Consider the following 144179-nt stretch of genomic DNA (forward strand, 5'->3'; position numbering starts at 1 on the left):
AAAGAATATTGTTTAAAAAAAGTTTTAATCATCTAACTTTTGCTTTTAAGTCTAAACTCTTATCATAGATTAATGCCTATATTATTTGACACCAGACAACCTTTATTTAACTTTATATTATTGTGTACAATTGCATGTCTAAAATCTCCCTATACCTCAGTATTTATATCCATATCTTTTTGCATTTTTAACAATTTTTATTCTATGTATATTTTAGCACTGTTATTTATTTCATAAAGTTGTATGAGTTGTGTTATGGGTTGTAAAAAGAACTGATACTCTTTCCTCATGTGATATTTATACTGCTTAGATTCTACTTTGATATAATCCCTGTTTTGCTTTTTGTCTTTACCTTTTCCTCTTAAGCTTTCTAAATTTTTGTTTTAAGTGTGTCACTTGTGGATGCTTAAGAAAATCATGTTCAAGGGACTTTCTAATGGGTAAGTTTAATAAAATATATTTACTGTATAACTGGTAATCTGGAATATTTTAATGCTTCCTTGCTGTTTCTTTTTAATGTTTTCTTTGATGTATTTCTAACTTTAAATACATTTTCTTCAACTTTTTTCTTATGTGATTTGAAAGGAATCCATTGTTTTCCATTTTGAAATTAATCCTTAAAGTTTTTTAAAAAATATTTATATCAACCTTAAATATCTTCCAGCTCCTTTCTTTGTGAGATAAGAAAATAACTGTAACTTTCTTTCAAACATTTTCTCCTGTTGCCTAGTTTTATTGGTATAATCTGGGATTTTATAGCTTATTATTTTCAGATTTTTTAGATTATAATTTTATCTTTTTATCTTGAAATCATATATTTATTTAGACATAACCCTACATTTAAATTCCTTTAACAGCTGCTACCAGTCTTTAAAACCTCTGAAATTCTTCACAGTAGTCCCCCCTTAACTGCAGTTTTGCTTTCCCAGTTTCAGTTACCTGCAGTCTGAAAATACTAAATGAGAAATTCCAGAAATAAACAGTTCATAAGTTTTAAATTGCGTGCTGTTGTACATAGTGTGATGAAATCTCATGCCATCTGGCTCCATCATGTCCTCATTTCATCGTGTAGGCATTTCATCATCTCACATTATCACGAGAAGAAGGGTGAGTGCAGTACAATGAGAGACTATGTTCACTTAGCTTTCACTTAATACAGTATAGTATTATGATTGTTGTATTTTATTATTAGTTATTGTTAATCTTACTGTACTAAAGTTTATAAATTGAACTTTATCATAGGTATGTATGTATAGGAAAAATCATGGTATATATAGGATTCGTTACTATCCACAGTTTCAGGCATCCACTGGGGATCTTGGAACATATCCTCCAAGGATAAGGGGATACTATTGTATTTTAATTAATTTCTAAGTAGCTGGGCTATTCTTTCTCTCTTCTTTATTCGTTCATTTAACATGTAATTCAAGACTAATTTTCCCATACAAATGCGGGTAAAGTAAAAAGAATGTCTTCTTGGAACTCATAAATCCTTATCCATTTTTTTTTCTTTAACGTTGCTTTTCATTTTCTCAGCATTAGAAATGCAGTAGAGGCCGGATGCGGTGGCTCATACCTATAATCCTAGAACTCTGGGAGGCCGAGGTGGGAGGATCGCTTGAGCTCAGGAGTTTTAGAGGTTGCAGTGAGCTTTGATGACGACACTCCACTGTAGCCGGGGTGATAGACTCTGTGTCCCCCTCTCCCCCCCACAAAAAAAGAAAGAAATGCAGTAGAACATGGTTGTTAACAGGGAAGGCTCTGGAGTCAGCCTGTGTTCAAATCCATGCTCTATTATTTTACTAGCTGTGAGGTTCTGAGCAAGTTACCTCAACTTTTTGAGCATTAGTTTTCTCATCTATAGACTAGGGATAATAAAAGTACTTTTTCCATAGGGCTGTTGTAAGCTAGGTATTAAAACAGATAATGCATGTAAACCATGTAGAAATACTCAAAAAGTATTAACTGCTGTTATTATTCCTAATATTTTACAGTGTTCTTTCCTAAATGGACATACCACATTTAACTTACTTTCAGCTGTTTTTCAGCCTTAACATAAACACAGCCACTTAATGAAAGATTGGAATTGGATGATATTGTTATATAAGATATACAAATATTTTAAATGATAATAACTGTAAATGTTAAAATACATACTAATCGTGAAAATCTCTTACAGAAAGTACATGGACACAATAGCATGGTTCAAAAAATATAAACAATAGTTAATATTTCTGTTTAACAGCTAAAGTTATGTTGTCATGTAGCTTTGGTGTAAGACAACTTCCTAAATGGGGATTCTCAGTTTTTTTTTTTTTAAACCCTAGAAACGGACATTATTTAAAACTTTATATCATACTATGATAAATAGACATAATTGAAATTCACATAAAACATGACTAAACTCTCTTCCTTTTGCCCTCCCGTGTGAATTACTACTTAGCTGTGTAGAAAACTTGTGGGTCACAATTTTCTCAAGATTCTGTGGATGTTGTTTCATTGTCTTCTTTTACTACAAAAGTAATATTTGATATTACTTTTGTAAAAACATTAGAGAATATGTACAATTAAGAATAGTACCACCAGAGATACCCACTATTTTAGGTTCTTTTCCTCTTTGGATGAGCTTTTCACCTGACAAGTTCCGTATCAGACTGTCAGGCCTCTATTTTTTTCCTGTGTGTCAGGATATTGTATTTATAGATATTTTAGGAAGAGGCAGGGGAGAAGGCAAGGAGCTGGCTAGAAAGATTCCATAGAGTCAAAAAAAAAAAAAAAGAAAAGAAAAGAAAAACTCCAAAGACGACAACCACAAAAAAAGAAGACGGGGAAAGAAAAAATTTTCTTCCTCTTTCTCTATGAGGAAGACTATACAGTAGTCTATAGGGAGGGTGCTTTTGCTGCTGCTTACATGTGATGCTAAAGAGGAGGGCTGTCCTTCCCCGTGTAGATACAACCTTGTCTGCTTTTTGTCAGGGCTAAATCACAGTGTGGATGCTGAGGGAGGTTTATTTAGTTCTTTACTTCGTCTTCAGGTGATAGATCCAAAATTATGCAGAGTTATGAGAGGGATTGGTTTTGCGCTGTAACCTTTTTGCTTCATTTCCTGGAACCACATAAAAAGTAAGCCTAATTAAGGCTTTGGCAAGTGCTAACGTGGATACTGTCTCCTTCCTTGACATTCTCACCCTGTTTACTGTCACTTGCTCCCAGTGTTCCTGCCTTAGCGTTTCCTGGAAAGCACCACCCCTTTCTGCAGTAGTTCATTTACCCTTTTACTCATTCATTCAACAAATGTTTATTCTAGGTGTATTCTAGGTGTCTATCACATGCATGTTTATCACTCTTACAGGTATTGGCGATAGAGCAGTGAACAAACCCAGCCAAGTTCTGTCTTGTGTCTTGCAAATTTTGCAACTTTCTGCCTTATTGTAGAATATAGTCTGCCTGATTTCTGCTGGCTTTGTAGATGTGTGGGCTCAGGTGTGTCTTCAGGATTATAACTTGTTCTGCCCTAAATACTTCCTAATATCACATGAGAAAGATTAATTTCTTTCAGAAAATCCCCTCATCTAAAGAGCCTGAGAGGTCCCTATTCTATTTATATAATATGGTTCTTCTAGCATAGAGTACACTTTCTCTCCTTTTCTTAATCCTTTCCTTCCTTTAAATTGTCAAATCTTCATGAAGGCTTCTTCAGTACATAGTGATTTCTTCTTCTAACTTCATAAACGCACTGTCTTGCTAGCTTGATCCAGAAGAAATACAATGCCAGCCACATACGTGATTTTAAGTCCCATGCTCTACTGGCTGAGCTGGCCAGGCGGGTACAACACAGACATAACTTTAAGTATTCTAATAGCCACATTTAGAAAGTAAAAGGAGACAGAAAAAATTAATTTAAATAATATATTTATTTAATCCAAAACATGAAAAAAATTATCATTTCAATGTGTAACCAATATAAAACCATTAAATGAGATATTTTATATATTTTTTAGTACTAAGTCTTGAAACTGAACTAGCCACAGTTCAAATACTCAGTAGTCACATGTGGTTAGTGGTCACTGGACAGTGAGAGTCTAGTTATTCATTTGACATTTAGTATATACTGCCTTGATACTTTAGTTTTAAACTAAAGCTGGGGATGGAAAGGAGGAGAGATACTATAATTATTTTTTAAAGAAACTTCTCTAAATTTCCCTAGTTGTTTTCTCTTTCTCTCTTTTCACTGTCATTATATCATTGCTCTTTGTCTTTGATTAAATGCAAAATAGATCAAACCACATTTTATGTCTTTTTACTAGTGGTGACCTTTATTGTTTCTAGAATTGGAGTGTTTCTGTTTTATATTCCCAGGTTCACCCACTCAAATAAGTTTCCTCTTGAATTTAAAGGAATATCCCAAGAAAGAAATAGTTTTTATAATCATTAAAGCCTTTTCTAGCTTAGAAATTCTGTAATCTGTGATTCATCTAAAATTTTGATAATGCTTCTCAGTTATCTTCTTAATGTAGAATTTTAAAATGTTTTCAGGTTTGACAAGATTAATGCAAATTATTTAAGGATAATTCCAAACTCACCATTCACTAGGTCTCTGAATAATGTATTGTCTGCAAAAAAAAAAAACAACAGGTACTATCAAGAATATTTTGTTGGCCAGGCATGGTGGCTCACGCCTGTAATCCTAGCGCTCTGGGAGGCCGAGGCAGGAGGATCACTCAAGGTCAGGAGTTCCAGACCAGCCTGACTAAGAGTGAAACCCCCGTCTCTACTAAAAATAGAAAGAAATGATCTGGACAGCTAAAGACACATATAGAAAAAAATTAGCTGTCCATGGTGGCACATGCCTGTAGTCCCAGCTACTTGGGAGGCTGAGGCAGAAGGATTGCTTAAGCCCAGGAGTTGCAGGTTGCTGTGAGCTAGGCTGACACCACAGCACTCTATCCTGGACGGGCAACAGAGTGAGACTCTGTCTCAAAAAAAAAAAAAAAAAAAAAAAAAATATATATATATATATATATATATATATATATTAAGTTAGTAAAAAGTGGGTTAGAAATGGATTATTATAGGCTGAGCACAGTGGCTCACACCTGTAATCCTAGCACTGCCACTTTGGGAGGCTGATGTGGGAGGATTGCTTGAAGCCAGGAATTCGAGACCAGCTTGAGCAAGAGTGAGACCCTGTCTCTATGAAAAATTAGCTGGGCATGGTGGCGCATACCTATAGTCCCAGCTACTTTGGAGGCTGAGTCAGAAGGATCACTTGAGCCCAGGAGTTGGAGGCAGCAGTGAGCTGTGATTGGGCCACTGCCCTGCAGCCTGGGCAACAGAGTGGGAAACTGTCTCAAAAAAAACAAAACAAAACAAAACAAAACGAAACGAAAGGAATGGATTATTATAAATCAGTATGATTTGACAGAATCCTGTTGTGAGTTTATAGAAGGCACATGACTCACTCCTAGGGAAGAGATTGCCAGGCATGTGATAGGCACCTAAAATAAATAGACTGAACAGATTGATGTGGAATCCTGAACTCCTAATAGTACAGTAGTATAATACCTGATGCTCTTTTATAAAGGGATTTAGGCATTTATGGAGCTGCCAGTGGATTTTTTGGGAACTCTTAATATAATACTACTTCTGTGATTTTCTTGTAATACTATCAAAATGCTCATGCCAGAAATCAAACAGATCCTTCAGGCTATATTCAAGGCAGCCATTGTCAAGGCTGTATTTTTTTCCCAAAAGCTTGGAATAATTGTATAAGCAACAACAAAAAAAAATCATTAAGACATTGAGAAATAGTACATACATTATGGCTGTTGGAAAGAGTTCCAAAGAACACACGTTTGAAAACTAATTACTTTGCTTTAAACTTTTAGGTAAAATTCAAAAATCCACATATGTTAAAATTTAGAACCCAGAAGAAGAATTATCAAGCTCTATTACCTTATTGAATAGACTAACCTTCTTTTGTATGTCTTCTATACTGCTCACAGAATGTTTGCTGTCATTTGCATGTACTTGAGCCAGAGCAATGGGTTGTACAAAACAACTTCAACATCACCATAAACTTCAGAGAAACCGTTTTTTTCTCACAACAAAGGCAGCTCTGTGCATGGCCTTCAGTTGGCTGCCTGGAAATGACCGTAGTTGACAACTGCCAGGTCAATGTGGATATTCATGTTAATTTTCCAAGTTGAGTAACAACATGCCTATTGTTAGGGGATAGAAACATGTGAGAGATTAGCAATGAGCAACTTGACAAATAGCTAACTGAAGGAAGCTTGATTCAATAAGAAGGGAGAAAATTGTGCAGTAGCTTCACTTACTATTAGTTTATTGCCTCTGTTACTCAAAGAAGAGGAGAGGAGAAATAATCTGGCTAATATTATTTCAGTGCTAGTTGAAAAGAGAGTAATGCACAAAAGGATCTTGCCTGAAGAGATGAGCCCTGCATGCGAATGTTAGAAGAGCCATGTCTGCAAGGTATGAAGCTGCATTAGATTTATTTGTATTTTTTTTAAAGTAGAATATAAGTAAAATGGCCACTTATAGGGAGCATTTCAATACACATGGTTTGCCAGTTTTAACTAAGGGTTAACTAAGCTCAATGTTTTAAATAGAAGATATAGTCAGGAATGTTAAAAAAAAAAAAGGATTAGAAAGACTTTTTCTTTGTTGCAGACATTTTATTTCTTATCTTGATATTTAAATTTCTTTTGGCGTCAAAACAGAAAAAACACTTTTACATATTTAGATAGGCTATGTTTTTATTTAATACATTATGCTAAATGTTTTCCTTTTTAATAAAAAGCTAATAAAACATTCCTATCATTTTTGTATTTCTAAGACTTTCCTAATATCCTGGTGCCACTGTAAAACCCACAACCTAGCTTACTTTCTGTGTTTCCTGCTTCCCTATTCTTACTTTTAATGTGTGGGTAGCTGAGCAGTAAAAGGATGTGGTCAGAGAAATGTGGCTCACTCCTCAACTCTGGTGCCCACCTCTCACCTTGCATCTGTACCAGTTGGTGACTGGGTTATGTGGTGGTAGAAGAATGGGTCTTGGAGACCTAAATAATTCCCATCATTTGTTTAATGTCTGCCATGTGCCAGATACTGTACATAACATCTCACTACTCCTCAAAACAATTCTGTAAGAAAGGGCACAGTTATCCTCTTTTTAAAAAAGAACAAAACGAGGCTTCAAGAGATTATGTAACTCTCTCCCAAAGTCATTTAACAAATCTAGTAAGAAGCAGAGTCGAGACAGCAGCAATGAAAAAAGCACATGGCAGTTCCTTTCTGTGACAAAACAGGGGAGTGAATGGCAGCCTCAAAGGTCTGGCTATATAAAAATAACTTCCAGACCCAAGACTCCCTGGAAAATAGAAAATGCAAAAGCAGATTAGAGCAGGAGATTAAGTGTGGGGCAATTTGGGATAAATAGAATCTGAGGATCCTGGTGAGAAAGTAATTAAGAAAGCTGGAGAAGGTCTAGAGCCCCATTTAATTTACATTTCATTGAATAACAGGAGAATGATTATCCTGAGACTTGTTAAAACTTGCCCTTTGTTAGTAATGTTTATCTTCTATTTCCCAATTATGAATAGCAGTAGTAGCCCTTAGAAAACCTCAGAACAACCAATGCTTATTCCAGGGACAGGGGAAAAGGGGAAAAGCCTGCGTTCATTCTACAATTAGCTAAGGTGTGCTTAAACTCTGGTCTGAGGCAGTAGCTGATGCCAGTGGAATAGGCACCCAAGAACTCAACTCCTGGTTGTGAGAATTTATGCAAGTTGAAGGCCTTGTGTCCTTCCAGAGGTAACAGAGAAGGATAGAGAGGGAAGAAAAGAAACTGCTTTAGGACTTTAGTGACAGTGCTGCTCCATCAGTCCCATCCCTCTATCCCTGCGGTCTCCAACCCCTGGACCATGGCCTGTTAGGAACTGGGCCACACAGCAGGAGGTGGCAGCAGCCAACCAGCTTCATCTGTATTTACAGCTGCTCCCCATTGCTTGCATCGCTGCCTGAGTTCCACCTCCTGTCAGATCAGTGGAGGCATTAGATTCTGCATTATGGTGAGTTGTATAATTATTTCATTATATGTTACAATGCAATAATAATGGGAATAAAGTAATGCCCTTGAATCATCCTGAAACCACCCCCCTACCCTGGTCTGTGGAAAAACTGTCTTCCATGAAACTGGTCCCTGGTGTCAAAAAGGTTGGGGACCACTGCTCCATCCCACTACCTTTCTTTCTATTTAGCTTATGTTCTAAATCCTTTCTTAGAGTCCCAGTAACCCTAGTTGTTACCTATCTACTCATTGCAGGCCTCTTACCTTCCAAAACCCTTGAAGTTTGAGTTTACAGTTTTGGAAGGATGCCAGGGATCAGCCCAGTTAGTAGATTGAGTTCCTTAAGGGTTAAACTAGTACAGGGAGAATTTTACCTGTACCTGTGGGGTCATCCCCAAAGCTGAAGAATATGTAGAGCCTAGAGGTGAGCCTGAAAATCCAGAGAGGCCTGTGAATATATTCTAAAACCAAGGACTTCAAAAATAGGTCTCAAAAGTGAAAAATCAAGGGTTAAGGGAAAAGAAAAGAGTAGCAGGTTTAAAGTTAGGAGACACCAGGCCTGTAAATTGCCAAGAACCAGTGTTTAACAGCAGCAGAGTAAGTGGGGTAAAAAGGGTGGTAGATACGTTTGAAGAGACCAGGAAGGGGACAAAGTTCCTGTTGCCCATCAGGTTGCAGGGGAGGGAGTGAATAAGTGAAAGAGATATTCCTGACATCTCAGGTGAAAACCTAGAATACATTTCTCCCTAGAAAAATAACACATATTAAGTTTATCTGATGTTTTCTCATAATTGGAATGAGGTTATGCATTTTTGGCAAGAAAACTATACAGTGATGTTTCCTTTTTCATGTGTTGTATCAAGTTTCGTGATGTTGGTATGTGTTATTACTAGTGATGTTTTCTTTGATCACTTAAGTTTGTATCTGCCAAGAAGAACTATTACAGATTGGAGGAGACTAAGGAGAAATAACTAAATGCAATGTAGGTCTTGGACAGGATCCTAGAAAAAGGACATTAGTGGCAAAATTGGTGAAATTCAAAGGTCTGAAGTTTAGTTAACAATATTGCACCAATATTTATTACATGTTCTTGATAATTATACTATGGTTATAAAAGATGTTAACATTTGGGGAAGAGGAGTGAGGGAAATAAGGATACTCTTTGTGCTATTTTCAGTTTTCTGTAAGTCTAAAATTAACTCAAAAAGTTAAAAAATAATGATCACTAACACTTAATTGTGCTTACCATGCACCAGATATACTTTCCATCTATTAACTCTTATTCCTCTCAACAACCCTGTGAGGGGAACTGTTATTATCCTCATTTGACATACAAGGAAACCTGGATACAGAGAGGTAAGAAACATGTTCAGTGTCACATGGCTATTAAGTGGTCACACAGAAAGCAGCTGAGTTGGGATTTAAACTGAGACATTTTGGATCTAGAAATCAATTACAGCATACTGGCTATGCTATATATGCTATATATGTGTGCTATATATGCACATGGTTTAAAAAATAATTCAGACATACCAGAAACATGTCTACCCTCTTCTGAGCAAATCTCTGTTATTAGTTTTTTGGTTTTTCTTTTAATCCTTCAAAGAATTTACTCTTGAACATTGATAGCAGCCCTCTTTGGCTTCTATCCATAATATTCAGAGCTATGCTGTGGCAATGTTTTATTTTCTTTTCAGAATCTTTTCATGGCACGCTGACTATTGTAGATAGTAGCTATGTTGGAGACTAGGGAATCCCGTATGAGTTGTTCAGTCTTTGTGAGTAAAGTGTTAATTGCTCATAACTAATAGGTGCTCATGACTACAATAAGATTAAGTAGAATCAAACTTCGTTTGGAATTTAGCTAAGTTCTGTTGTCACTCTCGTGAGTGCTTTGATTAGTATGAATGCCTTTTTCATCTTAGTATTGAGATCACCCATTTTTTTTTAACCCAACAACTTATCAGCTATTGTAATAATGACTTTGTTAGTAGTCTTTAGAATTGAAGAAAGATGATGTGAATTACTGTAGCTTAACCTCTGGGAATCTGAATGAATTACTTGAGTTTTGTCTAATTAGTCTACCTAATGTAGAAACCCAGATTCCTTAAACTGCCAGAAGTAGAAAGTTCCATAAGGTACATGTTGCTCTAAAGGAAGACTCTGTCTTTGAGTTAAATAGAAAGTTGATAAAAATGCATATATTAACAGTTACTGACTCAATAAGTTTCATAATTCTAGGAATCAATCACTGCTGATTCATATGTTTAGAGATATTCATTTCTACCTTTCTGTATTCTTAGGCCCCCTCTAAAAAAATTTATTATTTAAGAGGTAAGAAAAGTAATAGGAATTTTCTGTCTAGTTAGACACACAAACACAGCAATCATGCATTCTTTGCTGTAGAAGTAACTTGTCTGTCTTTATTTCCATAGGGCATTTTTTTCCTATGCATTGCGTTAAAATTTTGTAAATAGCAGAAATTGTGACTTTTCTTTTACCTTTAGATTCATGGTGCAGGGGAAGAATCTAATAGCAGATATTTGCTTTGGAAGATCCAAAGGTCTGTAAACTAAAAATAAAATCCTAAGATCCTAAGCCCCCCTGCTGATTGAACAGACCTGCTCTTAGTCATGAGAACCCCAGAAAAACCTTAAAACTGAGTTCCTGGCTGTGAAAGGAAAGGTAGGTTAGACATGCCTCGCTATTAGATACAACACTTGATCATCATTAACATTTGTTAAAACAGTGCTTGTAAGACTGACAAAACAGATTTTTTGTGACAATAAGATGCTAAATTATCAACAAGACCTAAGGCCATGAAAGGCAAAGGTTAAATCATACCTGCAGGCCATCAATTTGCTTAACAGATGACTTGAGTCTATATAGTATGGCTTGTCTCTAATTAACAGACTTCCTTATCTTAAAATATTCCAAGCCTTTAGACAAAGTTTTATTTCTTTAACCAATTATAAATCAAAGAATATTTGAACCCACCCGTAAACCTATAAGCCCCCTCCTGGAGATGTCCCACCTTTTCCAGCCAAACCAATGTATACCTTCCATGCATTGATTTATGATTTTGTTACTGGCCAACCAGGTTCTTTGCCCATTGCACAGGAGAAAGCCAATATACAGAGACAGCAGGGGTGGGTTGTGTTGGAGAAAGAGTTTAACATCACAGGGTACTGAGTGAGGAATCAGGAATTTCTCAAATCTATCTTCCCTAGAATTTTGAGGCCAGGGTTTTTAAAGGTAGTTTGGTAGAGAAAGGGCTAGGGAATCGGGTCTGGTGATTGGCTGGTGATGAAAAACATTGGGAAGCAGAAATTGTCATCATGCAGAGAGACAGTTCCTGTGTAGAGGGTCACAGGACCTGTTGAGTCAGTGCCCACATACTGCCACTAGTCCAGTTGGCATCAGTTGGTCTCCCCCAAATGCAGAGTCCAGAAAATATCTTAAATACCAGTCATAGGTTTTACAATAGCAATGTTATCTATGGAAGTGATTAGGGAAGTTACAAATTTTATGACAGGGATATGTGACTCCTAAACAGCAGGCAGTTATTGTGAGGATGGCAAACGATGAAACAATGGCTGGTTAACTTTTAACTATACCTATACTCCTTTAGAATTCACATTTCTACCACAGTTCTTGCCTTATGGGCCCTACGTTACTTTAATATAGACAGTTGCAATTTTACCTGTAATTCCTGTCTTCATGAATGTATGAAACCAAACCGTAGCCTGCCTACCTGAGCTGCATTTTCTCAAGATGTCTTAAGACTATACTTCCCGGGCCATAGTCATACATATTCAGCTCAGGATAAACCTTTTTAAATTATTTTACAGAATTTGGGTTTCTTTCTGTTAACAGGTCAAAGTTCTTTTAGTTTTCTTACTGTCTTCCCTTCTCTCTTGTTTTTTTCCCCCAATCTTTATTCACATTTTTAACCTTCTTCTCACTCTTTCTCCATCCATATTTTTTAATTGGGGATAATATGGAAAAAAAAAGATAATATGGAATTGAATTTTTAAAAATACCTGTAAAATTTATTTTTAAAAGGTTATTTCTTGGTCTTAAGTTTAAAAGGTTGTGAGTTAAACCTTATTTCTCTAACTAAAAAACTGTAATTAAGTGACATTTTGCTTATCTGTATTCTTAATTGACTTTTACAAGTACTTCAAAGGAAAAAGAAATGTCTGTTCAGTATTTTCATTACAATTCAGGCAATCCCAAACTGTATGGATAACTAAATTAAAGTATCAAGTGACTTTGACAATTTAGAGAAATGAATTAGTGAAGTTCAGTAGCATTAAGGGAAGGGGAATTCACTTAAGAGAAAAAACAAACAAACTTTATAAAATAAGTTGGAGAATGACCAAGTTTGAACATGTTTGACAAAGATATGAGGAATACAGAATAAACCATTAGCCAAATATAAGATATGTAACACAAACATTTATAAAATTAGCAAAGAGGATGTTGGTGGGTTGATATGCAGGAAATCTGTGAGTCAATGGTTAGGAAATCAGAATATACTTTCATATATATTAAAATGGCAATGGTGATTGTTCAACTTAAGAAATACCTCTAGGGCAGGAAACTTGTCTGATTTATCTTCTATCTCCTCCTATTTGCCTTCCATAAATTAAAATCTTAATAAATTTATTTCCATAGTTCCCACCTTATAAAATCTGGTTAACTCAGAAGATACCTAAATTTAAGCCCAATAGTACTATTGAACTTAAACCATTATAGAGTAATAGGATCTTTCAGAGTTGTTGTAAGGAGTTACCCCAACTTCCCTCTCACCCTTCTTCCTCTTTCTGGCCAACAGCCACTATAGACTGTACCTGAATTTATCCTAGGGCAAGGAAAAGTAGATTGGGACAGCTATGATCTCAGGAAAACCTGATATTTGCAATGGAAAAGAAAGAGAATCATGAATAAATGGGAAAACTCAGAATCTCACACAGTGCTTCTGGGTTGGTCTTTTTGGTATGCTGATGCTGTGTGGTATGTAAAAGATATATAATAAACAGTTAATGCTAAATGGTTAAGAAGGATTGAACCATGGAGCAATCCTGAGTTATAGAGTCAAATATCTATTTCTAAATTTTATTAGCATTGTCTTATATTCTACTTAAGTCATTAATTCATTCATTAGTACATTAATACATGAAAGATCTTCATCTATTCTACTCCTCCAGGAGTTTAGGAAAAAGCTTCTTAAATCTTGATTAACCCTCTGCTCCAGAGACTGATGTAGATAGTGTGAAACAACTGTAATGTCCATAAATGGAAAAAAATGAAACGACAGATGTACTGAGTGCCTCAGTGTGAAGGTGATGTTATTTATTGGGACCATAGAGTTAGGAGCAGGAGTTGAAACAGAAATTTCAGAGATCTTTCTAGCCTATTCTGAGATATATGTTGACAGGATTAGTTCTTTATTTTAAAGTATTATGGGCCAGATTCACATATTAAGATTATTTTCAAAACACCACTACTAACCAAACAATTAAAAATAAAATATATTCCAAAAACAAATGAGTTTTTAATTACCTACCATGAGATTGATTATCAATAGAATGTGTTTCCCTCCATTCAAAATACTATTTAGAATTGACTATAGGGCACTCGTAATAATTACTTTGATTTTTCTCTGCCATGTAAAATCACTGAAAAAAAGGAAAGGAAAAGAGACTGTGTGCCATGTCCCTACCTTCCAGCACTTCTTTCTTCCTTCATTTATACCTCCCTCCCTTCATCTCTACCTAGAGTTGAACTTTGTCCAAGGCAAGTGAGGAGGACGACTGACTATGCCAACGTGACAATCAGAGAGCTATGTTCAGGTCTCTTTTCTGATTGTTTTCAAGATAAGCAGTCTTTCTTTTGAACACAAAGAGTGTAGAATGCTATTCTGAGAGACCGTGATGTATAACAGCATTGGTTAGGGGTGGTAGGAATGGGTAGAAAAGAACCAGTAGCAACCTGTTTTCTGGCTGCATCTCTAGATCAATCAGCAACCTAATTTGGAGTTTGGTGAAGGCTTCTCTTACAATGGATTATGATTTAAGGTCTTGGAGAAGCTTCAGAAATATGACGTTAAAATAGAGGTTTGTTGAGATACTGTGAAAGACTGAAGGACTAATTCAGAAGGAGAGGCTGAGGCCACTACTAGTTTTTAAGCAAATAAGTGAATAAAAAAGATATTGACCTGTGTACTAGGAATTGCAGGTTTAAGTTAGATTCTCCTAGCTAACTAGGATATTCTCTGAATCTTAATTTCATAATTTGAGAAGTAAGGGGGCACTGGATTGCATGATTTATAAGGTCCTCTTAAACTCTGTGCATTGGTATCTGTCAATTTGACATTATTGAACCCCTCCCTCTTGAAAGTCTCTTCCTTTGGTTTACATACTATACTTATGGTTTTTCTCCTGCTTCTCTGGTTGTTCCGTCTTTGCAGGCCCATCTTCCCCTCCCTGTTCATTAAATGTGAGATAGATATATATCTTCATCTTCAGGATTCAGATCTAGGCAGTCTCTTATCAGTTTCTATCTTATACCTTCTATCACTAGCTATATCCTAGGCGTTATAGTCAGTGATCATGCTTCAGTAATTATATATACATCAGTGATTCCCAGATTATATTCTAATCCAGACCTCTTCTTTGAGCTCTAGACCTGTGTACACAACTTCCTACTAAACATCTCCATTAGGGTATTTAAAAGGCACTTTAATCTCAACATATCTAAAACCAACCCCCTAAAATCTTTCCCTCTACAGTGTACCTCATCTGAGTTTCTTCCTTATCTAGTTTCCATAGTAGAGCTAGGGTAAAAAGACAGATCCAATCTTGTGTCTCTTTGCACTCTTAAAACATTTCAGCAGTCTTTAGGATCAAAAGCAAATTTATAATCATGGCCCTGTCGGCCTCCCCAGCATCATCTTTCACCATTTTGCCTCTTGTTCTTTGACTACCAGCCACACTAACCTTACAGTTCCTCATATGTGCAGTAGTCCCTCCTTCACATCCCACAGGACCTTTTCTTTGCTTGTCCCTATTCCCAGAACATTCCCTGTCACCTTCCCCACTACACATACTACTCATCCTTCTACTTTGAGGTCAAGGGTAACTTTCTTTTAGAGTAGCCTTCCCTGATCCCCCACCACTGGTAGAACAGTTGTTTCCTTTATTAAATTAGATGGTCTCGTAGATGTATGTTCTTTTCCCACCACTTATCTCAATTTATTATTATATACACTTTTATGATTATCTAATTAGTACCTGCCTCTCCCATTAGACTATAAGTGTTGTAAGGGCAAGGACAGTTTTTGCTGGTTTTTCTTATTGTATTATCAGATTCTTGTAGAGTGGCTGTCACATGCTAGGTAGTTAAGAATTATTTGTATGGTTGAATAGTATTCCATGGTATACATACACCACATTTTATTAATCCACTCATGTATTCATGGGCACTTGGGTTGTTTCCACATCTTTGCAATTGTGAATTGTGCTGGCATAAACATTCGTGTGCAGATGTCTTTATATTCATCAAGTGCCAGGTGGGTGGGAGGAGGGTGGTGGTGGGGCTGGGTAAACTCACAACTAATGGGTGTGGAGCACATTGTAAGGGGGAAGGGCACACTTGTAGCTCTGGCTTGAGTGAACCAAAGGCATTACATGTAACCAAAATGTTTGTACCCCCATAATATTCTGAAATTTTAAAAAAAAAGTAAGTTGGGAGAAAAAAGAATTATTTGTAGAAAGAATGATTTAAATTGCTGTGCAATGCAACTTTTTTTAAATTTTCATCAAGGTCAGGGCAGACGCTAAAAGTGGAGCAGTAGAATCAATGGTCTTGAACTTCTTTCTTTGAGCTCTTTTCATTTAGGGTATTAACTTGTTCAAGTCATTCCTAGCTGTGGACTTAAAAAACAAGACAAAACAAAAAACCTTCATCTCCATATTCTCACTTAACTCCTGTCCTGATTTGTTTCCTTTCCATTAAAGCTACTGAAAAAGTAGAGGGATAACGTATCATTTGAGAACATGGGCTCAAGCTAAAATACCAGGTTTCGAGTTGTTTTGTTTTTGTTTTTTTAGCTCTGCTGCTTACTAGCTGGATGACCTTGCTTCAGCTCTTCAAATGATAAAATGAGAAAAATAATAGTTCTTAATAAGATCGCTTTGAGGATCAAATGACACAGTTTGATGTGTCATGCTTGTTTCATAAGCATATGAAGTGCTTAGCACTTTGCCTGGCACATATTTAGTGCTCAGTAAATGTTAGCAGTGATCGTCATATTGTTATTGTCATTGTTGTTACAGACTGAATTGTGTACTCCAGAATTCACAGTTTGAAGCCCTAACCCCCAATATAACTATTTGGAGATAGAGCCTTTAAGGAGATAATTAAGGTTCAATGAGGTCATAAAATCAGGGCTCTAATCCAATAGAACTGGTGTCTTTATAAGAAGAGATGCCAGGAGCATGCACACACACACAGGCAAAGGCCACGTGCAGACAGAGAAGGCAGCCATCTGCAAGAAGAGAAGCCTTAGGAGAAACCAAAGTTACTAGAACCTTGATTTTGGACTTCCAGCCTCCAGAGCTGTGCGAAAATAAGTTTCTGTTGTTTAAGCCACGGAGTCTATAGTTTTTCTTTTTTATGGCAGCACTAGCTGATTGACATCATCATCATCTTAGTAATCTCTTTTTATAGTCTTCACTTTCTCCCATTCTTGATTTAACCTACTGATGTGAGATTTTTTCCTATTGTGGAACTATCGTGAAGTTACTAATTAGCTGTATATGACCAACCGCAAAGGACCCTTTTTGTTTCCTGTCTAGTTTGATTTCTTTTGTTCCTTGACAATCAATTGTTTTCTCCCCTATGAAAATCTCTCTTCTTGAAGCTTCTGCTTATTATTCTTCTCAATCTCCTTGAAATCTTGTCTCCATCTGCACCTAAATGCCCTTGTTCTCTAGAAGATTATTCGCTGTATGCAAGCCCACACTCGTATTGGCTAACATAATAGGCAGAATAATTGCTTCCCAAGGTTGTTCATGCCCTAATCCCTGGAATCTGTGAGTATGTTACATTACATGACAAAAGGAAGCTTGCAAATGGAGTTAAGGTTGTGGACCTTAAAATACCCATATACACTGGGTAGACCCAGTGTAATCATGTGGGCACTTAAAAGTGGAAAAGGAAGATAAAACAGTCAATTATAGGGATGTAGTAGAAATGGAAGCCCAAGGGATTCAAGTGTGAGAGACACTCCACTTGCTCTTACTGGCCTTGAAGATAGAGGAAGGGGACAACAAACAAAGGAATGTGAATGTTCTCTAGAATCTGTGAATAGCCCTCAGCTGACAATCAACAAAGAAACAGGGATCTCAATGTTCAAGGAACTGCATTCTGCCAACAACCTGAATGAGCAAAGAAATGGGTTCTCCTTTAGATCTTCTAGAAGGTAACTTAGCCCTGCCATTACCTTGGTGTTAGCCAGGAGAGACCTATGTTGGACTTCTGACCTAGGAATTCTAATATAATAAATTTGTATTGTTTTAAGTCACTAAGTCTGTGATGATTTGTCACAGCAATAATAGAAAACTAATGCAGCTAATTACTCTCAAGTGTGAATTACCATCTCAGATCTTTCTCTGAACTGTGAATGCAACTGCCTACTGGATGTCTTCCCAATGATATCCTACTGGAACCTCAGACTCATTATGTTGAAAAAAACCTCTTCCCTATAACCTGCTCCTATTCCTTATCTTGATTGATGTTACTCCTGTCCACTCAGATACCTTAGCCAGAAATCTGGGAATCAGCTTAAACTCCTTTTCTCTTATGATATTTCTCTACAAATCTCTGCCCTATGTAATTGCTAGCAAATCTTTTTGATTCCAGGTCCGTTATCACTGATTTAGGTCAGGCTTCCACACCTTCTCGCTTGGATTTGTCAAGTAATCTCCCAACACATCTCCCTGCCTCTAGTTAAAACTTCTTGCTAATTCATCCTTCTGTTCTATCAAAGGGACCTTTGAAATCTGATCATGCTTCTCCCCTACCTCATGGTTTCCCATTGTCATTTCAGTAAAGTTCCGGTAACTTTATCTTTTCTTTGTTGTTGTTTTGGTTTTTTTTGTTTGTTTGTTTTGAGACAGTGTCTCATTCTCTTGCCCTGGCTAGAGTGCAGTGCTGTCATCATGGTTCACTGCAACCTTTCAAACTCCTGGGCTCAAACAGTCTCCTGCCTTGGACTCCCAAAGTGCTAGGATTGCAGGAGTTAGCCACCCCACCCAGCCAAGTTCCAACTTCTAAGCCTTACATACAAGGCTCTTTATGATCTAGCACTGCTTTCCTTCCCAGCTTTGACTCTCTTTGCTCCTTAAAATGTATCATGCTCTCCAGCTATATGGAATGCCTTGCATTTTCTTGAAAATGTGCTATCCTTTTAGGCCATCAGTGTCTTGTACATAATTTTATATCTACCTGGAATGCTCTCCCTTCTTTGTTTTCCTGACTCCTACTTTTTTTCAAACTTCAGCTGAATTCTTTCTTTTCAGCACCTCCCCCCATCCTAGGCTGAGGTAGTTAACCTCCTTTATGGCCCTGTAGCCCCCCATATATATTTCTGACACTGTACTTGCCTCACAGTATTATAATTTTATTTACATGGTATGCTCTTCCTATAAACTGTAAGTTCTTTGAGGACAAGGGACTTTCCCCCCCCCAGTTTTGTGTCTCAAGCACCTATTATAGTGTCTGACAGGGGCTCAGTAAATGTTGGTTTAAAGAGCAAGAAGAATGCCAAAGCATAAGGATTGTGAGCCACAGAAGTGAGTTTCCATATAAATTTTTAGAGTCTCTTTCCCTGGATATATGTGTGTGTGTATATATATATATATATTTTGGAACTAAAAAAGGACTTTGTTTATTGAGGGCAAGAGGATGCAAACAATATAAAAATCAAAAGCTTATCTGGCACTTAATTAACTTTCCTCTGCTTATCAAATGGGGGTTGGATTTTATTTGTGCATTTTATAAGGGTCCTGATCTGCTCGTGAGATCCTTATACAGGGAGAAGCTGTGGGGCAGATTTCTTAAGCAATCGTTTGAGAGAACTCTTATCAGGGTAGAGTAATTGCTCAGTTCTGCCTACTTCTTTTCCTTTTGCTTCATGTGTACTACAAAATAGTCATTGCATGAATTGGTGAGGCCTGCAATTAGGGAAAAGAAGCTCTGGAAGCCCACTTTGCTATCTCGGCACTGGTCCAGGTCCTTCATTATTTTGTCCAAGGCCAGAGGGTCTTTTTGATTTTCCAGAAATCCAGGGAATTCCTTTTCCATGAGTACTCTTAGGTCTTCCTTTGTTAGGTAGCCTTTATCCCTGGCAAATTTGTGAAATGGAAGCATCATGGTTTCCATGGTGTGTTCCATTTGAGATGGCTTTTTGGTGAGGTCTGTTGAAGTCTGGGCTGTGAGGTGTGGCGCGGATGCTGGGTGAGCTGGGACATGGGGAGGCGAGCAGCTCCCTAGATATTCTAAGGACAATTTTAGACAGCAATGTTTCTGGATAGGTTAAGGGTAGCCTTTTGTCAGTTTTATGTAAAAGTTAATGAGAGCATTTGAATTTGGTATTTGGGGTAGGAGCAGGCAGGAGCTCACTGAAGAGTTAATTCAGAAGGGGAAGCCAGCTCTGGGTGGTGAGACACATGTAAGAAAGCTACCAGACCCACTCTCGCAATCATTCACTGTTCTCATTTACAAAAGGGATTACCCCTTTTAGTTTTGCTTCCACTTTTTTAAAAGCTAGGATTTCCTGTTTCAGAAGAGAGTAAGATTATATAAAAAGCATTAAGTTATCTTCAGTTTTCTTTTTAGTTTGACTGATGTTCCAACAACAGTTACTTCATGGGGCTTTCCAGCCTTGGGAAAAGAGTTAATAATTAATCTCTTGATTGTAACAGTAACCATGCCCAGGGACACTTTTGCTCTGTTGTTCATGTTATATAAAATGCTCACCTATGTATTAATAATATTGCCCCTTCCATTAATTTAAGAAGGAAATATACAGAGCTAAAAGTAAAAATTTTTCTTCCATTTTTCCCCATTTAGTTAGGAAGGCACAACTTCCGCAGGGTCTTTCCGATGAGTAAGTCAGATCCTGTTTGCTCTTGTTTTGTGTCCTCAGTCCACAGGGTCCTATTTTGGTGATTTTGGACACCTCACAACTGATAAGTGAATGACAATAACTGATTTTCCATCCCATTTAAAATCTTTTTTTCTTCTTAAATATATATTAATCAATTTTGTATTATATGGAGAAAAAAATAAAGATAAAAACACTTGAGGAGAAGCAACCTTGGATGGGAAGAAATAATGAACTAAAGGGATGTGGAGAATAAATGAAGGAAGGAGTAATGGACTGACTCTGGCTTGATTCTACTGGAGTCTCTGTCTGTGGGCCTGGCATCAGGAAAATGGGTTAGTCTGCTCTTTGAAGGTCTTTCAGTCCTCACTGCCAGGACTTCAGTGAGGCTCAGTAACCCTTTGTAACCACCATCCTTCCTTGTGGCATGTTACAGTACCTTGGCATGATAGAGGCAAAATTATAGAGCCAAATGGTGTCCTAGAAAATTCTGACAACAGAGGTAGTGATTTCAGGTGTCAGTTCTACCTCCAACCTTGCAATTTCAGTCATTGTTACTATCACAGAAAAAATTAAAAAGTGTATGAGGACCTGCATGACATGGACCCTTTACCTCTTTGACCTTATCTATCTACACTTAACTCACTCAGTTCTACTCACACTTACCTCTGAGCCCGCCTGGTTTTCCTCACATGTAGCAGGCAGGCTCCCTCTTCTAGGTCAGTTGAGCTAGTTGTCCAAAAGAAATATAATGTAAGCCATGTAAGTAATTTTAAATTTTCTAGCAGCCCCATATTAAAAGGCAAAAAGCAAGCAAAACTAATTTTAATAATGTATCTTATTTAACTCAGTAAATCTAAACGAGTGTTTTATCATTTTTTTTCTTACTATATATTTGAAATCCTGTATTTTACACCAAAAGCAGCACTTCTAATTTGGATACTAAAATTCTATCAGAAATGATTGATCTGATTTTATAAAATTTACGCTTGAAAAAGAGATTAACACGCCATAGTTGTTCCAAACATACTTAAAATTTTTCCAATAAATAATCAGTTTTTAAATTTAAATTAAATTAAATACAATTAAAAATTTGATTTCTTCATTACCAAGTTGCATTTCTAGTGGCTACTGAACAGTGCAGTTCTAGCTGTTGTCTTTGTAGGGATTGCTTTACTACACATACTCACTTGTCTAGCTCCCTTACTTCCTTCAAGTTTTGGCTCAGATTTCACACTCTCAGTGAGGCCTCCTTTGACCCCTCTATTTAGTGCTACAGTGTGCCCCAGCTCCCCACACTCCGCACTTCTAATCCTGCTTAGGATTATCTCTTATAATATATACATATATTAATATATTGTATTATATAACATCAATATGTTAAATCTAATAAAGTAATATATTGAATCTTATAGGCATAGTCTGCATTATTTTGAAAATACTAAACAGTTGTTTTTCATTTCTTCTCTAAAGTCTGTCTGTACTCTTTATCACCTTCACCTTTAAGATTGTGGTTAGTGGTCTAAAGGAAGGAGAATGTAGATAATGCCAGAACAAGGAGGTTCATAGGATATAACACATAGAAAGTTCCCCTAACAGGAATTGGGAGTAGAAGACTTGGATTATAGAACAGAAAGAAAAGGGGAAAAGAGTGAGATCAGATTCCTGTATTCTGATTTCTCTGGACTGAAACTTTGGAAAGGGTCGATACAATAGTTTAGAAATACCCTGACACGTTTTAGGGACTCATTGAGTACCAGAGATTTTTTTCCTTCCCTCTCCTTTGGCAAACTAGAGAATTTTCAAAGTCTCTTAGAAAAGCACCAGGTCTAACAAATTGGAAGTAGCACAGTAGAAGAATGACTTAGGAGAGGACAGAGGTTCCTTTCCAGTTTTCTACAAAATCAAAGTTGTCATAGTTACAGGCGCTTGTAGCCCTGGCTTGGGTGAGGCAAACACATTACATGTAACCAAAATGTTTGTACCCGCATAATATCCTGAATTAAACAAAAAAAGTTGTCATGGTGGAATTCCTAGGTTTCCCTTTGGGCTTAAGGAAAGTAACTGGGGCACAAACCAGCTTATGATCCTCTGTTAAGATACCCATCAAAGGCAAAGTAGTTCATCTCGAATTTGTGGCAGGACCATCTGACAGGGTGAGAGGGCATAGAAATTGTTCATCTTCAGAATATCCAATACCAGGTAGTTAGGATGGGGGAATTTACCAAACAGGCACCCAAAATCTATGGAAAATACTGAGTTACTGAGCCTGCAATTAAATGTCACCATTGCTGGAGACCAGACTAACAGCTAGAGCCAGTGGAGAACAAACTACAGTTTTTCTCACAGTATAGATGGGGAACCGTGTGCAAAAAGGGAACTGTATTTCTCTATATTGAAAATCAGCTTAGTTCAGAAACCCCTGTGTCCACTAGTGGTAGAAACGCTAATCTTGCCAATTAAAATTTAGTCACTTCTGAGTTGGCACAGTCTTTTTTTAATACTTAGTTAAATTCAGAGTTCTTTTTTCCCTTTCTGTTCTTCCTAAGAGCAATCTAGCAATCTGAGTCCTGCAATTCCAGGAGTATCCTGTTCTGGTACTGACCTCTAGTGGTCATTGGCCTTCACTGAGTTATCTGTTTCTGCTTGGTCTTTGGATGATGGTAATTTGCATTCACTACTGTCATGTTCTGCCTTGGCCTTTAGTCTCTGAGATTTATGTACCTTGTATTCACCTTATCACAACCCTAGGCTCCTTTGGATGGTCCAGCTCTCTTTCAGCCTGTTCCATGGGCCATTAGCAGTCCAGATACTTTACTGTAGTCATCTTCAAATTGGGATACATATACCTCTGGGGATACACAAAGAAATTTCAAGGAGTATGTGGCAAGAGAGTTTTTCTTATTGTTGTTTTTTGTTTGTTAAAAATCAGCTGTATTTTTAGGTATGATTTATGTAAATAAAATTAACCAATTTGAAATGTGCAGTTCTATGACAAATGTACATCATATAACCACCACTACAATCATGATATAAAACATTTCATCACCCCAAAAAAGTTCCCTCATGCATCTGTTGTTTCATATATCAATAGGTCATTCTTTTTAAAAACAGTTTTATTGAGAGATAATTCACATACCATACAAATCACCCATTTAAAATATACAACTAAATGGGTTTTGATTACAATTAAATGGTTTTGCAGAGTTGTGAAGCCATCACTGAAATCATTTTTAGAACTACTGATGGATATTTGGGTTGAAATCTAGAAGCACTTTGGCTATTATAAATGATAGTGCTGTGTGAACATATGTTTCATTTATCTTGGGTAAATGCCAGGAGTGGAATTTCTGGGTCATGTGGTAACTCTGTATTTAACATTTTGAGGAATTTTGTTCCTTTTTATTTCTAAGTCGCATTCCATTTGTTTATCCAGTTATCAATTGATGGACGTTTGCATTGTTTCTAGCTTTATTCTGAGTCAGGCTGCTGTGAACATTTGAATACCTGTGTGAACATACGCTTTAATTTCTCTTGGGTAAATTCCTAGGAGTAGAATTACTGAGTCTTACGGTAAGTATATACGGTTAACTTTATAAAAACTGCCAAATTGTTTTCAAAAGTAGTTGTACCATTTTGCATTCCTACCAGCAGTGTATGAGTTTCATTTGTTTCACACCATCATCAATATTTGATGTTATTGGTCTTTAATTTTAACCATTCTAGTGGGTGTACAGTGGTTATTTAATTTGCATTTATGTGATGACTAATGATGTTGAACATCTTTTTCTGCTTGTCATTCAAATGAAGAAATCATTGACATCTGAAGTGTCAATGCAAATCTTTTGCCCATGATCAATCATTAAAATAAAAAATTAATCCTCTCTTGCTTCAAAAAGCTACAAGTTGGTTCAGTCCAATTTTTCTTTCTTTTTTTTTTTTTAAAGACAGAGTCTCACTCTGTTGCCTGGGCTAGAGCAGTCCAATTTTTCTTATTCTGCATCTATTCATGGAACTGAATGCAGCTGGAGAAAAACACAACCATCTTGAGTGGTTTCATGTTAAATTCACATGGACCTTAATGTAGCCTAGCAGTCACACTGCATTCACTCTTCCACTTTTCTAGATGAATATTTCATTCTTTCTCCAATCTTTTCAGATTTTTACCATTTCGTCCTTTATCTTTTGTTATTACTTTTTTGAGAGAATTGAAGCAATTACAAAATAATTCACACCATCACAACCACTACTTTCCAGCATCTGCCAATATACAATGCCTTTCCTCCTGCTCATATTGTTCCTGCACTTATCTAAGGCCTCCTCGTCTACATGTATGCTGTGTCTCATCCCCCTTGCCTACTCAGGGACATTTGTCCAGTCACTGTCCTCTCTCTTCTCCTGTATTATCAGTTTTTCCCCCTCTGTATTGGAAACATGTCCAAACATGCTGTTATTTTCTGTCTTTAAAAAAACCTTCTCTTCGACTCTCTTCTTTGTCTTTTCCACAACCCCACCATCAAGCCACTGCCTGATTCCTTTTTATCCTTTGTAGAAAAACTTCTTGAAAGAGTTGGCGATATTGACTGTCTCTGGTTCCTCTTCTTTCTGTTCTCTTGGACCATTGTGACCAGCCGTTCCTCCCCACTGCCCATCAGGCTTGCTGCTGTCAAGGCTGCCAGTGTTCTCCACGTGGCTAAATCTGGTGGTCAGTTCTCAGGCCTCATCTTGACCTATCAGAAGCATTTGATACATTTGATCTTTCCTTTCTCCTGAAAATATTTTCTTCACTTGACTTCCAGGATACTTGTTCCACACACAGTCTTATTTCAGTCAATGATAACTCCATCCTTCTAGTTATTTAAGCTAAAAATCTTGGAACTGCGCTTTACTCCTCTCTTTCTCTTGTAGCACACATTCAATCTGTCTGTGCTTTCTATCACCTCAACCTTCAAAATATATCCTGAATTTAAAGCCATACATTTTAATTATATAATAAATTGATATCTCCATAGATAATTCCCATTTACTTTTGGTGAGTTACTACATTTCTGAAAATATAATAGTTTTTAGAACTCACAACTACTTTTCCTTGTATTAGGAAATATTGTGTTTAATCTTCAAAAATAGGTTTTTTAACAAGCTCAAATAAAAATGGTCTATTTCTAACAACCAAGCAAACAACAAAGCAACAACAAAAACACACACTCGGATATCTGCTTCTTACCACCCCAATGGCAACAACACATACACACACATCCACGTCTCACTACCTTTACTGCTACTGTCCTGGTTCAAGCCACTATAATCTTTGCATTATTATCATAACCTATAAAACTAGTCTTCCTACTTTGACTGTACAGACCATTCTCAGCATGACAAGCCAGGGTAGTGCTCTTAAAAAATAAGTCAGATCATGTCCTACCTCTTCTCAGAACCTTATAAAAAATAAAAATAAAATTCTGAGTCCCCCACTTGACTGAAAGGGGCCAGGGGGACCTCATAGAAAACTTAAAACTGAGTTCCTGGCCATGACAGGATGGAAAGTCAGGCAAGCCTTATGATACCTCCTCCCTCACTAACCACCATTAAATTTTCTTCCCGAAGTGCTAAACAGAAACCAGCCCTTTGGAAAGACTTAATCCACCACCGATTTCAACCAGCCACCTAATGCTGCTCCTCCCTTTTGTGGTTTCAACACAACTGACCAACATTTCTTCATGGTAAGAGATCACAGACCATGGAGTGGTTCTGGCCAGTTTACGGAGGCTGCGCACAAAGGGCTGCCTTGTCCTCTGCTTCACCTTTTGATGTCAGAGGGCTGAAAACTCCACTCTCACATCATGCTAACGCCATTTCTGACCATGGGACCCATGAGGCAGCATGGAGCCCAGTGGCTCAGCGTAAATTCCTATTCCCTGTATTGCGCTTCTGGCTTCTGGCCGGAGGCTACGCTTCCCAGCCTGTCAGGATGGCCAGCCTGCAGGCTCAGCACCCTTTATAAGAAATAAAGTTCTCCTTTCTAAATTTATTAACCTCATCATTCTTTAGTTGACACTTGTGAGTTGCTCTGTTTCTCTTACAGTGAAAGCCATGTTCTTACAATGGCCTACAAAGACTCACATTATTTTCCCACCACCCCCCCTTACCTCTCTGACCTTATCTCCTACTATTCTTTCGGTCCCTGCTACTGCTCTTCGATTCCAGCCATAATGGCCTGCTTGCTATTCCTCAAACACAGCTAGGCATTCTCTCCCCTGAGGGCTTCAGCACTCGCTGTTCCCTCTGCTTGACCTCCACGCTCCTCATGGCTGAGCTCCTTCATTTCCCTCAAGTCTTTGCTTAGGTATCACCTTTTCAGTGAGTCCACCCATCCAGTTTAAGTTGCAAACACTCCATGCACTCCTAATATCCTTTGTGCTACTAAAAACAAAATGAAATAACCCCAGAGCGTAGCAATTACTACACTCTAACATATATATTTATTTTAGTTATTATTTGACTGCTTCCTCCCACAAGAACATAAACTTTACAGGGGCGGGATGTTTATCTGTTGTACCCCCAGTATCTAAAACAGTTTCTTGCACATCGTAAAGACTCAAATATTTGTTCAGTGGATGAATGAAAGAAATTAAGAGTTAAAAACTAGAACAAAACAGGGATGGAGCAAAACCATATTTGGGTTGAACAAGGGCAGACTTGGCTTGAACTTCATCCAGTGTTTGTTCTTTTTGGTGAATTCAGTCTTTTGCATGATATATAGATAAAGCTGGTAGGTTTATGGGGCCCCGAGACAGGAGAACCTTACTACCTCATTCCCTGTTGGCTTACACGTCTGTGACTTAATAGCAGGTCAGTGTGAGCCTAAGTCCTGAGAACACGTAGAAACCCTCTTTTTCCTTTCTAAGCAGTTTTTTTAAGTGATATTTCTGGGAGTCTACTGTGTGTATTTAATCTTAGATTGCTTAGCCAATGAGGTGAGGGGTTGGAAATTTTAAACTGTCTGAACAGTAGAGCTGAATTTTGTAAATATGGGTATATTTCATGATAATTTAAAATGTTTCATTGAAGCAATATATGTGTGTATACAGGAAAATACACATTCAAGTATATAGCTTGTTGAATTTTCACAAACTGACTACATCAGTATAATTGGCACATATAACAAAAAACAACTAGCCTCCCAGATGTTGTTCTTGCCCCTTCTAGTTACTGCCTACTGCTCAGGGGGACCACTATTGTGACTTCTAATGCCATAATGTGTTTTGCTTGATTTTTTACTCTATATAAATTAAATCATATGGTGTATACATGTTTGTTTGTTTGTTTTTCTTGCTCAAAATTTTGTGTGATTTATCTGCATTGTTACTTATGGCTGGAGTTTGTTCATTTTCAATGCTATGTTAAATTCCATTGTGTAAGTATACCATGATTTATCCATTCTACTTTGATGGGCATTTGGATGGTTTCCAATTTGGGGGTATTATGAATTGTGCTACTATCAATATTCTATTAATGCATTTTGATGTACATATGCATGAATTTCCTAGGGCATTTTGTGGGTTTTTTAAATCCATAGTCAGTGAACCCTAAGCATTCTTCAGCATTTCAGTCAATATATTTACCATGTGTACCTTACGCAAATGAGAGCTATAATTGCAGGCACTAAGGAAATCCTTTTCTCCTTTGTGTTCTCACTGGGCTCTGTCTATACTTAGGATTCTTAACATGTTGTATTTTGGTTAAGTATGCATATTCATTTCTTTTATTAGGTCATCAGTGCTTTTCACTACTTCCTTTTACTTGTTTGTGTATTCTGGCACCTGAACAGTACCCAGACTACAGTCAGCTAGTTGAGTGAATGGTGATAGATGTCACCATTGCAAGTGATTAACAAAGCAGTTCTCCTTAGTTATGTGAATCATCATGCTTTAATTTTGACATCTCAGTGTCACAGGGTTAGGAATGGGAAGTGGTTTCTCTCTGAGAGAAGCCCAGAACTATAGGCTAAGAACTGAACATGCTGTGGGGTTAAAGGGAGTTGCTGTGGCTTTACAAGCCTCTTGGAGATTTAAAGTGTTAACAGCAGTGATTCCAAGGCATAGTGTAGGGGCCAGATATAAATAGCAGAACACAAGTGGGGTAATGTGCCACTGCCAAGCTGCTGCTGGGGGTGTTTATAAAAAGAAAAGCATTCCCTTCTCAGCTCTCACTGTCAACAACATCCTATCCTGAAGACACACTCACCCCAACTGAGAGTGGGAACCAGTTTGAGATCTAGCATCATTTAAACCTCCTCCAAAGGCACAAAAGCCAGGTAAACATTTTGACTTATTTACACTCAGACTACAGAAGTGAAGAATTTTCAGGAAAATCCTAATCCAGAGCTTGCTTGGCACATACTGCCATGTGACAGATATCTGTCAAGTGTTATGTTCCAAATCTGTTTTGGAAGGGGAAGTTTAACACAACAGTAGCAATTTGGTGCTACATTGTAGTATCTGTAGTAAAAGTGTTTCTGAAGAAAGATGAGAAACTAGGGCCAAGATGATCTATAAAAGGAAAGACTGTTTCCCTTTCTCTGTACTGTTCATTCCCATTTTCAGAATCCAGAATATGGTGATTGGTAGGATAAAACAGAGGTTTCGTTTCAGTTCCAGTAATGTCAGTTTTGTTGGAGGTATGTGGAAGGAAGTGTAGGCTGGGCTGGTGTAATTGAATTCGTTAATGGCTCTGGGACAGCTTCAGCCATTGAGGGTCTCTTACCCTCCTATTTACTCCTGTCAGTATCATAAATACTGGAAGGAATATTGGGCATGTGGCCAGTAGAGTTGTATAATTAGAATTGCTTATTAGAATTGCTGCCTGCCCAGTTCTTTTTATTCTCATTCCCACTCAGAAAGTTATGCAAAACACTTGTTTTGCTCTTAGGCCTCTCTTGATTGTGAATACTTGGGGGAAGGAGGCCACGTCTTCTGCTTTGGCCTTATCATTTCCTCCATCCTACCCAAATCGTCATGACTTAGTTTGCAAAGAGCATAGGAGAATGGATGACGTGGATGGACATGTTTCCAGAGACTTCTTAGAAACTGGGAGCTGGGGACCAAATTCAAACTGCTGTTTTTTTGTTTGATTGTGTTATTTCCTGTGCATGCTGAGGGGAGATTTAGAGATAGAAAGAAAATATGCCTACCAGTGACTATGGTAGGAGGGACAACATATCTGGAAGAGTATGGAAATGGACAGATTTAATATTCAGCAAATCACTTAAGTTTTATGAGTTTTTGTTTCCTCTTCTGTAGGATAAGGATGTTAGACCACTAGATAAAACCTGATGCCTCTTGCAGCCATTACAAATTTATTGATAATCACCTCCTGACCACCATGATATCCATTCTAATCCAGAATGAAAAAATATATATAGTGTCATCCTGTTCTACTCCCCTAAACCTCTCTTTTAAGCCTACTAAATTGGAATTTCTTCATTTTAATTTAGAAAAGAAAAATGAAGACAGGACATTTTGAAATGGTCACCATGCTGCTGGCAGCCATGACTCTAATGGACGTGTTCCAGGTAACCTTCAGCATGAGAAGCATGTGGACATTGGAATGGAAACTCTTGATGATAACATTGTCTCAGGCATCTGTGTGGGTTGACGATGGAAATGAGAGTAGGTAAAATAGGTCGATGTTACTACAAGCAGCTTTTATTTTTCATTTCACAGATGTGATACTTGTTAACTGTGGAAAGTTGAAAAAATTAAAATTAAGCAAAAAGATAAAAGTAAAAATCATCCATAATCCCACCACTAAGAGGGAAAGACTCATTACCTGTGGGTGTATATAGAGCCTTCTTGGCTTTTTTCTGTGTACTGTATTTAATTTGTAAACATGGGCTCACACTGCATAGTACTTTTTTATCTTGCTTTTTAAGTTAATACTGTGCTACATGTTGATCCGTGTCATTAAATATTCTGAAAATATGTTTTTTCCCCAGTATTATAATGCTGCATTGTTTGGTTACATGGTTTTTATTAAATTATGTAATGATCGTTTTATCACATTCAGAATTCTTTTTTTTTTTTTTTTTTGAGACAGAGTCTCACTCTGTTGCGCAGGCTAGAGTGCTGTGGCGTCAGCCTAGCTCACAGCAACCTCAAACTCCTAGGCTCAAGTGATCCTCCTGCCTCACCCTCCCAAGTAGCTGGGACTACAGGCATGCACCACCATGCCCGGCTAATTTTTTCTGTATATATTTTTAGTTGTCCATATAATTTCTTTCTATTTTTAGTAGAGACGGGGTCTCGCTCTTGCTCAGGCTGGTCTCGAACTCCTAACCTCAAGCAATCCACCCGTCTCAGCCTCCCAGAGTGCTAGGATTATAGGCGTGAGGTACCGCGCCCGGCCAGAATTCTTTTCTGATAGAACTTTTATGATTTTATTTGTAGTTGAATCTTTAAGTGTTCTGTAACATATTTTTATATAAAATATGAGACAGGTATTTCGCTTGATCTCCCCCCCACACACATGGTTAGCTGTCACATCTGCACTGAGTAAGTATTTGGGTACTGATTTTAAATGCCTTCTTTAACACATTGCCTGCCATGCTAGAAAAAAATATATTTTTCCTTGGAGCCATGGTGTTGTAGTATGAAAATAGAATAAAAACTTTGAAAACAAAATGATCCTTTCTAATTTAATGAAAAATTTGTTATTTTTTATTGTTTTCTGTGTGTGAGTTATATGCAGCTTGAAAAATAGTTCATGTGACTCCCAAGGTGAAGAGATGTGTGAGTTACATATGTTTCACAAGGCCCAGGGCTCAAAACTAGCATGAGTTAAATACAACTCACATGGCAGTTAATGTGTTTAAAATATCTTAAATTTTTAAAATGTTACACATTTTTTAGTTTGATAGTCCAGTCTGTCATTTATCTAGAACCATTGTGTATTCTGTTGCCTGTAATGGAGTATTTTTTTAACTGAGACAAAAGCCATACCATAAAACTTTGCCATTTTAAAGTGTGCACTTCAGTGGGTGTTAGTATATTTATTATGTTGTGCACTGTCACCACTTTCTAATTGAAGAACATTTCCATCACTCCAGAAGAAACCCTCTACGTATTAGCAGTCAGCCCCATCCCCTTCTTCCCCCATTCCTTGGCAGCCACTCATCAACTTCCTGCTTCTATGGATTTGCCTATTCTGAACATTTCACCTGAATGGAATCATACAATATGCGGCCTATTGTGATTGGCTTCTTTCACTTAGCATAATGTTTTCAAAGTTCATCCATGTTGTAGCATATATTAGTTCTTTATTCTTTTTTATAGCCAAGTATATCCCATTGGATGGCTGTACCACATTTTGTCTGTCCATTCATCAGCTGGTAAACATTTGATCTGTTCCCACTTTATGGCTATTATGGATAGTGCTGCTGTGAACATTGACATACAAGTTTTTCTGTGAACATAGGGGATTTTTTAAAAAGAAAAAAACCCCCTATAATCTGTATTGACATATATGGAGGTAATACAAGCACTATTTGGTTATTTGGTATCATTACAGAGTAAAGTTTACTTTTATATATAAAAGTACATATATATGTGAAAATGGATTGGGGAAGCTACAGTTTATGATACATGATAACAGAATTACTCATTGTTGTGAACATACGTTTTCAGTTCTCTTGAGTATATAACTAGAAGTAGAATTGTTGGGTCATATGGTAACTTCGTTTAACTTTTTTCTGGAACTGCCAAACTGTTTCCCACACTGGCTACACAGTATCACAATCCCAACAGCAATGTATTAGGGTTCTAATTTCTCTGCATCCTTGTTTTACTTGTTATTTTTTGTTTTTGACTTTGTTTTCGTCATTATAGCCATCCTAGTGGGTGTTAAGTGATATCTCATTATGGTTTTAATTTGCATATGTAATATTCTTTTGCAACAGAATTTTAGTGTATTTGTTCTATGAATGTTCCATAATTTGTTTAACCAATTTTTCTCCTTGAACTTTAGGTCATTTCCATGTTTGTGTAATAAACTTTTGGTAATTGAATTTCATCAAATGAGCTTTTGTTTCATTGGATAGATCAGAGGAAGAAAATGTAATCAGCTTGTTCACCAAGCCTTTTGTACCTATTTCTTAGTATTCATTCAATTGTCCCCAAGTGGTGGTGGCATTTGAGAGCTTTTTCACCACTCAAGGCACGCAGTGTCCGGAACACACAATCAGCTGTGGTGTCTGGCCAGAAAGGCTTGATGTCTAAAATTAGACATTTGGAGACTGGTTAGAGGCATAGGGAAAAGACAGGAACATATTAGATCAACTCTGATACGATGTGAGGAATGTGGGAGGTGCTTTCAGGATCTGGTGTCTTATACTGTGTTGAAGTCTTGAAGATAAATCAGGCATTGGTGCCCAAGCTGTGCTCTGGTACATTCTGTGCTGCAAAAGAAAGTGCCTTTCTTGGCTATGAGACAGCAGTGATTTGATCTCTTAAAGCTCAAATTCCCATATCAATAAACTGACCTACAAACCCAGGAGTACAGGGGTTTCAGTGACTTCCCCAGCAGAATACTCTGTGGCTAGTATCAAGACGGTTTCTGATTCTGGCACAGTTCTCTCATTTGTAAAATGATGTTAATAATTGCCCAGCCTTTTATGAGGGATATTATGAAGACAAAATTATACTTTTTAAAAAGTGCTATATAAATGTTGGTGGTCTTCATCATTGGAAATATTCTCATTCTTTAGAGGCAACAGAAGATTTTGATTAAGAGGACAAGACTCTGGAGCCAGACTGCCTGGTTTCAAATCCCAATTCTGTATAAGTCTCAAACTATGTCTTAGTTTCCTCCTAAATAAAAAAGGGGACTAATAATTGCACCTACCTCACAAGGTTGCCCTGAGGATTAAATGAGGTAATACATATCAAGCTCTTAGTGCCTGACATATGGAAAGAACTCTGGCGATGTTTGTGAGGCCTTAATGGTGAAGTGGTCACAAAGGGTGACTGAGAAGGAGAGATAAAGGAAAACTTCACAAATGAACAGATGATCTTAAATAAGGACCAGGTGGTTGTGGTTGAACTAAGATTATAAGTTTGGTCTTAGGTTACATTTGAAGGGTCCTTGAGCATTCAAGTGGAGGTGTTAAGTGGGCATTTGATACATAGGTCTGGCACTTACAGGTCAGAGGTATGTAGATGATAATTGAAACTATGAGCATGTATATGATTACCTAAGGTTAAAGTTGAGAATTAGAAAATAAGTAGCCTTGAGAAACACCAACATTTAGTGGCCAGCTGGAATATGATGGGTCTGCAAAGGAGTCTACGAAGAAATGCCCCTTTAGTGAGAGTTGTTTGGATGGAGGAACAGGAGTGGGAACCAGAATGGTTGAGAGTTGAGATAAAAGTTGGAAATGAAGTGGAGATGGCAAGGATAGACATCTCTTTCAAGAAGTTGGTTGTGTCAGGCATGGTGGCTCACACCTGTAATCCCAGTGACTCAGGAGGCTGAGGCAGGAGGGTTGCTTGAGCCCAGAAGTTCGAGGGGAAAGAAAAAAGTTTGGTTGTGAGGGGCAGAAGAGAGAGAGTGGAAAGAAGATATAACTAGAGTAGGATGGACATGTGACCAAGTTTTGTTTTGCTTTTCTAAGCTTCTCTCTCTCAAGTTTTGTTTTGCTTTTTTAAGTCAGTCTCTCTCTCTCTCTTTCTCTCTCTCTCACACACACACACACACACACACACACTTTTTTTAAAAGAATTACTCACATCAAAACTGTAATTTTAATGGTTCCTGGCTAGATGTCTCTATAAGGTCTCCAGCTGAGGTCCTAGGCAGACTTGTACAGCCATGCACCACACAAGTATAGAATGGTGGAAAAAGAGGCACTATTCTTTCATCTGTAGAAACCCACACATGGTATTCCTGGGCAGATTTGCTCATCGTATTATTTGATCCAGAAGCCAGAGTACAGGGTTCTCATTTGGTGTGCTTGAATATTTTGCCAGGTTCTGTGCTAGGTGCGTGGGATTCAAAGATAAATATGATGGGATTCAAAAATAAATATTCCGCCCTTGAAGAACTTACAATATAATACATATATTCTTATCATGAACTAATAAAAATATAACCACAGTGTGTTGAAGGCTTGATATGTGCCAGGCATAGAGATGTAAAGGCTTTGCATATATTCATTATGTAATTTAATCCTCAATACAATCCTGCACTTAAGATATTATTTCCTTTGTTCTCGTTTTTAAATGAAAAGATAGAAGCTCAGAAATGTCAGGTAACTCTCATACCTAGTTAGTAACAGAAATGTCATTTGAACTCAGATCTGTCTGGCTTCAAATCAGTGTTAATTACATTATATCACCCTGCTGCTTATGGTGTAGAACATGCGTCATTTAGAGATGCATTCGACCTTTTCAGTTGTATATGACAGCAACACAATTCAGACAAGCTCAAGCAATTAGGGAATTTACTGATAATTATGACTGGAGTAAAAGACAGTCTTTAGGTACATCTAGACTCAGCCTCAAGTATGTTTTAAGGGGTTCATCTCTCTCTGCCTCTTGGCTCTGCAAGCCTTTCTTTGTTGGTTTATTTTCAGACAGGATTCACCATAGGACTAAAAGGATAACTTGTTGGAAGCCCCAAGTTAGTATTATCCTTAGAGCTTATGGTTTTACAGGAAGAAAGATCTTTTTTCCCCCTCAAGGAGTGTTCTGGATCACTTGGATCACTTGCTTATGCTTTGGGCTGAGGGTGCAAAATCAGTTCTGTCTAAGCCATCTGGAGAAGGGAGGGGCATCCCCAAAGGAAAAGGGATAATATTTGTCATCGCGTGTTATCTATCACACGCAGTGTCTTACACATGATACTTCAAATTCTCAACAGTTTTGAAGGTTTGAGAAAATCTAGGTAAGAATATTGTTCAGAGCCGGGATTGCCACCCTGTTCTTTAGTGTCACACTCATTGTTCTTTCATCTGCTCCACAGTGTTCAGATGCATGAGTTACAGGTGCAGTCCTGCCCATGCCTCTCACCCACTGACATTTACTCTTTCATAGAAATAAATGTCACAGAGAGAACAGTTATCAATAGCAATGGAATATACTTCCTGTATAAAAAACATATCCAAATAAATAAGGAGAGATTCTTGACAGGGAATGAGAGGGTGGGGGTAGTAATGTGAGAGAAAATGATATTCACTAAATATCTTATTTCAAGAGTATTCATTTCCTTTTCCTTTGAAGGTGAAGCCTGAAATGTTAGACATGGCAGATAATGCATTTGATGATGAATACCTGAAATGTTCTGACAGGATGGAAATCAAATATGTTCCCCAGCTGCTCAAGGAGGAAAAAGTGAGCCACCAGCTCTTAAACACTGTGTGGGAAAATGCAAAAGCCAAATGGGAAGCCCGAAAGACTCAGCTCTTTCTCCCTATGAATTTTAAGGATAACCACGGGATAGCCCTGATGGCGTATATTTCTGAAGCCCAAGAGCAAACTCCCTTCTACCATCTGTTCAACGAAGCTGTGAAGATGGCTGGCCAGTCTCGAAAAGATTATATCTATGGCTTCCAGTTCAAAGCTTTCCATTTTTACCTAACAAGAGCCTTGCAGTTTCTGAGAAGACCTTGTGATGACAGTTATAAAAATGTGGTATATATAACAAGCCAGGACACTTCATTTACATTTGGAGGGCTAAACCAAGCTAGGTTTGGCCGTTTCACCTTGGCATATTCAGCCAAACCTCAAGCTACTAATGACCAGCTCATTGTGTTATCCATCTATACATGCTTTGGAGTTGCCATTGAAAAATTTTTTGATGAAGAAAGTGAAAGAATTACTTTAATACCTCTGAGTGAGGTTTTTCAAGTGTCACAGGAAGAGGCTGGCAATAACCTTACCCTTCGAAGCATAAACAAGACCTGCAGCCATTACGAGTGTGCATTTCTGGGTGGTAAGTATCTCTGTTCTGGCTCTGCTTGTCTAGGAGGGAAGGAGTAGGGTTCTTAGGCCCAGGGAGAGGTCAGTTAAGGAGAGTGAGAAGTGTTTGAAGGGAGAAATGACAATTGGCACTTTCCAGTCTTGCTCTTTCTGTACTGTCTGTTTCTTTATCCGTAATTTAATTTTATGAAAATAATACATTTACAGTATTATTAAAAATAAAAAAGATAAAATGGTACTTTGAGGCAATGGTTCTCAACCAGAGGCAGTTATACCCTGCAGGGTCATTTGGCAATGGTGGCAAACATTTTTGGTTGTCATAACTGGGGAGGAGGGGGTGTTGCTACTGGCATCTAGTGAGCAGAGGCCAGGGACACTGCTAAACAGTGCACAGGGCAGCCCCTCACAACAAAGAATTATCTGGCCCAAGATGTCACTAGTGCTGATGTCAAGAGGCCTTGCTATAGGCTTATAATGAAAAATAGCAGTCTCCTGCCCTACATGTCCCCAGTGCCCACTCCTCAGTGGTATCCAGTTTTGATTATTTTTTAGCTGTCTTCAGGTACTTACTGTCATGTTTCTAAGTAAATAACATGCTTCAACATGTTATTTTTTGATTTTTAAATTTTTAGGCATCATCTATTGACTTCCCACTATAGAGAATGAGTTTTTAGCCCACATATACCATGTGTCAGTTAAAAATTCTTTATTGCTTTCAGCTGTAAAGTAACAGAAAACCTGACTGATAGATTTCATTTAGTAAGTCTAGAGGTAGGCTGTCCCCAATTGGTGCAGTGGCTCATATGCATCATAAGCCACTCAGGTTCTTTCTGTTCCAACATCCTTAACACGCATGCTTTTTTTTTTATTCTTGTGTGCAGTGTGACTGTTGTCTAAGACAAAAAGGAAAGAGGATGACAGCCAAACCTACCTGTTTAATAAGAAAAGTAAAAGCTTTTCTAGAAACTCTTAGACTTCTGATTGCAGATGATTAACTGGAACAGTTTCTTGGTCACCCATAGCTACAAGCTTGGGAACGGGGTAATTAGCCTTTCCAGCCAAGGGAGTACAGCGTGGGGAGACAAGGGAGAAGGGAGTTAGAAACATCTGATAACCACCATTCTCCTTCCCAACATATGTCCATTTCCACCTTCCTATTCTATCAGTGTAGTAAATATGGGTCATAGCTGAGTCAGAGAGTTGTTTTTCTGTGCTTAGGTACCTCTTTTACCCCAGGGTTATTATATTATTTGTTTGTTTGTTTGTTTCCTTAGTTTTTTTATGTCCCATCAGTAATTCACTTCCAAATCCTTTGAGAGAAATATAAATTTCCTCTTAATACATTCAGACATATTAGATACTCTCTCATTTCTTTTTTTTTTTTTTTCTGGATATACTTCCCTGGATTTCCTCATTATCCTGCTCTATGATACACTCTTTAGGTGTGCTGAATGTCTTGAAATCTCTCCTCACTACCATTCTGAGACTTTGTTTCTTCCCTGTGAAAGATCTCCTATTTCTTGGACTTGCAACTCTTTCTTGGGTTACTCCTTGTTTGGTGTGGTAGGAGTGGGGGTTCTACAGAAGTTTTCTGAGAAATGGTACATCAAGGCAAATTTTCTAAGACTTTGCATGTCTGAAAATCCACCTTTATGCTAGAATAATAGTTTATGTGGATTTGCATTTGTATATTTGAAATTATCTTTCCTTGGAATTTTGAAGATGTTCTTCCAGTGACTTTGTTTGTGGAGCTGTTGTTGAAATGTGTGAAGCTGTTCAATTACTGAAACTTTGAGTGAGACTTGTGTTTTTATCTGGAAGGTTTTAGGATATTTTCTTTATCCCCAACATTATGAAATTTTATGGTGTTGTGCCTTGGTGTGTGTGAGTAAAGGATTAATAAAAACCCTTTCTCCTTTCTTCTGTGAAAATGGCTTCCTGTTGATTTTCTTCTAGCACTGTTTCTCTGCAGTCTACTAAAGGTGAAATGACAGCTGTGTGACCATGCAGCACTGCCTATGGTAAACATAACCCCTGACTGGTAAAGTGCACCTGAGCTGGGAGCGTTGTGAATGAACTATAAATACTTGAGGGGAGGCCATAGCTTTGGGCTTTCCTGAATGTGGTGTGACATACCCAGTTGTTCTCCTTGTTAAGTCCTGGAAGGAGAGCAGGCTCTTGTGCCAAGCCTATACAGGTTCAAGAAGCATTGTTTTTTTTATATGTGGCACGAAGCTACTAAGCTAGGGAGGCTCCTGCACCTTCCTGTGTAATCTTGTTTCATTGTATCTAAGCTGTCATTTGGGGAAATATAAAATAGCCCTGGACTGCTGTGAGGACTTGCATTGAAGGGACATATCTGATGCTGCCCTGTTGCAAAATAGTATGCTGTTTTCCCTGCCTTATATTCTTCTGCAAAACCGAGTAAACTGGTTTTGGGTCTTGCAAATGTAATTGTCTAGCTGAACCAAAAACCAGTGCTGCTGAGTCAAGCAGAGTGAATACTGCAGTAGGCCCCAGAAATGGGATAGACTTTTAGAGCTTGACTCAACATGGCCAACAATACTATGAGATAAAAAGGCTGGGTAGAATAGTGCTGTTGAGACACTGATGCCTGGATCGGGGGCTGATACGATTGGGTGGCAGCAGCTATGTGGCCACTGAGGTGCCTAGGCTGCAAAGTTTAAGGAAGTTGTCACTCTTAGGGGCCGTACACTTGTACCACCTCCACTTGCATGATCCTGAGAGTGACTGCCTCCTTAAATTTTGTATTCTAGGCATCTCATTTGCCTCACCCTAGTCCTGCATCCAGGAGGCAGGTGAAGATTGGAGTAAATTTATGTTGAAAGATAAAGTGCTTATCCAAAAGACAAGAAAAAAACAGATAAGAGATAACAAATGTTGGCTAGGGTGCGGAGAAAAGGGAACCCCAGAACACTGTTAGTGGGAATGTGGGTTGGTGGCAGCCATCGTGGGAAACAGTATGGAGGCTCCTAAAGAAATTAAAAATAGAACTACCATATGACCCAGCAATCTGTATTCTGAGTGTATACCCAAAAAAAATGAAATCATCACCTCATAAAGATATCTGCACTTCTGTGTTCACTGCAGCATTATTCACGATAGCAAAGATATGGAGACAACCTAAATGTCCGTAAGTGGACGACTGGATAAAGAAAATGTGTATGTGTGTGTGCACACATGTATGTTACATATGTGTACACACACATAGACACACACACCACAATGGAATATTATTCAGCCTTACAAAAAGAAAGCAATCTTGCCATTTTTCACAACATGGATGGGTCTGGAGGACATTATGCTAAGTGAAATAAGCCAGACAGAAAGAAAATATTGCATGATCTCATTTACACGTGGAATATAAAAAAAGAGACAGAGATCAAGAATGAAATAGTGGCTACCATGGGTAGGGGGAGAGGAAATGGGGAGACGTAGGTCAAAGGATACAAAATAGCGGATATGTAAGATGAACAAGTTTAGAGATCTAATGTATTACATGAGGACTAAATTAATAAACTTGTATTATATTAGGGATTTTACTTAAATAACCAAAAACCAACCCAGCTGGAGTCAGCTTACACCAGCTCATAGGAATTGATTGTGGGCCATGCATGTCTTCTCCCCAGTTCCTCCTACATCCCAGTAGCTTGAAATCGGCTGTGGTTCAGAGTTATACCATGGAAATCAGCAAACGCTACAGACCAGTCTCCCTCCCTTGCCCCACCAAGCCTGTTCAACTTTACTGTCCTCTAACTGATGGCGCTTTCTTTGGTGACTAGATCATTGGCGGTCAGGAGTCATGGTACAGCATATCACAGCCAAAATCCCACTTGCAGCTGGGCTGACAGAAATGATACTGCTTTTGGTCCTCCTGATGCACTTAGCCAAATGCCATTTGTGAAGGCATTGGTTATATTAATAGAAAAGCCATGGCCACAGGGCCTCAAGCCATGTTTAGCACTGGGGTCTGGTTGATGGACTGAGGTGGGCAACAGAGCCCTCAAACTCCATGTCTGTGAGTGGGACTGTGATAGAACAAAAGAGATGGAGCCATTGAATTGATCCTGAGTGATCCAGGGCTCACACTCACACAAAGAAGTGCATCATGAGCTCCGGGTGAGGAAGCAGGAAGGGGAATGGGGTACACAGAAGTATCATGTTCCCACCAGCCGCAAGGGGAGGCCTCTGCGGAGGCTCCAGGTACTGTGTGGCGAGCGCTGACAGTCGGCCACTGCACCATAGTCCTCTGCTGCCATCTAGAGGTAAGTGATGGGAACACAGGATCAAAAACTCCCTGAAGTGATCTTTGGAGACAGGCCAGTTGAAACACTATGAAGATCAATGACCAGGTGTTTTAAAAGCCCCAGCCAGGAGGATATAATGAGAATCTTGTTCCATTGTGACTGGATATAACTGTGCCTCTAAATGAAAAAAAGACAGTATTTCTGAAAGGTCTAAAAAGATTTTACTGTATTATGTGTGCTAAGCACAATCCTGTGTTACTGTTGTAAACTTGCCTTTTCCAAGATAAAATACCACAGGTTAACTGTCTTTTATACTGTTTTTCTAGAAAACGTGAAAAAGGTGGGATGTCAGCTGTATAATAAAAGCTCCATTCCTTATTGTTAAAAATTACTCCGTTGGCCAAGTTCAGTGGCTCACACCCTAGCACTTTGGGAGGCTGAGATGGGAGGATCACTTGAAGCCAGGAGTTTGAGATCAGCTTGAGCAACATAATGAGACTGTCTCTACAAAAAGAAAAATCAGCTGGGTGTGATGGTGCATACCTATAGTACCAGCCACTCGGGAGGCTGAGGCAAGAGGATCTTGAGCCCAGGAATTTGAGATTGCAGTGAGCTATGATGATGCCACTGCGCTCTATCCCAGGTGACAGAGCAAGACCCTGTCTCAAAAAAAAAAAAAAAAAAAAAATCCACTGGGCCCAGGCACGGTAGTGCACTTGTTATCCTAACTACTTTGGAGCCTGAAACAGGAGGACCACTTGAGCCCAGGAGTTCCAGGCCAGTCTGGGCAACCTAGCAAGACCCCAGCTCTAAAACAAAACAAAACAAAAAGGCCGGGTGCGGTGGCTCACGTCTGTAATCCTAGCCCTCTGGGAGGCCGAGGCGGGTGGATCGCTCGAGGTCAGGAGTTCAAGACCAGCCTGAGTGAGACCCCGTCTCTACTGAAAAAAAATAGAAAGAAATTATCTGGCCAACTAAAAATATATATAGCAAAAAATTAGCCGGGCATGGTGGCACATGCCTGTAGTCCCAGCTACTCAAGAGGCTGAGGCAGTAGGATGGCTTGAGCCCAGGAGTTTGAGGTTGCTGTGAGCTAGGCTGACGCCACGGCACTCACTCTAGCTCGGGCAACAAAGTGAGACTCTTGTCTCAAAACAAAACAAAAAGCCAGAAACAGCATGTTGAATCCTCTTTAGATCACATCTCTCTCCTACCTCAAAGGATTTATGTTACTAGATTGAACTCACCTGGATAATCCAGGATAATTGCCCCACCTGAAGGTCAACTAATTAGCAACATTATTTGCATCTGCAGCCTTAATCGCTCTTGCCATGTAACTTAACATAGTCACATGTTAACATAAGGTTCTGGGGTTAGGATAGAGGGACCTCTTTAGAAGGGTATTATTCTGCAAACTATAATATGTCTTCAAGTTCACTAATCTTTTTCCTGCAGTGTCTAGTTTGTCAGTAATTACATCTAGTGTATTGTTCATTTTAGGATTTTTATGTCTAGAAGTTCAATTTGGTTCCTTTTTATCTTCCATGTTTCTGCTTAACACCTGTTAGTAGTACTAACTTTAAGTCCACTGAATGTTATAGCCCCTATAATTCATGTGGTGAAGCCCTATTCTCCATTGGGATGATATTTGGAGGTGGGACCTTTGAGAGTGACAATGCAAAAATAAGTGACTGAGGCAAAGATTTCAATCAATGGAAGTTTATCAAGCCAAAGTTTGAGGATGTGCCCAGGAAAAACACAAACCACTGACATATCTGTGACTGTTTTTCTGAAGGAGAATTTGGGAACTTCAGTATCTAAGGGAAAGTGCACAGAAAAAAAGGAGGGGGGAGTGAGGCAAATAGTTGTTACATTCTTATGAGGCCCAGGAAATCTACATTTTACACAAGGTCAGGCGAGTGTTGGAAGAGAAAAAGGGAGGAAAGAAGAATCAATTAAGTAGATGTCCCTGGACAGGTAATGGAACAACATTGATTTCGTCTTGTCTGTGTTCTGCACCTGCATTCCTGCCAGCAGGGAATGAGAGTTCCTGTTCTCTGCATCCTTGCCAGCATTGACGTGGAACCAAATGGACTTTAGCTGTAGGAGCTAGACTTAACATGCAGACCCTAAGTTATAATTTGCATGGTCTTGTATTTCTAAAAATATTTTTGAGCTTTGTTCTGGTACATAGTTAAGTTACTTGAAAACGGTTTGATTCTTTTAGAGCTTGCTTTGCAGAATTTTTAGGCAGAACTAGAGTCACTTTAATCTAGGTCTAATTATTTTTCACTCCTGAGGCTATAATTTTCTCAATACTTTACCCAGTGCTTATGAAAGGTTAGTCTGGCTGATGAAAGTATGCACTGTTCTTGACTGTAGGGCTTCTTTCTCTGGTCTTGGGTAGTTTTCTCCCACATAAAAACTGATGAGTACTTTGCAGAATACTTGAGGGGAACCCTTTGCAGGTCTCAGGAGTTCTTTGTGCCATTCCCCTCTGTCTAGTATTCTCTGTAAAAAACCAAATTATCTTGGTATTTTCTTTTTGGAAAAAATTTAAACGACTTACTGGTTATAATACCATTCAAGTTCTCTATTTATTCTTGAGTTATTTTTGGTAGGTTACGTTTTTTTCCAAGGAATTTGTCCATTTGTCTTTATATGTCAAATTTTAATAGGCATAACGTTGGTCATAGCATTCTTATATCTTTTTATGTCTGCTCAATGTCATGTTCCCTTTCTCATTCCTTATATATTCATGCGTTCTCTGTTTCATTTCTGGATCAATCTCCTATCCATTTTTAATCCCATACAACTTTAGAAACTCAAAATAGTTTGATTGCTTTCTTGCTGTTGAAAATACTAATGGAAAATTAAATCTAGAGTCAAATAGGGAGGAGAAATGCAATCTGACAAAATGGATCTGTGTTAAACACTAAAGATACCCATCCTGTACTATTTAGGAGGCTCTAAGGAAAAAAAAATTTGCTTAATAATCACTCGGAGTGCTTGTTTAAAATGCAGATTACAAGGTCTCCCCTCCAGAAATTCTCTATTATAGTCCTGGCTAGGGTCCTGGAATTTCAATTTTAATAAGCACACAGGTGATTCTGAAGTATGTGGCTAGAAAACTACGCTTTGGGAAACATAGTCTAACTTGTGCTACAGACAAAAGACAAAGGTTCTTAAAATCCTTCTAATGTCCAGACCCCAGGCTGCATCTTTCTGTTACGTTTGTAGCCTTCCCATCTACAATTCTCCTCGCCTTCACCTCACCCTCAGCTAAGCTCCCTGGGTGAGGCTTACACCCCCGTTTCTACTGCTGAGACAACATTTTGTAATAGCCTCTAGAACTGATTTTTAAATTTCTAGTCTGGCCAAATGCCTGAGGTTAGCCTCAGGACACCATCCATATTCTAACAGATCTGTCATTCCCTGGACCAGTAGAATCTGGACCCAGTCACCTAGATTTTTGGTTCAAATTCCACAAATAGAGCAGGACTTGAGAACAAGACTATAGAAGAGCATATTTCTCATAGTAGAGCCAGACCTCTCAGGGACTCCCCCAGTCTTAGGTAAAGAGGCTTATCCCTCAGGTAGCTGAACTTCCAGATTAGATCAGTGAGTTAGCCAGGCGTGGAGAAGAGACAACAGAGCATCTAGACCTTCATGGTGCATTCTGGAAAGCCCTCCATATGGCTCATACTGGCACCAGATCTGTATGCTTTCTTACTTACTTTCTTGCCTAACTGCTGTTGGGCAGGCTGGCAGATTCTCCTTTCTGCCAGTTCTCAGGGGAATCACTGCAGCACTGATGACTTTTTCTAGGGCATCACCAGTGAGGAGGCCCAGGGCCTTACACAGGTACTGTTAGGTGCCATGTTCCTGTTCTCCAAAAATTGTGGATTTCCTCACACACAGATGAATGTTCTGAGCCATACCAACTCTGTTTCTGTGTATGAGTGCGAAGGATTTTTGTTCATATATTAAAGGATCTGGAAGATCTTATTGAGATGCTTTTTCTCCAGAGAGTAAGAATTGACATAGTAGAGGGGTAGATTAGCTGTTGAGGACATTTAGTATCTGAAGAGAGGATTAATCGGACAGGTAAGTTTTCTCCTAACTTTTGCAAACTAATCATAGAATAGAATGATAAAGTGTTACTCCTGGATGGGCCCTTGAAGGTCATTTGAAGCAATCTCCTAGTAAAAGATGCAGGTAAGGATACTGAATTTTAGAAGGGTTAGATGTTTTGTCAAAGGGTCATACAGCTGTTTTGTGGCTGTGCTATAAATACAAAAAGACAATTGTTCTGCAGTTTGCATCCCACTAAATCATGGGTCTGATACTAGTAGTTGATGGATTAGATTACCAGTAGCCACAGACCAATTAAAATCTTTACTAAGGTAGATCATGTTTAACTAATAAAGCTTTACCTTTGTGTTACAGGGCTAAAAACTGAAAACTGTGTTGAGAACCTAGGTAAGATATGCTTTAAAGTATTACTTCTGCGATGGGAATTTTATCAGTGTTATTTCTCATAGATATGGGTCAGAGCTGCCTCACCGCTGCACTGGCATACTGTCAGCCATCGCTTTCTCAAGGCTGCACTGTGTTCTGCCGCCACCTTCTCGGGTAGAGAGCCCAGGGGTCACTGCTGCATGCTTTCCGCTCCGACCCCCACTCTTGCCTGTGGCTCTTCTCTCAAACACTGCATTGCCCTGGACATGCAAGGAACATGCCACTCTCCCCCTAGCCTGAGCTTACAGGAGTTTAAAGACTTCTGAATGCCCCTACAGCTCCAGCCATTTCACACATGGCTGTTATGCAAAAGCCAGTTCCTATTTCTGTATTTTGATATCTTAGGAAATAACATTTGGGAAACTAATGAAGAAATGGCATGAATATGGCTCAAGGAGGGAGGATGGGATGACAGAATGGTTATGTGGTCTATTCCAGCTTCCTTGGGGAAAAATAGGATATAACAAAAAATAGTCTGTCTTAGAGGACTGGAGGAAAGATTTGGGAAGGTAGACAGGAAATTCTACAATTATTCAGGAACAGCATTATCAAATAGGCCCAATAGATGTATGTGAACCAAAGTTGCCAGAAAGTGCCTTTGGACTGATGTAGGCTCTGGATGGATCTTTTTGAAGATTTTCTTACTAAAAAGTTTGAAAGTAGGGGTCTGTTTCTAGCTGTCTTCCTGGCTAGTTTTTCCATGGATTCTTTTTCATGTAATTAAAATGAATCTATATCCATTAGTCTTTGATTTGAAATTTTATATTTGTTACAACTATAGTTTTATGTATCTTAAATGTAAGCCAACTCAAATTTTTATTATTAGTAAGTGTTTAACAATAGACTGAACCTGACATTCACATCTGAGCATAGTACCACATAATGAAAACACGTTTATATTTCAGAATATTTTCAACCCATCTATGTCTACAGTGCTGGTGAGTATGCTCTGCTTTCTAAATGTGATTCTTACGTGGCTATTGAATAGCTCTTTCTTAACAGATGGCATTTGTTAGCTCACAAAAAGGAGTACTTCATAGATATAAAGCAGTGACTTGGATTATATCGGGGTGTGGGGAGAAAACCTATTCTGGAGAAATTTACATACCTCAAATGAGAGAGTTGGCTCTATGGAGATCTGAATGATATGGAAACTTTCTGGGGAAAGTTTCTTTCAGAAGATAAAGATAGAAAACTCAGCACATTTGCATCTCTCAAATTTGCTGAAGCTTGATGTTTTGTATCATTTAACTAAAACATCTGGGTGATTAGATGCTTTTTTAAAAAAGTTTCTACTTAGTGAGATATGGCCCAAATCATTTCTTTGCATGTAGATTCATTATTATGTGTTTTGCCTATATGGCTACAATAAGTTTTTCTTTGTTTAAGAGAGAAAAGGATACAGCCTTTCCTTAAACATGCAATTGACTTCATGTTTGGGAAGATACCTCCTGTCCTGATAGAAGTGAAACATTTTATGCCCCTGAAAACTTGCTTAGCAGCCCCTGTTTCTGTTGGCCCATTGCAGTCACGAGTCTGCTGATTACTTCACAGGGACCTCAACTCTTCAGAATAGACATTTTTTGGTTCCTTGAGATCCCCAGGAGACTAGCTATATGTGATGGGTTTTTTTAATAGAGGGGGCCAGAGGAAGATTCTAGCCCATTAGCCACGGTATATGTAGACTCTGGCTAACATTTAAATTTAGTAGCAGTAGTTTACTGGATATACGAAATGGTTCTTTATGGCAATATTACCTGAAAATAGTTTTGCTGTAGCTATAGTAACTCCCAGTTCTTGTGTTCCATTGTTAAAACTGATAAGTTTGTTTTTCTAACTTAGGTGAGAAAACCCAGAAGATTGAAGACCCCGGTAAGACATTTTCATAAATTCTGGGGCTTTCATTTTACAGGGTGTCTCCCTTTACAGGTAGGAGCAGGAAGGCATGGCATGGTAAGGAAACATGGGAAGAAGGCAGAGCCCAGCTTAGCTTGCTGGTTTGGTATAGCAGGGACCCACCTGCGTTCCAGATAGAATTCTTTATAGAAATGAGACAGCAGGTCTGTGTCTCCTAACCATCTTTAAAGGTCATCTCAGCAAATAGATGTGACTAATTATTCCACATACTTCTGTGACCTAGGGTATTGGGCAGGACATAGCAAGTAGCATTGTTTTTTCTAAATTAAAATGATGATTCTGGGCCAGGTGAGGTGGCTCATGCCTATAATCCTAGCACTTTGGGAGGCTGAGGCAGGAGAATTGCTTGAGGCCAGGAGTTTGAGACCAGCCTGAGCAAAAATTAGCAAGACCCGCGTCTCAGCAAAAGATACAAAAATTAGCTGGGCATGGTGGTACGCGCCTGTAGTCCCAGCTTCTTGGGACACTGAGGCAGGGGGATTGCTGGAGCCCAGGAGTTTGAGGTTGCTGTGAGTTATGATGACGCCACTGCCCTCTAACCTGGTGACAGAGTGAGAGACCCTAATCTCAAAAAAAAAAAAAAAAAAAAAGGTGATTCTGTGTATTTGTTTCTACTTGCAGCAATTTGAGTCACAGATGCTGTCAGCTATACCATTTGATTATTTAGTACATTCCAAAGTATAACTCATCCCCAAATGTTTGTTTTTGTGATATATATATATATATATATATTTTTTTTTTTTTTTGAGACAGAGTCTCGCTTTGTTGCCCGGGCTAGAGTGAGTGCCGTGGCGTCAGCCTAGCTCACAGCAACCTCAAACTCCTGGGCTCAAGCAATCCTCCTGCCTCAGCCTCCCAGGTAGCTGGGACTACAGGCATGCGCCACCATGCCCGGCTAATTTTTTCTGTATATATTTTAGTTGGCCAGATAATTTCTCTCTATTTTTAGTAGAGACAAGGTCTCGCTCTTGCTCAGACTGGTCTCGAACTCCTGACCTTGAGCGATCCACCCGTCTCGGCCTCCCAGAGTGCTAGGATTACAGGCGTGTGTTTTTGTGATATATTTTAATGGTATTATTCAAATGTCCTCAAGGGTACTGGACAGGAACATTCTCATAAATTACTGGTGAGATTATAAAGTGGAACAACTTTTTATGGAGGGTAGTTTGGTAGTACTAGCTTTTAAAGTGTTTATACCTTTGACCCAGTTGTAATACTTTCAGATATTTGTCCAGAGAAAATTAGAGATACACACAAAGATTTGAGTTTAAAATGTTTATCACAGTGTCATGGTAGTGTCAAAAGACAAAATTACAAATCTAAATTTTATTCGCGATACTGGAATTGGGTGACACTTCATTCCATAAAATAGAGCAAGTGAGCCGAGCAAGACTTTGGCTTTATAGACAGAGAAGGAGGGAAGAAAGCAGAAGGAAAGAATAAAGAGTGTATTAGTTACTTTTAGACAGAACAATGGAAGAACTCCTGGTTAACATCCTGTTATGTCAGGCTATCTTTTTTTGTGTGTAAGGATTAAAGCAGAGGGAACTTTAATATCAAGCTGATTGAAGATTTTAAACTGGACTGTTTGGGAAATTGGCTGTTATCTCTTTCTGCTGATTTCTTCAAAGGTCAGACAGCTTAGTTTGGGTGGTGTGGAACTTTATTTTTATTTTTTTTAACCCCCTGATCACTGCATAGTATGTGTGGAACTTTAATATGGGTGACTCCGTTTCAATTTTCAGTCTGGTCTGTCGGGACCTAGTACAGAAACTTAGTCCAAAGCCTGGCCTCCTGTAATTTTTGTTTGACAGTAGCAAAAATTTAGAAACAACCTCAGTGTCCAACAGTTAGGTATTATTAAATAAAATTATATTTATATTATAAAACACTAAACTTAGAAATTTCATTTTTGAAATGTTTTTGAAAACATTTAAAGATAAAGTATTCATAATACAGTGGTAAATAATAGGATATAAAACAGCATATAGAGTATAATATTAACTTTATTAAATATGTATGCACATATAAATGCATAGCAAAAAGGATTGAAAGGAAATGTTAAGAATCAAAAATGTTAAGAATCAGAGATATGTTTTAAGTGATTTTTAATTCTTAATAATTTCCTGTGTTTTTGAAATTATCTACAATTTTAATGTATTACATAATCAGGAGACATTATTTTTAAATATATATATATATATAGGCTGGATGTGGTGGCTCACACCTGTAATATTACCACTTTGGCAGGCCAAGGTGGGAGGATCGCTCGAGGCCATGAGTTCAAGACCAACCTGAGCAACATAGTTGAGACCCTGTCTCTACAGAAAATAAAAAGTTAGCCAAGGTGGTAGCATGCACCTCTAGTCCCAGCTCTTCGGGAGGCTGAGGCAGGAGGATCACTTGAGCCCAGGAGTTCAAGGCTGCAGTGAGCTATGATCAGACCCCACTGTATTCCAGCCTGAGCAATAGAGCAAGACCCCCATCTCTTAAAAAAAATTTTTTTTTAAATATATAGATCAGTCATGACAATTTTGGGTCAGAGTCTTTGGATTGAATCTAAAAAAAAGAAAATAGCAAGAGCTGTTTGCTTAATCTGGAGAGATTCTGAGTTGCTAGCCATAGTTCTTACCATAAGCTAGGATCCAGTGGGTTAAATCTTCTCTCCTCTTTTTTTACCCTTTCCCCTGCCATTTCTCAAAGCATTCAAAGCTTTCTGTAAAAGCCAAGTATAACGTTAAATTAATGTTTAAGCTGATGACAATTTTTACTAAATTGTTCTTACTCTCATCCTTAGGAGAAAAAACCCAGGAGTTCACTGTCTTACCTGGTAAATCATCTTTTACTTACTCTCTGAAACTAGCTACAGGTTAGGAGGAGATAGGACTCCTAGGATTAAGAACATTACCTGAGCCTGAAGAGTTTGAGGAATGAGTTAAGCTAGAACACAGGGACTTCATTTATTGAGTGCTTTTTATGTTCCATACGATGTACCAAGCACTTTTTATGCAGTATTTCCTTTAGTCCTCACTCACTCACTACAAGCCTACAGGGCAAGTATTTCTTTTGCAAAATGAGCGTTTGAAGTTCAGAGGGATTAAGTAGCCTGCCCAAAGTCGTAGAGCTAATAACTATAATGACAATAGAGCTAAACCAAGCAGAGACTTAAACCCGGTACGGTTTCATTTAAAAACCAATGTACTAGGACTGCCTTATGAAGAATAAGGTTAGAGAGGTAGGGCTAGATCACAGAAGGTTTTGAAGTCCAGGCTAAGGAGTTTGGACTTTTTCTCATGGGGGAGTGAAGAGCCATTGAAAGGAATTTTTGTTGTTTCCCTTTTCTTTTTTTGAGAGTTGGATATGGGGGAAGTGTAGACAAAGGGGAACATTAACAATATAAGATAACTGATTAACTGATACTCATTTCTGCTTTTAGGTATAAAAATCTTTGAACCCACCCAAATACCTGGTAAGACACCTTTCTGTTTGCTCCCTGAGCCCGAGGTGTTAGGTGAGAAAGATTCCTAAGGCATTAAAGAGAGTATTATCAATAATGAGACTATTATTCATGAATATTTCCCTTACAAAGACTGAGCTGGGGAAGAGAGTAGAGAAAGTGCGTTTCCTCCTTAGCATTCCTGTGCTTCCCGAACGAACGTTGTCTCTGGGGCAGGAGAACCAGCTCTGCTGGGAAGGCGGCTGAGGGAAAGGCTGCGGACAGCTGGATGCCTCAGTCCAGCACCTTGCAGCTTCTACTGCTAAAGTTACTCAGTAGAAACCTCAGCTTCATGCACAGGCTGACTCTTAGCGTGGGCTAAAATCTCTTCATCTGGGATCTCCAGGTAACTAAACACAGTGCTCTCCTGGCATAGACACCCACTCAGTGAAGTGCCATGGCAGAAGACTCCTCTAAGCTTGGAGTGGATTTGCACAGTGAAGGTTTATGAGGCCAGAACTTTTAAATAAAAAGGCAGAAACTACAGTGCAGTGCGACCTTTGGTACTTGTATATCTTGAGCTTACCAGACAAGAGTTTGAAAATTATACTTACTGGAGCAAACTGCAGATCACTAAAAACTTCTTTTTCATTTAGGAATGAAAATTCCAGAACCTTTTTCACTACCTGGTAAGCAATGTTAGGCGTGCCAGAGGGGCAGATGCCAGTTTGGGGGGTAGAGATATAACTGTCACCATTAGACATGCAGAAAAGTGTGAGTACTTTGTACAAGATCACAAAAGTGAGTGAAGGAGCCAGGTCTTTTAACTTATGACCAAGTACCTGTTCCTCAATGTATGTGGTTCTTTGAGTGTTTTTCCAGTGTATTTGCCATGGTAGATTTAACCTACCTTTCAGATACAGCAACAAAAATGAATATTTTATTTTATTTTTTAGTCCGGCCCCTCCCCTTCTTATGGCCTGGCTCTCTCCTCCCAGCCTCTCCCTGCTCCTCTGCACTGGCCTTCTGCATCCGGCCCTGTCTCGGCCCCAAAGTGGTTGTTTTAAAAGTGTGAGGCGGTAGCTGAGGGCAAGGCCATTGAGGGGCCTTGAGCTTGTGTAACCAGAGAAACGGAGCAGTGACTCCAGTCAGCTTCCTCAGAAGGACCTCAAAACTTATGCTTGTAGGGGAAGAAAAAAATAAAAAGGCCACCAGGGTTAATTTATTTTTTAAGACAAGGAGAAGTAAGAAAAGAAAAAGTGGATGTGATATAATATTTTACCAGAGATCTACAGAGAGTAATGGCAGTTCTCTGTGCCTCAGAATTGTCATCTTTCGAATGTGGCCAACTTGTCATATTTACCTCACAGGACTGTCTGTAAGGACTATAAAATCACAGAATCTCAAGGTACAGAGCCGCTATCCAGTGCTTAAAATCTTTTCTCCTCAGTTCATGTGGTGCTTTGAAAATAATTTTTTGTAGGTTTTGTTACTATGGGAATGATCATCTGTTAAGGAAATTAGATTTTTGGCATTCACAAAATTGTATCCATCCACACAGTGCTCAGCTTTGCTTAACATTGCTGTCTATGGCAGCTGCATGCTGTGTACAGAAACATGTTCACAGCGACATAAAGCACGAATGTAGCTTATAGAGGGAGTTCAGCTACTCTTATATTGACCCAAATTTGTACTGTTGGATTTATCTGGCCACAACTTTGGAGTGAATCTCTAGTGACACTGATGACATACTTTGTATGTTCTGCATCTTTTCAGCTTGCTGGACCCAAATTTGCACAGTGCTCTCACTGGGGTCTTGCTAGTCATGCTGTGATTGTCTGAAAGGCAGATGCTGAGCAGGGTATGGGAGATGCACGTGAGCTGTGTAGACAGATACCCAGGCTGCAGGCAGTCTCTCCTCTGCCATTTGCCTGTGAATAGCTTTGTATAAGTTACTGTACTTCCCCATACATCTGCTTCCTCATCTGTACAATGAGGAAAGCTTCTATCTTGCAGGACTGATTAGAGCCCTAATGAGATAAAGAACCTGGTAAAATGAATGGTAGCAAAATAGTAGTAAATGGTAGCTGTATTTATTATTGTCTAAAAATCTCTTTCTCATTTAGGAATAAAAGTGGTACAACCGGATGAAAAACCTGGTAATAAATTCTTTATTGGGGGTGGTGGCACCAGGGGGTTCTAAGTCCTTTACCGTAATCATTCAGTTAGCTCAGTCTTACGGGATCTGGGGAAGACATCTGGCTGTACAGTTTCCGACATCCCAGTGTGCAAGCCAGAGGGGGAAGTGTTGAGAACTTTCAGTGTGAGCAGCGGGCTGCTATTATGGTTCTCTGAGCCAAGCAGAAAAAGGCGTTTGACCTGAAACTGGACCAGCTGGCCTCCAGCTGTGCCTGTCTATTCCAGAAAGAGGCAGGACCTTCCTAGGGTGAGCTGGCTATTGTGAGGGAATCTGTAGACACAGGAATGGCATCACCCAGGAAGCATGAATGAGAACTGTACAACATGCTAATATTGGGTCTAGCCATTCTGTGATCCTCACTACACTCTCCGTATCCTCCCACAAATAGGCCACTAGGTTTTACTGGGACTGTAGTGCATTATGCCCTCTCCTGGAAAGCTATGTGTAGTGCAGGCTTTTTAAAAGGCGATATGGGCTGGCAGGCACAGTGGCTCATGCCTGTAATCTTAGCACTATGGTAGGCCAAGGTAGAAGGATCGTTTGAGCCCAGGAGTTCGAGACCAGATTGAGCAACATAGCGAGACGCCCATATCCACACAAAATAGAAAAATTAGCCAGGTATAGTGGCACGCACTTGTAGTCCCAACTACTCAGGAGGCTGAGGCAGGAGGATCACTTGAGCCTGGGAATTTGAGGTTGCTGTGAGCTATGATGACGCCAATGCACTCTAGCCTGGCAACAGAGCAAGATCCTGTCTTAAGTAAGTGAATGAATGAATGAGATGTGAAAATAGTACACAGGATCTCATTTAATTCAATAAGGTAGATATTGCTACTGCCACATCAGAGATGAGGACATGAAATGCAGGAAGGTTAAGGAACCTGAAAGAGGCTAGAAAGAGACAACCAGGACTCAAACTTTTCTTTTTCTTTTTTTTGAGATAGAGTCTTGCTCTGTCACTCCAGCTGGAGTGCAGTGGTGTCATCATAGCTCACTGCATCCTCAAACTCCTGGGCTCAAGCGATCCTCCTGTCTCAGCCTCCCAAGTAGCTGGGATGACAGCCACCACACCTGACTCATTTTCCTTTTTTTGTAGAGACGGGGTTTCGCTCTTGCTCAGGCTGGTTTTGAACTCCTGAGCTCCAACAATCCTCCCAGCTTGGCTTCCCAGAGTGCTAGAATTATAGGTGTGAGCCACCACTCCCGGCCAGACTTTTCAAGTTTTATTTTGTGCTATACAACACTTGTGTTCCAGCCAGATTTAGTTATACACTTCTGGGCTCCTAGAACTGGCATTTGGCTTCAAAGCTGTCAAAATATGGTAATACTGTAATACTTCACAGATGGTTTCTGATTTAAGATGGTTCAACTTACAGTGGTGTGAAAGAGATACACATTCAGCAGAAACTACTTAGAGTACTTATACAACCATTCTGTTTTTCACGTTCAGTACAGTATTCAATAAATTACGTGAGATATCTGACATTTTATTATAAAATAGGCTTTATGTTAGATGATTTTGCCCAACTGTAGGCTGATGTAAGTGTTCTGAGTATGTTTAAGGTAGGCTAGGCTAAACTACGATGTTTCGTAGGTTGGGTGTTTTAATTAAACATATTTTTGACTTAAAATATTTTCAAGTTAGGTTTATTGGGACATAATCCCACTGTAAGTTAAGGAGCCTCTATATAGCACAGTAATTAAAAGCAAAGGCTTTGAAATCAGATTCTGCTACCTCTGTGGTAATGCATGTCACTCCTCAGAACATTTCATAGATGTTTTAAGGAACATCTGTGAAATGTAGATAACTATACCTACCTAATAGGACTGTAAGAAGTAAAGGTGACAAGGTACCTAAAGCATTTGGACAAGCATGGCACACAGTATGTACTCAGTAAATGGTAGGTGTTAATGTTGTACTTGGGAATCTGAGTTCAATATGTAGAAAAAGTGCTTTTTTGTAAATAAAATTTCAACCTTTTTTAATGGAAACACATATTCATGATGAAAAAATTTCAGAGTACAGATGAGTACAGATTAAGCCTTTCCCCTAACCCCACACATCACTGTAAACCCATTACCCTGCCCCTCAGGCCCATTCCCAGAGATAAGCAAGTTTGCTTAATCTTTAATCATATCTTTCTCTTCTGGATAAGTAGGCATACAATGCAATTAACTCAAAATCTCTTTATATTTTAGAAGACGAAACTCAAGAAAATATCAACAATCCTAGTAAGAAATACTTCATTTCCTCAGTTGATAAATGTCCTTTTCTGTAATACAGAAAAAGTGAGAATTTATTTTTCCTTAGTGAAGGGAATAAGGTTGCAAGAGTTTAAGGCATCATCATAACAAAGTATACTGTCATATCCAAATGCTTGTGTGTGTCTGTGTGTGTTGGGGGCAACTTGACCTTGTTTCTTAAATAATCATTTTTAACTGTGTCTAGAGAGTATGCTGTTGAGAACAGTGGTTCTCCCTTTTTATAGCAAATATTTTATGAAGTCCGTATATTATACTGAAGGAAGATCTTAAATAAGTTGTACCTTAACCCATAAAGGTCAATATAATGTCCTGACTATGATTTATAACAAATTACATACATTTCAGTATGTAAATACTTAGATTATACTCAAAAGGATAATGAAGTAGTAGAATGCTTGTATCTATTTATGCAAGTAAATTTGGACTTAAGATTGGAAACTGTTCTATACAGGAAGTATAAGAAAATGAAAGTGAAGAAATACAGCAGACACTAGATAAAAACTAATGATTAATGTTTATTAAAACTATCCCCATAGAAAGAAATTATCTGGCCAACTAAAATATATATAGAAAAAATTAGCCGGGCATGGTGGCACATGCCTGTAGTCCCAGCTACCCGGGAGGCTGAAGGCAGTAGGATCGCTGAAGCCCAGGAGTTTGAGGTTGCTGTGAGCTAGGCTGACACCACGGCACTCACTCTAGCCCGGGCAACAAAGCGAGACCCTGTCTCAAAAAAAAAAAACAAAAAAACTATCCCCAAATATTTTTTTATATGTAAAATTGCGTTAGGTTCTGGGTTTGATCATTTTAAATAGCTTTTTAACTTATGTATGTCTAGCAGTGCACTTGAAAGTTGTGCAGGAAGTGGGTCAATTTTTCGTTGTCCAAGACTGTCCCTAGCATTGCAAAATATTAATATCTATCTAGCCTTCTACCTCCACCCCATTGTTGGAACAGTCAGAAAAATACTCTGACAATTGTCCAAACTGCCTCTCAGGGAGCAATACTGCCCCCTTGAGAACCACTGGTCTATACTCACGTACAGTCATACGTTGCTTAATGACAGGGATACGTTCTGAGAAATAAGTCGTAGGCAGTTTCATTGTTGTGCAAACATCATCGGGTGCACTTACGCAAACCTAGATAGTGCAGCCTACTAACACACCTGGTATATGGTGCAGCCTGTGGCTTATAGGCCGTAAACCTGTACACCATGTTACTACACTGCAGGCAGTTGTGCACCATGTATCTAAACATATCTAAACACAGAAAAGTATGGTAAAAATATGATATAAAAGATAAGAAATGGTACACCTGCATAGGGCACTTACCATGAACGGAGCTTGCAGGACTGGAAGTTGCTGTGGATGAGTCGGTGAGTGAGTGGTGAGTGAATCAAGTCCGAGCACATTAATGGACACTATTGTAGACTTTATAAACACTGCACACTGAGACTACACTAAATTAAAACATTTTTTCCTGCAATAAATTAACTTTAGCTAACTTTAACATTTTTACTTTATAAACTTTTTAATTTTTTTAAACTTGTTTACTTTTTTATAATAACACTTAGCTTAAAATGCAAACACGTGGCTATACAAAAGTATTTTTTCTTTATATCTTTATTCTATAACCTTTTCTCTAATTTTAAAGTTTTATTTTTTTACTTTTTAAATTGTTTAAAACTTAGACACACACACATTAGCCTAGGCCTGCACAGGGTCAAGGTCATCAATATCACTGTCTTCCACCTCCACATCTGGTCCCACTGGAAGGTCTTCAGGGGCAATGACATGCACGGAGCTGCCATCTCCTGTGATAACAATGCCTTCTTTTGGAATACCTCCTGAAAGGAACTGCCTGAGGCTTTTTTTACAGTGAACTTAAAATAATAAGAGTAGAAGGAATACAGTCTAACATAATGAAAAGTATAGTATAGCAAATACGTAAACCAGTAACACAGCTGTTCACTATCAAGTATTATGTACCGTACATAATTGTGTCCGCTATACTTACATGACTGGCAGTGCAGTAGGTTTGTTTACACCTGCGTCGCCACAGACACGTGAGTAATGCGTCATGGTGACTACATCACTAGGCGATAGGAATTTTCCCACCCCATTATCATCTTAGGGGAGAGCACTGTCGTATATATATGGTCTGTTGTTAACCAAAGTGTTAGGCAGCACATGACTGTACTAATGCATGCATGCGTCTGCCTGTCCATCTCTCCATCTGTATACATGTAACTGCATGTTTATGATTACGGCAAGTAAATTGATAATATGAAGGCTTTTATAAGATTATTTCTCTTGGCTTCATTTATGAAATTCAAATGATGATCCCATTTGGATACTTCCAGTCAACCCTTCCCTGTATAGTCTGTTTAAACAAAAATACAGCTGTAAATCAGTTATCTTGAGTGTAGGGCAGTGTGAAACAGATTATCCTATGAATGTGCTCCTCTCCACTAGTTCAGATGAAAGGGAAGCAGTTTTCTCCAGAGCAGTGTGTGTGTGGAGGGAAAAGCATTTATTTATTTTTTATCAGCTTGCAAGCTTATCATTTAAAAAAGCAGCTACAGTCGGTCCTCTGTATCCTCAGGGATTCAACCAACCTCAGATCAAAAATATTTGGGGAAAAAGCAATAAGAATACAAATAAAACCAATACAGTATAACAACTATTTATATAGCATTTAAATTGTATTAGGTGTTACAAGTAATCTAGAGAGGGCTTAAAGTATAAGGAGGATGTGTGTGGCTTATATTGCAAATATGATACCATTTTATATAAGATTTGAGCATCTGTGGATCAGGGGTCCTAGAACCAATCCCCTGTGGATACCAAGGGATGACTGTATATCCAATTGTATATTGATAGTTATTTGAATATGCATATAAAATATGCTGTCTTGTTTGAAATATAAGACACAGTTAAACTTTACCTTGCATGTATATATAGAAAATGGAAATAGAAAATTGCTAAGAAATTCTAGAGAACTTGAACAACAAAAAATAATTATCTTGGCTATATAGAGATTACAAAGCTTGTGAAATCCTATGATAAAACCTAGAGCAGCACACCCTGATGATAGACAGTTGACCCTTGAACAACACAGGGTTGAACTGCATGGGTCCATTTATACATGGATTTTTAAAAATAAATTATTAGAAAAATTTTTGGAGAATTTTAACAGTTTGAAAAACCCCACAGAACTGCATAGCCTAGAAATATGGAAAAAAATTAAGAAAAAGCTGGGTATATCATTAATACATAAAATATATGTAGATACTATTTTATTTTCTACCATAAAATGTACACATATTATAAAAGTTAAAATTTCCCAAAACTTACACGAACAGACTATACATGGTGCCATTCATAGTCACGAGAAATGCAAACAAACTTTACATGTTAAAGTTCATGCATATTTATGCAGTATTAAATCATAACTGCATAAAATTATAGTACATACTGTACTATTGTAATAATTTCGTAGCCACCTCCTGTAACTTACAGTACACCCAAGTGTTGCGTCTGCTTACAGTGCCATGTGATGCTGACAATCTCTGCATAAGCAGTTCATCTCTCCAATAAATTGCACATCATTGTAAAAAGTGACCTCTCACAGTTCTTGCGTATTTTTCACGTTTAGTGCAATACTCATAGGAAGTGCCACTAGTGATTCTGTAAGTATTCCCAAGCAGAGAAAAGTCATGACATTACAAGAAAAAGGTGAACTGCTTGCTTGCTTTGCACAGATTGAGGCCTGCAGCTGCAGGTGCTCTTCATTTCAGACAGCTCATCTCAAACAATGGAAACTTATGATATCAATACAGTACTGTAAATGTATTTTCTCTTCCTTATGAGTTCTTAACATATCCTTTTCTCTAGCTTTATTGTAAGAATACAGTACATAATACTGTACATAATGTACACAATACATGTTAATCGACTGTTTATGTTATCAGTAAGGCTTCCAGTCAACAGTAGGCTATTAGTAGTTAAGTTTTGGGAAATCAAGAGTTGTATGTGGCTTTTCCATTGCATGGGGGATTGGTGCTCATTGTTCAAGGGTCAACTGTATGGGAATACAGCCTGAAATCTGTAATGAAAATTTTTCCTGGTTGGATATATTTCAGCTAAGTATTTAACTCAAGTTTAGTGTCATTGTTTACATATTCTGGATATACTTTACAGGTGGATGATACCTGACATCAGAAATGACATGTGTTAGTGACTGTGTATTCTCATTAACAGGTCCAGTTCCTGTTCCAGGTCCCAAAACCCATCCTTCTGCATCCTCTGGCAAAATGCTCCTTCCACCGTTTGGGACATTCATCATTTTAATCGGTGCTTCTGCTATAAATCTTTGTTCCTCTATAGTTTGATACATTCTTTATCTTTCATATTCTTTACTTGAAATACATTATAGGGATCCCATAGGAGATCAAGAGGAATGATGTATTTTTTCACTTGTTGGCCAAAGTCACTTACAAAGAACTGTATTATTTGTTATTCATTTTGTAAATTCAGAAAGTTGGTCCAGATACAATGCCACAGAATTAACTTTTCACTTATTTCTATACTAATCTTATAATTGAAAAAAAAACCCAAACTGTATACTTCTGATTAAATTCAATAAAAGACTTTATTAGATATAATTTCAGAATTTCCACGTATTAAAATGTCAACCACTAATCTTAGTGGTTAACATGAATTTAATACTTGAATTAGAATTTTAGTTATTTTACTCATCTCTTTGAAGGATTAAACTTTGCCTTCAAATAGCATCATCCCTAATCCCTCAGTCTTTTCATCTTCCCTGGATATTTGAACATTTATATTTTTATAAATTCAACAGTTTACAAAATGCTTCACATACATAGTCTCTAACTTAAATCTCATACTAACCCAGGAGAGTAGACAGGGTACTGAGTGAATATGAAACGTCAAGCAAGGAAAGACAAAATTATACAGTGTAGTTACCCTTTTTCCTGAGGTATTGTAGTTGAATAGTGACTGATTTAGGCATAGGCCTGGGTAACTGTGATTTGCTTACACTTTGCCAATGTTTCCAAAAGGATTTGAGGCCACTTCTAAAGGTACAGAGAAGCTGCATAAAATCTAAACTGGGTGTTACAGGTGAGTGTGCTTTCTTTTCACTCCACCACTTCTCTTTGTGTTAAAAATTTTGAAGACTAGCCACAAGAACCACTGACTAGCTGAGGACTAAATACAGAATCTCTGGTAAACTGTGTTACAGAACACAACTTAGTCCTGGGGCCAAAGTGGATCTTTCTCCCATCTGCCCACATTTAGAAAGAATTTGGTGTTTTGGGCTGTGATAACAGAATACCATAGACGAGGTGGCTTATGAGCAACAGAAATTTATTTCTCACAGTTCTGGAAACTGGAAGTCCTAGATCAAGGTGGTGGCAGATTCACTTCCTGGTGAAGGCCCTCTTCCTGGCTTGCAAACTGCTGTCTTCTCACCCTCAGATGGCAGAAGGAACAGAAGTAGAGCACTAATCCCATTTATGAAGGCTCCACCCTCATGACCTGATTACCTCCCAGTAGCCCCACCTCTGAACACTACCATATTGGGTATTAAGATTTGTTTATACTAGATGATATCTCCCATCCAAGTACTAACCGGCCCAACCCTGCTTAGCTTCCAAGATCAGGCGCCTTCAGGGTGGTATGGCCGTAGACACTAGATGATATCTGAAGTTTATTTGCCATACACAACTCAAAATATATTGGCATTGACAAAAGTCCTTAGGAGGGAAAAAAATCAGACTTGACTTAAGACTAAAATTCCTGAATTTTGTGATTATGAATTTAGTAACTGTATGGACATAAATGGTCATTCCCCAAAAACCAAATAAATAAAGCATCAGACAGAATTATATAAAACTACAAATTAAGAATTTATTTGTGTACATTTAAGAAATATTTTTTAAAAAATAGCAAAAAATGGTAATTTTGTTATATCCTAATTGCTTAGGTGTGTGTTCTGTAAATTCCAAGTAAATAAAATAATATAAAAATATATTTTCAAATCTTTATAGAACAAAAAGAAAACCACATTAATCATTACTTTTAGATTTTCTTTACTCCTCCCACAGATGAATTCACAAATATAAAAACTGATGTACCTTTACATTCTGAAGTATAAACCTCCAACAGTCAAGTAATTATACAGTTTATTTTGTTATATGCAAAGTAGATATTTTATATTTACTTGCTATGGAAAGCAGAGTACAAGTTCAATGGACAAATAATCATTAAACACTGATTATATTTAAGAAAATGCTGTTGTAAAAATGTACAATAGTACATATACTTTTGGTAATTATGCACTTCTTTTTAAAGTAAATACAGCTTTTAGATAGAAATCTTTCAAAGGTTTTCTTTGAAGAGCTGTGAGGTGACTATGTTATTTCAGATTTGATGAACAGTAATTTGTTAGTAACCTTCTCAAAAAACCAAGCCGGGAGAGGATTGTTTTCCCTTTTTTTTTTTTTCTCTCCATTAAGGAAGGCTTGATGCACTAAGAAGGCTTGATGCACTAAGAAGATGCATTTCACAAAACTTGAAACACAGGTCTGCGAACTGTCAACTAAAGACACCACCTCTGATGTGGATAGTTTCATTCAATCCATGTTCTACCAACTTTATATCTTCTAGGTCATCTTTTATGATGCTAATCAAATGGCTAAGGCCTTCTTGTTGTTGTTTCAAATGCTAGAATAAATGTAAAAATATACATTAATGTATGATTCTAATAATCTGCAAGCTAGTCACAGGAAAAGGACTACTGGCAATATAATAGCTAGTAACTGCTCTAGACAGAGCAGGCGTGCATGTTTAAACATCTGTACTACATCTTTTGCTAACAGTTTGGATGACAGTACAAGCCACTCTATAAAGAATAAAATCAAATATATAATGAAGAGTATCTTCAACAGAAACATGTTTTTTAGACAGCTATTGTCAACCTTTGATAAACAAAGCTATGACACTACAATAGAACTCAAAGAAGGTACTCAGATCTAGATGATGAACAAAATAATCATTCTAAAAACTGAAAATTTTCTTTTCAAGAGACAGGCTCTCTGGCACCAGGCTGGAGTGCAGTGGCATGATCATAGCTCACTGCAGCCTCAAACTGCTGGGCTCAAGCCATCTCCCTGCCTCAGCCTCCCGAATAGGTGGGACCACAGGCATCTGCCACCACACCTGGCTAATTTTTCTTATTTTTTGTAGAGACTGGGTCGTGGCTGTGTTGCCCAGGCTGGTCTTGAACTCCTGACCTCAAGTGATCCTCCTGCCTCTGGGATTACAGGCATCAGCCACTTTGCCTGGCCTTATGTTTTGATTTACAAATTATAAGGTGATGATGACTACAGATGCCAACATTTTTAAGAGTCTTATGGATTAAGGCATTAATTTAATAGCTGCATTGGTATTAACTCACTTAAGTCATTTAAAATCCTTCTGAGTACCCTTTGGGGGGAGATACCATTATCATCGCTACAGTTAAATTGAGACACAGGTAAGTAACCTGTTCACGGTCATGAAGTAGACGGTAAGCCATGATTCAATTCCAAATAAAACACTTTTTTACCATTTAAAAAAAGTATTTATATTATTCCCAATTTTATTGCATATACACTCTTTAATATACTAGAATCTTTAATATACTAGCTCTTTATTACAATATACTAGAATCTGTCAATTTTATTGCAAATACTTAAAAAATGGAATATAATTGAGTGTATGTGTACTTTCCAAGAACTTAGGAGCCAAACTAGTTTTTAGTTACATAAAACAGTAATATCCATTACAAAGCATGCAATAAAATTGGGTTTGTTGATGACAGTGATAACCATCTAAAATCCTCAGGGCCATGCCAACAGTCCTACCTCATATGTTCCACAGAAGTTACCAGCTTAATATATTTTCTTTAGACACAATGGCCAGACAGTTTTTGTTAAGCTAATCTGTAATTATACTAATAAAAACAAGCCAAAGCAGTGTGTCCCAACTTTTTCATACAAGGTGAGCCTTAGACGAGTGGTTGGAGATTAGAAGGTCACCCCAGCCTCTACTTGGGTCCCCAGGGCTGAGGGCATCCGTAACTCAGCATATTTACAACCTACATGTGGTGAAGGGTTGGGAAGGTATGATCTAGAAGAGTTGCTTCTAAACTTTTACATGCCTACAGATCATTCTATGATCTTGAAAAAATGCACACTGAGTAGCTGTGGGGTAAGGACTAAAATTTTGCATTTCTATTGACCTCTCAGGTGCTGCCACTGCCAACACTTTGAGTAGCAATGTCTAGGGCATTGTGTTGCCTCTACTACCTCTAAATTCAGCTTTTTTTTAGAGGAGGGGGATGATTCGCTTTTCTTATTGTGGTAAAATAGACATAAAACCTACCATTTTTAAGTGTACAGGTCAATGGCATTAAGTACATTCATGTTGTACCAATGGACAATCGCCATTATCCATTTCATTTAGAAGTTTTTATTATCTTCCCAAACTGAAATTTTGTACACATTAAACATAAGTCCCCATTCCTCCTCTCCCAGCCCCTGACAGTCACCATTCTCTATTAATTGGACTACTTTAGGTACTTCATATAAGTGGAATCGTATGGTATTTGTCCCTTTATGACTGGCTTATTTCACTTAGAATAACATCTTCAAGGCCTGTTCATGTAGCATGTGTCAGAATTTCCCTCTTTTTAAAGGCTGAATAATATTCCGTTGTGTGTGTATAGACACCACATTTTGTTTATCCATTCTTTGACAGAATCATGGGTTACTTCCACATTTTGGCTATTGTAAATAATGCTGCCATGACCATCGTTGTACAAACATGTGTTTGAGTCTCTGCTTTCAACTTCCTTGGGTATTCATTCAGATGTAAACATGTTAGATCATATGCTAATTCTATTTTTAATTTTTTGAGCAAGCACCATACTGTTTCCATAGAGGCTGCACCATTTCACGTTCCCCTGACAGTGCAAGGTTCCAGTTTCTTCGCCTTCTCACCAATACTTTTCTTTTTTTGGATAATAAACCATCCTAATAGATGTAAAGTGGTGACCCTACACTTTAAAAAACATACCTTCATGAAACACTTACCTGCTTGATTTCTCGTAACAGATCTGCATCTATATAGTATCTTTCTTCCGATTTGACTGCTCCAAAATGATTCTGCATCCTGATTTGGGACATCAGTTCATTTAGTCGGCCCTAAAAATAAGATTGAGTCAAATTACAACTGCTAACAACCACCACCACCACTTCTAAAACAGAATGTATTCTTTTGACAGTTTCAAAAACCATAAAATGTTCACATTCTCCCACTATACATTATCTGTATATTTGTATATTATTTGAAACCCTAACACAAGCCAAAAACCATAACGAAGAGTTTACTTTAGAAAGTAAGTTTTAATTAAAGGGAACAAATGTTTAATAAAAACAAGTATCCAAAATTCCTGTTTGAAGACTAACATTTTCTGCAGATCCATCTGAAACAGACTTAGCTTTATAGTCTTAGAAGTGCTTACCTTGAACTGAGTAGGTGCATTTAGTTCACACTGAATCGTATCTAGCTGAACTCGCAACTGCTCTTCATCAGCCTGGATGGCATAACCACTCTTCCTTTGAATTTCTTGTTTAATCAGGACCTATACAAAGAAAAGCCACCGACACCAATAGAAGCATATGCAAGTAATTTTATTATAATTAGTTGCTGAAAGAAATCAGCTAAAAATTATACTAACAATATAGTAGGGCTTAATAGTTCAAGATTTGAATTATGTTTCTGTCCATTTTAATTAGGCAAAAGTTATCACATAAATACAATGATGTAAACTTAACAATTGTTTTAAAACTATGGTATTTGATGGCTTTTAAAAAGGTAGTTCAAAAAAATAGGCAACAAAATACCAGTTTTAGACATTTACAGCCTTTCAAAATCAAGTGTTCTTTATGTAAAAACATAAGTCTGTAATATTTAAAATTAGTTTTCTGGCCAGGTGAGGTGGCTCACGCCCGCAATCCTAGCACTCTGGGAGGCCAAGGTGGGAGGATCCTTGAGGTCAGGAGTTTGAGACCAGCCTGAGGGGCAGTGAGACCCCGCCTCTACTAAAAATAGAAAACATTAGCCGGGCATGGCACTGCCTGCCTGTAGTCCCAAGCTACTCAGGAGGCTGAGGCAGGAGGATTGCTTGAGCCCAGGAGTTTGAGAGGTTGCTGTGAGCTACGCTGATGCCATGGTACTCCACCACGGAAGACAGACAAATAAAAAAATTTTTTATTGGACTACTTTTGAGATTACAAAAGCAGTATGTGCTTGTTAAGAAACAATACAATGAGAATATAAAAGACAAATTTTCTTTCACATCCTTGAGACAAATGAATAGTGCTAACTGATGTTCATTCTATACTTTTATTCCTTGCTCATAAAAACATAAAGAACACACTCCCCACCCAATCCAGAAATAAAACCATAAGGCAGACTCTTGCTTTATTCCTACTCTCTGAATCCCAAGTTACTCCCTGTTAAAAACAGTGCAAGTCAGCTGGGTGAGGTAGCTCACACCTGTAATCCTAGCACTCTGGGAGGACGAGACAGGAAGATGACTTTGAGACCAGCCTGAGCAAGAGTGAGACCCCGTCTCTACTAAAAATAGAGAAATTAGCCAGGCGTGGTAGCACGCACCTATAGTCCCAGCTACTCGGGAGACTGAGGCAGGAGGACAGCTTGAGCTCAGGAGTTTGAGGTTGCTGTGAGCTATGATGATGCCACTGCACTCTAGCCTGGAGGACAGAGCAAAGCTCTGTCTCCAAAAAAAAAAAAAAAAAAAAAAGCAAGTCCCTTCATACTTTCTTCCATGCTCCTATAACCATAGATTTTTCATAAATAAATACACACTGGTTTTTAGTCATCTCATTTTTTAAAAAAGGAATATTACATATAATGAACAAAATTAACTCAAAATCTCAAGGAAATCTTAAAGAGGTATAAATCAAATTTGTTATTTTTAATGGCTACATAATTTTTCATGTATTATTAACCAATAATCAATCATTACTGTCTTCATGGGCACACATTTTGTTTCTATGAATAATAATAAACATTTTTTTTTCCTCTGTGACCTTTGTAGAGTATGTAATAAACATTTTTGTATATATATTTGCTTGTATAGATCCCCAAGAATGAAGCTGAGTTTAAAAGGACATATGTATATATTCCGTTCTAATAGAAGCTGTTAGATTGTTTTCCCAAAAGATCTGAACAATTTAGATTCACAAGCCACCATGAGAATACCGTTTTCCACACATTTCTGTCAGCAGTAGGTGGTGGTGTGTGTTTAAAATTTTCCCAACCTAATGAGTGTAAAGGGATCTCATTTTTTTTTTCTTTAATCTGCAATTTCCTGTTTCCTAGTATGTTAAAAGAACATTTTTTTAATGGTTAAGAACTACTTTGCAGCATTTTGGGAGGCCGAGGTGGAAGGATTGCTTGAGGCCATAAGTTTGAGACCAGCCTGGGCAACAACCCTGTTTCTACAAAAAATTTTTAAAATTAGCTGTATATGGTGGTGTGCACCTGAGGTGGGAGGCCTGCTCAAGCCCTGGAGTTTGGGGCTGCTGTGAGCTATGAGCAGGCCACTGCACTCTAGCCTGGGTGACAAAGCAAGACCCTGTATGAAAAAACAAACAAACCAAAAAACCAAACAAAAGTAGGACTAATTTGCATTTGCTCTTCAGTGACTTGCCTTTACACATCTTTTGCGCCCATTTGAATTGGGTTTTCTTGTCAAATTATAGGATTGCTTTGTATAATGTGAATATTAACACTACAGCTAAAATCAGTGCTGTTTGCAAAAATTTCCTTTCTCTGAACTCTTATCACATGGCTAGTGATAAATGGCTTCTGGTATCTTTTGCTATGTAAAATTTTCTAATTCCTATGGGATGAAATGATGAGGATGCTTGTGATTAAGCAGCCGAGACTGATCAGTAGACACAGGCCAATCGTCTTGCAAGACCCCATGTCACAAAAAACACTGCTCAAACTACAGCAGGTGGACTTGGAAACTTTCTTGTCACCCACCATATTCACCAGACCTTGCACCAACTGACTAGCACTTCTTCCAGGCTTTGGACCACTTCTTGCAAGGACAAATATGCAATTCTCAACAAGCTGTGGAAAACAGCTTTTATGATTTCACTGCCACTTTCTCTCCAGGCTTCTTCGCGGGTGGCATAAGCAAGCTACTGTTAAGATGGTAAAACTGTGTCAACAGTTTAGACAGATACTTTGATTAATTGTACCGCTTCTTGTTTGAGATATAATAAACTTTTGAAATTGGACATTTCATATTTAATGATCTTAATATATTCCTAAATATTTTACAGTTTTGCCATCATAGTGAATGGAATATTTTCCTATTTCTATTGATGGTATAATGAAAACCTGATTTTTATACTTTATCTTCTATATAGCCAGCTCACTACATTAATTTTTATAGTTTATTCCTTTGGGTTTCCTATATATACATCATGTCTCTTTCCCAATGTTTATATTAATTATTTCATTTCTTTACTCATATTTATGAAAGCCTCCAAGATAATACTGAATATAATGATAACACTGGGTACAAGTATACAGTTTCTGAATGTTATTTTAGTATTTTGCCTTTTAGAATATCTGTTCATTTTTGGTTACAGGCTCTGTTTTCCTTTAATGTGTGATGTAAGTTATGTTGATAGATTTCCTATTATAGAACCAACCCTGCATCCTGAAATAAACTTTAATTGGTCACAGTACATTTCTTTAGAATTTGATAAATAGTAGGATTCTCTTTGTTTATACTTCATTTAGAATTTCTTTTTGTGGACTGATTGGAGGTATAATATCCACATATATCAAAATTCACCTTTTTAGGTGTAGGGTTCTATGAATTTTGACACACACATACAGCTGTGTAGCCACCACCATAAGTAAGATACAGATCCTTTCCATCACCTCCGAAAGTTCCCTCCTGTCCCTTGCAGACACTCCTCTCTTCTCATCTTCAGCACCTGGCAACTAGTAATCTCTTATCTGTCCCTGATTTTGTCTTTTATATCCAAGAGAAATGGAAGCATATTATCCATACAAACACTTGTTCATGAATGTTAATAGCAACATTATTCGTAGCCAAAAAGTGGAAAAAATTGTCCAACTGATGAGCACATTAAATATAAATGTGGTACAGTCATACAATGGAATATTATTCAGCAAAAAAAGGAATGAAGTACCACCACATACTACAACATGAACGAACCTTGAAAACATTATGCTAAGTGAAAGAAGCCAGTCACAAAAGACCACCTTATCATGAGATTCTATTTATATGAAATGTGCAGAATAGGCAAATCGAGAGACAGAAACTGGCTGCCTAGGGCTGGGATATTTGGGGTGTATAGTGACTGCCAGTGGGTACAGAGTTTCTTTTTAGGGTGATGAAAACGTTGCAAAATTGACCGTGGTAATGTTTGCAGGAGTCTGTGAATATACTAAAAACCACTGAATTGTGTACTTTAAATGGTTGAATTGTATGGCATGTGAATTATATCTCAATAAATCTGTTTAAAAAGAACAAATGGAGTAGCTGTCTATATTTCTCCTTAGTCGTCTGATATAATTAAAACACTGGAATTAGCTCTTTAGTGGTTAGACAAAATTCAGCAATGAAAGTATCTGGCCTTGGTAGGTTTTCCATCATTGATCTTTAATTTTCCCAATTGCTTCTACAGTGTTTGTCTAAGTTTTTTACTTCTCTGTAATTAATTTTAGTAATTTTAATTTTGGTAAAAAATCATCTGTTTCCTCTGGGTTCCAAATTTGTTGCCCTGAAGGGAATGCAGTATTTTCTTACTCTGTTTTATGTATCTGAGGTAATGTCTCTTTTCTCACTACTAATTTTGTGTATTTTGCTCTCTTTTTCCCTTCTCCAGGATCATGAGGTGCTTAGCCCTTTTAATGATCTTTTCGAAGAAACAGCTTTTCAATTTATTCTTTTCTTTTCACTACTTTTTTAAAACTGTTTCACTGATTTCACAATTAACTTTCTCTTACTAGTTTGACTTATCTTGATTTTTTTCTCATTTCTTAACGTGAGTATTAAGTTCCTTTATTTTTTGCATTTGATTATTTATTTTTATTTCAGTACCTTTAGGGGGCACAAGTGTTTTTTGTTGCATGGATGAACTGCATAACGCTGAAGTAGGGCTTTCCATGCCCATCACCAGAATAGTGCACAATGTACCCAATAGGTAGGTTTTTATCCTTTCCTGCCCCAACTCTCCCTTCTATTTTCAGTGTCTCTTACACTGCTTTATGACTCTATATATCCCTTGTTTAGCTCTCACTTATAAGTAAGAACATATGGTATTTGTTTTTCCATTCATGAGATACTTCACTTAGGATAATGGTCTCCAGTTCCACCCAAGATGCTACAAAGACATTATTTTATTCCCTTTTATGACTGAGTAGTACTCCATGGTATACATATACACCACATTTTCTTTATCCATTCATCAGTTGATGGGCCTTTAAGTTGATTCCCTATCTTTGCTGTTGTGACTTGTACTACAATAAACATTCAGGTACAGGTATCTTTTTAATAAAATGACTTCTTTTCCTTTGGGTAGATACCCAGTAGTGGGATTGCTGGATGGAATGGTAAGTCAACTTTGAGGAATCACCTTACTGTTTCCACATAGGTTGTATTAGTTTACATTCCCACCAACAGTGTGTAAGCATTTCCTTTTCACCCTATCTATGCCAACACCTATTGTTTTTTTGTTTCTTTTGATACAGAGTCTTGCTTTGTTGCCCAGGCTAGAGTGAGTGCCATGGCGTCAGCCTAGCTCACAGCTACCTCAGACTCCTGGGCTTAAGCGATCCTACTGCCTCAGCCTCCCGAGTAGCTGGGACTACAGGCATGTGCCACCATGCCCGGCTAGTTTTTTCTATATAGATTTTTAGTTGGCCAGATAATTTCTTTCTATTTTTAGTAGAGACAGGGTCTCGCTCTTGCTCAGGCTGGTCTCGAACTCCTGACCTCAAGCGATCCACCCGCCTCAGCCTCCCAGAGTGCTGGGATTACAGGCGTGAGCCACCACGCCCGGCCTCTATTGTTTTTTGACTTCCTAATAATGGCCATTCTGACAAGAATAAGGTGGTATCTCATTGTGGTCTTAATTTGCATTTCCCTGATGATCAGCGATGTTGAGCATTTTTTTCATGTTTGATGTCTATCTTCTTTTGAAAAAAAGATCTGTTCACGTTTCGCCCACTTTTTGATGGGGTTGTTTTTTCCTTGCAGATTTGAGTTCTTTGTAGATTCTGGATCCCTTTGTTGTATGTATAGTTTGTGAATATTTTCTCCCATTTTGTAGGCTATTTATTCTGTTGATTATTTCCTTTTCTGTGCAGAAACTGTTGAGTTTAAGTCCCATTTATTTATTTTTGTTGTTGCTGTATTTGCTTTTGGGGTCTTAGTCACAAATTCTTTGCCTAGGCCTTTCCTATGCTTTCTTCTAGAATTTTTATGGTTTCAGGTCTTAATATTTGAGTCTTTAATCCATCTTGAGTTAATTTTTGTATACGGTAAGAGATAGGGATCCAGTTTCATTCTTCTGCATGTGGCTATCCAGTTTTCCCAGCACCATTTATTGAATAGGGAATCCTTTCCCCAGTGTATGTTTTTGTCTGCTGTGTTGAAAATCAGTTGGTTGTAACTACATGGCTTCACTTCTGGGTTCTCTATTGTGTTCCATCGGCCCATGTGTCTATCTTTATATCAATACCATGCTGTTTTGGTTACTATAGCCTTTTTTAAAATGAAGATTTTTTTTTTTATGGCTATAAAAAGTACAGCTTTTTCTGTGTCCCATTGGTTCTGGTATGTAATATTTGTTTTCATGATAGTTTGTAATTTCTGTTTTTATTGCTATTCATTCTTTGAGTTCCTCGTTAATCTGGAAATTCTGTTGTTTGTTTTTCAACCATTATGGTTACACTACCTTTTTTAGCATTCAAAATAAAACTGTTCTTCTGCTATTTTATGAAAACTAGATATCAGTGATCTCATACATGTTTTCCTCGCACCAAGATACCTTATTTCTTCACTGTCTTCCTTCACTCTCTAAGATACGGACTTAAAATATTTTTACTCTCCTCACCTAACCCAAAGAGACCTCTCTTTCAACTTGTAGGTGTTACTGAAAAAGTTTGGTAATTTTGGTTTCAGATTATTAATATTTCCTTTGAGTCTGTTTTTCCTATTATGAACATCTATATTTAGCACATACTGTGCACATATAATCTTATAAACACTGAAGAAAAAATTCCACATTACTACCTGTAAGGTTCTGTGGGAAAGATCCATGAGTTTCCTCTTGTATTGTGCAATTTTGGCCATCGTTGTAGTTTGATTCTTTTGTAGCTCACTAATATCTTCGGATATGATCTGTTTTTTAAAAAAAAAAAAATTTTTTTAGGTAAATCAAGTATAGACATCACAGTTATTTAGCAAAGTCTAATTCTCAGATAAGCCTGAGATTCATCCCTCAAAATATAAACTCTTGGCCGGGCGCGGTGGCTCACGCCTGTAATCCTAGCACTCTGGGAGGCCGAGGTGGGCGGATCGTTTGAGCTCAGGAGTTCGAGACCAGCCTGAGCAAGAGCGAGACCCCGTCTCTACTAAAAATAGAAAGAAATTATATGGCCAACTAAAAAAATATGTATATAGAAAAAATTAGCCAGGCATGGTGGCGCATGCCTGTAGTCCCAGCTACTGGGGAGGCTGAGGCAGAAGGATTGCTTAAGCCCAGGAGTTTGAGGTTGCTGTGAGCTAGGCTGACGCCACGGCACTCACTCTAGCCTGGGCAACAAAGCGAGACTCTGTCTCAAAAAAAAAAAAAAAAAAAAAAATATATATATATATATATATATATATAAACTCTTTTCTTTTAAATCAGCTTTTATATTTCTTCCCTTTTCATACACCTAAAAATTTTGAAAGTACAACTCAAAATTTTCTTTAAAGGTCCAGGAAATTTAGTGATGAGACAATGTGTAGAAAAAATAAAACATATGCTTCAGAAATAATTAAGGAATTTGAAGTAATGTTATAGAATAGAGCCAACACCTAGGCCTGAATTTAAAAAGTTAAGATCTATAAGATGCCATCCAGGTGGTACCTTAGTAGTAGAAGTACAGTACAGTCCAATAGTAATTTATAGAATACTTGGAGAGAGCAGAATGGAGATGAAAAGGAATGATATTAATTATATGACCAAATGTAATTTTATGCCTCTGATTTGCTTTTTGCCTGATCTAAAATCCCACTGTTCTGCCTTATGAAGTCTTAATCTTACAGACTGGGTTAAAATCTCACCATTTCATTAAAGTACTACAATCAGAATTAATCCCATAATTATGTCTATCATAATGAATCATTCCCTGTCACTGACTTATACTGACATGTTATAAGGAAGAGGATAAGGCTGTGTGAGACATATTTTAGCATGTCCACCTGCTCACATCACCTTTTAAAGAAACTTTCCAATGCCAGGCCAAACTGAAGGGACAAAATTAGGTAGCCATGTTTTATACTATGTAACTTAGGCACCCTACCCATCCTAATTTTGAAAAAGTTGGGCTTCCAGACATAAGAGTAATTATAACATTATTTTCTACCAGTAATACCTAAAAAAAGAGAAATATTAGCATTCATAGTATTTATTGACAAAAACTAATAGGAATTAACCCCAGAAAGAATGTATAAGATTTTTTAAAAGAATATTTAAAAACTATTTTAAAGGACATAAAAGACCCCAATGATTAAAGAGACATACCAAATTCATGGATGGAATGATTTAATAAGACTTAACTCTCCACAAATTAGTCTTTACATTTAATGCTATTCCAACTATAGTTATAGGATTCTGACAAACTGATTCTAAAATGTTTATGAAAGACTAAAGATCCATAAAGAGCTAAGAAAACTTTGAAAAGAAGAACAAAGATTAGAGATTCACTCTGCTAGATATTAAGATATATACTACAAAGCCATAAGAGTAAAAAAATTTGGTACCAGTATAAAAACAGACCAACTGGCCACTGAAAAACAAGACAGGGTCTAGAGACGTCACATATATATAGAAACTTGGTATAACTGAAATTCTTTGATATATCATTGTGAATACCAAATTTTGACAGATGATATTCAAAATATGAAACCACTACTTACAGAAAAATAAAGTTGGGTTCATACCACATACTATACATAAAGGTGAACTCCATGTGGACAAAAGATCCAAACGTGAAAGGTTAAATTCTAAAATGTTAAAAAAAAATAAAAATGGAGACTCTTAGACCTTGGGGTGAAAAAGGATTTAAGCAAACTCAAAAAGAAAACACAAGGTGAAAAATTAATGGATATCATTACATTAGAGATTTCTGTTCAATGAAGGACACCAAAGACAGAGTTACCAGAGAGATGAGAAACTAGAAGATATTTATGTTATAAACAGATAAGGACTATAATCTAGAGTAAATGATGAACTACTGAAGTTCAATGAAGAAAAGATAGGAAGCCCAATAGAAAAATAGGCAGAAAATATGAAGGTTTCAGTTCTGGACAAGATGGACTAAGCAAGCACATGCCACCCGATCTCTCCCATTTAACACTACTATGAAACTCGGATGGAATGCATGAGGTCGCTATCTGAGGACTCTGAAGTAAACAGTGGCAGGAAGATCAGGGAAGAAGATGTGAATTGAAAGTACCACTGAACTGGTGGTGCGTTAACCAATTTTCCCCTCAGGCATCCTTAGTCTGGTTTCAACCCAGCCCCAAACCTGGACATGAGCACACATGCTGACAGAGAGCTCTAAGAGAAGCCTGCTAGTTCTAATGGAGGAGATACATTGTAATATCAGCTCTATTAACTTTGGGCTAGATAATTCCTTGTTGCAGGAGTACTGTCCTGTACACTGCAGGATGTGTAGCAGCATCCAAGCCTCTACACACTCGATGCCTGTAGCCCTTCCCAACCAAGAGTCTCCAGACACTGCAAAATGTATTCTGGGGAATAAAATCACCACCACCACCATCACTACAACCTCCCACTCAGAACTACTGCCCTAAAGCAACCATTACAAACAAACAGTTGAAATGACAAATTAAAAATGGAATGCTAAACAAAGTCCCAATAACCCCAAAGAAGGCAGGTAAGAGGAAAGAGAAAAACATAAAACAGAGGTAACAAAGAGAAAACAAATAATAAAATGGTAGGCCTGAATCCAAACTTTATGCTATCTATAAGAAACTCACTTCAAATATAATGATATAAGTAGGTTAAAAGCAAAAAGATAAACATATACTACAAAAACACTTATCAAAAGAAAGAATGACTATGTTAATATCAGACACAAGTAAACTTCAGAGCAAATGTCTGAGTAAGTAAGTGTCCATGAACAGATGAAACAGCAAGTCTTGGCTGAGGGGGGAAAAATGGATAAATAAAATCATATACACAATGGAATACCGTTTAGTTATATATAAAAAAAATGCAATTTTGTCATTTGTCACAACATGGGTAACCTCGGAGGACAGTATGTATAGTGAAATAAACCAGGAACAGAAAGACAAATACCACGTGTTCTAACTCATATGTGGAAGCTAAAAAAGTTGATCCCGTAGAAATAGAGCATAGAATAGTGGTTACTAGAGGCAGGCCAGGGTAGGGGGGAGGGTGGAATAGCCAAAGATCGGTTAATGGATACAAAACTACAGCCAGGTAGGAAGAATAGATCCTAGTGTTCTGTAGCACCATAAGGTAACTATAATTAACAACAATTTATTGTATATCTTCAAGTAGTTACAGGAGTGGATCTTAAAGGTTTCCAACACAGAGAAATGAGGTTTAAAGGTGATAGATGCGCTAATTATACTGATTTGATCATTATACATTGTATACTTGTATCATCACGCTGTACCACATAAATATGTACAATTATTATGTGTCCATTAAAAACAATAAAAGCAAAAAAAAAAGCCATTAGATTTTTAAAAATTACCAGGAATAAAGAGGGATATTACATAATAAAAGGTAAATTTTCCAAGAAAACATAATCCTAGATAAAAATGTATCTATCAACAAAGCTTCAAGATACATGAAGCAAAAACAGACAAAACTGAAAGAAGATGACAAATCCATAACTGTAGCTAGAGACTTCAATTCTCTTCTCATAATAATCAAACTAGTAGACAGGAAAATCAAGAAGAATATAGAACTGAATAATACTATCAACCACTGGATCTCAGATCTCATTGACACTAATAGCAAACTCCACCCAAGAAGAGCAGAATACATATAGTTTTCATAGGCACCTGGGTTATAAAACCCTAACAAAGTTAAAAGAATTGAAATCATACAAAGTTTAAGAATCTTTAAGTATTTGATTATGAAAGCCTACTAAATAAAATATTAAGTGGATTTAAGCATTCAATAATTTAAATTTGCTTCATCAACATATACCAAGACAATTATACCTTATAACAACATAAAGGATCATAAAAGTAGCCTTCATTTTCATAAGGCCCCATAAATAAAAGTGTTTAATAAAGAAAATAATATGCAATCTCTAGCTGAAATTGGAAATGACAGTCTAATTAATTTGCTAAGCCAACAATTCTAAATTCATTATTAAAGTATATCAAATCAGATTTATATGATTTGGAACTCTATCATAAAAAGGTAGTTGTATAAAACTGTAATTGTTAATTTGCAGTGTATGTATGCTATTTTGTTCCCCTGTAAAATAAAACAGTAGCACACAAAGTAAAAAGAATTAAGTGTCTTTAATAGCTCTTCCTACTCCCAGGGCCAGAGAATGAAAAGCTGAATGCTTACATCTAATCTAGTTTGATGCTGCTTAGTCATCTGATCTTGAACCTTCAGTCTTCGGAGCAGCTCTTTGAAACCAACCATTGGTACAGGAATTAACCTGAAGAAATTCAAGTGGACAATTTTCAGATATTAAGCCTACTATTACAAAATATAAGACATTAGGGTTCTTAGGATAACATCCATGAAATTTTACATCAAATTTCTAGGGTTCTAAGGCAGATCTATGACTATGAAATAAAAAATGTTAGGGGTGGGTGAAACAAAAACCAAAACTAAAAAGAATGAGGAAAAAAAATGTTACACCATAGAGATTTTTATTTAATCTCTGTTTTATGGGGAAATATAGTTAGGCCAAAAAATTGCATTATTAAATGCAATGTAATTAGGAGACTGGCACTCAGATTTCTCCATTCCTAGTTCTCACCACACTATGCTTCCTTACCATAATCAATATATTTTTAAAAGCAATGAAAATAAACTCACCTCATATGTAAGAATTATAATGAATAGCTCACATCTGTTTGCTTTCCCAGTGTTAGTTCTCATATGAAACAAGATAAAGATATACTTACTTTTCAGAATCAGGGTTATCCACCTTGGCTTGTTCCCAGATAATAGGATCAACACCTATCATAAAGAAAACATTTATTTTCTAGAACAAATTATTTTCTATTTTTATGCAATTGGTATGAGAAAGGCTTTCCTAAAGTAATATTCAAAACCCAGAAGCTATAAAAAGACTGTCAAATATGATCACTGTAAAAATAAAAATTTTTGTAGAATAAATAAAACTTAAAAAAAGCACAGATTGAAAGGAAATATCTATAAACCTGTAGGATAATAAATTAACCTCCAGAATATAGAAAGCGCTCCTATAAATCAAAAAGGAAGACAGGGGAGGGGATGCGAGGGGAGGAAAAAAAAAAAGGAAGACAAAAAAAATCTAATAGAAAATGGGCAAAGAATACCAATAGGTAATTCACAAAAAATACAAACATGTAGCTAATAAACATATATAAAAAGATGTTCAACTTTAGTAGTAATCAAGGACATGCAAATTAAAATAAGTACTGATTTTTTAATTATTTTGCCATCAGTGGCAAAAAAATATGAGAAAAATAACAGATTTCCTGTTATGAATGTAAATGGTACAACTTTCTTTGAAAGGCAATTTGACTTGGGAGGCTGAGGCAGGAGGATCACTTGAGGTCAGGAGTTTGAGACCAGCCTGAGCAAGAACTCATCTCTACTAAAAATAGAAAAAATTAGCCAGGCGTGGTAGCACGTGCCTGTTGTCCCAGCTACTTGGGAGGCTGAGGCAGAAGGACTGAAGTTGTTCTGAGCTAGGCTGATGACACGGCACTCTAGCTCGGGCAACAGAGCAAGAGTCTGTCTCAAAAAAAAAAAAAAAAAGAAAGAAAATTTGACAATATCTAACATATAATATTGACTCAAAAATTTCATTGCCAGAGATCCCTTCTAAAGAAATATATACCTCTGTATTCTAAAACATACTTACAAGGATGTTAATTGTGGCATAGTTTATAATAGTGAAAAGATAGAAACAACCTAGAAGTAAAGGTATATTCATGGAATACTATGTAATGTTTAAATAGAGTAAGATTTATCTTCATGTACTGACATAAAAAGTACTAAGAAATACCATAAGTAAAAAGGCAAACTGCAGTAAATGTACAGTGCAGAAACCTTTTTTTAAAGGACTGACATGTAAATATGCTTACATTTAAAACCACAGATAAAGAACTAATAGAGTACCGTAAATTATTAATAGCTACCTCTGGGGAAGAGAGGTAGAGGGGATCTATCACATCCCCTTTATTTGAATCTAGTTATGCCATCTAGAATTTCTTACAGTGAGAACACATTCAGGTTTTATTTCAATACTCAGTTAAATCAAGAGATAAGCTAGAAAAAATAAATCAAAATATTACTAGTGAGTTACCTTTGGTTAGATGGATTATAGACTATGGACTATTTTCCTCAGTTCACCATTTCTCAAAATTTCTAACATATTAGGCTATATAGAAAAAAAAAAACTAATTGACTGAATTACTACAAATATTCAAAACTATATCCTAAATAGGCAGACATGTAAAAAGTTGACACTAGTTTTATTTACATTAAAACCCAACCAATGTCTCCCAAAATAGGGGCAGCATTTAGTTCTAAATCTTTCATTTTTTAAACTCTATAATTCTAGAAACATACCAGCAGGAGGATTCTGTAAAAGCTGTTTGATTTGTGCAGGAGAAAGTTCTGTTCTTGTCATAGAAAGGGTTACACCAAGTTGCTGCAATTGTGTTTTTACATTGGCTTGCTCAAAATGGGCATATAATGTTGTAGCTGGAACTCTTCTCGAAGTACCATTTGGAGAACGCTCAACAACATAAAGGACAACTTCTGTCCTAGAGAAAGGATAACCAATTTATAAAATATGGAGCACATAACTCTGGCCACAAATCTCAATATGTGTGACTTTAGAAGGGTGCAAACTAAATTCAAAAGCGGTTATTTTTTGCATGTCTTCTACATTCACAGGAAAGAAAGGAAAAATAAATTAATTAAAAACAAAAATGGTTGTTTTAAAAGGAAATTAAAATGTTTTCTTTGTAAATCTTGAAAAATAAGAAACCTTTACTTAATGCTATGTTCACTTATAAATCAACTTAAATAAAATAAAAATGAGGCAGGTAAATATTTATAAAAATGTTTGCTTAGCTGCAAAGTTATATGTAAATATTATTTATTATACTTTCCAGAATTAAAAAGTACTTCAGAGATTCTGTTGAAACTTAGGGGTTGCTTCTCTACAATTAGACCGAGAAGTAAAATGTGATTCAGTTAATGTATATTAATAATAATTTTTCTAACCCTAAATATCCTAGAGTAAATGTCTTGCCACTAAGACAGAATGTATACACAGGACAAGGGAAGTAAAGCAATCATATTTATCCATGAATGAACATAAATAGTAATCAGTTAACAAAACATTCCAATAATGTCTTTGTGGCCCTCAATTTGCACACAGCCATGATAAATGTTTCCTTCCTGGTCCTAAATGAAAATCCAAGAAATTACTAGCATCTAATGAGTTAAGAAATCTAAAATTTTTTTAAAAAACTTTTGAACAAATATTTCTATACATACTAAATAATCACTAGCTGAGAAAAAACATTCTGCTCTGAGATTTAATTTGTGCGTCAGCAACAAAAACACTGTTGATCACTCTCTTTGGACTACGGCACCCAGAAATAAATAGTATATTTAATGTATACTTACTGATCATCTGGCAATGTTTTAATACCCTCTACATTTACAGTAAGGGTCTGGTTTCCTCCCAAAACTTTATGCAATGATTCTACCAACTGCTGTTGCTGGCTTCGAATATCTGTTTCTTTTTTGTTGAAAACTAAAACCACTAGCCCATCTTCATCTTTATTACTGGGCATACAACTATAACCTACTGCCTGTGGAATGACAAAATATACAATATCAAAAATATGTACAGATCTTAAATCAGGTGTTTAATATTAATAGCTTAATATCTGCTAAAACAGGGAAAACAACTTAACATCTGGTAATGAAGGAAACAGTGCTTCTTCCTACCATTCTGTGCCCTGGGAGGTCACAAAATTATAAAGAAAAATATTGTACCCAAGAATAACTTAAACCTATAGAGTGAAATTAAAATTACCTCTTCAAGAGAGTAACTGAAGAGCTTTCTCCTCCAAAAAATTTTGAAATCCATTATTGTCAGGTGTTTCTGAACTACTGAAACAACTCTTTGAGCCTATAATCCCAGAAACTTGGGAGGCCAAAGTGGGAGGATCACTTGGGGCCAGGAGTTTGAGACCAGCCTTGGCAACACAGTGAGACTCTGTCACTAAAAAAAGTTTTCTAAATTAGCCAGGTGTGGTGGCATGTGCCTGTGTTCTCTCTCAGTCACTCTGAAGACTGAGGCGGGAGGATTGCTTGAGCCCAGGAGTTTGAGGCTGCAGCGAGCTGACTGCACCAATGCACTCCAGCCTGGGTGACAGAGCAAGACCCCGTCTCTAAAACAAAAAGGAAAGAAAAAAAAAAAACAACTCTGCATATGGTATTATAGAAATGACTGCAAATGTTTAATTTATTTCACTATATAGATAGTCCCTGACTGATAATGGCTCAACTTATGTTTTTCCACTTTATGATGATACAAAGCAATATGCATTCAGTTGAAATCATATTTTGAATTTCGATCTTTTGTGTTTATTATAAAACTTTCACTTTTATTATTATAAAATAAATGATTTGTTTTAGATGATTTTTTCCAATTGTAAGCTAATCTAAGTGTTCTGAGCACATTTAAGGTAGGCTAGGCTAAGCTATGATGTTTGGTAGGTTAGGTATATCAAATGCATTTTCAACTTACAATATTTTCAATTTACGATGGGTTTATCAGGACATAAACCCATCATAAATTAAGAAGCATATGTATATCTGATCCATGGAATCTTAAACTAAATTTTAGATATATTAATATAAAGAAGTGATTTATACATAAATGCTTTTAGAGTATGTAATGACACTGTCAACTTACCAATACTATAATAAAAGTCTGTATCATTTTATGGGTTCATGTAATATAAAACTTTATGAAACAGGTTTCTTGTGTAATATTATGTCCAACCATACCTTTCTAAAGAATTGCTCTTCTATATAGAATCCCTTTATCCCTTGTCACCACTTATATGCAACATTTAAAAAGGAATTCAGATTTACTCAAGTGTACATTATGCATTTTACCATATGTATGTCGTACACGATAAAAAAAATTTTATCATATTCAACTTATGCCTACTATTTTACACCTTACAGTCACTAAACAAAATTATTAAAATTTCAACTATATGCACTCAAAAGAGACACTTTTTGATAGAGTGATGAGACAAAGAGATGTTCTTTTAACAAAACAAGGTAATCACTTTTTGTTGTTTAGCCATGTTCAAGGGTCTAATACTCAGCCCTGCAGCTCTAAACACAGGTTTAGGCACACAATGATTAGGTTTAAGAGACTGACATAACTCACAAAAGGCTGAAGTATAAACTAGATTGCAATACATTTGTTATGGAAAAATGCACCACATAATGAACCTAAATATTCTCACTAGCTGATGAACAGATTCCCTGAAGCATCAAATTCAAATGAGAAGGTTATTTGGTAGGCAAAGAATCTGAACAAAGAAAATGGGCTATACTGTTTTAATGACTTTAGCATCCAGCTATAATAGTGGCAATAAAATTATATATGCCAAGGAGAATTCTTGTCTACTGGTTAGGGTACACTTTCCTGGCCAATGTTAAATGAATACCACTATATTCCAGATTTGGGTCTTGCCTTTATTAGAGCCAAGCAGACCATTCCCCTTTTTCTTCAATTATAAATCATATTCTTGTCACACCTTCCTTCAGTCATATTCTTCAACCACATACATGTAAAAAATCACTTTGCTTTTATAATTTCTATATTTTAAAAATAAAAGTATAATCATACTATGTTCAATGAGTACTAAAGACCTAAGCAATTGTTTTCTTGATATTATTTTAATCTAAATATCATATTCTCTCTTATACACACACTTTAAAATTGAAGGTCAAAAACAGTATCAATACCTTAAATCGGCAAAAGGGATTTTCTTGTGTGAATTCCACTGGTGGAATGTTATTGTTGAAATATCCTTTGCCTGTTCCCCAAAAGGCCTGCAGTTGATTCCATTTTGCCAAAATAGCATCTCTCTCATCTCCCAATAGCGTTGGAGCAGAAAGAGCACTTGCAGTATTTATCAATTGGTTGGACTGAGTAGGAGCTTGTGTAGGCTGACTGAAGAGACCACCTAATGCTAAAAATACAGCCAAATTAGTATTTTAAAAAAACCCAAAATTTAATTCAGATCATAGGCAAGGTAGGCAGAATAATGGCACCCCAAATATCCATATCCTAATCCACAAAACCTGTAAATATGCTATCTTACATAGCAGAAGGGCCTTGGAAGATGTGATAAAGCATGTTAAGATGGAGAGATTATCCCAGATTATCAGGGTGAGGTCAATGTAATCATAAGGTCATTAAAAGTGGAAGAATGAGCTCAGAGTCAAAATGAGATTTGAAGATGTTATACTGCTGGCTTTGAAGATGAAGGGGCCACAAGACAAGAAATGCAGGGAGACTCCAGAAGCCGGAAAAAGCAAGAGAATGGGTTCTGCCCTAGAGCCCCCAGAAGTAACACAGTACTGCCAACACCTTCATTTTAGCCCCATGAAACCCAGTTCTGGACCTCTGATCTCCAGAAACCATGAAACAATAAATTTCTATTGTTTTAAGCCACTAAATTTGTGGTAATTTGTTATGGCAGCAATAGGAAACTAATACACTAGGACAAACCTTATGTCCTAGTCAAACTGATACACTAGACAAACCCTATGTCCCTAATGTTAAACTTGCTTTATGAATGATGCTATCTTAATACAATTAATTCCATTACCAGAAAACAAATCAGATCCCCAATATTGTACCCACGCCAAAAAAAGAAAAACAAAAAGAAAAGAAAGAGGAATGCATATGGACACAGAAAAGTCCGTGAAGTTGTAAGATTTTTTTCTTTCTTTTTTTTTTTTTATGGGAAACAGCCCTTTTATTTTTGCCTTGTTTTCCCCATAGCTTTCCAGAAATGACTCGGATTTTTTCTTTTTTAAACAACATTTATTGCTGTTATATGTGTACAATAAATATAAATTGGGAGATATAAAATAAGCTAAAAAATTATTATATCAAAATCAGCTTACACTTTTCCTTCTTTTATTATAAAAAATATACATAATGAAAGAACAAATGGACTGACCAACAGTATTCTTGGCTAAAGCTTTAGACGGCTGTATAACTCTGGGCAAGCCACTTAACCTCCCTGGGTTACAAACTTCTCCAATGCAAAGGAGGGCAAAGTTTCTAGGGCAGCTAAATATTTCCCAAAGTGTGAGATAAGTAAGTACCCCAGTATGTGAAATTATAGCTGTCAAGCAACAGCTGAATCACTAACCAATTTATATAACAAAAAATTCTCTTTTGATGACCTGATTATAGAAAGAAAAAAATCTGTTTGGTGCTAGTATGCCTTTAACAACTCATGATACCTGCATCTCATTTTTTAACAAGAGGAACAAGTCTAAGGCTCAGAGCTTAAGGCAAAAGTATCTGTCTAGAATTTATTAACATTATATTTTCTTTGTACTTAATTTCAATTATCTTTACAGCAAATAATACTGGTTTTCCATTTTTAACAGCAATATAAATTTTTCTTTTAAAATAACTCTATGTTTAAAAGTAAACTGATGTAAAGAAAACCAATACAAATGGTATGTACATAAAGAGAAAACCATGAAGATAGTACCAAAATGACCTGAGTTTTAGAACACTGTATTAGATATTTAAGTTCCCTTTCAGCTCTGAAGACTGAAAGTACCACAAGGTCCATGGAGTTTCTCCAGGGCTAGGAGGCTCTTTTATTCTTCAGAACAATATGACTAATTCCCAAATGGGCACATATGAAAATTGGAAAGAACTGGACCAGAAGTCAGTATACCTGAATCCTGGTTTATTATAAGCTCACTGTGTAGCCTTGAGCAAGAAATTCCTGGGCTTTATCTTCCTCAACTTTTACATGAGATGAATTAATTATGATCTATGCTGATTTACATTCAGTCTCCCTTTTTCCACTTAATTCCACATTGAATTACAACCATACTAATCCACTGAAAGTTCAGTGGCTGGAAGTCATTGATGAACTCAAATTACAAAATCCAATATAGACTCTTTTCAAGCCTTAGTATATTAGACTCCTTGTACCTTCCTACCTTTTAGGGTCCTTATGCTGCTGACTGTTCCTTCAGCCCCCAAAGAAAATCTTCAACTTCTATTGAACATACATCCTTCTTGAAAATCCCTTCTCCCTTAGATTTCCTGACAATATAGTCTCTCTTGGTTTTATTTATGTATATAAAAACATATTCATTCATTCATTCACCTTCATTCATGCAATAAATATTTACTGAGTACACACTAAGTGTCAGGCATAGAGCTAAATACTAAGGATACAGTGGTATACGAGACAAGGTTCACTAAACAAACTTAATCACATGAAACAAATATTAACAATTGTGATAAGTTCCTCAGAAAAGCACAGAGACTATGAGAGTACTAAGGGAGCAGATTAAGCCTGAGAGAGGGGTCAAGAGAAGGCTGTCCCATTAGAACTTCAGTTAAGGCCTAAAGGAAGTAGTCAGCCTGGCCATGGGGTAGGGGTAAAGACGAACAGCGTGTACAAAATCTCTGTTTAGAAGAGGAGGGGAAGACGGGCTGGCAGAAGCAATACGGCACACTAAACACTGAGGCAGGAAACAAATAGACTGGGGTGTCACAGCAGTCAAGGTCTCCTATTGGCCAAAAATGTGACAGGGAAGCACCAAAAGGAATAATGAATGAATTTATTAAAGCCCATGCATTCAAAATGGTAATTTTAAAAAGTAAAAATCAGGTCTGGTGCAGTGGCTCAGCCTGTAATCCCAGCACTTTGGGAGGCCAAGGCAGGAGGATCACTTAAGGTGAGGAGTGTGAGACCAGCCAGGGCAACATAACAAGGCCTCATCTCTACAAAAAAATTAAAATAAAAAATTAGCCCAGCGTGGTGTCACACACCTGTAGCCTTAGCTACTTTGGAGGTTGAGGCAAGAAGACTGCTTGAGCCCAAGAGTTCAAGGTTACAGTGAGCTGATTGTGCCCCTACAACTCTAGCCAGGGTGACAGAGTGAGAGTCTGTTTCAAGGGAAGAAAAAAAAAAAGTAAAGATCAAAATTTTTAAAAATCTTAACTCCTCGGACACCATTGGCAAAGAGGCCACCAACTCTCTTACAAAAATTGTTGATTAAAAAGAAAGAATTTTTCCTGCCTCTCCTATATAAACTATGTATCAGGGTGACCAAGTTGGTCTTGGGGGATAAACAAAAAGTTCCTTTTACAGAAGAATTTCAGTGTGGAAGGGAGGAAATTAGAAAATCACCATTTTGCAACTCCTGATAAGATAACTTGGTTGAGGCAATGATCATCAAGGAATGAAACCATTAAGGTAAAGGTTGATGAGGAACTTAATAGAGATCTGCTGTCACCATCTGAACCCACTGATCAATCTTAACATCACTGAAAGTGAGACAGCCTTTTAATGTGATGTGATACAAAGCACACAGCACCACCTGCAAAGTATTCTTGCCAAAAAGGTCAAACCTAAATCTAATCAAGTCCCTAAAGGTAACCTCATTTACCAGAATTATGAGGGAGAAAGTTAAATACTACTACAAGGAAGCAAACAGAAAAATCCAAAATGGGGGACATTTCACAGGACATGGAGTAGGGAATTTTCTATACTAAATGAACTTAAGAGACATAACAAGAAAATGTGTGGACCTTGTTTGGCTCATGATTCAAAACAAATGCAGAAAACATTTTGAGACATAAGAAGAAATCTGATTATAGACTGAGTATTAGATAATACCAAGGAATAATTATTGTGGGTTCAAATGATATACATGTTTTTAGAGAAAGACACATAATAAAGTAAGGGTGAAAAGACATGACATGCTTGGGATTTGCTTTAAAGTACTTCAGTGATCAAGAAAAAAAGTGAAAAAGGAAATAGATAGTAACAAATGTGGCAAATTCTGACTTTTGATGACTAGCTGGCGGACATACAGGGGTTCACCTCACTATTCTTTGTTGTTGGAATTTTTCACAATGAACAGTAAGTGTTCATTGGATTTACTGACATGATTAATGACCTTAACTATTTGGTAAAGAAAATAGAAACAAGATTCGCATGGGCTAAGAGGGAACAGGGGACAGAAGTAGGGGATCCTGCTCTTCTCTAACAACTATTTCAAGTAGTTTGTAAAGGGGAAAAGAGTGGAAGCCGAAGTGAAATGTGAGATTAAAGTCCTTTTTTCTGGTTGGTATTGCCAATTTAAGAAAAAAGAAACTTCAGGTTTTTAACACATTGACTGCCATGTGAGTTGTACTTAACTCAGGCTAGTTTAAGCGCCTAGGGCCTCGTAAAGCAAAACCTGGGCAAACCCCTGCAGCTGGTTCATGAAAATCTGTTCATGTTCTTATTGTTACAATTAATATTGACAAATTAATTCTAAAAACATGGATTAAATGAATAGAAGTCAATAAAAAATTTCATTTTTCATTAAATTAGAAAGGATCATTTTGTTTTCGAAGTTTTTATTCTATTTTCATAATAAAACACCGAGGCTCCGAGGAAAAAAATTTTTTTCCTAGTGTGGCAGTGTGCTATAAATGTGGATGAGAAGGATCACTGAGGAGAAAAACTGAAGACAGCTAGAATAATCAACAGCACAAGGGCCTAAAGAAGGTGGGAGGTTATGAGTTCCTCAGCACAGGTGAAAAGAGGAAAGGATGGGTAGAGGGAGGAAGAGAAAGATTTCACGGTGGGAATTTGAAGGAATTGCAATGAGAGATTCTATTTTCTCTGTGAAGCAGGGGGTCAAGGCTATCTGCTAAAAGTGAGAACAGAGAAATTTGAGATTTGAAGAGACTAAAGGTTTAAAAGTAACTGTCATAGAAAGCGGGAGAGTAAGTTGAAAATAGAAACGTCACAGGATTACCAGGCAATGTTGAGGCCTGAGGTTGGTAATCAAGAATTTACAGAGGTACTATTCAATCTTCCATAACATGTGACTTTTCTCAAGCAGTATCTGAATACACAGTTGGGCTTACAAAGACTTGGGGGGTTTTCAGGCAAATGTGATCCAAAAACAGTAAGTTTAGCATACTGGCAAGAGTCACTGAAATGGAAGCCACAGATTTAAGCCAGTTGGAGAGAGTAGTAAAGACAGAAAGAGCTGATGGAAAGAGCAGCAAGTATCAGTTGTCTAAAGACCCAGTAGTCTTTTGGAGTATTCTGGAAAATCAGTGCTTTAGCCTGGAAAAGAGCTCTGGTGGTTGTAGGGAAAGCTGAATGTCTTTTCCTCTTCATTCACAGGTATTGCCAACTGAGACAGGCAATAACTATGACTGGTAAAAGGGAGCTAATGAGTGTGAGGTGCATGTGATGGGCATGTGTGTTGAGGGCAGGCAGTGGTCCCAAGCATGCTGCTCAACATTTGGGGGGAACATCCTACTTGGCTTGGTAGCAAGAGATGGGCTCCCTTCCTCTGCCTACTCAATATTACTCTGGAATCAAGTTTCCTAAATGGCATCATTCATATCAACTGCTTTAAATATGCTCTGATGGTTTTCTTACGTTTCTGCTGAGTTCACAGCCACATATACGACTCCAGAGGGGGCAACTCAAACAACCTACAAACACCTGCTTTTACTTTGGTATTCTGTGTCTTAGTGAAGAGTAGGAGCTCATTCAGTCATGCCATCCATGAGCCCAAGATACTTTTATCCAGTCATTAAGTTTTACTGATTCTACAATTTAAATCTCTCTCAACTCCATCTCTTTTTTTTTTTTCTCTCCACTACTGACTGCCACTGGCTTAATTTAATTCAGGTCTTCGCTATTTCTTGATTAGATTTTGGCAACAGCGTCAGAACTAGTATCCCTGCCTCTATTCTAGCCCACCTGTAATCTATCCATTTCTCTCAGAAAGAGTTCTGTTGGGCCCGTTAGGAAACTGGCCGCTTATCACCGCCTGACCTCTGAGCTCTACCCCCACCCCATCCCCAGTCCATGGAAAAACTGTCTTCCACGAAGCTGGTCCCTGGTGCCAAAAAGGTTGGGGACCGCAGCTCTAAAGGACAAATGATCTGATTTCTCCAAAAAATTAAAAAATATAAAAGAGAGATAAAAAGGGAACCCATAGAGATGTAAGACAGGCAAAACTAAACAATACTGTTTACATACTTGAGTGACAAAACTATAAAGAAAAGTTAAGGAAATGATCACCATAAAACACAGCACTGTGGTTTCTCTGATGGGGAAGTGTTTGGGGAGCGAATGGTGGTGGACTTCTGAAGTGGCCAGCCAGGGTCCATCTCCTGACACAGGCAATGGTTACAAGGGTGTTAAACTTATATATACTCCATTAAGCTGTACTTTTGTGCAGTTTTCTCTATGTGTGTTATTTTTAACAACAAAAATTTAAGTGGACTGATCCTAAACAAAGGATCCTAATCATGCCAATCAGTCTTCTCCCCAGCTGCTATCATATATAAACATGAAAAGTAGCTTATGGAGTCCTTTAGAATATAATATTAACAATTCTTAAAAAAAAAAAAGATAATCCACTAAAGTATTTCAAACAATGCACTCCACTGTGTTAGCTATTATTGTTACAGTTTTATATTTGAAGATAAAAACATCATACTTACTAGTTTGCTGCTGTTGCTGTGTATTAAATCCTCCAAATCCCAGTCCAGTCCCCAAACCAGTACCTAAACCAGTACTAGTTCCTGTTGTTGTGCCAAACCCAGTACCAAATCCAAAACCTTTGTTCTGAGTACCGCCGAAGAGTCCTTTGAATGAAAAATTGGAATTGCATAAGTTAAAAACAAAAACAAAAAACCCCTAATTTCTACCTCATTTACTTCTACCAATGACTTAAGACGGCTTCTTACCAGTAGTGCCTGTGTTAGCTGGGGCAGAAAAGCTAAATGCTGAACCTGCAGTTGTAGATGTTGTTCCAAATCCTCCAAACCCACCTAATTAAAAAAGGATGAAAACAGAAAGGAAAAATCTTTTGTATACATAAAGGCAATTTCTTTTTCAAAGTATAAGTAAATGCTACATATTAAATCAAAATATATCTATCTAGTTTTTCCTTTCTCTACTTTCAACATCAATTTTAAAAAAACTGTACTACTAATCAAGAAGTCAATATGTTGCAAGAAATAAGTGACTAAGAAAGACAGAAAAATCAAAATGCTATATATACTCTTCAACTGAAGGGGAGATTAATAGTAATACCCAAGAAAACATGTTACGCCTATTGCCATAACTCAAAAATGACTATGTATGTACTTTTAGAGTAGGGGTTGCAAGTTCAAATGCCTACAAGATTTAGATTGATAAGATTAATGAGCAGACCATGTGTTTACTGGCAGGTGGAACTGTTTAAAGTGAATAGTTTGTTTAAAAAAACAGCTGCAATTCCTAATTTCCAGCAGATTACTATTACAGAAGAATGGTACTTTAGTGGTGTCATGTATTTCCATTTTTCCCCAAGAAAAATAGAAAAACTGGATTTTCCATGTAAAATTCATTGGTTTTTAAACCCTAATTCAACTATTTTTTTTTTTTGCAACTAATTCAAATGGTTTAAAACTAGTATTCCAAACATATCACGTGGGCAGACTTGTTCCAGTTTGCAACCTTGGTTTTGGCAAATTAATTTATATCTACATTAGCTTATAATTCTACTTAGTCGGTGTCAAGACTAAGTAACTTTTCAAAGGAAACATATCAATATACTTACCTCTATGCAACAAGAATGTGTTTCTTGAAGGAAGAGATAAAGGGAAAAACACAAGTGGAGGCAGTGGCAGGGAAGGTGAGCAGGGTTCCCACATGCCTCTGCACCATAGTTTGGCAACTCAGACAAATTTTTAGATAAGTCTAGAGATGAAATTAATCTTAGCTATATTTAACTTGACAGAGAAATGGACTGCTAGCCAATCCAAAACTGTTTTATTATTTTTAACTCATTTTCAGTCTTTAGCTAATTAGCAATGGGCTGTCAAAAAGCCTTTCAAGACAAATGTTTGATCCATTAGTGCCGAGTTATGCCACAAGGTTTTCTGGGATTCTACCTTTGATCTCATATATTTCTAGAATACAAGACAGATTCATCAATATTTTAACATAAAAGATAAAAAATACAACCATTTGATATTAATCACATAATTTTTGGAAAACTACTCAAGAATAGACTGCTTGTTGCATGCAGCCACAACCACTCTATTTACTTGTAGGTTCTATTGCAGTACTGCCAACTGTAAAGATTTTGATAAAAATCACCTGAAGTATTAAGCATTGTTCTTAATCTCTTTTCATTACTCTTCACTTCCAGAGTAACTATGATATAATCTGAATTGGCTACTCAATAAAAATATTAGTTTGTATCTCATCATGCTCCACAACACCAAAAATGTTTTATTACTAATAATAGGATACAAAATAAAATACAAACCAGAATTTCTATCAGCCCTTTGCTGCAAGCTAAGTTAATTAACACATGTAATAGTTAAAACAGTTATAGTATCATAACTCAAACTTAACAGTGATAACTCCAAATGAACATGAAATCAAGCAAATACCAACAGATTTATTGCTGTTGAATTATGAGCTGAGTGGCTTTATTCAGAAACACACATTTCAAAATAAGGTTTGTGTTTTACCCAGTGCCAATTTTAAGCAAACAGGAAAAAGTAAACATACCAAAGGATAATGATACATGATCCCTTCAAATATATCTTAAATGATAATAGATTATTTTACCTTTGGCATTTTCAAATATTCTTCAAACTGTTTTCAACTCAGATGTTAGGGTGATACATTGCTGTAACAAGTGAATGAACAAAATACCAGACTTTTCAAATAAGTTTTAGGAAATAAATGATGTTTACCAAATGCATATAATTGGCATGGGCATAAGAGGCATAATGTAAGAGAATATGGACGATAAATTCATATACGAGCAGCTGAAGAACAAGATTTTTCTATAGGATCATTGAATGTAAAGTGCATAAAAACCTATTTTAAATTTATATATGTATATCTCCATTGTAGTTTGTGTTTTGCAAAATTTTTAGTGAGTTTCAAACAATCCATATAGATATGAAAATCTTCATAATTATCTTTTTGAATGTAATGATATCAAGCCTGCCTTTTAGAACTCAATGCTATCTGACAATAAATAAAGCTGCTCTCTCTGAGCACTTCCCAAAAATCCAGTAAAGAATTGGGGATTCTTTCTATAATTACATACCTTATAGAAATGTACCCTAATCTGCTGAGTTGACCAAAGAAATACATTATCATCATTATTATACACGTTAAAAAACAAGAGAGATTACTGCTGTTCGTATAAGACTTGTTTCTCTTTGGAAACACAAGGACAATAACATGAAATCCCAATGAAAGATGCAGAAAAATGACAAATGACTGCAGGAGTCCAAGAATCCAGGAAAACAGGCCTGACTGGTGAGCTTATATTTTGGAAGATATACCTAATAACTTAAAAGATATATTCTATCCAAAATTATAATCCAAGTTCTTATCATTTGGAAGATACATTCTTTTCAGTTAAGTGCAAATTTAACAGGGGAACATTATAACTTGCAAGGCTTTTCAAAACCACCTTTTAAGACAGTCAGAACTTGATACAAATGTTTTTGATTCGATATAAGGAAATGAATTTTCTTTCCTTATTAGAGAAGTCACTGTTCTTTCCCAAACTCCAGGAATCACGAAATATTCTTGGACTCCAGCTCCCAACACTCGTTACACATACGACCCGCAGTATCTACCTGCACTTGCCAGACTGTTACCAAAATTGAACGGAGTCGCCGAGGTAGTAGAAACACCGAAATTCCCAATATTAAAGTTCACTGCAGGATTAGCAGTTAATCCGAAACCCCCAAAATTAAACCCACTGGCGGTGGAGTTGGCAGTCTCAAGCCCACCAAATCCTGATAGGCGTGTAGGCAAAGAAACAAACAAAATTTTAAAAAGGGAGAAAGGGAAGAAGAAGAAAAAGAAAAGAAAGCAAGATAAGGATTAGAAGAATCAGCAGAAGGTTTCGCAGAAGTGAACAAACCTGACTTCGCTCCAAACAGGTTAAGAAGGCAGAGGAGGTGGGGACAGACAGACACAAGGAGCAGGAGCGTGAGATCTCACATCTGGGACCACCAGGGGCTGGGGCAAGGGCTCCCGCCCCGCTGGGGTGGAACCGAGGGAGCCGCAGGGCAGTGCCCCGGGATCCCCAGCCCTGTCTCGCCGAATCCGGCAGCGGGAGCCACCGAGCGTTTCCGCCAGTCCGGCCGCGGCGGAGAGGGTAGAAAGGGTCTCGAGAAAGGGGAGAGGGGAGCAGCCGCCAATCTCTCCGAGTCGAACTCCCCGGCGGCGGGACGGGGCCCTGCGGGGACCCACGCGCTGTGAGAGAGCTCCAGGCTGGACCCCGAATACCCCCGCGGCCTCCCCGGGAGCCGCCTCGGCCCGTCCTGCCGCCGCCCGCCCTGTTCCGATGCCTCTGAAGTCGCCGCGCGGGCGGGAGACCCTAGGATCCCAAGCCGGAAATTCTCGGACCGAGGGGGGCGAACCAGACACTTCCCCATTTTCCCCGGAGAAGAGCCGGGGGGGCGAGGGGGATCACTCACCCGCGGGAGCCGCGGTGGCTGCAGCGGTGCCCGAGGTGCCCGAGGGAGCCCCAAAATTGAAGGCCATGTCGCGAGAGCAGAGGACCAAAGAGCTGCTCCCGCGACGCTCGGTGCGCTCCTCTTTTCGGTCCGGCCGGGAAACCGCAAGCCGAATCACCGAGTTCCACCTCCTTTCTGGCCTAAGAGGCTGAAACGCAGGTGGTGAGGGAACGTCCCCCGGACCTGCTCGCTTCCGGGGGCCTTTATGGCTTCACGTGGCGTCATGCATCACAGCTGCGGTGAAACGCCGGGGAGCCCGCGAGGGTGTGCCACCTGAGAGCCCTTACAACTGCTGGAGGGAGGTTCTTTGGCAAGGGCGTGCTGGGGCAGAAGTTGGAACTGTAGGGATGCGCGCTAGGCGGCTGGGATTTGCGTGCAGTGGGCACTGAAGATGCTGCCCTATCAAAGTGCGGCCCTAGGAAGTCGGGATGTCTCCCCTGAGCAGGTGAAGTTTGAACCCAGTCACTGAGTAGGTGAAGGAGAAGCGGCTAAGAGGAGGCAGGTTGGAAGAACTGAAAGAGAACGGAATGGTAGCAAACACGTTTTATTTACTGTGTGCCAAGCACTCTTCTACCCATTTTACATATTTTAAGTTAATCCTCCACTATCTTGTGAGGTGGGTTTCCATTATCCCCATTTTATGGAGGAGAAAACAGGCACAGAAGGTCAGGCTGTGTCCAGAGAGTCTGAACTCCTGACTTGATCTACAAGGCAATAGAATATAATGGTAATTTTTATAAACTGGGGCTCTGGAGTCAAGAAACCCGAGTTCTAAAGTAGACTCCAGAACTTACCAGCAAGGTGACCTTGGGCAAGCTGCTTAGTAATTCTAAAACTCAGACCTCTCATCTCACCTGTGAAATATAGGTACTAACCCAATCTCCTCTACTGGGTTATTCTGAGTACTAAAAGATACTACCAATACAATGGGACAGCACAGATTTTAGCTTGCGTCATCGGGGACCAATCTCCCCTCTGGTTCAGTGCTTACCCTACAGTGGTTCTCAACTGGGCGCAATTTTAACTTCTACTTCCCCCACCTCCAGGCACTTTTTGCAGACATTTTTGGTTGTGGCAAATGGGGAAAAAAGAGAGCTATTGGAATTTTAAATATATTACCAGAAATGAAAAGGTCAGTAGAAGAGTCAAAAGATAAAAGTAAAGAAATATCCCAGAGAGTAAATCAAAAAGACAAAGGAATGGAAAATAGAAGAGAAAATAAAATTAGAGGACTGGTTCAAAAAGTCTAACACTGATATAATAGTTGCAGAAAGAGTACAGAGAAAAATCTGTCTTTTAAAGTCCTTCAGGATTTGGCCTCTTCCTGTCATCCATTCATTCAGAATTAATTGAGCCCTGCTATGTGCCTGGCACTGTCCTGAGCACTAAGCAGGAGAGGTGTGGTTCCTGCCTTCATGAACTTACAGTTGAGTGAGGGAAAGCCAGATGCTGAATAAACAGTACACTGTGGTGACTGTTCAAAAAGGCAGCACAGGGGAGGAAGTCATTAAATAATTCAAGAAAATTTCCCGTAACTAAAAGATGCTGCTGTATTGAAATGACTTACCAAACACTCATTACAGTGAATGAAAATAGACTCACACTAAGGCACATTCTGAAATAATAGAACCATGATGGCAAAGAAGTTTTCAGAGAGTAAAACAGGCCCCACACAAAAGACCAGGCATCCAAATGGCTCTGGACTTCTCAACAGCAGCACTAGCTAGAAGGCAATAGGGAAATGCCTTTGAATTTCTGAACAAAAGTTATTTCCAACCTGGAATTCTTTTCCCAGCCAAGTTATAGATGAGCTGTGAAGGGAGACGAAAGGCATTTTCAGACAAGAAATTGCTGAAAAACAAAACACCTGCTATTTCTGAGACAATTAGTTACCGGAGGATGTGTTTGAGCAAGAGGGAGTCAACCGTGAAAGAGGAAGGCATGATAGATAGGAGACCTAACACAGGTGAAGGGAATCCCCAGGGTGGCAGTCCTGCCTCCTACTTAGAGACCAACGAGTACAGACTGTAGCAAGGCAGAGGCTCTGGGAAAGGCTACTTCATAAGGCTGAACAATTTGAGAGAGTTAGACAATCAGCAAGGAGTTTGGGGTTGCATCGGTGATAAACACATGGAAAACTAAGCCAACGGGACAATTAAACAATGTTATTTGAGAAAGGAAAAGTAGTAAAAGTTTACTACAGAACTCAATTGTAGAAAGTTTCCACGTAATCCCAGTAATGTAAATTGAATATTGATCTAGCCAAAATTATGGAATAACTATATTGTAAAATGCCAGAAAAAGGAAAAGCTGAAATAAAAAATTTTGAAGCCCAAGATAGCTCCAGGATGGACATATGGGTAACAGAAACTAGGCCTGTGAACGACACTGAACTCTCACTTGCAAGGATGGGATCTGTCAGATATTTCAGTGACACACTGATTGCACACTTGCCCACCAGGTGAAGCTCAAAGGCAGGATAGAACCAACCATCCCTCTCCAGACCCTAAGATGCCTACATACTCCTTAACTTTTTATTCTATATACATTAACCACGTATTTGCTTTATCTTGTATATGATGTCACTGAGAACCAATCAGAATGGTAAGAATGTCACCTTTGCTTCACTGCCCCCTTTTCCCATTTTCTGTGTAGCAAAACATATAAATACTGTGCCTCACGTGGCCCACACCAGGATGCATTCTCGGTTTGTGCTCAGTTTGTGTTCTTGGGCTTTGGTATTCAACTTGGCTCAGAATAAAATTAACATTTCTTTAAGTTTATAGGGTCTGTTGTTTTAACCTTTCTGTAGACAAAAAGATGGGAGGAGGAGGAAAGAATAAGTGTGCGTAGGGAAGGGGGGTAGGAAAGAGCCAAATCTTTACCCTCCAGGGTGGGGAGTCATGGGTGATGCTCAAACTAAAATTCACCAGGTGGCATGTCATCCAGAGTCAAGGGGGTAAATTAAAAAACAAACAAGAAAGGGTTAAAAGAGGTGCCTCTGGGAGTGGTGCCTGCTTTTCTTCATTTTCTTTTTTATTAACACATCTTATAGAATTGTTTAATTCTTAAATCTATGTGCTTGTATGTATAACTTTAATAAAAGTAAAAACAAACAAACAATAACAAAAAAAGCCCTTGTATCTATCAAAATTACAAATGTCCTTTAACTCAGCAATGCTACCTCTGGGAATTTTGCCAAATCATTTATCTAAATGATTTGGCAAAATTATGGAATATGGGGCAATTTGTTACAGTGTTGTTTATGATAACAGATGATTGGAAACAAACAGGGGTTTGGTTAAATAATTTGTTGCATTTATACAAAAGAATACTATTCAGCCATGAGGTGGGAACAAAAAAAGCTCCCTTATGTGCTGATAAGACCTCAAAGATAAATTACATGAAAAATGCACAATTCAGAACACAATTCATGCACAATTGATCCAGTAAGTATTTAGAGCGGACAAACATGCACAAAAATAGCCTCAGAGATTTATCACCACAGTCTTCATCATAACTTTCCCAAATAGTTTCTTGCTGAGATTAAATAAGTATTTAAAATTCCTTACCCCCAATACATACACAGGAAAAGGAATGGAATATGGTGGGCATGTGAAAAGCATGTTTACTTCCAGGCAATGGAGAATGGAAAGTTTCAGTGTCCTGAATTCCAGGATGTATGGTATATGTATACTACAATTTGGGTAAAGAAAAAGAAGGCTAGAACTATATAAATACACGTAATTTGCACAAAGTATTTCCAGAAAGATACATTTTTTAAGAAAACAAATAATATTGGTTATGTCTGGGAAAATGTATAGAGATGGAGGAAGATTTTTCACTTTGCTTTTTGAAAATGTAAATGGGTTACTTGTTCAAAAAATTAAATAATGCTAATAGTGGATATTGCAGGAGTCCTAGTGAGAGTGCACATATGCAGATGAGGACAGCAGGAAGGAAGACTGAGGACTGATTGATTAATTGATTGGATGTGGAGGGGAGGGAAGGAAGGAGTCTAGCATGAGTCCCTGATTTCTGGCTTGTACAGCGGGATAGATTGTGAATGCCATTTTCCAGTAATGGGAGTTTGGGAAGAAGACAAGAAAAATGAGTTCCTTTCTTTATCTATTGTGTTTGAGAAAACTTGGCTGGGGATATCCGGCAGATGTTTGGATATGTGGGGCTGAAGTTGCAGAGAGAGGCCCACGTTTGGATTGTAATTGAGGTCAGGGAAGTAAATGGAATTGCCACGGAGACAGTATCAAGTGAGAAGAGGTGGCAGCTAAGCGCCAGTATTAGGAAGAGAGCAGAGAGCCCTCAAGGGAGCGGGAGATGGTGGCCAAATCCAGCCCACTGCCTGTTTTTGTAAAATAACGGTTTTGTTGGAACACAGACACATCATTTGTTCACGTGTCTACAGCTGCTTTCATTGCTACAAGAGAAGAATCAAATAGTTGTGATAAACCATGTGGCTTACAAAGCCAAAACTATTTTCTATCTGGCCCTTTGCAGAAAAAGTTTACCAACCCCTACCTAGACCACTGCAGCAGTTCCTGTAGTGCAGAGAGCAAGACTGTGACCTTGGCAGTTCATTCTCGGTTGTCTGGAAAATGGGTTAGCTGTGGCTAGGGGTTCCCCCTTCTCCGTTTTCCCTAAAGGAACCTTTTCTCTTATGTTCCCATGGCACCGGTGCCTTCTTCGCCACAGAAGTGGAGATTTTAACATTCCACAGGCAGCTGGCATTCCTAGACAACTCTTGTAAACCACAGGCACACCAAATCCAGGCCAGCTGTTGCTCAGCAGCTTGTGAATTCCCCCATGGACAAGACTGCTTCTTCACACTTGCCCTATGAAAAGGGAGAGTAGTGGGGGACATGTTCTCCCCACTGAGACCAAACGGTGCTCTGGCCCTTGGCTCACCTCTCCATGGGATAGCGTGAGGATGGAGAGTCAGTACCATCTTTTTTTCTGGCTGTCTTGGCCCTGTAATTTTTTGTTTTCCCCAATAAAGCCCACTCCTTACCCCATGCTATGAGGCTTTGGAGGGTGGTGCATGACAGCTGATGGCCCAGAGGAGACCCATCGTGCATGCCAGTGGGGACATAGCACAGCAGCCTCCTAACTCACCTCCCTGCGTCCATGTGGGCTCTAATGTATTCCTCATCCTGCAGCTGTAACGGATCTTTCCAAACGTGTCATCTCACCCACCTTCCTCCCACAATCCAATTGGAAACACTTCAGTAGCTTTTCGTTGGTCTTTTAATGACTCCAAATACAAAAATCTTTAATGTGGTTTAATGAGGCCCAGCATGATCTGGCCCCTGCCTTTTCCTCCAGCCTTATCTCCCACCATTCTTCCCTCTCTGAATTTTGCCCAGACGTTTTCTCAGTCACTTGTAGCAAACCTGTTCCCTCCTGCTCTTGAGCGTGTCCTGTTCCCTCTGTCTGAAGTGCTTTGCTTAATTAACTCCACCTCCTAGTCACGTTCCCAGAGCATCGTGAAACTTAGTTGAAATTCTACTTTAATTTGTGTGATTATTCGGTTACCATTTTCTTCCCTAGACCATAAAATCTTTTTGGTCTCTTTTTGGTCACCAGTAGCCTAGTTTATATGCATAGTGCCTGGCATAAAGTGGGCATTCAGTAAAATTAGTTGAACACATTTTAGGTACAATGTAGAAATAAGCCAGGTCCCAAAGACCATATACTGTGTGATTCTCTTTATGTAAGATGTCTGGAAAAGGCAAATCTATAAAGACAGAACATTAATCTGTTTTGGTTGCCAGGGTCTAGGGGTGGGAACAGGGAATGGGTATAAACTGGCACAAGGGATTTTATGGAGCTGATGAAAATGTTCTAAAACTGCACAACTCAATAAATTTACTAAAAATCATGGTATTATACATTTAAAATGGGTGACTTTTATGGTATGTAAATTATACCTCAATAAAGGTGTTTAAAAATAGCTGAATAAAAGAATATAGTTGTTATTGGAAGTGGGACCTTTATCTTGTGCTAAATGTGTATACATGTTTATGGACCTTGTATTCTATACCACTCATTCTGCACTGTACTTTCTTAATTATTGTTTTTGGATATACGTTTTAATAGCTTATTTTTAAAAATATATTTTCAGGATTTTCCTTACTCCCTGATTTGAAGTGGTTATGCTTAGTATGTTACAAAGTTCCAGGTGTCTCTGTATTCCTTTGGGTAAGAAGAAATAAGTGCACAGAGCTTCCCTTGTGACATAAGCCGGCTGAAATCAGATTTGGGATTCCTGGAAAGTACACATGCTAGCGATCAAGTGTCTTTGATACATAAGGACATTTGTAACACTGAGCTAGATCTTTTTTTTTTTTTTTTTCTTTTTTTGAGACATGGTCTCACCCTGTTGCCAAAGCTAGAGTGCAGTGGTGTCATCATAGCTCACTGCAACTTCAAATTCCTGGGCTCAAGCGATCCACCCACCTCAGCCTCCCAGAGTGCTAGGAATACAGGTGTGAGCCACTGCGCCTGGCCTGAGTTAGATATTTTAAGACTGATCTGGATTTGCTGATTTCAAAAATAAGATGCAGTATTGGGATGGGAGAGGTTTTAAGATAATCTGAATTTTTGTACCAGTAACTTCAGTCCAAATGTCTCCAGAAACAAAAGCTGGGGCTTCTGTACCTCTCCAATAGCTCTCTGATCCTACTGAGCCCTTGGGTTGACTTGTCTGATTTAAGTTGGGTTTACTGGAAGCAGACCTGAGGTAAGATAGTGTAGGTAGATGATTTGGGAGGAAGCAGTGAGAGGGTGGGGAGAGTGAGACAGGACTCACAGAAAGCAGTTACCACTGTGAGCAGCCCTACTTGAGGGAGCACGTAGAATGAGCCTGAGAAGAGTTCTTCAGGACTGGAACATTTATCAGTGAACTCTTGCACACTTTGGTTGAAGGTTGCATGGGGTTTCCCAGGCTCTGGAAAAAGCCCTGAAATAGAAAAGCAGAGTGTGGGACCTGCTTGCAGTGGGACTCATCAGCTTGCTTGTAACCGTCCACTACAGCTGAGCCAAAATCAGAGGTGGCCCGAGGGGTGTGACTCAGGGCTGCATTTGTCAAGGAACATCTTTCAAATGAAACTCCATAGACAACTGGACATCTGATGACATGACTTCCAGTGCAATTTTATATAAAGTTTTTTTTTTATTAGTGAAACATTTCATTGCATTAAGGGTAGAAATGAACATGTCAAAAATCACATGAAATCAACCAAATGTATACACTACATGAAGAGCATTCTGGTCAGTATTTTCTTTAATAGGCACAAGCAACTTACTCCAATTAATGCCCAGAGGGCCAAGTATGAGGATCACCTTTTGCAGAACTCGCATCTAGAGCAATTTAAATTAAAAATGAGCCTCCCTTAAGTAAAAACCCCAATAGGGGTTAGTCATGTAGTACCTGTTCCGAAACTTGACCCTTAGTGATCTTTCTAGAACATAAGGAAATAAACTTTAGTGGGAAAAGCCTGGGCCTAAAAGTGGCAAAAGCCCATTTCCTGTCCTGTGCTCAACTCCCAATTTTCCCTGAGAGAAGTAAGTTAAGCTCTCTGGTTTCTCCCTCTCTAGGTTGAGTATCATGGTATGGGACGCCTGCATTCTGTGATCGTGACAACTGACAGTCACAAAGTCTTTGGGGTCCTTCCAGGATAATGGCTGCCAGAGAATGAGCCCAAGGAAGAGTTTGTTACTTTTAATCTATATCCAAATAGAACAACAGGTTCATTCTTCTTAACCAATCTATAATTTTTACTGCAGTTTATAGGTTTGCCTCAGACTTTTCAGATGGAAAACATCAAATGTGATTTGGGCCAAGTAACTGTTAAGAAACATGACAAAATATGGAATTAATATGCTTTTGGTCTCCCTGCCTGTGTGGGACTCAGTCCAAATGTGCACATCATCAACTGTTACCATTTACGGTATTTAAAATTTCCTCCTCACAGATGATTATATGCTGATAATAACACTGAACAAATAAGCATGCACAGGCTTGTCAGTTTTATTAGTGTGGATAAGTACATGCATAAATAATATATGCCAATTATCTAAACATTGATAAGTTCAAAAAATCTAGGTATTTAGCATTATTGAAGACCAAATATTTTTTATTTAGTTTTTCACATTTTAGTGAATTAGAGTATCTAAAGGTTCTATCTTGATTTATAGAAAAGTTGAGAGTCTAATGATGAAGGAAACAGATCACATATTGCTTTAGTGTAGAGGGAAGAAAAATTTGGGCTCATAAATTAAAGCAATTTATTACCCCAAACAGGGATGAGAAACTATGTAAGTTAAATCTATGATTTTTTGCCTTCATTTGCTTACATTGGAATCCAGTTTTAAAGAAAAAAATCCCTTAGAATGATTCTGTTGTTAAGAAATTCTATAAGCACTTTGCCAGATAACTGTATAGGCTTCTCAATTAAAAATGAATGGTGAACTTTGAGAATCAAAGAAAATGCATTTAAGTATGCTGGAATTCTGAATGCTGTGACATATGATGGTCCCTAAATCCTCTGACTTAGGATACACTGAAACCAGGAAGTCTTTTGAAGAGGGTGGCTCTGCTTCTGGTCCCAAGGGACCTTTCTTTAAAGTACTTTCTGTACAGTATCTTTTTTTTTTTTTTTTTTTTTGAGACAGAGTCTCACTTTGTTGCCCGGGCTAGAGTGAGCACCGTGGCATCAGCCTAGCTCACAGCAACCTCAGACTCCTGGGCTTAAGTGATCCTACTGCCTCAGCCTCCCGAGTAGCTGGGACTACAGGCATGAGCCACCATGCCCGGCTAATTTTTTTGTATATATATTTTTAGTTGGCCAGATAATTTCTTTCTATTTTTAGTAGAGACGGGGTCTCACTCTTGCTCAGGCTGGTCTCGAACTCCTGACCTCGAGCGATCCACCCGCCTCGGCCTCCCAGAGCTAGGATTACAGGCGTGAGCCACCGCGCCCGGCCTGTACAGTATCTTAAACATCTGTCATTCTGTCAGCAAAATGATTGTCACAGGACATAGAGAGCACAAGTTTCTCTATTCAGTGAGTGAGAGTGAGCCACAAAAGACTGGAAGGAACTGAATCTAAGGAAAGAACTTATAGAAACAATTTCAATGTTACCAAAAAGACTGCCCCAGAAGAAATGTCTCTTTAGTCTCATCAGACTTCCTGAAACGTATGTGTAACTTAGCCTTAGATGGATGGATGTCCTATATTCGTAGTTTTATCAACGGTCACTCAATAGTGTTATTAATTAATCCAGTATCACATTTGGCAGGAGTGACTGGGGAAAGAAATCAGTTACTGATTATATTCTTCCAGAAGCATCTTTCCACATCAAGATCATTTTCACTACAAAATAATAGTTAACTATCCACAAGTGTCATAACTAGCACTTAGTTCTACTCTACGTGAAACACCTGTACTTATCCTCACCAGCATTATTTACGCATTCTCTTGGTTCACAAAAGGACAAGTTAAAAATCCTTAGGAGCTTATTACTATTAATTCATTGGTATCCCCCTGCCCACCCCTCCCCCACTCGATTCCTACCCAGTACAAAAGCAGTTGGAAGACCAAGTTATTTTCCTGGAGGAATTAAGAACTGAATATTAGCATAAAATGCAATGTGTAATGTTTTAGAAGAAGAAATTAGATGCATTTGAATGATGTATCAGATGAGGCTACCATTTTACCCTGGGTTCCGAACTCTTACTTACTTTTCTGCTTTGGGACTGAAGTGGAGGAATACAATAAAATGGTATATATGGATTATGAGCACAAAGTTTGGTGAATGAAGCATAGTGAATAAAGTTAGACCAAGTAGCATTAACACGTGATGCGGAGACATTGTCTCCATGACAGTGGTCACAAAATGCTGGCTACCGGCACCCAACAACAAAAAAAGTTACTATACAAGGGTTTATTAAATACTTGCCAGACACGTGAAAAGACAATTTCAGAGACCACATGATTTAACAGAGCATAATGGCCAGCCATGTCAGCCTGTCCTTTAACCTCTGGCCAGAATGCCCTCGTCACTTGCCAGCACTGTGCCTGTCCCCTCCTTCCCCCGGGCAGCGAGCCTGTGAGGATGCAGAGGGCCTCCCCACGCCCTGGTCCGGGTCAGGACAGCTCCCGCAGTTCCTTTACCAAGCTCAGGCGACGGTTAGGTTCGTATGAGGGGTGCTCTTTCATCTGCTGTTCCCTGGGACACAGAAGAGAGAAGACGGGGACGTTAAGTGTTCATGTCAGAAACTTCTCCAATGTGCGAAGAGTTAGGGTGAGGCGTGTGGAGGAGGGTGGAAGGAAGAGACTGATAGGAAGATGGTTCATCCCACAACCCTCTTTGGCCTGATTCTTCTTTTCTTTAAGAGTCACGCTTAACCTTCTGCAGCAGGCCTTCTCTGACCACTCCCACCCCCAGTACCGGAGCAGTACCCTTCTCTGCGTTGACCTGGCCTGGAACACATACTGCACACTATTGAATTTGCCTCCTTCCTGGTTTGAAACCTACTAGGAAACAGTGTCTCAGATGGAACAGGTGCTCAATAATTGCTTGCTTGTTGAACACATGAAGATGGTTAATCGTAGGAGCAGTAATTAACATTTCCATGGGGCTTCATTTGTGCTTAAGAAAATCTCAGTGACTGTACAAAGTCAGACTGAAAGATCCACAGACAAAAATGGCAAAATGGTCAGGTGCAGCGGCTCACTCCTGTAATGCTAGCACTCTGGGAGGCCAAGACGGGAGGATCGCTTGAGCTCAGGAGTTTGAGGCCAGCCTGAGCAAGAATGAGACCCCATCTCTACAAAAAATGGAAAAACTTGGCAGGGCATGATATAAACGTGATGTAGTCCCAGCTACCTGGGAGGCTGAGGTAGGAGGATCGCTTGAACCCGGGAGTTTGAAGTTGCAGTCAGTTATGATGATGCCACGGCACTCTAGCCATGGCAACAGAGTGAGACTCTGTCTTAAAAAAAAAAAAAAAGGCAAAATACTTTGCCTCATGGCCAATTCAGGCTAGTGACTGGCACGGGTTAAGAGAAATAAGGGAAGATGTGGAAGGTAGGGACATCCAAGCTGATTTTATTCAGATGGTTTCAACCTATTTATTGCCTACTTCACATTTGCCTCAGACACTTAACTGAGGTGACCAGGAGAAAGAAAATGCCTTTGTTGCAAAAAGAGAAGTTTACTGAGAATTTAAGAAGGGCTCCAACAGAAAACACTCACTGGAGGTATTTAGACTCCTGGCTGGGCTGCGTCACTTAAGGAGGCCAACCCAACTCCTTGTCCCATCCCTCCAGGAAAGTAACCACTCCCATGTTCCAATCATTTATTATGCAATGGTGCCTCAATCATAGGTATCTTCTGATTCATTGCAAGCAGGTCTCTGGCTGCCTTGCCCTATAATCTTGGAGCTGTTTTATCATATTTAATAAAAACTAATGTTTGGTGAGCTCTTACTATACACTAACACTGGGCCTTTATGTTTACTACATCAGCTAATCCTCACAAAAAACTCAGAAGGGAGGCTCTTACTATCCCATTTAGAGACGGGGCACAGTTTCTAGGGTCATGATCTGGGATTTGAACCCAGGCAGTCTGACACCAAAGCCCAGGTGCTTAACTGTTACATATTCTTCCTTTTCTTTCAGGTTATTGTTGTTTAAGATATAAAATTAACTCCCAGGGGATACAACCAGGGATTCCATTCCCTAAATAGTTGATACAATTCTATCAGGCTGCCTTCTTTGACATGGTCCAGTAGTAATATTAACCTAGCCACAAAATCACTATGCCCAGCCGAAAACCCCAGAATCCACCCTAATGAGCCAGCTGGCTGCCCTTCAATGAAGCACAGTTGAGGAATTCCTCAGGTAAAGTTACCCAGGAAGGGAGAAGTTCCTTCAGCCAGTACTCACCTCATCCATGGCTCCCTGACCCTTGCATGCAAGCCAGGTGAAGACCAAACCAAAGAGCACGCCCAGTGCCATGATGATGTAGGGTATGTTGGTGATAATCAAAGTAGTGTTGATCACGGACTTCAGTCGACTTGCAGTGTCTTTATCAATGAGAACACTCTGGAAGGGCAAGAAAATAGTATTCCCTTTATGACTACATATCCAGAATGTACCCATTTTTGCTGTATCTTCCTTTCAAATCATTGACACATTAACTGCCATGTGACTTGTATTTAACTCATGCTAGTTTTGAGCCTGGGGCCTCGTGAAGCATATGTAACTCATGCCTCTCTTCACCTTGGAAGCTGAGGGAACTATTTTTCAAGCTGCATATAACTCTCACACAGAAAACAATAAAAAATAAATCTTTCACTAAATTAGAAAGGCTCATTTTGTTTTTCAAAGTTTTTATTCTATTTTTGTAATAAAATACCATGGCCCCAAGGAAAAAAATTTTTTTTTCTAATGTGGCAGTCAATGTGTTAAACCCAGTTTGGGTATGTCTTTCTGTTAGCAAACCAGATATACTAAAAATCCATTTATAAATTAGACTAACCAGAGGAGCATTTATTCATTAATATCTTCTCTCTTCTGAGGACATTTTTTTACACTTAAAATAGTTTGGAAAAAGAAGAGAAAAAGTATTCAGAAATACTGAGATAATCTTCTGTTTTATATCAGACAGTTCCAACTCATCCCTCAAAATCCAGCTTAGCATCACTTCCTTCCAGAAGTTTTGTCTGGCCACGTCAGGCCTGGTTAAAGGATCCTTCTCTATGCCGTCTCACTCTCTAGCCCCATCACTGTCCCTGCACTCTGCATTGTCACTGCCTGTTTATCTCCCAATGTCACCTCCACACTGGGTATAGCACCTAGCACACAGTAGTTGCTCATTTAATGTTAGCTGATTAAGTGCATGAACACTCCACAAATGGTATGTGGAAAGTATAATTTCTCTCTTGGTTATATCTATAGTAATCAAGACTAAGGTCTCCACAGAAAGTGTTCAGGAAGTTGTGGGGCTAACCAGAATTCCAGAGACTGTTGATAGCTAAGGAAACGTACTAGTATAACACTTTCTGTATGCAGAGCGGAGGTATTATCACCCAATGTAATGGGTAAGGTATCTGAAGAGCTTAATTCCATAAAAATTATAAGCAATAATTCTGGCTTAATTTAGGTTTAATTTATATTAGGCTGAGTCAGAGGATTGGGTTCTAGGACATTCTTCCAATAAATGGCCAAGGGCCCTCATGGTCAGAGTTTCTTCCTCAGTATAAAGGCAGTGGGCCAGTAGTCTCCAGTCACTTCCAGTTGTAGTAGTTTATTTTTCTAGAGAAGAGAAAAAATTAAACTCTTTCTAGGAAGCAGCAAAAGCATAAGGTTTCACTCCATGTTTCTGGGCCCAATCTACTCTTTTTTTCTTTTTTTTGAGACAGAGTCTCACTCTGTTCCCTGGGCTAGAGTGCTGTGGCATCAGCCTAGCTCACAGCAACCCCAAACTCCTGGGTTCAAGCGATCCTCCTGCCTCAGCCTCCTCAGCAGCTAGGACTACAGGCATGCGCCACCATGCCCAGCTAATTTTTTCTCTATATATTTTTAATTGTCCAGCTAATTTCTTTCTATTTTTTTAGTAGAGACAGGGTCTTGCTCTTGCTCAGGCTGGTCTTGAACTCCTGAGCTCAAACAATCCTCCTGCCTCGGCCTCCCAATCTACTCTTTAACAAAAAAGCAAAGCAAAAGTTGGAGGTTGAGGGGACTTCAAATATGCCACTTCTATGAACATACACTGGTGAAAATGGCCCTTTTGCGTTTTCCAAGTCTTACTTTCATGCCTCTCCTCACGAACAGTAACAATGATGATCTAGGAGCAATCTCAAATAGGTCCTATAAATTGGTAAATACTTCCTGAATTTTTCCTATGAATCTATAAAAGCCTCATCTTAGAACTGTAATCAGAAGCCCTTCAAAAGTTTATCAGTGTGGCTACCACTATAATGCTAAATGAAGGAAAAAAGACATAAAAGTATCTATGGTATGATTTAACTATGTAATAAAGATCAGAAAATACCAGGAGAAAACATCTGAAGATGTCCACCATACCTGTTTCTGAGAGGCTTATCAGTGATTTAATTTTTAAATAGATTTTTAAAAAATTTCCAAGAGTCCTATAAATAGCATGTTTTACAAAATGTAAACCATTAAATTGCTTTTTAAGTTATTGTTACAACACATTGAATAAAATAAAATAAATTAGAAACAGTATGTAAGGCTGGTGTAGATTTTGTGAATAGTGTAATGGAAGAAATGGCTTGAAAAAAGCGGTAAAAATGTTTTCTGTCTCTTTAAAACATCCCCCACTCCTTTTGCAGAACTAGGACCTGCATCCCCTCTTCAGGCCAGTGGTCAGGAGGGCAGGGGAATGTCTTTTGTTCTTTGTGCCACAGGAGATGGCTCAAGGGAATTGTCTGGGCGGAGGTCAGGAGATCATTTTAGCTGAAGATGGGATGAATCCAGGCAAAGGTCACAAGATCACCTTAGCCGAAAATGAGATTAATCCGGTAGGAGGTCACAAGATTGTTTTAACTGAAGATAGAATGAATCCAAGCAGAGGTCATGAGATTGTCTTAGCCAAAGATGGGATTGATCAGAACTTTTAAAACCTCTGTACTTCTGCTCAGAAGCAGGACACTGGTACTTTGAGATGGGAGCCAGAACCTCCTCTTTGCCGGCAAATTAACAACCTTCTCTTTCCTTCTCCTCAAACCACTTGTCCTCGTTCTTCTGATGCGGCCTTGGGGACAAGTGCTGAACTTTCGGTAACAATAGTGATTTTAATTTATCCTTTTCTTAATCTCTGTTACTAAATTTACAAAAGCAAGTATTTTTAGGGAACAGAGGAACATAATAAAAACTTTTTAAAAAACTGCTGCTGTTAATAACACAAGTCTGCCAATGGAGAATTTACTAAAGGAGAAAAACCTTTTTTTAGTTTTTTTTTTTTTTTTTTTTTGCATTTTTCCCCCTCAAAACTGGGTGGAAGAGGGGGGAAATTGAGGCTACAGAACAACAGTTAATGTGATATGTGACTTAGAAAAGAATTTATCACAGGTGTCTTAAACTGGCAGGATTTCAAAGAAGGAGACAAAGAAAAGTTTAACTGGACATCTATCTTGGTGTTAGCTGTCTACCCTGCTTCAGTAGTGTCTGACAATGCTTCATTTTACCTTATGTTTTGTTTCTTACATTAGCAGCCCCCCAGAAGGGAGTTTTGCCCAAATAATGTTCTCAAGAAGGAAAATTTCTGTCATGTTTCCAAATCAACTCTCAGATACAGGCAGGTTTGCAGGTTCATATAAACATTTAAAAGAAATTTTGAGGACAAATGGGTGTAAAAAAATCATCTTTCCCTCATTTTTCATATCTCAAATTACACATAGCTGCAATAGTAGACATCATAATGGAGGTGTGCCAAGTTGAACAGCTAAAAACATACCTACGGCTCTCTCTCAGGACTTACCTCATTAAGATACATCACTGGGAAAACCATAGTTCTAATGTCTCCCGTCTCACTGCAAAAACAAAGGATGTGATTATCTTATAGACATCCTCATGATGGCACACTTGCCTGGAGAGACAAGTTTATACGAAAATTACAGAACACTTATTTCATTAAATTACCTAGAATTTACTGCTTTCTTAGTTATCTTTGCAAACACATATAAATCAGAAGTTAGATTCCAGTCTGTCAGTCTAGCAATTCCAAGCGCTGCATGTTTATGTGGTGTTTTTATCAAAATACAAGATACTGAAAGCAGATTCATCAGAATGATTACTGTTGTCCCTAGAATCATCACAGAGAAGATCCCACCTGGCAGAACAATGGCGCCACTCCCCGGAGCGCTTTGTAAATAGGCCACTGAAGTATCATCTTTGCAACAAGAGCCAACTGAGTGCTCACCACGTGCCAGCTCTGTGCTGGGTGTTTTGGAGACATTATCTCATTCAATTCTTACAGCAGTCACGTGCAGTGGGTATTACTGTCCCGGGTTTACAGATGAGAAAATTATGGCTCGAAGAGGCTAGTTAATCTGCCCAGGATCGCCACAAGTAAGTGGTGGGGCCAGGATTGTAATTCCGTTTTGATTCTAGGGTTCTAGCTCTTAACTACTGAATTATACGGCCTCAGAAACACAAACACGGGTGACAAAACGCACTCTTACAAACTACATTTGCTTCTTAAAGATCCATGACATGTGGCATTAAATCTGACAGATTCAATGGGGGAAACAAACCAAGTTTTCTAGATAGATATAAAATATTATATGTGTAGTTTTGCATCCTGTTCTTTCATTCACCATTGTATCATAAGCATTTTCTCCTATTTAAAAAATTCCATTGAAAAGTTTGAGCAGGAGATTACACTTCAAAGTCCTAACTAAGTAGTAGTTTATAGATGGAGTTTCGGGAGGAAAGGCTGGACCCAAGAGACTGTTCTAACTGTCCAAATGAGAGGTGTGGCTGGCCCCAGGTGGGGGCAGCAGGATGGGAACCAGAGTCACAGTGGGTGAGGGAACAGCACAGTGGAGAGGATAAAAGCTGACTCTGAGGCCACACAGCCTTACTAGCTGTGTAAGTTCCAGCAAGTTACTTAAACTCTCTGTGCCTCTGTTTCCTCATCTGTAAAATGGGGATAATATAAGGTTATAAGTGAACGTATATAGAGTGCTTAGATAGGTGGGGAATCCTGTGGCCTTGGGGCCACATGTGGCCTTCTGGATCTTTGATCTTTGACTGAGGGGCCACACTTGGGGATCTGGAGGGCCACATGTAGCCTTGAGGCCACAGATTCCCCACCCTAGTAACAGTTTGATTAAATAAACCATAAATTCCGAGACCAAGGCACCCATGGAAATGTTGATCAGGTCCTATCCCTGGAGGGACAGGGATGAGCAGAATCAGGAGGGGTCTGTACTCCCAACGTCAATCCCATCAGAAGGGCAATGTAGCAAAATCATTCTCTGCCTCTGTAGAAAGAAGCAAAACTTACACAAAGTCATCTAATTTTTTGACATAAATGTTGATTTGGAACCTCTTGGCTGCTTTTAGGATCATTCCAGTCAACTGCAAACCAGAAAAGTGAAAAGAAAACATTAGGATTTATTAAACTGCAAACATTTTTTCAATACACCATTTTTTTTTTTGAGGTAAAAAACTGCATTCATTTTATTTTGTTTATTTTTTTTTTTTTTCATTACTTTTGTTGCTAATGAAAGTGAGCCCAGGAGGGGTGAGGCAGAAGAGCTTCCTCTCAAATACAGCATTTCTTTTTTCAAAAAAATTAATTAATCAATTTTTTAATTTCAGAATATTATGGGGGTACAAATGTTTTGGTTACATAAATTGCTTTTGTACCGTTTGAGTCAAAGTTATAAAAGTGTGCCCATCCCCCAGATAGTGTGCATTGTACCCGTTAGGAACACAGCACCATTTCTGTGTACTTCTGATGCACAGGGTGGCCATTACCACGTTTGACAGACACAGTGGGACAAGGGAAAACTGATTCCCACAATAGAATAAGAACTATTGACTGCATTAGGTGTCTGGTAGACCAGGGCCTCTCAAACTTTAATACGGATGTGAGTCCTTGGGAGTCCTGTTAAAATGCAGACTCTGATTCGGTAGGTCTGGGGTGGCCTGAAACCAGGCATTTCTAATAAGCTCCCAGGTGCCGCCATTTTGAATAGTGGACTAGAAGGACTCCAGTGGGAGGGGGACTCGACAGGTGGCCCTCAGGTCTGGACAACCCAGATGGTTGCCCAGAGGGCTGGATGGTGGTCACTGCCAGAGAGTGGCGCCCCACTCAGGTTATAGGACTGTGATCATCCCTTGGTGACAAGCACTGCTAACAGTTTGGCTGATGAAAGGGAACTGATCGATCGATGGCTAAGAGAGAAAAGGGAGAAAACCAAACCTGATCTTATTCACCAAAGGTACAAATGCAGTGCATATAGCAAAGAGTGAAGGGCCCATAAAATTCTGTGCCAAAAGAATGTTCTTGCTTTTCTTTATAGCGTTCAAAGTCTCAAAAATGAAGATATCCGACTGTTCATTTAGTTTCTACATTGAGAGGCTCTCACATTGTGAAATAATATTCACATCCTTTTAGCATGGTTCTCAGTTTTCTCCTCTATGAATACAAGATTAAAGTGTATGTATAACTGATACTTTTTAAATTAACAATATAATAAACTCTCAAAAGTACCTGCAGAAAGAGGTTTGCCAAAAGTGACAGAAGCTAATATACACATTTAAATTTCAACCAAAATATTTCTGGTAGCGAGTAAGCAAAGAGACATCTTCAACCTAACTGATCTGTGCCCCAATGAGAGAAATGTATATATGTTCGGGTCTAAAATTAGCTAATAGAAGATTGCCCAGGTTACATGGGTCCAATGTCGGTTGTTTCCAATGACTGAATTTTCGCTCTTGCTTTTTGGTTAAAGCAGGTTTGCTGGTATTTCTATCATATCCACAGAATCCAGCCTTGAAATTACAGAGGTGCCTGAACCGGCACTGAACTGAGTTTCCCCCACTTTTACATATATGAAAGGAAGATACTATGTTTTTCAAAAATGCTCAGGACTAAACTAGTGAACACTGTATCAACGGAATAAAACACATGCTCTTTTTTTTTTTTTTTTTACCAGGAATCAGTGTGTACTCACGGGATTAATGTCCACAAATGTCTCGTGATCTTCCTTATTTGGATGCATGCCTTCTATGGCAGAAACAAACCTCTCATCTGCTTGGTAAAAGTGCGGGAAAGACATAATAATGGGTGCACCTGCATTTTAAGGAAAACAGAAATGAATGATGCTGTTCTTAAAATCTAAGATGGATATAAAGTTCCTGATCACAAACCTGCTTCCTAAAGGGGAAAAAAAAAAAGCTGTCTTAAGCAAAGTTGGGGGAAGAGGGCAAGCTAAAATAGCACTCTATGCCTCCTAGTTCAGGATTTATACTTCATTTTCTGACATCTTATTGGTCCCACATTATTCTATTATTCTACGTTGTGTGTTGAAGTCCTGTCTAAATTATTTATTCTTTAACAAACATTTACTAAACCTATAAAGTGTAAGTGCTTTATATACATTATTACAATGAATGAATGTTCCCAGGAACCCTCCGAAGTTAGAACTGTCATCCTCATTTTGTAGCTGAAGAAACTAAGGTTGACAGAAGTTACGAAATTTACCCAGGGACATCTAGCCATCAGGTTACGAAGGCAGAATTCTAACTGAATTAGGGATATCTCATCTCAAAGCACTCGTTTCAACTACAATTCTCTACCAACAAATGGACCATCTGTTTTTTTGTTTGTTTGTTTGTTTTACCAAAGATGGACCTCATTGTTCTCCTGAATATGTTTACGTAGAATTTTTTAAGAGTTTGCCTGGTTGTGCTATATGCCCAGCCTCTAACCATGTCATTGAAGATTCTGATTTTTTTTCTTTCCTATTCATTTTAAGAACCAAATAGGGAAACAAGTTATGAAAGGAAAACTTGATCTGGTTATTGAAAAGAAGACAGGAACCCAATAATTGCTGCCAGGGAAATATATTTTTGGAGAAAGGAGCTTATTAATAAGTCATTTAAATTTGCTTATTTATCTACCAGCCGTGGTCCAGGTACACGTCATCTCTCACATGCACAAGTTCTTTGCTCCTTACTGCTAACGGTGCCACAAAACCAAAAGTTCCTTCTCTGTGACCTACAGCACCCTTTAAAACGTATTTTTAAAACTCTATTGAGGCCGGGCACAGTGGCTCACGCCTGTAATCCTAGCACTCTGGGAGGATCGCTTGAGGTCAGGAGTTCGAGACCAGCCTGAGCAAGAGCAAGACCCGTCTCTACTAAAAAATAGAAAGAAATGATTTGGACAGCTAAAAATATATATAGAAAAAATTAGCCGGGCATGGTGGCGCATGCCTGTAGTCCCAGCTACTCAGGAGGCTGAGGCAGGAGGATTGCTTGAGCCCAGGAGTTTGAGGTTGCTGTGAGCTAGGCTGATGCCACGGCACTCTAACCTGGGCAGCACAGTGAGACTCTGTCTCAAAAAAAAAAAAAAAAAGTCTATTGAGGGCTTAATAAGGGCCAGACACTGCCCTGACTCTTTTACATACATTCTCTCTAACCCTCACACATAACCTTCCAAGAACTTATAATCACCCCCGTTTTACGGATGAGAAAAGTGATGTCTGAAACCATTCTTTATCAACATGGCCAGTTTGCCAGCAAACAGAATAGGACTCAAACCCAGAACTGCCTGACTCTGCTGAGTGAACATTCGCTCATCCACTCTCCAAAATGTTCCCCTGGAGAATTCAAAACACTTAAGGATAATCCTGGAGAATTTAACTTTTCAGGCCAAATTTGGGAATACGTAACAGGCAAGAGGAAAAGGATTGCAGCAAGAGGTTTGACGTTACAAAGTAGAATCTTATTGTTGATTCTCGCATCAGCTTCTTGAGGAAGCAGAATATTAACAAACCAGCAAGAAAAAGACATCTATATTTGGGCCTTGAGCCAGATGCACAACGGGCTGCGAGGACAGGGACACTTAAAGGGCCATTTACCCAGTAAAGCAACAGGAGAGATCAAAACCTGGAACCTGACCCCATTCACCCTTGGTCTTTATTTCCAGGCAAGGGGTACCTGTTCCCATGTACGGTGGTCCCCAGATACCTCGCCACCATCTTTATGGAGATCGCCCGGAGTGCTTGTTAAAAGTGTAGATTCTGGGGCCTAGTATGTTCAGCGTGGGGCCCCGGGACATATATTTTTAATAACTCTCCAGATAATTCTGATGTAAGGCCAGGTGTGTGGGCCACTGCCCTGTCAGACAAGGATAGGGAGGTTTACTGCTCACCTCAGACTTATCCCAAAAGGAGATTTTAAAACCAATTAGACATGAGAACAAAAGTTAGTAAATTATTTTATTGAAGAGGAAAGGATACCTTTATTCAGGAGAGAGGGGTTACAAACAGGGATATCTCTCAAGAGAAACTTCAAAGAGGAATGACAGCCCAAGAAGGGAATCACAGTACAAATGTGAGAAGACCCTAAGTTCTAGCAGAGATTTGCTCAGAGATAAGGGTTTTGTTAAAATCATGTCCCCTCTCTGAGCCCTAATTTCCACAATTATGAAAAGAGGCCACTGAATGTCTCGTAAGGCCACTGTGAGTAATTCAGTAACACGTCACTGTTAAAACTAGTCTTCAAGATGAAGAAAATGCTTTTGTCAGTGGTACCACTGATAATTCTGCCTCACTCATGGAAAGAAGCAGAGTAGTTTAGACATTAAGAAACACTGGGAAATTTGTGGTCAGGGCTTAAAACTAACTGTTTCAAAATCATTGAGAATCTTTGCCAAGATGGGGACTTTCTTAAAAACTAAGTTGTCCACTTTCCGCATTGTTTTGAACATGAAATCAGTTAATGCTTTACATGCATTAGCTACATGTAAATATGCAAAGCACTTAGAACAGTGACTGGCACATATTAAGGGCTCAGTAAACATGAGCTGTTATTACACTATTAAGATTTTTAAATTATTGCACAGAAAAAAAACCAAACATGGCATTCTAGAAATAAGAAGGATCACAGAAAAGCCAATAATTATTTTTTTTAACCATTCAATAATCATATTATAAAACATTATTCTTTTTTTTCCTTTTTTTTTTTTTAGAGATGGGGTCTTGCTATGCTGTCCAGACTGAGTGCAATGGCTATCCACAGGTGCACTCATAGCACCTGGAACTCCTGGGCTCAAGTGATCCTCCTGCCTCAGTCAGAAGTATCTGGGAACAGGCATATACCACTGTACCCAGCTCAGAAACATTATTCTTGAAACATCAGAATCATTCTTTCTGTTGGGCTGACAACATATTCTTTATTGTAACTCCAGTCCTTCTTCATTCTAGACAACCATAGTCATGTCCCCTCTCTGAGTTCTTACCATTCTTGCAGATGCTGACATTCAAAACTCCTGAGCCCAGGCAGTTTCCTTCAGGTATGCAGAAGCCAGCATTGTCTGAGGTGTTGGCTAATATTTCTGCAGGTACTTTATATCGAAAGGCAGGCAGTCCGTGTACACTCTCAAAGTCACTGAAAGTTATATACACTGACCTGTCGGGATGTAAGAATAAAAAGTCAATAAAAAGTCAATGTGGTGTGTTCACAATGTCAGGTTCATTAAAAAAAAAAAAAAAAAAGGTCAGTGTGGGCTCCAGTAAGTTAGCATATTTGACACATATTTGATCAGAACACATATTTTGATATCCACTTCCCCAAATAAAAATAATCAGTTTCCATATTTTGCCCAGTCATTTATTTCAACGGAGTTCAAAGTAATTGTGCCTTGAGTCCTTACTGAGTTTCAAACATGGTCCCATATGATACGACCCCTCACATTTGCAGAGCACGTGACTAACAGACAAAGCACTGCCACGCTGTCGTCACTGATCCTTCATTTGAAAGCTGACAGGATACCTTTCTGGGCTTCACTTTTTCATCTCTGAACCAGAGGTGTTGATACATCTCTCAAAAGTTTGTGAATAACATGGGAGTTGCCTTCCACTGCATGTCCCACCCCTACAGCATTTTTTAATGAAATATTTTAGGCAAACAGAAAGATTAAAAAAAAAAAAACTATGACAAGTACACTTGTACTCACCACTTAGATAGATAAAAAATATATTAAGGATACAACTGAAGCTCTCTATATAATGCTCTTAATTAATTCCATTCCTTCTCGGCCTCCCCTGAGGAAAGACTATCCTGAATTTGGAGTTTATCATTTCCATGCACGTCTGTATTCTTTTACACATGTGCATATTCGTCAACAATATGTGGCACTGTTTGCTATTATTAAATGTTGTTTCAACAGTATACCATATCGCCTTTCTGTAATTTGCATCTTCATTCAATATTATATTTTTAAGATTTATTATATTAATGTACCTGGCTGTTTCCTTTATTTTCAATCCTATATGACACTCCATCATATAGGGCATTTTCTACCAAAATTTATTTACATTCTCCTTTTCATAGGTATTTAGATTGCTTCCAATTTTTCACTATGACAATGTTGCAGTGAACATTTCTGCATACATGTCTCCCTTGCACGTATACACAAGAGTTCTCCAACCCAGTAACCTACCTAGGAGAGAACTGCAGAATTATGAAGTCTGCATGTCTTTGGGTTTATCAAATACTACCAAATGGCTCTCCAAAGTGGTTATACCAGATCAGAATGTGTTTCCTCTGTGCCAAATCTTTTAAAAATTTCCTGCAGCCCTTCTCGGTTCCCACGTTTCACTCATTGCACTCAAATCCATTTTCTCTTCCTTCAAATATCGCCAGATATTTGCACATATCTACTGAGCAGGGCAGTAGGCTAGAAGGTGACTATGATATTCCATCTGATGGACGGATAGGGTCTAAACCATGGCCCAGCAGCAGGGAGAGAGGGTTGGGGGTGAATTCAAATGCTATTTCTGAGGACAGATTGAGAGGACTTGGTGACTGAATGAGGGTAAGAGAGGAGGGCCACTGACAGTGTCGCCAATGACTCTGGCACAGTTGACCGGGTAAGTGGGGCAGTTTTGTGAGACACGAGACACTGGAGGAACAGCAACGTGAAGTGTGAGCGTAATGGATCAACAGCGTCCAATGCTGCTAGGTCACCTCTGCCTGTGAGGAGAAGTTTCCCAGAAAGCCTGCGGGGTGGGAGGGAGAGGAGAGGGGGGCTGCATGAGGCGGCCACTCTTCCGAGCAGTTTGAGGGCACAGGGTGGGAGCAGAGCAGTGGCACGATGGGAGATGGGAGCCAGGGTGGAGGGGAGGATGCCTCCTTCACACAGAGGAGACGGCGCCATGTTCACCTGCAGAGACAGGGAAGGCAGGAAGGCAGGAGGGGAAGGGAGATCACAGGGCCAGGGAGAGTAGACGAGATCAGTGGGAAGGTTAAAACTAAGCAAATACCTATAGACTCTGAAATATGGACGACAGCGCCATTTATTTATCTTCTGTGTAGAGAGTACCTGTTGAGTGCAAGAAGACTGCAAGAAGACTAGGTCAATTCATGCTTGACAGAGTACATCCCAATAGCTAAGAGCCAGCGCTTCATATTGTTTACTGTGTGATAGGCCCTACGCTAAGCATGTTACTGACTGTAACTCATTTGTCCTCCTAACAACACCTGAGGTAGGTAACTATTTCTAACTTTGTTTTACAAATCAGGAAAGTGAGGCACCCAGTGGTTAAATATCTTGCCCAAGGTCACACAGATGTAAGTGGTGGAACCAAGATCCAAACCAACACAGTCAGGCTCTGGAGTCCGTGCTGTGAACCACAACACAACACTGTGTCTCCACATGCCACCTGCATTCATCACCGATACAGCATAACTATCCACGCACAATCAGGGCATTGCATATGTTCCCTCCCCTTTCGGTGGTCCTGCAGTCAAAGACCTTATTTTTTTTAAAAAAAAAAACAACCTATTTTTAAAGCTCTTACCTGCAAAAATCAGATGGGAAGACATACAGGACTTCATCTTTGGTTATTAACGGGTGAAAAGAATCTCCGTCCGTTCCATTAATCATATTGCACTTCTCTGTTGTCCACCAGTCAAGTGACCTGTAATTGATAAGCACACGAAAGAGGAAAGATGATCAGATTCGATTTTAGGTCCTCTTAAATGGTCAGGACTTTTCAGGATTTCAGTGCAGCTGGCTACCCACACTGTCTTATTCATACACAGACACAAGAGTGTTAGGGACGAGATCAAGGGAGAAAAAAGTAGGCCCCTGGCCCCAGATTCATTTTCACAGAAGCAGTAGCCAAAAGCCCCTCTTTCCTTCATACAAAAAAACCGTATCCTACATAGAGGTTCAGAAATGCTGACTTACTTAAAGCAGTGATCCAATTTTGCATTAATAATAGCCTTGTTCACGGCCAGTCCACAGACCAGCGAACTCTGCATAGATTAGTCTGGCTCTGTAATATTCATGGCAGACCATGAACTCAGTCTGTCCTCTGAATAATTCTCTCTTCCAAAAATAGGCCGGGCGCGGTGGCTCACGCCTGTAATCCTAGCACTCTGGGAGGCTGAGGCAGCGGATTGTTTGAGCTCAGGAGTTCGAGACCAGCCTGAGCAAGAGCGAGACCCCGTCTCTACTAAAAATAGAAAAGAAATTATACAGACAGCTAAAAACACATATATATAGAGAGAAAAAATTAGCAGGGCATGGTGGTGGTGCATGCCTGTAGTCCCAGCTGCTCGGGAGGCTGAGGCAGGAGGATCACTCGAGCCCAGGAGTTTGAGGTTGCTGTGAGCTAGGCTGACGCCACGGCACTCACTCTAGCCCGGGCAACAGAGTGAGACTCTGTCTCAAAAAAAATAAATAAATAAAAATAATGGAGGACTTTTCTTGGAATACAAGAAAGCTCAATCATGAAGTAACTTTGTGCTCATGAAAAAGTCGAGATAGCAGGTTTCTTAAAATTAATTTTTAAAATAATGGTATATGCAATGGACTGAATGTTTATGACTCCCCCCCACCCCCCGGCCCAAACTCATACATTGAAATCCTGACTCCCAAGTTGATGGTGTTAGGAGGAGGGGCCTTTGGGAGGTGATTAGGTCATGAGGACAGAGCCCTGATGAATGAGACTAGCTCCCTTACAAGAGGACCCAGAGACCCCCTCACCCCTTCCACCATGTGAAGTTATAGTGAGAAGATGTTATAGATGTGAGAAAACAGGCCCTCCCCAGACACCGAATCTGCCAGTTCCTTGATCTTAGACTCCCCAGCCTCCAGAACTGTCGGAAATAAATGTCTATGTTTTTACAAGCCACTCAGTCTACGGTAATTTGTTATAGTAGTCTGAAGGGACTAAAATGGTACAAAATGCAAAAGGAAGGGAAGGACAGGCAATAGATAGTAATTCTCCCAACTTCTGGCCAAGATGGCACTCTAAGTTCATGAGCTCTTCCAAGTACAAACACAAAATAGAACACAAAAAGAGAACATCTAGAAGGTCTATACTATACTCAAACACAAATATCTCCCTAGACAATAAAAAGATGATAAATGCAAAGTGGTGAGAAGGCCTAAAGCCACTGCCCTGCAGATCTGGAAACAAGGAGAAAGAACCGGAAGTTCAGCTTCTCAAGTTAAGAATTAAAAGTGGTCCACCAAGGGCTTGGAATCAGGGTCTAAGGGGCAGAGATTCCCTCCCTGCTCATCAAGTGAGGCCAAACAAAGCAGCTTCCAGCTGCCGTATGGATTTAAATGTGTGCAAAGCTTAGGGGCTGGGTGGAGGGGGAGCGGAGTAAGACCCGGACATAGCCTCAAACCAGAACCTGAGCCAAGCTGACTGCTGATTTTCCCAACATAACTGTGGGGAGGAGGTTCCCCTGTGTATACTGGTTCTGGACTGGGGGCTCCAGAGTGGGCTACGCAGAGGCAATTGCAAAACTGTTACACAGGGAGAGGTAAGAGGATAGACAGATAGGTAGGTAGGTAGTAGGTAAATACACACACACACACACACACACACACACACACACACACACACATACACACACGAGATAGATAACAGACTAACTTCCCAACCTTTCAGATCCTTTCGGGGATCTTGTATACTTGAGGGTCTGTGTGTGTGTAAATATATGTTTATGTACACGTGTGCTTTTTAAAACTTAAATAAACTCTAAATAGTTTCCGATTCATAGGAAAGTTGTAAACACAGTGCAAGTTCCCCTATATTCTGCATCCAGTTTCTCCCATTATTAGCATCTTACGTTACTATAGTACATGTGTTATGACTAATGAAGTACTATTGACACATTATTATTACCTAAAGCCCACACTTTATCCAGATTGCCTTAGTTTTTCCCTAATATCTTTTTTCTGTTCCAGAATCCATCCAGAATACTACATGACATTTAGTTCTCATATTTCTTTGGGTTTCTGCAATAGTTTATCACACTCTCCTAGTATTGATGACCTTGACAATTTTGAGGAGTACTCAAACCAGGTATTTTGTAAAATATTTTGTAAAAATTTGAAGCTGGGCAAACTCATCACAATCCCAGAGCCCACCCCAATCTAATATTTTCTTCCTGAGGTTAACTTTGTCTTTTATCAACTTCCCAACCATCCATTTTATTCGTTTTGGATTTATTTGGTCATCTTTGGAGAAAAATATACCAATAACCCACAAACATGAATTAAATTAAAAAGAGAACCTCTCCCCTCGTTCCCCAAAACAAATGATGGTTTGAAAAGTATTTGTGCTATAGCTACTACACATCACTCAATGACTACTTAGGAGGAGTGAGACTTTCCACTGGCTATGTAATTCATGCTTGGCCGTGATAAATCTACAAATCACTAATATTTCATTTGTAACGTGTATTATCCCTATCTTGATTTGTAAAATAATAATTATAAGAATATTTATAGATTTATACATTTTTCATCTAAAAAGTGAATGCTTTTATTCACAAAAAATTTTGCTTAATTATTATTATTATTTTTTTGGAGACAGAGTCTTGCTCTGTCACCCCTGCTAGAGTGCAGTGGTGTCATCATAGCTCACTGCAACCTCAAACTCCTGGGCTCAAGTGATCCTCCTTCCTCAGTCTCCTGTGTAGCTGGGACTACAAGTGTGTGCTACCATGCCAGGCTGATTTTTCTATTTTTGTTAGAGATAGGGTCTCACTCTTGTTCAGGCTGGTCTCAAACTCATGAGCTCAAGCAATCCTCCCACCTCGGCCTCCCAGAAGTGCTAGGATTACAGGCGTGAGCCACTGCTCCTGGCCTAAAATTTTTTCAAACAATGCAAAAGTTGAAATCAATTGAAATGAAAATTGAAAAATAATCACACTGATAAATCAATTAGACTTACGTCTTTCCATTCCATTCCACAATCTTTGTAAAGTTAAGGTAATTGTCTTCCCCAGTTAGAAAAACATAGTCTCCATCATTCGTCCCATTTTTCTGAAAATAAGTAAATATGATTTACTTTTAAAGCAACTGTGATAGTTAATTTGAGGCTACAGTGCCCCGTTGTTTGGTCAAACACTGTGAAGGCAGTCTACAGCTGTGATTAATACCTACAATCAGTTAACTTTAAGTAAAGGACATTACCCTCTATAATGTGAGTGGGTGGCTTCCATCTAATCAGTTCAAAGCCTTAAAAACAGAAAATGAGATTTCCTGGGACCAGAAGGGCTTTGAGGGAACCTTTGTATCTCTCGGTAGATGAAAGTAAGACTCTTGAACAGGCAGAGCCAAAAAAAATAACTACAAATTTAAAGTTGGGCAAACTCATCACAATCCCAGAGCCCACCCCAATCTAATATTTTCTTATTGAAGTTAACTTTGTCTTTTACCAACTTCCCAACCATCCATTTTACTTGTTTATTTTCCCCCAAAAAAGGCTTTCTGATTTTTCACATACTCTACACAGGGTCCCCAACCTATGGTGAGTTGTAGAATTATTTCATTATATATTACAATGTAATAATAATAGAAATAAAGTGCATAATAAATGTAATGCACTTGAATCATCCCGAAACCATCTCCCTCCTCCCCGGTCCGTGGAAAAATTGTCTTCCATGAAAATGGTCCCTGGTGCCAAAAAGGTTGGGGATCGCACAAGACATCTAGCCTTCAGGTCATTTTGGTCTATAAGAAACCAGAAGCTAAGATGAAATCTGGCTTGGGGTGCCCTGTCCCCACTGTCAGCGGAACCAAGAGGCGCTGAAAAGAAAAATCAATTTACCCCATAGAACAGGCCAAAATAAGGAGAGATCTCAGGTCTGAAAGGATGGAGGAGGGACAAGATCACATCTTTGTAGCCCCAGAGCAATTCGTCAACTGTGTGAGTCACGAAGAGCTTCTGTTCGTAGGTTTTCAATACGGCCTCGATGATCTCCCTAAGGAAGTGGGCCTGGAACCATTCCATGGCGGTCTGAGGAGCAGAGGCAAGTTAAGACAGCAGCATCCCCTCCCAAACACCCCTACCCCATGCTCTCTCCCCTCAACAAAGGGGGCTAGAAACTTAGAAAGTAAATGTTGAGATTAAACAGCCGAAAAATCAGTCAGTGAGCTCCTCTCTGGCTGCATATGGAAGAATATGACTCTTCAGTTACTGTCCTTTCTCTGTGTTACATTTCATAAGTGTGACCTTGGCATCCCCATTTGCAGGATCTGAGTTATCCAGACACCATAGAAGCGTGTCTTGTAAATACACTGCATTTGTAAATACATTGGCCAAAGCGCTTGTAAATACATTGGCATCTTTGGCCACAAGGTGGTGCACCTTCCTCCTGCGCTGAGCCCTCACTATAAACCCTACACCACTGGGCAGCAGGGCAGGACCAGATTTGGGATCGAATATTCTCTAGGTCCTAGGTCCACCATGTCCAGCTACATATGGAGCAGAGTTAGGGTGGGAGCCTCAGAAGGGCTTGGTGTAAGTGAATAAGAAACTGTCCTGGGTCTCAGTATAGCATCGGTGTAGAATAGGTGTTACCGTTAGGTGGAATTGCCATTATAAACAGAGCCCAGTGCAATCACAGTAGGCTATAATTAACAGCCCAGACTGTTGGTTTCTATTTGAAAAGGGGAGGAGTCAATTTACATATTTTGAGAATATAAAATCCAACCAAGATAGAAATCTGAACTAAGAAATGTTCAGCAATGTACTTTACAAGGGGCAAATAAATATTTTTTTAAATTACTAGCTACCAAAAAATCCTAAGGGCCTATTTATTTGCACAAGTGCTAATCCTAAACACACAGGAAGAAACTGTGCAAACAAATCCTAAAATTTGCATTTTGTCATCATTTGGAAAGACCTTGTTTGATAGACCTTAGAAAAAAGTCTGAGATGAACTTTAAAGAAAAGAAGGGGAAAAATCTACTTTTCTTTTTGTATATGTATATTTTCAGCATAACTTAATAGATATTAAATGTAAAACCATAATAGCATTAACTGTTTCCTTTTTTCTACAATCCACAATAATGATACTAAAATGACTACTCACCAATACAGGAATATTTAATGTTCTAATTAAGTCAATTTTAGGGTCTCCAACAGATTGGTTTCGTTCAAAAACATAGGCCTTGTTGCTAACAGCAGATATTGTTGTTCCATTATCTCCAAATTGAATATTTGCTTTGTTTCTGAGTTCCCTAAAAGAAAAAAAAAAAGGATTTTATTTGAAAATAGACACCACTTTAGTAAGCAATACTTTTCCTTTCTTTCAGAATCAAAATTACATTTTCAATATAACATTCTCCATATAACATTATATACAGGGAGACTGCAGATACTAAGCCCTTAAAGACGGCAGATTAAAGCTGTAATGATGGAAGGAAATAAGGCCTAGGATAGAGTCTTCTCAAAAAACTGTTGTTTTCATTCTTTCCACCTATGATTGAGGAAATACAACCGCCAAGGGGCACCTTGACCAAGGAATCAAAGTCAATAAACTCTCTTCCTGGGTTAAGGTTTGGTCCTGAAATATTTTCAAAATTTTCAGTTCAGTTTATAGATTGTTTGAATTTCAATTTATTTACTAATTTCATTTTATTTCTAACTTGAATTCAGTTGAAGATTCATTTTTAAAAAACTGATGCCCTCCCAGCATTCTAGGAGGCCAAGGTGGGAGGATGACTTGAGGTTAGGAGTTCGAGACCAGCCTGAGCAAGAGTGAGACCCCCGTCTCTACTAAAAAAAATAGAAAGAAATTAGCTGGACAACTAAAAAAATATATACATATAAAAAGAAAATTAGCGGGGCATGGTGGCGCATGCCTGTAGTCTCAGCTACTCGGGAGGCTGAGGCAGGAGGATCGCTTGAGCCCAGGAGTTTGAGGTTGCGTGAGCTAGGCTGACGCCATGGCACTCTAGCCTGGGCAACAGAGTGAGACTCTGTCTCAAAAAAAAAAAAAAAAAAAGATGTAGCAGCAGGTTGGATAATTACTATAATGTTGAGGTATTTATGGATATAAATGATATTTCAAACAGCTATAATGAGGTACAACAATATCTGTGCTTCCATTAGAGGTGAGGTCACTGCTAATGCTACTATGGTCTGTTGTATTCATTTAGACTTGAAGGAAATGCTAAATGTTAGTGAGAGGTTAGGGAAAAGCAAACGTAATTTTTTCCCACCAAGTCACAGACAACCCTGAAATCTATCCAGTGACCCCTTAGGGATCCATGGATCCCAGGTCAAGAGCCCCAGAAAATATTCCTGGACTTTCCTCAGGAGTAAATCTGCTGAGGTCCTTATCAAACGGGCAACGGAGGGAGTATGGTGACAAGTAGACATGGTTCTGCTTCTAGGACGCATTGCCATGACCACAGCCAAGAGACCACACCTGCGCCGACAGACACGACGGCCCCAAAGACATCTCGGCAGAAGAATATTGAGTTTACTGTGGGTTATGATGAGAAATTTGAGTCTTTTTCTTTCAAGAAACGAGGATAATGATCACAGGAACAGGCCGGGAGGCCCAGAAGGAAGATTGTTCGTTAGGGTTTTTCTGTAGTTCTCAGCTGAGGTTTATTCCTGCAAGGGGGTGGAGTCTCCCTCTCACCCTGAGGAATTTAGTTTAAAAAACAATAACAAATAGTAAGACGCTTAGAAATTCGGATCCTGGTTCAACTTCTAATTGTCATCAGATAGACTTGCTGTACCCAGTACACAGTTTCTTTAGGCACAAACATACAAAAGTGCTTTTTAAAATGGGGACTCAGGTGTCTTCTTAAAATTCCTTTATATAACAACATGGTTCATCTTTATAGTTCTGCATATTGATGTGTACAGACAATTAAAACACTAATAATCAGAGGAAACAATCATCACTAATTAATGCGCTAGGCACTAGTCTAAGCACTTCATAAATACTGACTCATCGGCTCACTTAGTCCTCATAACAATCATACAGAAGGACCTATCTGTGTCCCCATTTTACAGAAAAGGAAAATGAGGCACAGAGAACTAGCAAGTCACAGAGGCGGGATTCGAAACAGGTCACCTGACTCCAGAGACAGAACACGAGCTCCTAAGGCAGGGACCAGGATTTTTAAATCTCTGAATTCCCAGCACTGAGAATGGTACCGATTCATAACAAATGAATCAGGCAGCAATAATTTATTAAGCAATCGATAATGACAGAATTGTGACGCATGCTTACCATTTAGCAGGTCTGAAGAAGAAAGATCTTGCTGTCTGCTTCCGTTACTAATCTTTTTTTTAACTTGGTAAGGAGAGACTTTACTGGAAAGATTATTGCAGCGGGGGAGGAAGAGCTATTGTAATAGGGGGAATGGGAACGTTGCCACAGGGAAAATGCTCTGACCCAAGCATCTCCCTCTACTAACCTCCTAAAAAATGATTAAGGCCACCCTGAGTCCCCAGTGTTTGGAACTGGTGGTAACCACCAGAGACTCCAACAAACCCTGCCACCTGGTCATCGCTCATGCCAAGCACGGGCAGGAGTGAAGATGAACCAGAAAGGCCTATCCTAGACCAACAACAAATTTTGGAAACGGGTTTAAAACTAGGTATGTGGGGAAGGGAAACAGGGAAAGGCCCTAGGAGTCACTAAACAATATCAAGCAGACATTAAAAAAGTCAGGAGTGGGGAGCAGCTCCACATGGATTAATAACCACATTCTGCCAACTCAGGAGGAAGCTGCTGCATTTCTAACCACGGCAGGCTGAGACTCAGCCCAGTCCACGAAACCATGCCCTGCTGAGGTTTCACACATGCATGCAAAACATCAGCAGCATTTCAGACCAAAGGGAACCAAAACCTGTGCTCCCCACACAGCCCTCAGGGCAGTGCTCACGGGGAGGGGGGAGAGGACTCAGGCCACGGTGGGGACACTCCATATTTCCCACATGGCAGGGAGGCAGTCAGGACTCACCTGTAGGTGTATGGCCCCACTTCTTCTAACCGAGGGGCCTCCCCTCTGAGAATCTCCTCTGGATTGGTGACGTTGAAGAAATAGAACTGGGTGTACACGGGCACAGGGGGCTTCTCCCAGGAGTCAAAGATCTCCGTGCCATTCCTTAACACAATATTCTAGGGAAGAAAACCAAAAGGAGATTTACAAAAATGTAAGGCAGTTGGCTTTGAACGCAAGAGGCAGAGGGAGGGATGCTCCTTACTCTGACCGCCTAGCTCATTTCACGGCATTCAACTGCAGCCTCCTGAGAACAGGGCCCTGTCGTACACCAGGAGGGCCCACAGCCCTGCTAAGTCATTGAAGGCCTGCAATAAATGTCTGTAAAGGAAGACGCTAGAGATGTAGCTCATGGGAGGAAACACGGTGTTACCAAAAGGTAGGCCACAGGCTGAGGCCCTATTGGCTTTGTTAACTTTGAAGATTCACTGATGGTACAGCTTCTGTACAAGTTAGGCTCTTCTGAAAAGCACCATATACCCCAAGGTGACAGAAGAACAAGGAGACAGGCCCAGGAAGGCCAGTTTTGGTCTTTCCATACGAGGTGGAACCACACCCATCTCTACTTCCTCCACCAGCAGGGGCTTTACGTGCATTTCGTATTCAATCCCCCCAAACCTTACCGCAGAGATGCCCATCCCTGTTTCAAAGACGAGGAGCATGAGCCTCACTTCACAATCCTTCTTTCACTCCCCACCTTGTTAGGTGTTATGGGCTGAATTATGTCCTCCACCCTAAATTCGTGTGTTGACGTCCTAACCCCCAGTACTTCAGAATGTGACTGTATTTGGAGGTAAGAGTCTTTAAAGAGGAAATTAAGGTTAAATGAGGTCATGAGCGTGGTCTTAATCCAATATGACCAGTGTCCTTATAAGAGGAGGACACTGGGACACAGACATGCCCAGAGAAAGACCAGGTGAAGACACAGGGAGAAGACGGCCATCCGCAAACCCAGGAGAGAGGCCTCAGGAAAAATCAACTCTGCCAGCACCTTGATCTCAGACTTCTAGCACCCAGGACTGTGAGACCAATTTCTGTTTTTCTTCCCCACCCCTGACTTCTGGCTTGGCCACGTGACTAGATTTGGCCAATGGGACGTGGGTGCAAATGTCAGTGTATTGACATGGAGCAGAGGCCGTAAGAAGTGTGGCGTATTTCTGCCAGCCGTCCCGGAGCCGTCACCCTCTGCCAAGAGAAGAGCAAGCACTGGTTGCTCTTGATCCTTCAGTGTGTCCTAAAATGGGGATTTGCAGACCAGACCTGAAGTTGACCAGAAGCCTGGAGTCCAGCCTAGTGCAGCTGAGCCAGTGGAGCTCAAACTGCAGGCAGCCTGCAACCCACCAGTGTGAAATGGATGTTACTGTCCCAAGCCAGTGAGACTGGGGCGTTGGCGTGTTAGTCACCATGGCAGCAGAAGCCCGATCAGTACAGTGGCCCAGGTTAACAAGCAGAAACCTAACACCCAGGAGTCTTAACAGTCTTCAGTCTGTTAATGGAGGAAAACCTTGTATTTGTACAGTAGACATTACTGAAGGGCACAAGAAAGACAAAAGCACAAACTAAAAATAAACAAACCAAAATTTGAACAGTGATTACTTTGAGTGTCGGGAATTTGGATCACTGTCATTTTCACCTTGATGAGATTTTGTATCTTCTAACTTTTTAATAATGAATGGAAAAAAAATTAACATTGAGAATGTTTTTTTAAAAAGGAAAATCAAACGAGGAAAATGGGGTCTACTGATCCAATGTCAGGCCACTCCAAGAACCAGATGGCAAACACAGCAGCCCCTGACGCCACCTGTTACTCCTCTGGCAGAGAGGCTTTGAGTGACAATAAACAAAGGGACCAGCTTCAGATCACGTTGGCAGAACAAAGTCCAGGCCTCCAATTTAATAGAAACAATGTTGCACGAGAACTTAAGGATATAGCTCTATTATTAAATAGAAAATTTCCCAAGAATCTCTGCAGGGAAAAAAAGTGACTATAGAATAAATGAATGTAGAAAACTAGACAAATCAAATCAAAGCCAGTCATCTGGAGGACTGGCAGTAAGTCTACACCCACGAATTGGCCATTTCCTAGAGCTGGGGATTACTCATGGTTTGGCATCAGTCCAGAGATTCCTATCCAAACAATACATTGTTGAAATACTATTGGTCTTTACTGAGTTGAGATCAGATTGATGAGACAAAAAAATTTAAACACAAACCATGAAATCCCTTTCCTCCCGCCTCCAAGACCCAGCTCCAGACTCTCCTTGGCAACATCTCCCCTCTTGCTCCCCACACACCCATCACTCCCTGCCCCAGGGAGAGGCTTAAGCAGCACTTCAGGCAGATATTTAATAGCTTTGTGGTCTTTTCTCTCGTCTCCTAAACTGAAGTCTAAGCTATTTGAGGGCGAGCCAGGACTCAGGCTCACAGTGCAAGAAAACAATCGACCTGGAAAGGCCTCATGGTTGACAAGGTGTAACTCGGAAGCCCTGGAAGGTTAAAAGCTGTTCTCTGCTTAAGGTCAGAGCTGGTCCGGAACTAGTGCAGCTTTTCTCCACTCTCCCATCCTACCTCTGCAGACATCTCAAGAAAATGAGTATAATACACGACACCGTTTAGTTATACAAGTTATACGGTGGAGTCTCTCCCCCATAAAGCATACCTAGAGTGCCTGTCAACCTAAAATGAGCCACAGGAGACCGACTCTCCAAAGCAGAGTTTATTTGGGAAGACAAGGAGATTGCAGCCCGGGATACCCGCGCTGTGTCAGACAATGGGCACATCCCAGGGGGTCAGGGCGAGAGGGACCCTTTGCTTTCAAAGACTAAGCTGTTTTGAAACAAAGACCACTGCTGACGGGGGTGGGGGAGGTTGTAAGAGCTGGCATTAGTTCACTGGCAGAGACAGACATTGCTAGGCAATGATCCCTGGGCAGGGGCAGGGGCTTATCTGTAGCACTGAGGTTTGGAGGAATTCCTCCCATGCCTGAGGGCTCCTCCTTCTGGCTCCCCAGCTCCACTTTGTTAGGGTTTGACACTAACGACTCCTTTTTGATACAGATAACTTTCATACACCTAAAAACAGGTCAGTAACATGAATTTAACCCACCTAAAACTAACATGTTAAGGTCTAACAGGAGAAGGTCTAACACGTAAATAATAATTATTTTGTCTTCTATAGGATTCGAAAGGCCCAAGGATGTTTAAAAAGTTGTCTGATTTCATTAAAGCAGGGATCTCTTTTTCTTGCCCGTAAGTTTCCAGGAAAGGGCAAGGCAATAATTTTCCCTCCTACATGAATTCCTTGAGTATCCCTTCAACTGGACAAATCGTCTCTTCTTTCGAATCCCATAACACCTTATGTAGAAATCTCCTAGGAAAAAGTAGTCAGGACAGAAAACACCTTCTAAAAATTGAAGTCAATAGGAATTAACATGGAGCAGATGAAATTAGCAAACTAAAATGAGAAGGCAAGTGCAGCTCTTCAATCAACATGGTAGCCTATCAGGTTAACTGTTGGCTTCTCAAAACAGAAGGTGCGGATCTACAAAACAAGCATACTTTGTTTTTGTTTCATTTTTTCCTTTAATACTCCCCACAGTGCCTAGGACAATGCACTTCCTGGAGAAATATTTGCTCAGTCGACTAAATTTAGTACTGGAAAACTGTATTTTGTCAATATAGTTGACTATAGCTTCCACTGACTGCTTGTAAGACGGGAGGGCAGAACCTGGGAAGAGGTGAGCAGAGAAGAGCAGAAGACAGGGATGAGCAGAGGCCTTTGGCCGGGCAGAGAGGGGCAGAGAAGGGCCATGGGGGGGGAGGCAGACAGGGGGGAGCCCCAGGCTGTACACAATCTGGACCAGCTGTGACTTTGGCAAGCTGTCAAGGACTGTTTTTATTGTTTTATTGTTGTTAAGGGTTTGTAATTCTGAGGTGATTTTCTTTTTTTTGGAGACAGAGTCTCACTCTGTTGCTCAGGCTAGAGTGCTGTGGCGTCAGCCTAGCTCACAGCAACCTCAAACTCCTGGGCTCAAGCGATCCTTCTGCCTCAGCCTCGCGAGTAGCTGGGACTACAGGCATGTGCCACCATGCCCGGCTAATTTTTTCTATAGATGTTTAGTTGTCCAGCTAATTTCTTTCTATTTTTTGTAGAGATGGGGTCTTGCTCTTGCTCAGGCTGGTCTCGAACTCCTGACCTCGAGCGATCCTCCCGCCTCGGCCTCCCAGAGTGCTAGGATTACAGGCGTGAGCCACTGCGCCCGGCTGAGGTGATTTTCTTTACTTGAGCAAATAGATGAGATCCCAAGTTCTTTCTCACTCTAAAATTCCCCACCCACTATGACGCTTGTCACTGTACAATCCCTCCTCACCCTCCCCTCTAGGACAGGCTGGTCTCTGGAAAGTCATTCTCTCATAACTACTGTTGATCCTGCCATTCCGTGTTCCCCACTTCCCTCAAGGTTCCTTCTGATCTTGTTCATTCCTCCTTTTAAAAGACTCCTTTGCCTAACCCTTGAGACTCCTGCAGATATTATGGTCAGAGCTTTCTACCCTCCCCCCCACCTTGCAATAATCCTTTCAAACGGTCTCTCCTTACCTAAGTCAGATTTGGTTTTAGGTTAACACTCTACCACTGCAGTCCCCAATCCCTGGTACCAGTCTGCAGCCTGTTAGGGACCGGGCGGCAGAGGGCCCCCCCAACTCTCCCTCCACCTGCACTGTGGAAAAATTGTCTTCCATGAAAGGGGGGAGGGGTGAAGGGGGAGGGGTGAAGGGGGAGGGGTGGTGAGGGGGGTGCACAGCAGGAGGTGAGCGAGCCAGCGAGGTTTTATCTGTATATGGCGCATCTGCATTTACAGCCGCTCCCCATTGCTGGCATCACCGCCTGACCTCCACCTCCCCTCTACCCCTTGGAAAAACTGTCTTCCATGAAACCGGTCCCTGGTGCCAAAAAGGTTGGGAACCGCTGCTCTACCACGCTGCCTATTTAGAACTGACACAGGAAAGAGGTATTTTAGAAGGTTATCCTGGCACAAATGGGAAGGAGGGGTTGGCTATGATTATGATAAGGATCAAATGAGATTTCAGCTGGGTGTTTATCTCAGGACACACTCAAAGGGCTCAGGAAATGGTAGCTGTGATCTTGGTTATTACTACCCTCAGGCTGGGGTGGAGAATACTCTGGGGCATGGTCTGAAGAAAGTAAGGAATCACGTCACTCCCATGAATCTGCTGAAATATAGACAAACTAGCAAATGTTAAACAACAAAAGAGGAAAAAAAATAACAGAAAGTCTTTAGTGATGATCTTGTCTTCCCGCTGTAGCTGTAACCAGGTTTGGAAACCATTAGGAGTTAGCATAAAACTGGAAATAACGAAAAGGTGGAACAGGAAAAGAATGACTTAGAAAATTATAATAATTCATAGGTCAGAGTAGAAAGCAACCATTAAAGTTATAAAGACTAAATAGAAATAAGAAACATACTTATGATCTATGTTAAATGGAAAAAGCAGACAACGTAAAATAGGTACCTGTGTGGACAAGACTAGCAGATAAAATGCAGACATGGAAACACGAGGATGGTGAAACACAGATAATTTTAAAATTTTGATCTTTTAGTTACCCTCAAAATCTCTATGCATCCGCACTAAATGTCTAATAGGACTGATCTCTATAGGTCAGGACGTAAGGGGTCTTCCATTCTCTGTTGTTTTTGTTTGGATTTTTACAACAGACATAAATTACTTCTATAGGCAGGAAAAAAATTGTTCCCTTATCTTTTTTAATAAAAATGAAAATCTAAGTGTTAGGTTTACTTAGAGTGGGAACCCGAAAAATATCATAAGGCCTGTAAAACAAAACCTGCAGGAGTCTGGGGAGTCCGAGGTTATAAATCTAACTTCGACCACAGGCAGCTGCAGCCAGGCCGGCCTTCCTCTCCCCCCAGATAAGGACGAAGCTCCCCCTCCCCTATCTCTGCAGGTGCTGCTCACTCCCCCTGGAAAAACCCTCCATAAAATCCAACAATTTCCCCTCCCTCCCTCGAGGTGGACACCTTTTTCTCCCTCCACCCATCTGCACCCAGATGCTCAAAATAAACAGCATTTTGCTACCCCTCAGGCTTTGTGTGTCTCTCTCAGCTCCAGATCTAACTCTCAGAAATTCAGATTCTATAAAATGTTATTGAGAAACCCTAAAGGAGGGAGAAGGGGTGGGTACAAAGAGAACCCACTTCATTCTGGCCTTTCCTCTGTTCTTGCAAAACAAAAGGGAAGGCTCCCCAGCTGTGAGCTGCTGCAAAGGCCCTGGAGGCTGTCACCCCCCGCATGGGGCTTTGGCCTATTTCTTTTCCTGTCACTGTCAGGATGGTTGACTTAGCACTCTGTGGTCCTCGCTAATTTTTCCTGACAAGCCTCACAGTGTGTGGAGAATTTTAGAGTGAGAAAGGACTTGAGATCTCATTTAGTTGTTTGAGCAAAGAAAATCAGCTCAGAAATACGAACCCCGAAAGAATCGGTAAGTTGAACGGACAGATGGTTAACCGCTTGAATTCATCTTGCCTGGTCTGCAGCCAGCTCCCAGGCGACCAAAGGTCCAGAGACAAGTGGAAGAGTTTCCAGAAAGAAAGAAGAAAAAAGCCTTTCCAGAAGGAAGGGTGAACCCAGCTGCTCTAATATGTGTCAATAGTCCGACTTGAAGTTGTTCCTCCGACTTTCAGGATAGAAACGAACATTTAGTGGACTTGACTCCCAAACTAAACAAAGCAAACGGAAAACTAACAATGACAATAAAACGGTCCTTGACAGCTTGCCAGAGTCACAGCTGATCCAGACTGTGTGCAGCCTGGTGCTCTCCCTCTTGTCACCTCCACCTCCCTGCCCCCTCTCTGCCTGGCCACTTCTTAGCTGAGTCAACAGCATCCAGACACATGCTCATACCCCCTTTTATTCCACTCAAATCTTTCCCTCAAGAGAGTTGGCTTTTCCTGCACCTTTAATGTGTCTCTTCTCCTCCACCCCACATGGCTGGATGTTTATCTAGAAATCCTCTGTAAATCCCAGAGTAGGGTATATGTTGTAGAGTGAGTGTGTGTGTGTGTGTGTGTGTGTGTGTGTGTGTGTGTGTCTATACCCATGCACTAAGCAGGGAGGGAGAAGGGGGATGAGAGAACAGGGGGAAGTTGTAAATACAGCTGCCAACATTTCTGAAACAGTTGTGTCTTTATTTTTATCTTCTCCTCTGACTTTCGGCTCAGAGAAAGACAGTTACTATCGCTACCACTGCCAGCTGCAATTTTACTATGAGTCTGCTAGAGTCAGGCACCGAGCTGGGGGCTTTATGTATGTTATCTCTGAGCTTGCCACTGACCCTGTAAGATAAAAAGTTCCATTTTGCAACGGTGGCACTGGCTTTCCCAAGCCACAGAGCCAGCAAGTTAAATCAAACCTGACCAAGTTTGAGGGTTTGCAAAGCCCATGCTCTGGGCCATTCCATCACACACCTAGGGTAGAGTCGTCAGATGCAACAAATACAGACACAGACACCGAGTTAAATTTGAATTTCAGCTAAACAACAAATACTGTTTTAGTATAACTCTGTCCCAGCTGTTGCATGGACTACGTCAAAAGCGCTTTAAATCTCAGGAGATGCATGCTGAAGGATTTAGAAGCAAAGTGTGTGTGATGTCTGCAACTTAAACAGATCAAGCAAAGGCGTATCTGGGAGAGAGAAAGTAAATATGCCACAGTGTTAACAACGGATACATCAAATTGAACTGAAATATTGCACAAGGCAGACTCACACTGAAATAGCATTTGTTGTTGTTTATCTGAAATTCAAATTTCACTAGGTGTCCTGGATTTTATGTGGCAACTCTACCTGCCTTAGAGCGGCTGTGAAACTATGGGCAAGCCATAGGTTGAACTCTCCGAACTCTGAGGGGTTCCTGGAAGTCAGCCCTTCCCTCTGGAGGAAAGGAAACCAGGGCAGCTGTGAGGTCATGGTCAGGGTCAGCCCCCTGGCAGGAACTGATACAGGAAATGAGGAAGGGAGAATTGAGTTTCCAGGTGCTGCTCAGACCCAGTTATGCTAATGTGTCCAAAGAAAGCACCTCAACCTCCTTGGTGCCACAAGGTGGTACAGAAGAGGGCTCCATTTTGACTTAAATTTCTCATTTCAGCCCCAGATACTCAGGGCATTCACATGTGCACTCCTAGGAGCCTGCTCTGCAAAAGAGGGACTGCGAAACTAACAAATAATAACCTTAACCTCTGGGCCACAGAGTGTCTGGCACAGGAAGTCAGTCATTCCCCCAGATACAAGGAGCTAGTATCCCCGGTCAGAGGGCCCTTTGCAAGTCTAAACATAAAGCCATGGCTTGGGAACAACCGATCCTTCTCACCAAGGGTTCTGCTGTGGTGGTGACAGCCACCAGGCAAACCGTGTAGTCAGCTGAGTTTTCTTAGTTACACTAAATCAAAAATCAGCATAAGGTCTTAAATTGGTTTTACAATGGGACGTTGGATAGTGCTTATTAATTTCAGCCAAGCAGAACATGATGAATGTTTCCCGGCACAATACTGTGCTACTACCACTAAAAAAAAAAATTGGCAAGATTATGGAGCAATGTGGTGAATCTGCAGTTTCAATAGCCAAATTAATAATTTAGACTGAAAAACTTACTTTTCAGTTAATCAGCCAATATGTACATATCAAGAGCTTCTATGTGCCCAACAGACAAACGCCCTGTTTGCAAGAAGAAATTTAGCTAAGGACACAAAACTGACGAGCATGTAACAGTAGTGAAAAATCATGTGCAGGACCCAGTAATTCAACCCCAAAAAGGGCTTATGCTTGAAAGTATTGGTGTGGATCTGTCCTAAAATCCGCCCCCATCTGTTCAGCCCAAAGGCTGCTCCAAGTCAACGTGACCAAAAAGGGAGTCATGATTTTCTCCCCTAATCGATCAGGAAGTCCTGCTGATTTCACCTCCTCCTCCCCATTTCTGCTCCTAGGCCCGTTTCACTGACAGTTTGGACTATGGCAATACTGTATGTTGTCTTCTAACTGGTCTTCCTCTCTCCAGCATTGCTCCTTTCAAATCTCTTCTCCATCTCAGCCTCCAGAGAAGGCTGTCAAACAGAACAGACACTCCCTGCCTGCTCACAAGGTGAAGTCCACAGTCCTTGACCTGCCATGATCTCATGCAACCCTATCCCCTGTCATCATCTTATCATTGCCTGGTAGGCATTTTATGCCCCAGCTGTAATACTCAGTCTGTTTCCCAGCACCCACCATGCTGGTTCTTAGGCAGTGCCCTGGCCTGAGTCACACACTACGCTTTGCCCAGGGCCCCAACACCTGGCCCACTTCTACTTGGGCTTCAGGGCTCAGTGCAGAAGTGCCATGTTCCTTCCAGGAGGCCTCTTGGGGCTGCATGTCTCCTCTCTGCTTTCATGAAACTTTGCAAGTTTTACTGGGACAATGTTCATAAGCCTTTGGTATCAGATTGTGTCATCTTGGAGGCTAAGGAAAGACTGTATCACTTTCATCTATCCCCAGAACATAACATGGTTTCCGGCACAGTCTGGACACAATAAATGTCTAATGGAGGAACAGATGATACTGTAACATACAGCACAATGCTGTGCCCAGCATTGCTCTTCCACTCTTCACCTAGTTCTTCTTGGTAAGGTCTTCAATGTGGCAAAATGCAGCACATTCTAAATAATAAATGAAAAGTCTGAACTTTGGTACTGTAGATTCAAGAAGAAATAGTAACTTTCCTAGCTGCAAATATTATTTTTCAGGGAGACAACTTGGCCCCCTTTCATAAATGGTTAAGACTAGTTTGGAATTAGCAGGATTCATTTGTATACATAATTAATATACAGGAAGCACACAAACATTAATTCTCCTAGGTCTGTTAGACCCATTTTTAGCAAATTTTTTTTCAATAGGAATTTCTTATAAAATTCTTTTTCATAGCAAGTACAGCATAAGATTTTCACAACCTTAAAATTAATGAATTTCTTTCATTCTTCCTACAAATATTTATCTAGTACTTGCTATGTGCCAGGCACTGTTCTAGGTACTGGAGACACGACAGTAGACAAGAAGTCCTATCTTCATGAACTTATATTTCATTGGTGAAATCTGAAAACTTCTTGAGGTAACAAAGAACAAAATAGACTTGTAAGCATGAAAATATCACTCTTGCCTAAGGGAAAAATACCTAGATATCATGGTAAAGGATCAATTTATGGAAATTTCTACATTCATATTAGGTGTAGAAGAGATATTTAAAGCAGCAAATAATATTACTACAAATGTGCAGAAAAAGTCATGTTACTTCCAATCTCTGTTCACAAATGAGGCTACTGATTGTTGTGACCTTCAATCAGGCAAAATGTTACTCCATCCTCTTTCTACCCACTCCATCTTATTTGTCACAGAAAATATGAACAATAAAGAAAGTAAAAGGAATAAAATTTTATTCCCCCATCATCTACATTACCACTATTAACATGTAGGTTTATTTCTCTCTGGTATTTTATCTATGCAGATATATGTGCATTTTAAACAAAATTGAGACCATAAGATATGTATTATTTTATATCAAGTTTTTCTCACTCGTTTTCTATAAATGATTATCCTTGTTATTAAATAATTTTTGAAAACTTTATTGTAATGTCTGTATACTAACCCACTTCACAGTGATAAATCAGTTTATTTAACCATTCTCTTACTACTGGACATTGTATTGCTTCCATACTGCAGTACATGTTCTTGAATATCTTTGTCCAACTCACTGGATAATTTCTTAGAGTGGACTCCTAGAATTGGAAGTATTGGGTCAAAAGACAAAAAGTTTTCATGAACTTATGAGCCTTTAAATATTGCCAAGTTGCTTCCAGAAAGCAATGTATGAGCTACCATTATAGCATTTCCACACCAATACTGCTATTTAAGATTTTTAGAAATCTTTCCTTATTTAAAAGTGGGGAAATGGCATCTTGTTTGAACTTGCATTTCTCAGATTACTAAAGAAGTATATTTTTTGCCATGTGTGAAATGAGACTGTTTTAAAACAAAAGTTAAAAAATCGTCAACCAGGGCCAGGCATGGTGTAATCCTAGCATGTAATCCTAGCACTTTGGGAGGCCAAGGTGGGAGGATTGCTTGAGGCCAGTAGTTCCAAACCAGCCTAAGCAAAAGCGAGACACCACCTCTACAAAACATAGAAAAATTAGCCGGGCATGGTGGCGCATGCCTGTAGTCCCAGCCACTTGGGAGGCTGAGGCAGGAGGATCATTTGAGCCCAGGATTTGAGGTTGCTGTGAGCTAAGATAATGCCACTGAACTCTAGCCTGGGCAACAGAGCAAGACTAGGTCTCGAAAAAAAAAAAATCTTCAACCAACATAAATCTTCAGGCTGAGTAGACAGAAAGCTGGTAAGAGGCAGGCCAGAGAATAGTCTCTGAGCTGTGTGCGGTGGGCATGGAGTCGCTAGCCAGGCTGATGCCTGACGTGTAGGGACCAGATACAGGCTGGAGTAGCTTCGACTGCTGGGTGCTGATGTGACCTAACACGGCCACAAAACACATTACCTCCAAGTCGGCCTGACATCCGTCTTTTGGGAGGGCACAACACCACGAGAGTCATGGAACCAGCTGTCCTGGTTGGTGTGAGCCACTTCCAAATGATAAAAATAAGCACTGAAGGAACTGCATTAAGCTTTGATGGGAATAAGAAATACTTTTAAGGGAACTCTCAGGACTCAAGAGCATTTCTAGTTGTTCTTTAAGAAGAACAGAGTGCTACTTAAAAATTAAACACAACTTAAGCATCCGCGTTGCCATCTGTGCAGTCTAAATTCACCCAGCGATAATGCAGACCAACTCTGAGAAGCTGGCCTAATAGTGTGTGGATAGTTCTCATTGGACTCCAGATTAAAAACACTCACTACATACAAAACAACAGTTGGTTGGCTTTGTTTTTTAAAATTGCTCCCTGAAATTAAGCAAACCCAACACAGACTTTTGTAGTAATTTAAGTAATTCCCACTACTTATTTATTCTTGGTTATTTTGGGGTTTTTTTTTTGTTTTGTTTTGTTTTTGAAACAGAGTCTTGCTCTGTCGCCCTGGCTAGAATGCGGTGGTGTCATCATAGCTCACTGCAACCTCCAACTCCTGGGCTCAAATGACCCTCCTGTCTCAGCCTCCTGAGTAGCTGGGACTACAGCCATGAGCCACCATGCCCAGCCCCTATGCTCTGTTAAGCTAAAAGAAATAAGCTGTCACTAACATTCTACCCTTATTTCCTGACCTTATTTCAACTCAGGAACAAATGTACTGGCATTCATTTTTTTATGTCACTGTTGCTTAAACCATTTTGCTTTAACTGTTAACTAATGAGATGTGACAGTTGAGATTCAAATGCTAGTTCATGGGTGAGCGGCTACTCTGTCTATAAATTACATACAGGACAATAAAGTGGAACAGCTATCCTGAAAAAAACTTCCTGCTACTAAACACCCGCCAGAGTAGTTTTCAAAGTTTCCAGGTGATTACAAATGTGCAGCCAAGGTTGAGAACTGCTGCCCTAAAAGGAAAAATTTCATACATGGCATAAAAAACGGGGAAATATATGTATGTATGTGTTGGGGGGGTGGCTAAGGGAGGGGATGAAAAAGGATATTTTTTCTTTTTTTTGAAAGATCTTAATCAACACATAATAATTGTGAGAAAGAGGATTTGAAGATGGGAATAAATAAGAAATATGGCAGGGAAGCAATGCCCAGCTTCTGTGTGTAGTTTGCACAGTTATTATTTTACATTTCACCACCTGTTGGGTTGTGATTGTATTAACAGTTCTCAAAGTTGAAATAGGTGGTGTTTTCATCACCTGTATCTATCTATGTCTTCTTCCAATAGTGTTGATTATCTGTTGATTAAGTACACTGTTGTACGTAAGTACTTATCTGTTGATTGAGTACAAGGTTAAAAAGAAAATATCCTTAAAATGGGAATTGCAGAGGTTGGGAGGACCAGGGAGACATTGGCTAAAGGACACAAAATTTCAATTAGATAAGAGAAATAAGTTCAAGAGATCTATTATATGTCATGGTGACTGTAGTTAATCACAACATATTGAATACAGTACTTGAAAATTGCTAAGCGTAGATTTTAAGTATTCTCACCCCCCAAAAATGATAAATATGTGAGGTGATACATACGTTAAATAGCTTGAGTTAGCCGTTCCACAATGCATACGCACATGAAAACATCATGTTGTATACCATAAATATATACAGTTTTTTAAAAATATGGGGATTGCAACGCATGATCCCACTGCCGTAACAAAGGCATTCTGCCTCCCTCTCTGTGGAAAGGGTGTAAGACGCAGACGCTGAAGGTCCCAGACCGGGGAGGTAAGCAGGTGACGCAGGCTGTGGGTCTGTACATTTGTTTGCATGTGAAACCCTGGCAACGGTATTCCCTTCTACATAGAAATATGCCCCCTCCCATTTTTGTTAAACACGTGACCCTCTCAGGCTACCTTGCATTTTCCTTCTTTTGATAAAGAGCAACAGATACGGACAGATGTTTCTCTACTCTGAGAAAAACAGAACAAGTACGATGACAAAGGGCAGCTTTGCTGGGCCTTGGCAGCCCACAGGCATGTGCAGGATTGGTGGGTACCGTGGTCTGAATGTTTGCATCTCCCCAAAACTGTATGTTGAAATCCTCACCCAGAAGGTGATGGCATTGGGGGGGGGGGTCTGGGGGGTGATTAGGTCATGAAGGTAGAGCCCTCTTGCATGGTGTAAGTGCCCTTATAAAAGAGACTCCAGAGAGCTCATTGACTGCTTCTGCCACGTGAGGTTAGAGTGAGGAGGCAGCTGTCTCTGGGGGAAGTGGGCCTTTGCCAGACACCAAATCCCCCGGGGTCTTGATCTTGGACTTCTCATCCTCCAGAACTGTGAGAAATAAATTTCCTTTGTTTATAAGTCACCCAGTCTATGGTATTTTGTGACAGCAGCCTGAGGGACTAAGACAGTGGGGGACAGGGAAGGTAGGTCCCATCTAAGGGTCGGCCTCTGCTCTGCCCAGGCTGCTGCCACATAGAACCTGGTGGGGCCAGCACTGCAAAGCGTCCACGTGTTTCAAAAGACACAGAAGGTCTGGATCAATGGGTGAAGTTTCCAGATTTTAAAGGTATACATCACTCATGAGGCAAACATGTGACCACTGGCCCACAAAGTGGGACAAAATGTGAAACCAAACTACAGCACACAGACAAAATCTTTCCCAAAGACCTAATTTTCCTCTATCCATCCTTACATTCATCCAAGCAATATTTAGTGGCCATTATTTTATATAAGACATTGCATTTGGCAGTAGGAGAAGATGATACAAAACTAAATATGACAGCGCCTCTACCCTCAAAGAGAGTTTTCAAGCTAGATTAAAATACTGAACCACGTCCTATGGGTTGAAAATCTCAGCAGGGCTGAGGCTAGAAGGGAATTATCGAGTAATTCAATTATAGAAATGCAAATGTTCTTGTCTAGTTTAACCGGCACACAGGGAAAGACAGGAGATTCACAGAGCTGGAATCACTGACGGCCTAAACTACTGTTTTTAACACCAGACTCATGTGGAAGCCACGAGGACACAGTACATGAAAAACACAATCAACAAAAAATCCTGGTGGTTTGACAACATTAATAATATGGCTTCCAAACGGGCCTTACAGAAATATAAAACAGAGATACTGTGTACTTTAAAAAATAGTCTAGAAAATAAAAATGATTAATTAAATTGAAAACTAAATCAGCAGTTTTCAAAGTGTGGTCTGAGGACCCCTGAGGGACACTCCACCCCAACAGAGCCTCTGGGGGGTGGGGCACAAGGTCAGAACTATTTTCATAATAATACTAAGACATCATGTGCCTTTTTTGCTGTCACTCCCTATGTGAGTGTAGAGTTTTCCAGAGGCTACATGACATTTCATTGCTTTGACAGTTATTGGAACATGTACTTGTATATTCTTTTGTTTTAAAAATTTCTCCAAAAAACCTTACCAGTTTTAATTTCTAATATTGCAAATATCAACAGATGTAAGCCACAGAAACAGAAGTTCTTTACAGTCCTTAATAACTGTTAAGAGTGTGAAGGGACCAGAGGCCAAAAGGTTTGAATTGGATTATGAGGTCTAAAAGGCCGGGGATTGTGTCTTGCTCACTGTTATATCCATAGCTCTTAGCACACTGCCTCAAAATGGTACACACCCAGTAAATATTTGCTAAATAAAAGAATGACTGCCAAAGCATGTACCTAAAAGTGCTTTAGACAGAGAAAGCGAACACCTAGAATGAACTTTATTTTCCCTTGGTTGCTTTTGACTAGTTACTGGCTTTGATTAAAAATGGTCCCTTCCTTAGTATATTGTGTATAAACAGCATAGATCTTGATGATACAGGACATGAATGTCTAGTCACTTGGCCAACATCCTCTGTTTTCATTAACAGGCTTATAATTCCACCTGCTGATTCTTCCCTGGGAAACAAGCAAATGTCTGGCAGAACAGATGGCCCCTTTGCTGTGGCCTGACAGAGTGAAATCTTGCACTTTATTCAACAATAAAGCAAAACGGTTTCCACAGGCAGGAACCTGCCCCTCTCCCCCGCAAATAATCTTTTCTTTAATGCAAGCTTGCAGATTAACAGTAATTATTAATAGCAATATCCTCAACTAGAATTACTATCTCAAGGAATGAAGACATGGGCTAAAATAATTACTATACAAAGTAGTAATAGATTTAATGGTTAGCTTAACCTGGGTCCTGTTCCCAACGAGTCTGATTTAGCAGGTCTGAGGGGGGGAGGTCTGTATTTTCTGCATCTCCCTAAGTGATTTTGATGCCTCTCCCTACAGTCTAGGGACTGCTGCTGGTCTACAGTATTGTCTTAATCATTAATAATGAATGCACTCACAGTCAACACGGATTAGCAAGCCACTGAAAGAAACGTTAACATGATTTTGATTCCACAAGATCATGTTTCTAAAACCCAGGAAGGAATCGAATAATTTTGCTTACGAGTTAAAGAATCTCGCAAGGAAATAAACGATACTGCCTCTGTTTATAGCTCGATGATCTCTGCTTGTGCTGAGCCAATCACGTGACTCTGTTGCGAACTTGGAAAGGAGAAACTAGGAGGTGAAGCATGCCCGTGGGAGGCCCAGCAGCTGGGAAGCCACAGGAGGTGGGGCAGGGCAAGCCCAGAGTAAGGAACCCGGGCCAGCCGAGCAAACAGAGGACGCTGGTTGGTGGAGAAAGCAGAGGGACCAGGAGACACAGTGCTCCTGCTTCCTGCTGACTTTCCAGTTTCGCCTGTACTCCCAGGAGGCCTCACTATGCCGTGGCTGGTTCTCACCCTTAGATTTCTTTGAGCTTCCCCTTCTAGATTTACAAAAAATAAAGCCTATCTTGCTTTTCAGCTAGTTTGAGTGGACCTCAGGGCCTTAGAGAGCATTGCTCCTCTTTTTGCCAAGAAACGAGAGACAGTGTGGTATGCAAGGACAATGTGGAATGGGGGGTAGGGAACAGCCATAGAATTTATTGTCCAAACCAGAAATCTTTTGGAGAAAAGAGGGTGCCAGTAATTCCATCAGAACAGCAGGTAACATAAACCAGGCAGGGCTGTCCCCGGACAAAGGGGACGTATGATCATCCTCGGGATGGGAAAAGTGGATCCGGTAGCAGGAGACCCGGCTGGCTTGCCTGCCTCTCCCCCTACCCGCTCCATTCGGCTTTAGATGACTCACTTACTCTCCCTGAGCCTCAGTTTCCTTGACTGTAAAATACAGATTTTCGTAATCGCTAAGGTTTTTTCTGATTAAGAAAAATCTTAGACCAAGATCCTAAGTCTTCTTAACTTTGAATAGAGGCAACTCAGGAGATGAGGTACATACACGAGATGGAGCCCTTTAAGATTACATGTAGTTGATTGTCTTTACATAAACAGCAATGACGATGTTTCACCGATTTGACTTTAAAAAAGAAGATCCCACATATTCACCATCAAAACTAATTGGTTAAGTGATTGTATTTTATTTCTTAAGGCACCAGTAGAACAGCTCCAAAGTTGCTATGGCTCCCAAATGAGGCCCACTGGTATACTCACTTGCCCAGAGCCTTAGGTGCAGGGGAGGGGTAAGTGTATCTCACCCCTGAGACCTAATGCTACAATCCTGCTTGGCCTGGGAAGCAGAAGTAGAAAGTATAAACAGGCTCTTTCCCTCACACTGGTTTCCGTGCCAGCCCACCCCTTGTTAGCCAGCCCTGACTTTGACCAGTTCTGCATCCCTAGTACTGGGAGACGTTCAACTTGTCACCATGTCAGCAGGGGGAGGAGGGCAAAATTAACATTCTGAGCTGCACGGCTGATCTTAAAGGTCACTGTGCCTGTGGCATAGGAGTGCAGAAGTTTGGAGCTACAAGGAACTTTAGTTTCTATATAAGCTTCAATTCACAGATGAGAAAATAATAGCTAAAAACAATAACAAATGTTGATGTGCAGGCACTGTGCCGGGCACTCCACAGCAATCATTCTATTTCATTCTCGTGACAACCCTATGAGTGGGTATTCTTATTATGAGGAACCTGAGGCTTTGCGAGATTAAGTAACTTGCTACTTTGCTTGTTCAGCTTAAACCAAGTATTTCCTAGTGACAAAGAATTTCAACCCAGTTCTGCTTATTCTCAGGATACTCTTCCTTCCATTAAAATGACCACAAGTCAGTCAACAGGCATTTAGTAGGTACCTACAATGTATCAGGCACTGTGCTAGGTGCTGAGAGGATTAGTTGGGCTAACAAATGAAATGCAACATAAAATCCTGCCCTTCCAGGCTCTAGGGAGGAAAACTGACTGCTGATTTCTGCAAAGCTTTTTCTCCAGAAAGGCCCAAACGCTTGCTAGAGAAATCCTTATTAATGTCCATAATATCCCCCAGGAAGTAAGTGCAAGCAGAAAAGAAGGGAGGTCCTACTATGCCTCTCTTACAAATGAGAAAAGTGAAGCAGAAATAATTACAGAGCTTGCCCAATACAAGGCAGTCACTAGTGAGGCCAAGAATGGAACCAAACTGTCTTGGCTCTTTCCACTATATACACTGGCCAGTCACCTCTGCTCACTGCAGGGTTCAAGGACAATCATCACTTGAGACAAATTCTTCTGAAGGGAATCTTTTACTAAGCTTCCCACAAGTAGTCAAATCTACTCATTTACATTTCATCCCTTTTGCATCTCCTCTTTTTAATGTATATAAGCCAGGGCATGCCTGACCTTCAAATGAAAAACTAAGAACTGGCAGAATCAGAGTGGATTCTATTACATCTATATTAAAGTCAAGTTATGAATGAATTGTTCCATAGAAATGCTAATGAAAATAGTGATGACTACCATATATTGATCCCCGATTCTGTGCCTGAGACTGTGCTAAGTGCCGTACACTTAGTCCCACAACAGCACACATGCAGAAGCAGATCCAGGTTTTGTGGGTCCTGCAGCTTATACAGTCAATGAGAGGGGCCCTTCCTAAGAATAAAGAAAATTTCAGATACAGAATTAGGTTCACGGCTTTGGAAAGGTCTGTGCAAGTGAGGAACCCAAAGCTTAAGCTTCATGAGCTTCACAGTAAATGCACCGCTGTGCCCAAGATAGCTAACATCCCACATCCCTCCATTTATTAACACAAG

At 39.2% G+C, this 144179-nt stretch overlaps 4 protein-coding genes across 14 annotated transcripts in view; 1 reads left to right on the plus strand and 3 right to left on the minus strand.

The window, feature by feature from the left end:
• The first annotated feature begins 6338 nt into the window (after nucleotides 1-6338).
• Nucleotides 6339-60967, plus strand: ART3 (ADP-ribosyltransferase 3 (inactive)). 11 transcript variants are annotated; one of them, XM_045532848.1, is made up of 14 exons: nucleotides 6339-6495; nucleotides 29758-29835; nucleotides 35537-36248; nucleotides 44953-44985; nucleotides 45930-45962; nucleotides 46867-46896; nucleotides 49739-49771; nucleotides 50378-50410; nucleotides 51034-51066; nucleotides 52504-52536; nucleotides 54777-54809; nucleotides 59105-59197; nucleotides 59929-59989; nucleotides 60954-60967. In XM_045532848.1, exons 2-13 carry the CDS (start codon nucleotides 29767-29769, stop codon nucleotides 59973-59975), a joined length of 1182 nt encoding a protein of 393 aa, XP_045388804.1. In that variant the 5' UTR covers nucleotides 6339-6495; nucleotides 29758-29766; the 3' UTR covers nucleotides 59976-59989; nucleotides 60954-60967. The 11 variants fall into 11 exon arrangements, with proteins under 11 accessions (XP_045388804.1, XP_045388803.1, XP_045388802.1 ...); XM_045532847.1 differs by lacking the exon at nucleotides 6339-6495 and adding an exon at nucleotides 28476-28578; XM_045532846.1 differs by lacking the exon at nucleotides 6339-6495 and adding an exon at nucleotides 29174-29465.
• Nucleotides 19271-22882, minus strand: LOC123624164 (protein S100-A10-like). Its single transcript, XM_045531796.1, has 2 exons — nucleotides 22870-22882; nucleotides 19271-19656 (listed from the first exon to the last, which is right to left on the minus strand). The coding sequence occupies exons 1-2, from the start codon at nucleotides 22880-22882 to the stop codon at nucleotides 19271-19273; spliced, it is 399 nt and encodes a 132-aa protein (XP_045387752.1).
• Nucleotides 60761-92489, minus strand: NUP54 (nucleoporin 54). The gene is made up of 12 exons (XM_045532845.1): nucleotides 92300-92489; nucleotides 88541-88624; nucleotides 88295-88438; nucleotides 81523-81749; nucleotides 79150-79337; nucleotides 78079-78275; nucleotides 76422-76476; nucleotides 75853-75946; nucleotides 71292-71399; nucleotides 64437-64556; nucleotides 64006-64116; nucleotides 60761-61594 (listed from the first exon to the last, which is right to left on the minus strand). The coding sequence occupies exons 1-12, from the start codon at nucleotides 92364-92366 to the stop codon at nucleotides 61466-61468; spliced, it is 1524 nt and encodes a 507-aa protein (XP_045388801.1). The 5' UTR covers nucleotides 92367-92489; the 3' UTR covers nucleotides 60761-61465.
• A 9797-nt stretch (nucleotides 92490-102286) lies between these two features.
• SCARB2 (scavenger receptor class B member 2) overlaps nucleotides 102287-144179 on the minus strand; it is a 44252-nt gene continuing 2359 nt past the window's right edge. Inside the window, exons 2-12 of the mRNA XM_045532858.1 lie at nucleotides 125372-125529; nucleotides 122476-122623; nucleotides 121209-121397; nucleotides 120330-120421; nucleotides 116931-117050; nucleotides 114368-114537; nucleotides 111075-111193; nucleotides 109397-109470; nucleotides 107867-107918; nucleotides 104308-104466; nucleotides 102287-102586 (exon numbers count right to left, since the gene is read on the minus strand). Of these exons, the coding sequence (XP_045388814.1) occupies nucleotides 102548-102586; nucleotides 104308-104466; nucleotides 107867-107918; nucleotides 109397-109470; nucleotides 111075-111193; nucleotides 114368-114537; nucleotides 116931-117050; nucleotides 120330-120421; nucleotides 121209-121397; nucleotides 122476-122623; nucleotides 125372-125529 (1320 nt within the window). The 3' untranslated portion in view covers nucleotides 102287-102547. The remainder of the gene's footprint in view (nucleotides 102587-104307; nucleotides 104467-107866; nucleotides 107919-109396; nucleotides 109471-111074; nucleotides 111194-114367; nucleotides 114538-116930; nucleotides 117051-120329; nucleotides 120422-121208; nucleotides 121398-122475; nucleotides 122624-125371; nucleotides 125530-144179) is intronic.

Source organism: Lemur catta, chromosome 19 (assembly GCF_020740605.2).
Source record: "Lemur catta isolate mLemCat1 chromosome 19, mLemCat1.pri, whole genome shotgun sequence".
Lineage (NCBI taxonomy): Eukaryota > Metazoa > Chordata > Mammalia > Primates > Lemuridae > Lemur > Lemur catta.

Coding starts and splice junctions, on each gene's coding strand:
- ART3 (XM_045532846.1), top strand. Junction 46,897..49,738: donor CCAGAAGATTGAAGACCCCG/GTAAGACATTTT, acceptor TCTCATCCTTAG/GAGAAAAAACCCAGGAGTTC. Junction 49,772..50,377: donor GGAGTTCACTGTCTTACCTG/GTAAATCATCTT, acceptor TTCTGCTTTTAG/GTATAAAAATCTTTGAACCC.
- NUP54 (XM_045532845.1), bottom strand. CDS start 92,366: ATGGCCTTCAATTTTGGGGCTCCCTCGGGCACCTCGGGCACCGCTGCA. Junction 64,117..64,436: donor ATGCACCTACTCAGTTCAAG/GTAAGCACTTCT, acceptor TCTTATTTTTAG/GGCCGACTAAATGAACTGAT. Junction 61,595..64,005: donor TGTTACGAGAAATCAAGCAG/GTAAGTGTTTCA, acceptor CATTTATTCTAG/CATTTGAAACAACAACAAGA.